The sequence below is a fragment of the Aegilops tauschii genome, chromosome 6, assembly GCF_002575655.3.
Source record: "Aegilops tauschii subsp. strangulata cultivar AL8/78 chromosome 6, Aet v6.0, whole genome shotgun sequence".
Classification (NCBI taxonomy): Eukaryota; Viridiplantae; Streptophyta; class Magnoliopsida; order Poales; family Poaceae; genus Aegilops; species Aegilops tauschii.
Genome location: NC_053040.3, coordinates 216,831,376 through 216,975,554, shown reverse-complemented (window position 1 = coordinate 216,975,554; position 144,179 = coordinate 216,831,376).

Here is a 144,179-nt window from a genome sequence, read left to right as displayed (position 1 = left end):
CGGACAAATTTCCACATATATAACCATCTTAATATTTTTGTTATTGATTTCTTGTATGAAACGGGGTTTTGCAGGACTATCCTCCTTTCTGAGTACATGCCATATTTTTGCTTGCTTCCAGGTACATTGGGTTCCAAAATAATCCTCAATGAAAAATTAAACTTGTTTCTGAGCTATACCTTTGATAATATTCTATCAACCTTGCACACAATTTATCTTCTTGCTGATTTGATCATTTCTGCTATGAGGAGTGCACGTTAATGCAAACTTTATACTGACATTCCATCCAGGATTTCTTTTGTATTCAGACGAGCTATTTCCAATATCACTGCAGTCTGCTGACAATTCCATTCTATTTAGCTGAGTTTCCAAATATATGCATTTCTTGCTGACTCTTCGGGTCCGGTGTCGGCTGATGAGCAACTTTAATAGGGGGGACATTTGTAACACCGAAGGCCCAGAGAAAGAAACAAAAGAAACGACTAAAACAAAAGCACCCAAGCATACTACTAATATAATTAATCAAGCAATCAGCACATATTACTGCTACTCACACCATAATATGCATGCACACCTAAGCACACAAATCGCGTGGAAACTCCGATATTATGGTCTAATATGCTGTGGCAGTGTCCACGAAAATTATATCCATGTGTGGAAGGAGTTGGCGTAACCGAAGCTACACCAAGCACTAGCTGAGCACTGGCTGGATCTGGATGGATACACAGGTGAGAACGGACTTGACGATCAAGTAGCGAGACACAAAAGTCACGACCACATCATCATGAAGCGTACGAAAGGGATTCGTACACGTCCAAAGAATAGAATGACTAGGTAGGGTAGCGGTGGAAAAACAAGGCTCGCTGCATTGCCCTTTTATGATAACAAAGATCAATAAGGGTTGCCAGAGAGACGAGATGGATGACATGATTCGGGACAGAAACAAGTCTATCACCAAAATAATATGGGTGGGTGGCGGAAAAATATACGCGATACCTGAGCATAACTTCTGCAAATGGTGTCTGGAACTCTGGGTACCAGGGCATCACTCTACTAGGACAGAGATGACGCTGAACACCAAAGAACAGACATGCTAAGAAGGAGGGTGCAGGCGGTGGACCGAAAACGATGCCACCTACACTCACAAGATTAACCGTTAGTGACAAAATAATAATCTATATGCATGCTATGCGCCAAACAAATGCAACAAACCAACTTGGGCCTATACTACCGCTTTCTAACGTTCGCGCGGGCTAGGACATCCTATAGCCAGACCTGCTCTGATACCAAGCCTGAGGCACCCCGGCTCAGAGTAAACCGGAACGCCCTGTATTCCAGCCCAGAGATCGAGGTGAAGTCTTCTGGAATACAACACTGCTTAGTATAGAACCAACCAGCTCCCTATTACAACACGAATATGAACACAAGGGTTCCGATATTACAATGAATAACATCGGTACGGCGACACTACGCCAACCACGGTTGCTCTATACAAGTAGCATAACTACTCGAAGCAGCGGAACAACTACTGGCAGCGGAACAACGAACGGCGATGATGGACTCCAATCCGCAGGGACTCTGGCTGGAACGCTTATCCTAGCTCGCGAACACAGGAACAACACCAAACAAGCAAGCAATCCAGGCACGACCTGCAAGCTGGCATGACACGCCAGGTCAGTACATTGAATGTACTTGCAAGCTCACAATAACCAGACGCATTCAAGACAAACAACAGTATGGCAATTACAGGTTAATCAGGGATTATCATGAGATCATCAGGATAACATGGCATGAACAATATGAACATAATATCGCTAGGACAATATATGATCATGGCATGAACATATAAATCTGATGATACTAGCATGCAACATGATGACACTAGATGCACCATTTATTCTGTTCGGGTTACCTCGTAACCATCACATGCATCACTTACCAACCTCGGACATCACACGATCAACTCAGGATCAAATCAAGCTTGGTATAAACAATACCGTAGTAATCATTAAATGACCACAAGGAGCTTGATTTTTACCCACGATTCTCGCACAACATCACGAATGTACAACAATTCGGTATCCTCGATACCACGGTGATCTTTCCGGCGATCACAACCATGACCAACACTTGGTCTTACACGGTGATCTTTCCGGCGATCACAACCAACTTATCTCATCGTTGAACCGGGGTTCTCATTAATCAAGTTATTATTATTACTGTTGACTCACAGTGGGACCGACTACGAACTGGGCCCTTATCCGCGGGCGCGGCTATCGATAGATTTAATATACACTTTGCAGAGGTTAGTACATTGTACCCACACCACGGAACCCATGGCCTCGCACTCCCATTCGGGTGGACCAACGGCATTCCAACAAAACCGATCTACTGCCATGACACTCTCCCGGCCACTCCAACTCACTCCCCATTGGGCTAGTCCTGGGTGGCCCCGTGTCTACCAAAGACACAACGACCACCGTCGTGGTCCGTCCCAAACAGGGACAAAAGCGCTTATCATCCAACTACGGGAACACAAGGTTATGTCTGCTTACCTGATCAGGGTACGCATGCCCATAACCTTCCCTAGTTGGAGGCACCGGTGAGAGGCACGACAATAGACCCAGTTAGGACCCCCCCCATAAGGCAAGTGTGGTTGCACTGGTCAGCTCGATTTGTTGGCACCATGACTCAGCCAACAGTTTTTCAAGTTCAATTTAATCCGGTTAAACTTGAATGCAATATGCTGAGCCATGATAAAATAACATGATTCAATAATGCATAAACATGATATCAACATAAGCACGGGGTGCAACATAACTATCCACCATATCCACAATGAATCATATCCAACTGAGCATAGTATAATGACGAGCATGAATATCACAAGTAAAACACTACTCATAGAAACCTAGCATGACTACTAGCATCAACAATAAATATCATGCAATACATATCAACAATGCTACCATGCAATCATTTAACCAACTGGATGCAATGGAACATGCATAACAACGGTACTCGGGACAGACGGCAGTCATGCACCGAAGACCATTACCAACATCAACATGTACTACTAGCAAGCATAAGCATATGAAAGGAATACTAGCACTAGCAGGGCCTGATAACTAGGTGCATAACAACATAGTAAGAAAGTAAGCACTAACCCAGAAGCATTACCGAAACAACGATAAACATATTTTAAATAAGCAATCATTTAATAAATATTCAAGTTGAAAACCATGGCTACTGCATGACTATCATGCAAGTGGGTATTGTGGCTCGCCTCGGGATGAAGAAGGCACCGGGGAGAAGTGCGGTGCAGCCGCGAAAAGATTTGCCGGAAAGAGTTCTCTCTCGGAGGGGCTGTTTAAGTGCAAGGGCAAAAAGGTCATTTTCATAGTGTCAAACGATAGTGAAAATGAAACCACAAGAACGGGCTCGACGAGACGAAGAAGTGGGCTTTGGATTCACCTCATTTGGAGTTGGGAGTGAAAAGATATGACAGTTTTTCTGTCAGGGACCTATTTGTAATAAAATCATCACAAACAGGCCCTTAGCCAGAAAAACAGAAAGCGTACTCCGGTAAATACATTTTCACTGAAGTGAAAATGCATTCTGTGCTGACGTAGAAGAAGAATACGCTTTGGACAAGCGAAGACGTAATCCATCGGATTACGCCTCCACTTATCCAGCGCGGCAAAGGCAGGGTCGGTGGCTGGCTCACTGATGCGCGGGACCCGCAGGGCCCACGGCCAGCTGGCAGGGAGGGGACGCCATCTCCTTCTTCTCCTCGTGCCTGCCCGACGGAGCAGAGCAGGAGCTCGTCGCCAGCGCTCGTCCGGCCGACTCCGAGCACCGTATGCCGTGCTCCGACCACCGGCGTGCTCGGGGGAACGAGGCGCGCCCGCCGGTGCGCAGAACGGCCGTCGAGGGGCTGCGGGGTGAGAGGGGACGGGGCCGTGGCGGACGGCATCTTCGGGTGGCGATGGATCTCGTGGCCAGAGGCCATTGGAGGAGGAGGCGAATGGGTGGGGAGGCTCGCCGGGGTCTGGTGGTTTGCCTGGAGGTGGAGAAAGAGGGAGAGGAGGCCGGAGCACCGCGGCGGCTACGGCGGCCATGGAGGGGCAGGGGAGCAGGTCGAGCTCATTTGAGAGGCTGGGCAGGGCTAGTGGAGGTGAAGGAGATTAGTGGTGAGCTCGGACAAGGCCGGGGATGGCTATTTATAGCCGCGGGGCGACGAGGCCGAGCTGTCGTCGCCGTGGATACGTGTCCGGTGCTGCGGATGCGTGTGCTCACGCATGGGCTCGACGGAAGGCGACGGAGAGGCACAGGGAGGAGCCCTCGGGGAAGAGGAGGCCAGGGAGCACGGGGAGGAAGGCGACGTTGACGAACCGAGCCAAAACGCCACTGTGCGTCCGTGGGCACGCGGCGGCTTGCGTCGGTGAGGAAGCTGCCGGAGGGGGAGCGGGGTCCAGGGGAACAGCAACGGCGAGATGCAGCCACTGGACATGCTCACGAGCTCTAAGACGACGAGAGCGAGCGGTGCCAAAGCACAAACGGTGCTCTGGACACGCCACAGCGCCCAGAGTGCGTGCACAGGCACGCTATTGTCGTGGTACCGCATGCACTGGCATGCTGCGGGGGAGAGGGGCTGGAACTTGTTGTCTAGTGGTAAGTCCTTCCAGGGGAGGTCTCAACTATGGTGGTAGTTCGGTGAAAACTGCTACGGTTAACTGGTAATTAACCTCTGAAGTTTACTGCAGCAAACATGGATGAGAACTGCAGATCAACAGGAAGGAGTTTGGAAGCAATGGAGTTGTCTGGTAGGTCTAGGGTAAGAAGGACTTTCACCCTGGTAACTTGGAGAGGATTAGGATCAAGATGTAATGTAGTTGCTTAACAACCACATAAACTGGTCCAGAAACTAGATTAGGATGATGCACTCTGATGGAGTGTCAAATTAAGCTCAAATTGGGCAAGGCAAAGTCATTTGGTCCTATGAATATGCTCAAAAGGTCTCATACCAATTAGCCAAGCCAAACTGGTACTTGCTTCACAAACATCTCCTCTGGACAGAAACTTGCAAAAATTCTAGAGGAATAATGGCTTCATGAACCATGCCCAAAATGGGTGGAGCTAGGTTATATCGATAATAGAAAACCTAGAAAAATTGGCAACCATAATGGAGCAAGATAAAATATACTTGCTTCACAAACTGAAATTTTGGACAGAATCAAAGAATTGAAGATGAGCTCACATGGAGGCATTTTTTCTATCAACTAGAGCATCGGTAGGAACCTTTTTTCTAAGGTTTTCATTATAGGCAACATGATCCAAAGATTGTAAATGCATTATGTCTTCTTGATTAAAAAGGATAGCTTCTATGGGAGGATGGCCACCATCCACCCTATAATGCGCAAAAATTTCATTAGCCTCTTTCATTATAAATCTGAACTCATGGGCCAAAAAGATAGTAGCAGCACGCTTAACAGAAGTGTACTCAATATTAGAAAATTCTAGGAAAATTCTTTGTATGCAAGGATGCATATGAAGAAATTGCCTTTTTAGTTCAACTACGAGCAAAGATATCGCATCCGCAAGGCTACTAGTTCCGTGAAGAATAGAGCCACCCATGATGGGCAAAGCACCGACACAAGTAAAGAAATCTTGAATAACTCCTTTCCCAATAATATTAACACTACCGACTCGAAACCTTTTAGTATGCAAGATAGTAGGTTCCTCAAGAGGATCCTCGAAGGCATCAAAGTTTCCCATGTTATTATTATTGCCTTCATTAGCGATAACCTCCCCAGATTCAGACATGGGGGAAGAAAGGCGAGCGAAAAAGAGGAGAACGGAAAAGAGAGGGCGAATAAAACGGCTAGGGTGAACTGGGGGAGAGGAAAACGAGAGGCAAATGGCAAATAATGTAATGTGAGGGATAAGAGCTTGTGATGGGTACTTGGTATGTCTTGACTTGTGTAGACTCGGCAACGGTGCCAAAAATGGCTTGTTGTTGGGAGTCAAATCTTGACTTGACTTGGCGCACACCTCCCTGGCAACGGCGCCAGAAATCCTTCTTGCTACCTCTTGAGCACTGTGTTGGTTTTCCCTTGAAGAGGAAAGCGTGATGCAGTAAAGTAGCGTAAGTATTTCCCTCAGTTTTTGAGCACCAAGGTATCAATCCATTAGGAGGTCACGCTCAAGTCCCTTGCACCTACACAAACAAATAAGAACCTCACACCCAATGCGATAAAGGGGTTGTCAATCCCTTCATGGTCACTTACGAGAGTGAGATCTTATAGAGATGATAAGATAATATTTTTGGTATTTTTATGACAAAGAGTAAAAGTAAAGAAAGCAAAGTAAACAATAATGGAAATAACGGGAGATTAATATGATGGAAAACAGACCCGGGGGCCATAGGTTTCACTAGTGCCTTCTCTCAAGAGCATAAGTATTACAGTGGGTGAACAAATTTCTGTCGAGAAATTGATAGAATTGAGCATAGTTATGAGAATATCTAGGTATGATCATGTATATAGGCATCACGTCCGTGGCAAGTAGACCGACTCCTGCCTGCATCTACCACTATTACTCCACACATCAACCGCTATCCAGCATGCATCTAGAGTATTAAGTTCATAAGAACGGAGTAACGCTTTAAGCAAGATGACATGATGTAGAGGTATAAACTCATGCAATATGATATAAACCCAATCTTTTTATCCTCGATGGCAACAATACAATATGTGTCGTTTCCCCTACTGTCACTGGGATCGAGCACCGCAAGATTGAACCCAAAGCTAAGCACTTCTCCCATTGAAAGAAAGATCAATCTAGTAGGCCAAACCAAATTGATAATTCGAAGAGACTTGCAAAGATAACCAATCATACATAAAAGAATTCAGAGAAGATTCAAATATTGTTCATAGATAATCTTGATCATAAACCCACAATTCATCGGATCTCGACAAACACACCGCAAAAGAGGATTACATCGAATAGATCTCCAAGAGAATCGAGGAGAACTTTGTATTGAGATCCAAAGAGAGAGAAGAACCCATCTAGCTAATAACTATGGACCCGAAGGTCTGAGGTAAAGTAATCACACATCATCGCAGAGGCTATGGTGTTGATGTAGAAGCCACCCATGATCGATGCCCCCTCCGGCAGGACGCCGAAAAAGGCCCCAAGATGGGATCTCACGGGTACAGAAGGTTGCGGCGGTGGAATTAGGTTTTCCTGGTCGCTTCTGATGGTTTGGGGGTACGTAGGTATATATAGTAGTAAAAAGTAGGTCGGTGGAGCCACGAGGGGCCCACGAGGGTGGAAGGCGCGCCTGGGGGGGTAGGCGCGCCCCCTGCCTCGTGGCCGCCTCGTTGGTTGCTTGACGTCCACTCGAAGTCCTCTGGATCAGGTTTGTTCCAAAAATCACGCTCCCGAAGGTTTCATTCCGTTTGGACTCCGTTTGATAACCTTTTTTCTACGAAACACTAAAATTGGCAAAAAAACAGCAATTTGGGTTGGGCCTCCGGTTAATAGGTTAGTCCCAAAAATAATATAAAAGTGTATAAATAAGCCCATTAAACATCCAAAACAGAATATCTAATAGCATGGAACAATAAAAAATTATAGATACGTTGGAGAAGTATCAAGTATCCCCAAGCTTAATTCATGCTCGTCCTCGAGTAGGTAAATGATAAAAACACAGTTTTTGATGTGGAATGCTTCTTATCATAATTCTCAATGTAAATCTTTTTATTGTGGCATGAATATTTAGATCCGAAAGATTCAAGATAAAAGTTTAATGTTGACACAAAAACAATAATACTTCAAACATGCTAACCAAGCAATTATGTCTTATCAAAATAACATAGCCAAAGAAAGCTTATCCCTACAAAATCATATTGTTAGGCCATGTTTCAATATTTTCACACAAACGTTCTCATCATGCATAACCCCGATGACAAGCCGAGCAATTGGTTCATACTTTTTAACGCGCTTTAGCCTTTTCAACTCTTACACAATACATGAGCGCAAGCCATGGATATAGCACTATGGGTGGAGTAAAGTATAATGATGGGGGTTATGAGAGAAGACAAAAAAGGTAGAAAGTCTCACATTGACGCGGCTAATCAATAGGCTATGGAGATGCCCATCAATTGATGTCAATGAGAGGAGTAGGGATTTCCATGCAACAGATGCACTAGAGCTATAAATATATGAAAGCTCAACAAAAGAAACTAAGTGGGTGTGCATCCAACTTGCTTGCTCACGAAGACCTAGGGCATTTTGAGGAAGCCCAACATTGGAATATACAAGGCAAGTTCTATAACGAAAAATTCCCATTAGTATATGAAAGTGACAACATAGGAAACTCTCTATCATGAAGATCACGGTACTACTTTGAAGCACAAGTGTGGAAAAAGGATAGTAACATTGTCCTTTTTGTCTTTTTCTCTCATTTTTTTCTTTCGGCCTTTTTTCTTTTTTTTTTTTCTTTGGCCTCTTTTTTTTAGTCCGGAATCTCATCCCGACTTGTGGGGGAATCATAGTCTCCATCATCCTTTCCTCACATGGGACAATGCTCTAATAATGATGATCATCACACTTTTATTATTTACAACTCAACAATTACAACTCAATACTTAAAACAAAATATGGCTCTATGTGAATGCCTCCGGCGGTGTACCGGGATATGCGATGAATCAAGAGTGACATGTATGAAAAATTATGAATGGTGGCTTTGCCACAAAATACGATGTCAACTACATGATCATGCAAAGCAATATGGCAATGATGAAGCGTGTCATAATAAAAGGAACAGTGGAAAGTTGCATGGCAATATATCTCGGAGTGGCTATGGAAATGCCATGATAGGTAGGTATGGTGGCTGTTTTGAGTAAGATATAAGGAGGCTTATGTGTGATAGAGCGTATCATATCACGGGGTTTGGATGCACCGGCGAAGTTTGCACCAACTCTCAAGGTGAGAAAGGGCAATGCGCGGTACCGTAGAGGCTAGAAAATTGTGGAAGGTTGAGAGTGCGTATAATCCATGGACTCACATTAGTCATAAAGAAGTCATATACTTATTGAAAGAGTTTATTAGCCCTCGAAGCAAAGTACTACTACGCATGCCCCTAGAGGGATAGATTGGTAGGAAAAGACCATCGCTCGTCCCCGACCGCCACTCATAAGGAAAGCAATAAAAGAACACGTATGTGTCAAAATTGTTACACAACTTTTACCATACGTGCTTGCTATGGGACTTGCCAACTTCAACACAAGTATTTCTCAATTTCACAATTACTCAACTAGCACACTCTAATATTACCACCTTTATATCTCAAAACACTTATCAAGCATCTCACTTCTCATGATATCCAATGAACTCAATATGGAAGATTAATTTCAGAATTAAACCAAATTACCATGTTGTTTAAGACTCTCAAAATAATATAAGTGAAGGATGAGAGATCAATAATTTCTATAAAATACAACCACCGCAGTGCTCTAAAAGATATAAGTGAAGCACTAGAGCAAAAACTATATAGCTTAAAAGATATAAGTGAAGCACATAGAGTATTCTAACAAATTCCGAATCATGTGTGTCTCTATCAAAAGGTGTGTACAGAAAGGATGATTGTGGCAAACTAACAAACAAAGACTCAAATCATACAAGATGCTCCAAGCAAAACACATATCATGTGGTGAATAAAAATATAGCTCCAAGTAAAGTTACCGATGGATGAGGACGAAAGAGGGGATGCCTTCCGGGGCATCCCCAAGCTTTGGCTTTTTGGTGTCCTTGGATTTCCCTTGGGGTGCCTTGGGCATCCCCAAGCTTAGGCTCTTGCCACTCCTTGTTCCATAGTCCATCAAATCTTCACCCAAAACATGAAAACTTCGCAACACAAAACTTAACAGAAAATCCCGTGAGCTCCGTTAGCGAAAGAAAAGAAAACACCACTTCAAGGTACTGTATTGAACTCATTATTTATTTATATTGGTGTTAAACCTAATGTATTCAAACTTCTCTATGGTTTATAAGATCTTTTCCTAGCCATAGATTCATCAAAATAAGCAAACAACACACGAAAAACAGAATCTGTCAAAAACAGAACAGTCTGTAGTAATCTGTAACTAACGCAAACTTCTGGAACTCTAAATATTCTGCCAAAATAGGAAGACCTAAATAATGTGTTTATTGATTTGCTGCAATTGGAATCAGTATTGTATCACGTTCTGGTGATTTTTAACAGTTGTTGTTGGGAACAGAAAGTTTCTGGAATTTTCAGCAAGATCAAATAACTATCATCCAAGAAGATCCTATAGGTTTAACTTGGCACAAACACTAATTAAAACACAAAACCACATCTAAACAGAGGCTAGATGGATTATTTATTCCAAAACAGAACCAAAAAGCAAAAAAAACTAAAAAAAAATTGTGTTGCCTCCCAACAAGCGCTATCGTTTAACGCCCCTAGCTAGGCATAAAAACAAGGATAGATCTAGGTATTGCCATAATAATGGTAAGGTAAATCATGAAAACTCCTTTCGTATTCTCTATGTTCAGAAGCAAGTTTCCTTTGTGGCAAGCAAAAGTAATCAAAGGGGTTAAATTTAATAGGACAAAAGTCCCCAAGATCAAGCTCGGGAGGTATGGGTTTCTCCCTTGGCCCCTTATATTGCACAACCAATTCATCATTACAAGCATTCTTTTGACAAAAAGTCACAATTCTTTGCTCAAGAGAAAAACCTAACCCATTATTCTGAATAGCAAAATCTTCATTAAGTTTAGAAATTCTATCAACTAGAGCATCGGTAGGAACCTTTTTTCTAAGGTTTTCATTATAGGCAACATGATCCAAAGATTGTAAACGCATTATGTCTTGTTGATTAAAAAGGATAGATTCTATGGGAGGATGGCCAGCATCCACCCTATAATGCGAAAAAAATTCTTGAGCCTCTTTCATTATAAATCTGAACTCATGGGCCAAAAAGATAGTAGCCGCACGCTTAACAGAAGAGTACTCAATATTAGAAAATTCTAGGAAAATTCTTTGTATGCAAGGATGCATATGAAGAAATTGCCTTTTAAGTTCAACTACGAGCAAAGATATCGCATCCGCAAGGCTACTAGTTCCGTGAAGAATAGAGCCACCCATGATGGGCAACGCACCGACACAAGTAAAGAAATCTTGAATAACTCCTTTCCCAATAATATTACCACTACCGACTCGAAACCTTTTAGTATGCAAGATAGTAGGTTCCTCAAGAGGATCCTCGAAGGCATCAAAGTTTCCCATGTTATTATTATTGCCTTCATTAGCGATAACCTCCCCAGATTCAGTCATGGCGGAAGAAAGGCGAGCGGAAAAGAGGAGAACAGAAAAGGGAGGGCGAATAAAACGGCAAGGGTGAAGTGGGGGAGAGGAAAACGAGAGGCAAACGGCAAATAATGTAATGTGAGGGATAAGATCTTGTGATGGGTACTTGGTATGTCTTGACTTGTGTAGACTCGGCAACGGTGCCAAAAATGGCTTGTTGTTGGGAGTCAAATCTTAACTTGACTTGGCGCACACCTCCCCAGCAACGGCGCCAGAAATCCTTCTTGCTACCTCTTGAGCACTGTGTTGGTTTTCCCTTGAAGAGGAAAGGGTGATGCAGTAAAGTAGCGTAAGTATTTCCCTCAGTTTTTGAGAACCAAGGTATCAATCCAGTAGGAGGTCATGCTCAAGTCCCTTGCACCTACACAAACAAATAAGAACCTCACACCCAACACGATAAAGGGGTTTTTAATCCCTTCATGGTCACTTACGAGAGTGAGATCTGATAGAGATGATAAGATAATATTTTTGGTATTTTTATGATAAAGAGTAAAAGTAAAGAAAGCAAAGTAAACAATAATGGAAATAACGGGAGATTAATATGATGGAAAATAGACCCGGGGGCCATAGGTTTCACTAGTGGCTTCTCTCAAGAGCATAAGTATTATGGTGGGTGAACGAATTACTGTCGAGCAATTGATAGAATTGAGCATAGTTATGAGAATATCTAGGTATGATCATGTATATAGGCATCACGTCCGTGACAAGTAGACCGACTCCTGCCTGCATCTACTACTATTACTCCACACATCGACCGCTATCCAGCATGCACCTAGAGTATTAAGTTCATAAGAACGGAGTAACGCTTTAAGCAAGATGACATGATGTAGAGGGATAAACTCATGCAATATGATATAAACCCCATCTTTTTATGCTCGATGGCAACAATACAATACGTGTCATTTCCCCTACTGTCACTGGGATCAAGCACCGCAAGATTGAACCCAAAGCTAAGCACTTCTCCCATTGCAAGAAAGATCAATCTAGTAGGCCAAACCAAACTGATAATTCGAAGAGACTTGCAAAGATAACCAATCATACATAAAAGAATTCAGAGAAGATTCAAATATTGTTCATAGATAATCTTGATCATAAACCCACAATTCATCGGATCTCGACAAAGACAACGCAAAAGAGGATTACATCGAATAGATCTCCAAGAGAATCGAGGAGAACTTTGTATTGAGGTCCAAAGAGAGAGAAGAACCCATCTAGCTAATAACTATGGACCCGAAGGTATGAGGTAAACTACTCACACATCATCGCAGAGGCTATGGTGTTGATGTAGAAGCCACCCGTGATCGATGCACCCTCCGGCAGGACGCCGAAAAAGGCCCCAAGATGGGATCTCACGGGTACAGAAGGTTGCGGTGGTGGAATTAGGTTTTCCTGGTCGCTTCTGATGGTTTGGGGGTACGTAGGTATATATAGGAGTAGAAAGTAGGTCGGTGGAGCCACGAGGGGCCCACGAGGGTGGAGGGCGCGCCTGGGGGGTAGGCGCGCCCCCCTGCCTCGTGGCCGCCTCGTTGGTTGATTGACGTCCACTCCAAGTCCTTTGGATCACGTTTGTTCCAAAAATCACGCTCCCAAAGGTTTCATTCCGTTTGGACTCTGTTTGATATCCTTTTTCTACGAAACACTGAAATAGGCAAAAAACAACAATTTGGGCTGGGCCTCCAGTTAATAGGTTAGTCCCAAAAATAATACAAAAGTGTATAAATAAGCCCATTAAACATCCAAAACAGAATATATAATAGCATGGAACAATCAAAAATTATAGATACGTTGGAGACGTATCACTCATTACGCCGTCTCCCCTGCCCACGGGTGTGGTGGCTCGCAGGACGAGGTGAAGCTTGCTTACTACGCCTTATGCCCGCTCCCTCGCCCACGCCCGCGGTGGCTCACAGGACGAGGAGAAAATTTTACTACTCCCTCTGTTTACTCCTCATCCCTACCTTGGTTAGAGAGATTATCATATTGTGTGAAATATAGGTCTTTTAGTAGATTTCAATATGAACTACTAGTTGTAAGTGCATCTAGTGCCCCTTAGTGATTTTGGTCTATTGAACACTTATAGGTTAAGGGACTAATGTGTTTGTGAGTGTACACAGGTCTATAAGTCTATGAGGAGTTTGATATTTACAGAGAAAGTCGACCCCTAAAAATGGATGTCTTCAATTGAAGACTTTGGATTTCTAAAGACTTTCTGAAGACTTTGAAAGTGAAGAAATTGGTGTGACTGTGAAGACTTGGATTTCATGCGAGGAACATGAAGCGTGAAGACTCTTGTTTTCATAGTTTCATTTTCTCTTTCTTGAGTTATAGGAAACACCGTATTGTTAAAGGGGGTCGAGCAAAAACTAAGGAAAAGTTTCCAAGTGATGCTCATCTCAAAATCCAACACCTACCAATACTTTCGAGTGAAGCCATTGGAAATCTCATACAGTTCAGTCAATTTCTTCAGTGACAGAGACGAAGTTCTTCCGGTCTCTAAGGAATTTGTTCTGACTGAGTAGTTAGGAATTCGCCAGTGCGGATTGCCTACAAGTGAGGATCATGATAGCCCTGAGGAAATTGATAGTCAAATTTCCGACCGTTGCTGTGCTATGCGCCAGCTGTCCCAAAATATCTACCCACCTAACGGTCATATCATTGAAGGGCATTTATGTCTTATCATGTCGGGCTGCTCCCTAGGCTATAAATAGCCGCTCCCTACAGCCACTAGCTGGTTGGCTGCTCCGAGAGAAACTGACACTTGTCATTGAGAGCATCCCATCCTCCGAGGACTTTGAGCAAAAATCATCAAGTGACGAAAACCCAAACCCAAAACACCTACAAACCTAAAGTGATTGAGCATCACTGAAGAGATTGATCCTGCGTGGATCCGATGCTTGTTACCTTTGAAGACTGTGCATCTTCCAGACGGTTAGGCATCATGGTCTAGAGCATCCAAGCGGAAATTGTGGATCACCGAGTGACCGAGTTTGCGAAGGTTTGGAAGTCACCTGAAGACTTACCACGAGTGATTGGGCGAGGTCTGCGTGACCTTTGCTCAAGGAGAATACGGTGAGGACTGTGTGTCCGGGACTGTGTGTCCTCAGGTTTAAATACCTAGCCGCTCCAACCAGACGTACAACTGTCACAGCAGTTGGAACTAGTCTACCAAATCACTGTCTTCACCAAGCCTACTGGTTCTATTTCCTCAATCCTTCCATTTCCTCATTACTGTGTAGTGTGCTTGTTCATATCTGTTTGAAGACTATGACTGATGACTTTCTCAATTTCCTCAGTTCAATTTCTTCAGTCTATTTGTCTTCATCCTATTTATCCTGTGCTTACGCTTTCTGTACTCTGTGTTTGTTTTCACTTCATCATGATGTCTATGCTTATGTTATGTTATGACTGCATCTGAGTACTTATTCCGCTACAAGTAGTTCTTCGCTAAGGAATTTCCTCACCCTGAAATTCCTTAGTGAAGAATTCATAAAAATCGCCTATTCACCCCCCCCCCCTCTAGTCGACTCGCACTTTCAATTGGTATCAGAGCAAGGTACTCCCTTGTTCTGTGTCATTTTGGTTTAACCGCCTGGAGTTTTAGTTATGTCGACCGCGGGTATGATCAAGGTCTCTGCTGGGTGTCCTACCTTCGATGGGACAGACTACCCCTACTGGAAGAATAAGATGCGAATGCATCTTGAGGCATTCGATGGGACGGACTACCCCAACTAGAAGAATAAGATGCGAATGCATCTTGAGGCAATTGATAACGATCTCTGCTATGTTGTGGAGAATGGTGTCCCCTCTGTCACTCCTACCATCAACGTTGCTGACGTGAAGAGATTCAAGCAACTCGACTCTCAAGCGAAGAATATGATATATGGCCATCTGAGCAAAGGGCAGTATGGCAGAGTGAGTGCGTTGAGACAGCTAAGCTTATCTGGGATAGGATGTTGAAGGTCAATGAAGGAGTCTCAACACAGCGTGACTCTCGAGTTGACGTTCTTCGCAATCTCTTCAACCGCTTCAAAAGACTCGACAATGAAAATGTTCAGAAAACCCTCGATCGCCTCACTGACATCTCAAATGAGCTTCAAGCACTTGGTGCCACTGACATCACCGACCATGAGGTGGTGAAGAAATTGCTGAGATCGCTTGATTCCTCATTTGACATTCTGGCACTGATGATACAAGAACGTGGAGATTACAAGTCACTTAATTCCGCTGATATCCTCGAGAGGCTAAACACTCATGAGTTCCAGCTTGCTGAAAAGAGAGATCTCGATGGACCGAGCTATGGCAGATCACGCGCTCTGAAGGCCAAGGCAATGTCTGAATCTGAAGGTGAAGATTCTGGTAGCAGCCTTCGTGATCCTGAAGAACTGAGCCAGGAGCTAGCAATGCTCGTGAAGAAATTCCAGAAGTTCTCAAGACGTGGTCACTTTGGAAAATCCTCAAGAAGTGATGATTCCTCATCCCATGACTACAAGAAGAGACTGTGCCACAAGTGCAAGAAACCTGGTCACCACATTCAAGACTGTCCTCAGTGGGAAAAGGAATCAAAGAAGAAGAAATACAAGGATTACAGTTCTGATGACTCAAAGAAGAAGAAGAAATCTTCAAAGTCTTCATCATCAAAATCCTCGAAGTCTTCATCTCACAAGAAGAGCAGCTCTAAGAAGACTCGGGCATTCATTGGCAAGGAAATGGACTCTGAAGCTGAATCTGAGGATCATGAGGAAGAGGAGGCATCTGAGGAGTCAGAATCTGGTGTGGCAAGCCTAGCCCTCGCTACTGCATTCGTCAGCAAGTCCATCTTCAACTCTGAGGAGAATGACTTCCCCAACAAGGCTGACGATGGTGATGATGACTACGCTCCCACCTATTTCTTCATGGCAAAGGGTGCCAAGGTACTCAAATATCCCTCCTTTGAATCAAGTGTGGATGAATCTGATGAAAACCTCAAGCCTAGCTACTCTAAACTTGCTAAGATTGCTGTGAAACAACAAAAGGCTTTTGAAAAGGTTCAAAACATGCTAGACAAGAGTGATGATATGTTGGGTGAAGAAATGGATCGCACTAAAACTTTGACTGAAAATATTCAGAGACTTCAGTCCAAGTTTGTTAATCTTCAAAGTCATCATAACACTCTCTTATCTGATCATGAGAAGCTTTCTTATGAATTTCTTCAAAGAAAGCAAGATCTTGAGAAGCTAAGGGAGAGTTATGAAGATCTTCAGAAGGAGCGTGATTCATTACTTGCTCAACAAATCAGCGCTGCTCAGGAAGAATTTATTCCTCCATGTTTGAAGTGCATTGAACGTGAATCTACTAATTCTTCACCTGAATGTTCAAATGCTACAAATTCTTCACCTGTCTCTGCTATCACTAATTCCTCATATGAGGATATTGCTTGTATCACTGACAATGCAGGGATGAAGGAATTGTATATGACAGGCATGTACAAAAGCCTCAAAGGGCATCATGCTCTTTGTGATGTGCTTAAAAAGCAGATCCTCAACAGGAACCCTAGGAAAGAGGGTATTGCCTTTGAGAGGAAAATCAATGCTGATGGAACATACTGGAAGCCTGAGCAGTACCCCAAAACCTCATGGGTTGCTGCAAAGGGACCTCCAGTAGATCCATCCACTTTATCTGGCTTTACATGTGAATCTCCTCATTCTTCTGATGAGTCATTTGACTCAAACTATAAGCTGCTAAAAAATCATAATGGTGAAGTATTTGCTAGGTATGTTGGCACTAAATGCAGGAAGGGTTCCCCTATGAAGAAAATCTGGGTTCCCAAAAGGTGCCTTGAAATTCTTCAGGTGAATGTCATCATGACACCACCTGTGAAGAATAGGAAACCCAGATCAAATTCTTCATATGGATCCAAGTCCTCATTCGGACCAAATTCCTCACGTGGATCAAATTCCTCACGTGGATCAAATTCCTCAAAAGGATCAATATCCTCATATGAAAATCATCGTGCTAACACTTCTGTTTCGCAGGGAAGATATAAGCGCTATGAATATGAGCATTATTCTTCTAACCATTATGTTCATAAGTCCTCAAAGAATTTCTCTGCTTATTCATATGCTTACCCTAACACCTCTTATGTGAAACGAAGTGGACTGGCTTCGATGCCACCTTTCTCTTATGGAGCTCGCATAATGATGAACTCTTTGCCACCCCTCCAGATGTGGGTGGTGAAGAAAAAGAACTAATCTCTTATGCAGGGTCAGGTCTCCAAATGAACTTAAACGTTTGAAGAATTTGCTGGAGACCTGAATATGCTTGAAAGGACACAAGCTAATCATGAAGAAATGAACTTTCATTTCTCACGTCCTCATACTGCTTTATCTATGCTATTGCTTGATGAAATTGATGTCATATTCTTCACTGATGAAGTATATGAGTTCGTAAGTTGCACTAATTCATCTGCAGGATGATCTACCCAAAGCCACTGAGTGGGTCCTCGATAGTGGATGTACAAATCACATGAGTGGTGACAAGAATCTATTGATGGATGCTCCCTTATCTCTATCGCATCTGAAGCATATCACCTATGATGACAAAGGAAAATGCAAGGTATTGGGTCTACGTAAGGTTGCGATCTCAAAGGATCGACACATGGACAAAGTCATGCTTGTCGAGTCCTTAGGATTCAACCTCATGTCAGTCTCAATGCTTTGTGATCTTGCTATGGTTGTTATCTTTGGCAAGTATCGTTGTGTTGTGATCATGGAAGCTGACCATTCCAAAGTCTTTGAAGGCTTTAGGAGAGGAGATCTGTATATTGTTGATTTCTCTACAGGACCACAGCCTGCTATATGCCTACTTGCAAAAGCTTCAGAAGGCTGACTATGGCATGGACGACTCGGTCATGCTGGCATGAGGAACTTGCACACGCTCGCGAAGAAGAAGCATGTCATTGGCATTGAGAATGTCAAATTCCTCAAGGATCACTTGTGCGGAGCCTGTGAAGCTGGAAAGATGACCAAGGCCAAGCATCCAGCGAAGACTATCATGACTACCACTCGACCATTTGAATTGCTTCACATGGATCTCTTTGGTCCTAACCATTATTCTGCATTCACTAATGAAGCATCTCTATACGGCTTTGTTATTGTTCATGATTACTCTTGTTACACATGGGTACATATCGTCACTTACAAACGTGAAGTGCAGGAAGTCTTCAAACGATTTTCCTCGAGGGCTTCAACCAACTTTGGTGTGAAGATCAAGCACATCAGAAGTGACAATGGAAATGAGTTCAAGAATACTGGTCTTGATGACTATCTTGATGAACTTGGTATTACTCATGAGTTATCTGCTCCTTATACTCCTCAGCAGAATGGCGTCGTGGAGCGCAAGAACATGACTCTTGTTGAGATGGCGCGCACTATGCTTGATGAATACAAGACACCTCATCATTTCTGGATTGAGGCAATTGATACTGCGTGCCACATCATCAACAGGGTATATCTTCACAAATTCTTCAAGAAGACTGCATATGAACTCCTCACTGACAAGAAACCCAATGTGAGTTATTTCAAAGTCTTTGGTGCTAAATGTTGGATCAGAGATCCTCATCACAATTCTAAATTTGCATCGAAAGCACATGAAGGTTTTATGCTTGGTTACGGAAAGGACTCACACACCTACAGAGTCTTCAACACCGTTCACCACAAGGTTGTTGAAACTGTAGATGTGCAGTTCGATGAAACTAATGGCTCGCAAAGAGAGCACCTACCTCATGTGCTAGATGAACACTTTCCTGAGGAAACCATCAAGTTCAAGGCTACTGAGGATGTCATTCCTACCGAAGAATCTGTTGAAGAAGTCATTCCAGACAGTGAAGAACATCATGCTGGTGCACCTGAGGAAAATGGCTCTGAAGAAAATGCTGATCCAATTCCTCGTCGCCAACCCGCTCCTCCTCGAGTTGCAAATGAAGTGCAGATTGAGAAAATCATCAGCGACATCAATGCACCAGGTCCTCTCACACGCTCAAAAGCTTCACATTTGTCAAACTTTTGTGGGCACTTTGCTTTTGTCTCTATCACAGAACCCACTAAGGTAGATGAAGCATTTCTGGAGCCTGAGTGGATTCAAGCTATGCAAGAGGAATTACATCAGTTCGAGCTCAACAATGTCTGGGAACTTGTCAAGCAACCGGACCCTTGCAAGCACAATATCATCGGTAGAAAGTGGATCTACCGCAACAAGCAAGATGAAAATGGCCTTGTGGTGAGGAATAAGGCATGACTTTTAGCTCAAGGCTACACACAGTTTGAAGGAATTGATTGCGATGAAACTTTTGCACCTGTTGCTAGACTTGAGGCTATTCACATATTACTTGCTTATGCTAACCATCATGGCATCATCTTACATCAAATGGATGTGAAAAGTGCATTCCTCCATGGTAAGCTTGAGGAAGAAGTATATGTTGCTCAACCCCCAGGTTTTGAAGATCCAAAGCATCCTGACCAAGTCTACATACTCAATAAGGCCCTCTATGGCCTCAAGTAGGCTCCTCGGACGTGGTATGATACTTTGAAGGAATTCCTCATGAAGAAAGGCTTCAAACCTGGTTCACTTGACCCAACTCTTTTCACTAAATATTATGATGGTGAATTGTTTGTGTGCCAAATATATGTTGATGATATCATCTTTGGCTGTACTGACCAACGTTACACTGACGAATTTGGTTATATGATGAGGGAGGAATATGAAATGTCCATGATGGGGGAATTGAAATTCTTCTTAGGTCTTCAAATTCGTCAACAGTGCAATGGCATATTCATATCTTAGGAGAAATACCTCAAAGATGTACTGAGGAAATTCGGCATGCAAGATTGCAAAGGCGTCAAAATCCCTATGCCCACAAATGGCCATCTATGCACTGATGAAAATGGTATTGACTTCGATCAAAAGGTATACCGCTCCATGATTGGTTCTTTATTGTATTTATGTGCATCTAGGCCGGATATTATTCTTAGTGTTTGCATGTGTGCCCGCTTTCAAGCTACACCGAAGGAATCACACCATAAGGCTGTGAAGCATATTCTTCGATATCTAGCTCACACTCCAACCCTTGGATTATGGTATCCCAAGGGCTCGGCTTTTGATCTCATTGGATATTCAGACTCTGACTATGGTGGTGATCGTGTGGACCACAAGTCAACATCAGGCACATGCCATTTCCTCGGACGATCCTTAGTTTGTTGGTCCTCGAAGAAATAGAACTGCGTATCATTGTCTACTGCTGAAGCTGAGTACATTGCTGTTGGTTCGTGCTGTGCTCAATTGCTATGGATGAAGCAAACCCTCAAGGACTATGGCATCAACATGAAGAATGTGCCACTCTACTATGACAATGAGATTGCCATCAAGATTGCTCATAACCGAGTTCAGCACTCGAAGACAAAGCACATTCAGATTCATCATCATTTTCTTCGTGATCATGTATTGAAGGGCGACATCTGTATCAAGCACATGAAGAGTAAAGAACAGCTAGCCTATATCTTCACAAAGCCCTTGGATGAGAAGAGATTTAGCAAGTTGCGATGTGAGCTAAATATCTTAGAATCTTCGAATGTCCTTTGAAAAGGACACATATCCTAACACTTCTGCAAAATTGATTACTTAGATGCGCAACACACGAAGTAATGTTTTTCTTCAATCAATGAAGACTAACACCCTAAGTGTGAAGAAATTAACAAAGAATTTGAGTCTCAGAGCCATACGACAATTGTACGCGGTGTCTGAAATCAGCATTCGTATACGATGGGTTACGCCACCAACAAAAGTTGAAAATCTTCAATTTGAGTTTTTCTTCATTTTTGAAATTCTTCAGTTGTTCAATTTCTTCAACTTCGCATTTTTCTTCACCCTTTCCGTCGTTTTTCTTCATTACGTTTCATAAATTTTGTCTTATTTCACGTTTCATAAATTTTGTCTTATTTCATACATAAAAAGAGAACATAAGAAATATGTACTCGCCGTAAAAAATATTTTATGTTACGGAAAATTACGAATGTAAAATCATAGTGTAAAACATACATAAAATATGATTTTTCTGGTCTTATAACCTATATTTTTGTTTTTTATACCAAATTTTACATATTGAATCAATATGCATGTAACTATTTATATTCTAAACGTAATTTATTTACGAAGCGATCGTAAGATTACCTCGGGTGAATCAATATGCATGTAACCTTTTCAAAGGACATATATATTAGTTTATGTCCTCTACAGCATTCACTTCTAGCTATTTCTTCAAGTTGCCTTTTTCTGCTAAGTGAATGTGATCGGACCCTTCCCCCTCTATGCTAAACTCAACCCAGTCTGTTCACAACTTCTTCATGTGCGTTCTATTTTGAAACTGTTCAAAATCTTCACTGTGTCCTTGTCAGCTGAAGAATTTGCGAACGGAACCTTAAAATATTCTAATCTGAATTTTTGGCTTTTGCCGCTCAAACTGTTCCACATTCCATGATATGATTATCTATTCACCCACGATCTCACACGATCTCCACCTCTTTGTACGTGGGTGACACATGTCGCACGAATGAGAAGGGTCAGGGGCACATTCGTTCATTTTCCTCGGGCGAGCGGTTTTTCACCTCGGCTATAAATACCTCTCACCCTCCTCAGACTGTTTTTACTTCGCTCGACCTTACTCCCTCGCTCGACCTCTCAAAACCTAGCGCCGCCGCTACTTCCATTGTCGCCGGTGAGGAAGAGCTTCGCTGCCTCGACCTCGTCGCCGTCGTACTCGCGCCGGCCGCGGATTTCTTCACTCCGTCGCCGCCGTAGTTGTCTTCCTCTGCCAAGTTAGGGTGTGGAAGATCTGAACTAACGAGCTTCAAATCTACTATTCATAGTTCGTCGTGTTCTTTTTCAAGGGTAATTAAAAGTCATTTTTACTGCCCTTGTTGATTTCTTTGATTTCTACAAAATCTTTAGAAGGGGTTTATTCTTCAATCTTCACACACTAAACACCTCACACACATCTGTTCTTGATCTGTTTCCCTAAGCAACGAGTTTTCTTCAAGATTCCTCAATTGTGTGGATTTTCAATCTATACAACTCTGGAACCTAAGACAAAGAACGCTTAGTGAAATTCCTCAAATTGTTCCTTTTTGCAAAAACTTCTGAGAACGCAAGTGACCTCTCCAAATTCTTCGCACCTATACTCTGTTCACAGGTACACATGTCCGCTTCTGAATCACTAGGTTCTCATCAACTTAACTCATTTGCAGCGTTCCTTGAAGAAAAGTTGCATACCTCTTTAGAGAATTATATTGTTTAGATTCCTCAGCTGAAGAAAATGGCTGACGGCAAGAAACCTCAGAAGGGAGGGAAGAAACCTGAAGTCAACATTGCGTTTGATATTCCAAAACCCCCCTGCTCCTCCCGCAAAGTCCTCAGCACCTATGCATCTCACCTCGTGTCAAAGGACCACAGGCAAATCAATTGCCTCAGGAGCCTCTACAAGCTCTTAAGCTCCTCCGAATTCCTAAACAGGCCCTACCTTGCTGAAGACCAAGGCCACTGCTGGACGTGTCTCTACACCAATTCCTCACAAGAAGCATGTACAAGTACCGTCCGATGAAGACGAAGCTGATGATGAGAAACTTGCCAAAATCATCAGATATAGACAGCAAAGGGCCGCTAGAGCCAAAGGAAGTGAAGTTCCTCTTCTGCTGGATCCCAAGCTGATCCTTGAGTACATTGATCTCTGGCACAAGGACCCCAACACTCCTATGCTCGACTTCAAGCTGACTCTTGGCCAAAGTCACATGCTAACCGCCTTCATTGGCGAAGAAAAATGGAAGTTTGAGAAGGCCAGGCAGCTAAAGAAAGCTCAATACAAAAAGGAGCACTTTCTGAAGAAGAATTTTGTCAAAATGACAACTGATGAACTTGTGGCTGTTCAATCTGAAATCAAAAACCTTAGTGATGAATTTGACGCGTACCGTGCTGATTGGCTAGGAGCCAAGGTCAGATTTGTCAAGTTGGCTGAAGGATTCACCACCAATGTTGCAGCCCCAACGCAACATGAATCTCCTCAGGCTGAGGCATCTGCTCAGCCGACTAAAGAACATGCCAGCACCGCTGATGAAAATGAGAGTACCAGGGCTGATGTCTCTATTCCAGCCGCTGATGAAATTGCCAGGGCAACCACTAGTGTTACGCCTGAAGAACAAGCCAGACCAGCTGAGGCATCAACTGCTGAGCCTTGAGAAACTGAACAATCTAGGCCAACTGCATCAGTTGTGCCTGAGGAAAATGAACCAATTTCCTCTGCTCCTCCTGCACCAACACCAAGTCCAGGTCTTCCTTCTGCATCAGAAGCGAAGAAAACTAAGGCTGTGGAGCGAGCAGCAGTGAAGAAGAGGAAAGCATCTGTTTCATCAGAGTCTTCAGCACTGAAGAAGATGAAGATATTGACAAGCTCACTTGAGAATCCCATTGATGCTATTCCTGTGTCAAGCATGCCATCAAAGGAACTCGTTCCCTTTGGTGAAGATTATGAGATCCCAAGCGGATCTGATGAAGACGTTCCTTGTGCTACTTCTTCAGAGCAGTTGGACGAAGAAATTGAAGCAGATAATATCCCTCCAATCCCAGTGATTTCATCGCTAGTGCCTCAGTTCACAACTGAAGAGGCCGGCATTGAAGAATTAAGTGAAGAAGATGAAGACGTGGACATTGGGAGCACCACGCCTGTGATGAATGATGACTTTTGGGAAAGTCAGCACCCCAACTCTCCTTTGTTCATGCCACTGCAACAAATTCCTCAGTCCCCAGTGCACACTGAAGTTCAAATGGGCTCTGATGAACATCACTCCACTCCTTCCATTCCTGAAGAAATTCCAGCCACTAGTGCTGATGTTAATATTGATGAAGAATTGAAGACCCAGGCTGCAACTACTGCAAAAACTGAAATTCCTCAGCCTGTGGTGCCTGAGAATGTGATTCCTGAGCCTCTGATGACCTTGACTGATACTCCTCATCCCAAGCCAAAGAATCCCTTCTCTAAAAAGCAAACCTTCAAGGCTGATGACTTCTTCCACGAGCATGTATTCTTCACACACTACAATCCCTATGACTTTGCTCACCTACAAAGGAAGCGTTTCTGGACCGCAAGCCAAGCCAGCTTCTATTCTTCACTGCTTTTTGATAAGGACAAAGTCTTCGACCATGAGCATATTCCTCATGTGGACATGGAATCGCTGCCTTGCTTCACATGAGTTCTCAGCGTTCTTCACGACGCTGGATTGCTCAACTTCTGCACCGATATCTGTGATTGGAATGAAGAGCTCATTCTTCAGTTCTATGCAATGCTGCACATCACAAGAAATGCTGAAGATGTGAACTCTTGGGTGTTGGACTGGATGACAGAAAACACTCACTTCAAAGCACCGGCCTCTAAATTGCTTCATGCACTACCTGTCAGTCCTCCCCTTGAAGGTGCTCGTTGTATATATCGTGAACCTGAACTCACTGATCACTATATGCAAGTGTTGATGAAGCCACTGAAGCCCGGTCAAGCCCCAAGGACCAAATTCATCGTGAAGGAATTGCTATATGTGCCACGGACTGTCTATCGCATTCTGACCAAGACATTGAGTCCAATCAAGGGCCACGACTCGAATAAAGAAGAGGTCGTTGGCATCATGAAGAACCTGTTATTCAACATCATTCATGATGTTCCTGTCAACTACCATGATTTCTTCATGAGGACTCTGGCCAATGTTGCATTGTCCCCTTTTGAATTGAAGCCTTACGCCCCCTGGATTATGAGATTCCTCAGATCAAGGTCTTCAATCCATTACAAGGCTGACACACTCAACCATGGCAGCCACTTGCCCCCATTGAAGTCCTCAAGCGGACATTTACCTCAGCTGATGAAAAGGGCAAGGCCACTGCTGTTATTGATGAAGGCATTCGTCCATTGGATGGTCAGTTCAGCAAAGCTGCATCTCACTCCACCAATGATGACCCTGCCACTCCTGACTCTGCCGCTAATGCTTCAAAGCAAAATCCTGAAGTCACAGCTCCAAGGGTGATGACTGATCGAGAGCTTCTCCTCAGTCTTCACCAGAAGGTCGATCGCAACCACAAATGGGTTAAGCGTCAGTTTGGTTCAATTCTTCCATGACTGCTACGCACAATTCAGTGAAGAAGAACCACTACTACCTCCATGAAGTATTCAATCGCACTTGGGCTGTTATGTCTCATCTTTATGGAGAAGATCTCAGGCAGATGGGCTTGTAGCAGGACTTTGACTGGTCTCAGCCACCGTCGAAGAAATGCAAGAAAGTCAAAGTTCCTTCCTTGGTAGCCAGCTCCTATTCTTCATCACGCGAGACTAATGAGCATGAAGATTTGGATGACACTGCGGCATGCCCTGCTTCAACAACCGACCCCAACAACGTTGGCGCTCCTCCATCGTCTTCGTGATATTCTTCAGGGGCGTTAGTCCTCATTTTTCGTCCCTTTTGGTCATTTGATGACAAAGGGGGAGAAATTTGAGTTAGTCTTCAAGCAGGTATCTATATATGGGCATTTTTTTCTAAGTTACAACTCTCGTTCTTCTAAAGACTTTATTGGATCGAGTTGTAAACTTAAACCCAATGGTGGTCTGATACTTTTGTTATGTTCTTCTGCATGCTATTTCCTCATATATGTTAATGCACGCATGCTGAATTACATCAGTCACCATATTTGATCATGTGTTTCAAATTCTTCATATCATATGTTAAATGCGTGTATGAATTACAAGATATAGGGGGAGATCTCCATCATTCTACTGTGCAAATGTGCATTGCTTCAAAAGCAAATTCCTCACTATGCACATCTTCAGGGGGAGTTCTTCTATATCTTGCAATCAAATTCCTCAATATCAGTATTTACACTTCATATGTTTATCCCCGTTGAAAACTAAACCTATATTGTCATCAATCACCAAAAAGGGGGAGATTGTAAGCGCATCTAGTGCCCCTTAGTGATTTTGGTGTATTGAAGACTTATAGGTTAAGGGACTAATGCGTTTGTGAGCGTACACAGGTCTATAAGTCTATGAGGAGTTGGATATTTATAGAGAAAGTCGACCCCTAAAAATGGATGTCTTCAACTGAAGACTTTGGATTTCTGAAGACTTTCTGGAGACTTTGAAAGTGAAGAAATTGGTGTGACCGTGAAGACTTGGATTTCATGCGAGGAACATGAAGCGTGAAGACTCTTGTTTTTGTAGTTTCATTTTCTCTTTCTTGAGTCATAGGAAACACCGTACTATTAAAGGGGGTCAAGGAAAAACTAAGGAAAAGTTTCCAAGTGATGCTCATCTCAAAATCAAACACCTACCAATCCTTTCGAGTGAAGCCATTGGAAATCTCATACAGTTCAGTCAATTTCTTCAGTGACAGAGACAAAGTTCTTCTGGTCTCTAAGGAATTTGTTCTGAATGAGGATCTAGGAATTCGCCAGTGCGGATTGCCTACAAGTGAGGATCATGATAGCCCTGAGGAATTTGATATTCAAATTTCCGACCGTTGCTGTGCTATGCGCCAGCTGTCCCAAAATATCTACCCACCTAACGGTCATATCATTGAAGGGCATTTATGTCTTATCATGTCGGGCTGCTCCCTAGGCTATAAATAGCCGCCCCCTACAACCACTAGCTGGTTGGCTGCTCCGAGAGAAACTGACACTTGTCATTGAGAGCATCCCATCCTCCGAGGACTTTGAGCGAAAATCATCAAGTGAGGAAAACCCAAACCCAAAACACCTACAAACCGAAAGTGATTGAGCATCACTGAAGGGATTGATCCTGCGTGGATCCGACGCTTGTTACCTTTGAAGACTGTGCATCTTCCAGACGGTTAGGCGTCATGGTCTAGAGCATCCAAGAGGAAATTGTGGATCGCCGAGTGACCGAGTTTGTGAAGGTTTGGAAGTCATCTGAAGACTTACCACGAGTGATTGGGCGAGGTCTTTGTGACCTTAGCTCAAGGAGAATACGGTGAGGACTGTCTGTCCTCAGGTTTAAATACCTAGCCGTTCCAACCAGACGTACAACTGTCACAGAAGTTGGAACTGGTCTACCAAATCACTGTCTTCACCAAGCCTATTGGTTCTATTTCCTCAATCCTTCCATTTCCTCATTACTATGTTGTGTGCTTGTTCATATCTGTCTGAAGACTATGACTGAAGACTTTCTCAATTTCCTCAGTTCAATTCCTTCAGTCGGTTTGTCTTCATCTTGTTTATCCTGTGCTTACGCTTTTTGTACTCTGTGTTTGTTTTCACTTCGTCATGATGTCTATGCTTATGTTATGTTATGACTGCATATGAGTACTTATTCCACTGCAAGTAGTTCTTCGCTAAGGAATTTCCTCACCCTGAAATTCCTCAGTGAAGAATTCATTAAATCGCCTATTCACCCCCCTCTAGTCGACTTAACGCACTTTCACTAGTACATACTCCAAACACTGATGTATATAGACGTATTTTAGAGTGTAGATTCACTCATTTTGCTCCGTATGTAGTCCATATTGAAACAGACATAATAGTATGCACTCTCCCTCGCCCCTCGACCCTCACCCAGGTGGTGGACGTGCAGTAATTCATTCAGTCTCAGATGGCCAGAACGATATATACCGCAGTAACGTTATTGCTCGACTTCCCGAAGAGGCGAAGAGCCAAGCGCAAGGTTTATCGAAGAATGTAAGAGTAGTAGTAGTACTAGTAGTACTAGTAGTACGTACCAGTGGTACGTACTGTATGAGGAAGAAGGCAACAAGATGTTTGTTTTGCGTGACAGTCTCTTCTTACAGGATGTGCTAGACCTACTGGACCTCATTGTTGCAATTGGAGTACTCCCTATCATAGATGGCATGATTCATAGTGGTGGCCAGCGGGCATAACTCGGAGCTGCTTAGTCTTAAACCCCATGAAGAAGTCCCATCAAAAGGAATAGCCATCCTCTACACGTGCTCCTATGTAAAATGAGTAAATGAGACAAAAAAAGAAAGAGACAAAGTAAAAAAATCACCAGCCTTAGATCCAGCCCTATTGTATTAGTGAATGATATTTCTACGTCGTGATTGACATGGCTATATTATTAACCATGCTACGAAGGTAGAAGCGGTTATTTATTTATTTGTGGAGGTAGCAGCGGATGGATATTCAACGAGGAGTGAAATGCTGGCTGCTTCCTCGGTCACACATTGAGAAAGGTGGGCCTCGTGATTTGACGGCTTATTAGTCATTATTACTGCCTATATTGTTTGCCCATATATAATAACCGCGTGGTACAATAGTGGGCTATACTTTTAATAACCATGCTCGAAGAGAAGAGGTGCACGCACCCACGCACGTAGAACTAGTAGCACTCTTTGCGTCTTTTGCGTCTTCCCCAACCACACATGTGACACGGTGGAGCTCATTTCTGTAAGGTGATGCAGCCCACGTGATAATTTGACGCGTCTAGTAGTAGTTACTCACTTATAAATAATGGAGGGTCGGGAACCACGCATGAACGGTGCCGCGTCATTTATAAATAAAGTTATTTTTCTTCAGTGGCACGTATGCAATATAAATAGGTTCATATGGAGGGAAAAGGAAACCGCTCCACTATATACATAGCTAGGACGAGCCTACACGGTTGCTTTCTGGGGTTGCTCTCTTCACACTCTTTCACACAAAATGACAGTGGCCACACCTCTAACATCCGGGCAGATCACGTCCACCGAGGGAAGGGGTGGATGCTTTGTGTAGACGCGGTAGCTGTCGCTGACGGTGGAAACCCACTCTCGGCACGTCCCGATCAGGGGTCCCTGTCGATCTCTCTCACAAAGCCGGTGAGGTTTCCTTCGTCCCTTGCTCACTGCCGCGATGTGGGAAGTTGCCGCCTCCCGCCGCCCTCTTCTAGGTTGAGCTACGTCCTGACATCCCTTGAGTACAACTTCCTTACGGCCGGCTTGCACCACTGCCCCTATTGCCCACATCGCTCCATGTGGATATTTCTCTACTTCTTTGCCCCGCACATACCTCTACTGGCTTCTACTGTATTTGTGATGAGTTTATATCTCATCAACTAGTCCCAGTAATCTTCTTCTAATCACGCTTCTTTAATTTCTTTGCCACAGGGATGCTCATCTCGATTTTAGTGAAACTGCACAAAATGATCCGATGGTCAAATGGTTGCAAACTTCATTTGTTTAGAAGCTTCAACGTTGCAAGCAAATTAAAGCCTGGTTAGGGTTTAGGGTTCAAGTGCTAGGGACTGCATGGATCGTTTTTCTTTAGCTGTCTCTGTTCCAAAATAAGTGTCAACTTTAGTAGTAGTACAACTTTGTACTAAAGTTTTCATCAAGTTGAGACACTTATTTTGGAACGGAGGGAGTACATATTGGCTAAGATCTGTCAGTCATTGAGATGCAACAGCATGCATGTTAGTCTCCTTTGTATTTGATGAAATGTTGCAACGGGGCAACCTTGGACGCAAGATACATGAAATAGAAGCTGGAAGCTTCATAGCATTGTACAAATTTATCTCTCTAAGAAATTGAAGTACGTACTATACTACTATGTAAAGAGTGAGGTGTTGCACGGTGTCCAGAAAATATGGTGATAGTGTGAGGTGGGCCAAGTACTCACTGAGCCTGCGTGTTTTCACTGCTTTCGCACTCCTCCGCTGTAAGAATGGAGAAAATTGTAATCTAGTACCTCCTTTCGCCGAAGCGTGGGACATCCAGCAGTCGTACCACCTCAGTAATAATGACCAATGAGCCGTAAAATCACATAGACCCAGCTGTAAGTTGGAGGGACAAAGCAACCATCACTCTTGAATCCGCTTCTCCCTTCAATGCAGGCGCCGGTGAGAGGTTGTGTCCGCTCTGCCCGGTCATGAATGCGCCACCGATTCTTTGGAGCGGTGCTGACTGTCTCGGGCAGGAAGCGCGCGTGGGTGATGGAGGGGCTTTGGGTGGGGCCAGGCTAGTCAGGAGCGGGCGTGGCAGCTGTCCCGGCCGGACGCCCAAAAACAAGAGGATGCACCCACTCTCGTGGCTAAATCGTACACTACACATCATCTCTTTGTAGGAGTAGGTCGATGTGTCACTCTCTGTAACACACACATGTTGTTAAACACACACGCATACACACACACACGCGCGCACACACACAGGTTCATAGAATAGGAATATCGTGCAAGTGCGAAGCCACAGGAAGTGAGATACAAATAGAGTACGTACAAGAAGAGAAGAGGTGACGAATATTCCATCAAACCTACACTGAGGAGTAGTACTCCCTCCGTCTAGGTGTTAAGTCATCTTACGAAATTCAGATATTCCCAAAATGTTTAGGCGTCGTCCATTAACTTTGCATCTCAATCCTCTCCTAGCCTCGTTGCTAGCGAGCGTTGTTACTTACTCTGCATTATTATCTCCCCCGGAAACCCAATGCATGGAGCGCAACTACGCGTTGGTCAGTCAAGAAATCAAAGTCGGCTTGCATGCGAGTTAATACGTGGCCCTGCATGGTAGCTAAAACGACATCTCTTAATTGTTGTGATTAATTGTTTTGTTTGGAGATAGAAATCAGGGCTTTGATTGGAGGAAGGATCGGTCAAGTTTCTCCTTCTCCTCCAATCTGCTTGCACCTTGGTCCCGCTGCACCTTCTAACATGACTTACACCTAGACGGAGGGAGTAGTACGAGATACGGTGGCACACTGACTTACGTCGAATACAAGTGCCCAAATTATTAGAAGAGAGCAAAGTGTACAAACTAAATAATTAAAATTGAATTTCTCGTTTATTTTTCCGAAATGGAGGCAACAGATTTGCCTCATCCAGTCAATAAGAGGAGAATAGAGTTTCACAATTTGCAAGTGACCCTACAAATAAATGCCATGGCAATTACTCTCAATACGCCATAGTTTCTTAGCACCCGCTGTAACCCTTAGTACATACGGTGGCACACTGACTTAGGACGAATACAAGTGCCCAAAATATTTAAAATTGGAGGATGGTGCAGCCCACCTTTCTGATATTTTGACCGCGTGTGGTTCAGTTGCTGTTCACTTCAGAGGTCGTGTACCACACGTGAACGTTAGTAAGCGCGACCGGGAGGCATGCAGCATAAATTGCGAGTTGACTCCTTCGAGCGTTAAATTTTCTTCATGTATTAGCATCGCCCCTAGTATTTTTATTCACTACATTAAATAAAGAGTTTCGTTTCGTGCACAATTTAAAACAATTTTTATGGAGAGAAAAAGAAAACCACTCCATCTATATACGCTGCAGCCTCGGCACTTGTTTTCTAGGGTTTGCACTCTTCACACTCTCTCCACTATATATATATACACGCTGGAGCCTCAGCGCTTGTAGTTGCTCTCTTCACACTCTCTCACCCTATCCAGATCTAAACAAGACTTCGTTGGCCTCTCCCACCCCCCTCACTGCTGGTCAAAGAGCCGGCAGGATCCGTCCGCCGGGAAGGGAAGGAGGCTTAACGCTGTCGCCATCAGCGAGGGAGGGGATCCACTACCGGCGCAGTTGTTCTCTTTCACCCAGCGGCGGCGCGGGAGGGCCTTTGACCCCTTCTTCCATGCTGTCGTACATAGTGTGGGCAGATCGGCCTCCGGCCACCCACTGAGCCACACCCCGAGAACCTTAAGGCATAATTTACTTATTCCACATGCATTGCTCTAGCTGCATGTGGGCTTTTTCCGATTCTGCACATGAATCTAGGTGTTGGATCAAACAGGAAAGTAGTGGGGAAAGTTGTATAGCATGAATCTAGGATGTGGTTCAAAGAGGAAAGGAAGGGGGAAAGTAGTGGGGAAAGTTGTATAGCATGAATCTAGGACGTGGTTCAAAGAGGAAAGGAAGGGGGAAAGTAGTACATACTGGCTATCCAGGACTGATACGTGTCCAATGTATCTATAATTTTTTATTGTTCCATGCTATTATATTATCTGTTTTGGATGTTTAATGGGCTTTAATATGCTCTTTTATATTATTTTTGGGACTAACCTATTAACCGAAGGCCCAGTGCCAGTTTCTGTTTTTTGCCTGTTTCAGTGTTTTGCAGAAAAGGAATACCAAACGGAATGAAATTTTCGCGATGATCTTTCTTGGAATAAACGCAATCCAGAAGACTTGGAGTTGAAGTCTGGAACTCCGTGAGGCGGCCACAAGGCAGGAGGGCGCGCCCAGGGGGGTAAGCGCCCCCCACCCTCGTGGGCCCCACGGAGCTCCACCGACGTACTTATTTCGCCTATATATACTCTTATACCCTAAAAACATTAGAGGGAGCCACGAAACCACTTTTCCACTACCGCAACCTTCTGTACCCGTGAGATCCCATCTTGGGGCCTTTTCCAGTGATCTGCCGGAGGGGGAATCGATCACGGAGGGCTTCTACATCAACACCATAGCCTCTCCGATGATGTGTGAGTAGTTTACCACAGACCTTCGGGTCCATAGTTATTAGCCAGATGGCTTCTTCTCTCTCTTTGGATCTCAATACAAAGTTCTCCTTGATTCTCTTGGAGATCTATTCGATGTAATACTCTTTTGCGGTGTGTTTGTCGGGACCGATGAATTGTGTGTTTATGATCAAGATTATCTATGAATAATATTTGAATCTCCTCTGAATTCTTTTATGTATGATTGGTTATCTTTGCAAGTCTCTTTGAATTATCAGTTTGGTTTGGCCTACTAGATTGATCTTTCTTGCAATGGGAGAAGTGCTTAGCTTTGGGTTCAATCTTGCGGTGTCCTTTCCCAGTGACAGTAGGGGCAGCAAGGCACGTATTGTATTGTTGCCATCGAGGATAAAAAGATGGGATTTATATCATATTGCTTGAGTTTATCCCTCTACATCATGTCATCTTGCTAAATGCGTTACTCTATTCTTATGAACTTAATACTCTAGATGAATGCTGGATAGCGGTCGATGTGTGGAGTAATAGTAGTAGATGCAGAATCGTTTCGGTCTACTTGACATGGACGTGATGCCTATATTCATGATCATTGCCTAGATATTCTCATAACTATGCGCTTTTCTATAAATTGCTCGGCAGTAATTTGTTCACCCACCGTAATATATGCTATCTTGAGAGAAGCCACTAGTGAAACCTATGGCCCCCGGGTCTCTTTCTTATTATATTGCATCTCTTTTATTTACATCACATCTCGTTTTACTATTTTGCAATCTTTACTTTCCAATCTATACAACAAAAATACCAAAAATATTTATCTTACTATCTTTATTAGATCTCACTTTTGCGAGTGACCGTGAAGGGATTGACAACCCCTTTATCACGTTGGTTGCAAGGTTCTTGGTTGTTTGTGCAGATACTAGGTGACTTGCGTGTTATCTCCTACTGGAATGATACCTTGGTTCTCAAAAACTGAGTGAAATACTTACGCTACTTTGCTGCTTCACCCTTTCCTCTTCAAGGGAAAACCAACGCATGCTCAAGAGGTAGCAAGCACCTACATTGGTCAAGAAGGGAAAAAATGACAAACGCAATACGCACATCTATAACAAACTGATCTTTTTGTTTTGGGGGACAAGGCTGTAGACTTTGAGCAGGACTAGATTTGCTGCCCTCACATAGGGAAAGGTGTCTAAAGATAACAAAACTGGGACCAACACAAATATGCTCCTTGGTTGTTTGTTCTTTGTTGCAATAGACTGTGCATCATCCCTTTATACATCGGTAGATGCACATGGTGCTGGTGCGTCCACTATCCCGTGCAACTCTTTAGCTGTTGTTAATCTAAGGCCCTCTTTGGTTAAAAAGTCCTAGGACTTTTTTTAGTCCCAACTAAAAAGTCCCTAGTCCCGACCTGCTTGGTTCCAGGGACTAAACATGGACTAGAGGTTATTAAATGACATGCTAAAAGACCATGTTACCCCTAGTAATGAACTAATAGAGATCAGGTGCGATGCGGGGCACGGGCAACTGTTGGAAAAAGTCCCAAAAAGACTCTCCCTCAGGGTCTTCTTTCTTTAGTCCCAAATGCCCACTTTTAGTCCCAAAAAGTCCATCCTGTTTGGTTTAGATGGGACTAAAAGGGACCTTTTTTAGTCCCTACACCAAAAAGTCCCTGTAAACAAACACCCTCTAATAATGCCGCTGGAAAATTGACGCAATGCCAAAGTTAAAAGCAAATTACATGTTTAACAAATTTTATTGTTAATATAATCTCTCTGTTAGTATGAATCAATGCCAACGTTAGAGAAATGCTATTGTCTTGCTTTGTTTCTCATTTAGATAAGTTAGATGCTTCTTTTTATTGGCTTCTGTGCCATCTACCGTTATTGACCAATAGTTGTTTCCTTTGCACCTCTGTGTAAACAGGGTTATCTACTTCACCTCGTTGCTATTGTGACCTTTTGTTGCACTGCACAAAACACTTTTGTTTTAAGAGTGTTTTGTGTAGTTCAACCAAAATGTCACACCGACAACATTGCTTGATTGCTTGATCTTAGTGGAACTGCACAAGCGGAGATTTGACTTCCTATCCGTGTTGGCAAATGTGTTTCAGATCTTCTTCTTGTGAGTTGTTTGAATTCCGCGTCATGAGAGGTCAATACTAGCCTTCTTTCACATGTTTGTGCAGTGTGCTTTCATATGTTGTGCTACTTATACGGTAATGTTGCTTGTTTTTAGTGAACTCCACAAATGGAGACAAGACTTCCAATCTGTATGTGCACCGTAATATCCCATTGAGGTAAGATAAGGATATTTCACAACTGTTGGCCTGTATTTTGCCACTTTCATCCTAATGTCATTGTTTAGTGCTATACTTGTGCTCCCTAATTGACATGCCAAATCTTACATTGAAGGTGAAGCTTGTCTGTTATTGAACCAAGTGATGAAGGGGAAGAACAAGCGGAAGAGAAACAAAAATCAACTCCTGGTGCTGTAATGAAGCACTAGAACTGTGATGACACAAGTAATGATATAGTTTTGCATCTTAATTTATTGCTATGGCTGGAACGAGCAATTGTTTTGCAACTGATTTTATGCCACTCTTAATGTAATATATAATTATCTCTACTTGTGCAAACAGGGATCTTCTTTGAAGATAACATATATTTTAGTGGAACTTCACAAGAAGATGTTGGAAACATTAAACTAATCGAGGAGTATATAGTAAGCATGGCAACCATAGTAGATAACAACAGATAGTTCTGGAGAAGTGCTTGATTTGTATGCTCTACACAATAAGCCTCCTGACAAAGGTTGGTACTCGCCCACGGATTTCATCCATATGATTGAGCTTTGTCATCACTATTGGTGTTGTGCTACTGTTTAGATACTGTCATGAGAAAGTTTTATTGTCCTTGAGAAGTGCTTCATTTGTGCTGTTTTAAATATTTCCTTTCCTTTTTTTTCGAGCAAACAGGAATGCTAGCATTTAGTTGTCCTCTTGTCTTTGCACAACAGGATCATCCAACTCTGCAGAAGAATATGGAGTACATGAAGTGCCTAGTTCCGATTATGCCAGGATAAAGAAGCCAAGCATCTCTTCTTAAGAAGGGAGCAGTTGAAGGATGGTTACATTATTGCCTACAAGAACAAACTAACTTCAGCTCAGAAGGGCTCACGGATCTCCATCTTTGTTGTTGTGATGGCCAATGCAATGTTGTGTTAGGATTCCTTCGGTGAGTTCCACTTTCTAAAATGTGTGCTCTGCATGGATCATGTAGGTTGCCTGTTTAAACTATCAATTCATAGTACAGTTTGCTTTATACTAATCTCTTTTTTTGTATTTGTGCAAACAGGGGTGCTCAGTTTGATTTCAATGGGAACTGCACAAAATGTTCATGAATACATCAAATCATTCATTTCCACAACAAGAAAGGAGGTGTCGATATGTTCAAGGCGTTGCAACATATAAAGGTGAAATCATACAAGCTACGCGTGAATTTGGTTGATTTTGGTGGAACTGCACAAGAAGAACAGCTGGTTTATTTAGCACGAGGAGCCATGTCAATGTCTGAACTGATGGTATACCCTGCCCATTCCACAATCCTAAGCATTTGATATTTTGGAATGGGAAAGCCTTGTCAAAGTTTGCTCATTGATGTACGCAAAACAACACGCATTTGACTTTTTGGAGTGGGACAACCTTGTCAAATTTTGCTCATTGAGGCAAGAAGACATCCGTTTGATATTTTCAAATGGGACGCCCTTTGCTGTCAGCAGCATCGATCGATTTTTCTTTATTCTTTAGTTGTGAATTAAATATTGGCTCAGACATGTGAATCGCTGAGATGCATAATCATCAATTGTTTTGAATGTTCTCTATGAATTGCCAGGCCTGTGTGTTTCATTGCAATGTACAGGAACGCTAAAAAGCTGCTCAAACTCTTTGTACTCCCTTTGTTCCTTTTTACTTCGCATATTAGATTTCTTTCAAGTCAGTTGATTTTACATTGTGAATGTTCATTTTTTTCTATAAGATTGTTCAAAGTAGAGATACTTTGACTTCAGTCAAAACTTATATGCAAACTAAAAAGGACCAGAGGGAGTACATGTGAAACTGCTGCAAACGAGGTGATCACCCTGGGAATAATGCTAGTACGTATTGTTTTGCATGTTCATCCAATGCCAGTGATACAAGAATTTGAACTAATCGAACTAAATTCATTCATACACGGTCGGATTTCATTACATTTCATACATTCTTCAACTAAAAAGGGGTGCGTTGGAGGTATAATTAATTAACCGAAGCTACCCACCCGTGTCCGGCTGAACCGAACATAAGCTTCTTCTTCAGCGGACTGAGCTTCAGTGACTTAACTACAGGTGCAGTTGCGTAACTGACATGTGGCCCAGATGCCTATTGGGCCCACGTGTCAGTGACCCAACTGCACCTGCAGTTAAGTGATTGAAGCAGCGTCCTTCTCCAACATAGCTCTCCGACTCCACGTTGTCGCCAAGAAGCTAACCGGCCGTCAATGGTCAACCCGCCTAGCTTGGCTTCAACCGGAGGGTAGCAGCATTGGCCTTACTTGGACCCGAGCGGCGGCGACCTACCGTGTTCTACTCTTCCTCGTTTTCTGTGTGGTGCGGCCTCATTGGCAGCGGGCGGGGCCTTGATGGAGTCAGCGATGTCCTCTGTCTTGTTTCCCGGCAGGGCGGAGCCTCAATGGAGCAGGGAAAATTCTCCCCCTCGTTGCTGGCAGGGCGGGGCCTCGGCTGAGTCAGCGATGTCCTCTGCCTCGTTGTTGGTGGGGCGGGGCCTCGACGGAGTAGGGCCTCGCCGAAGCCGGCGAAGTCCTCCGCCTCGGTGCCGGCGGGCGGGGCCTCGGCGGAGCCGGCGATGTCCTCTGCCTCGTTGTTGGCGCGGCGGGGCTCGGCGGAGGAGGGCCTCGCCGAAGCCGGCGAAATCCTCTGCCTCGGTGCCGGCGGGGCGTGAAGGAAATATGCCCTAGAGGCAATAATAAAGTTATTATTTATTTCCTTATTTCATGATAAATGTTTATTATTCATGATAGAATTGTATTAACCGGAAACATAATACATGTGTGAATACATAGAAAAAACAGAGTGTCACTAGTATGCCTCTACTTGACTAGCTCATTGATCAAAGATGGTTAAGTTTCCTAGCCATAGACATGAGTTGTCATTTGATAAACGGGATCACATCATTAGGAGAATGATGTGATTGACTTGACCCATTCAGTTAGCTTAGCACTTGATCGTTTAGTATGTTGCTATTGCTTTCTTCATGACTTATACATGTTCCTATGACTATGAGATTATGCAACTCCCGTTTGCCGGAGGAACACTTTGTGTGCTACCAAACATCACAACGTAACTGGGTGATTATAAAGGTGCTCTACAGGTGTCTCCGAAGGTACTTGTTGAGTTGGCGTATTTCGAGATTAGGATTTGTCACTCCGATTGTCGGAGAGGTATATCTGGGCCCTCTCGGTAATGCACATCACTATAAGCCTTGCAAGCAATGTGACTAATTAGTTAGTTGCGGGATGATGCATTACATAACGAGTAAAGAGACTTGTCGGTAACGAGATTGAACTAGGTATGGAGATAGCAACGATCGAATCTCGGGCAAGTAACATACCGATGACAAAGGGAACAACGTCTGTTGTTATGCGGTTTGACCGATAAAGATCTTCGTAGAATATGTGGGAGCCAATATGAGCAACCAGGTTCCGCTATTGGTTATTGAGCAGAGACGTGTCTCGGTCATGTCTACATAGTTCTCGAACCCGTAGGGTCCGCACGCTTAACATTCGGTGACGATTTGTATTATGAGTTTATGTGTTTTGATGTACTGAAGGTAGTTCGGAGTCCCGGATGAGATCGGGGACATGACGAGGAGTCTCGAAATGGTCGAGATATAAAGATCGATATATTGGACGACTATATTCGGACATCGGAAAGGTTCGAGTGATTTGGGTATTTTTCAAAGTACCGGAGAGTTACGGGAATTCGTATTGGGCCTTAATGGGCCATACGGGAAAGGAGAGAAAGGCCTCAAAGGGTGGCCGCACCCCTCCCCATGGACTTGTCCGAATTGGACTAGGGAGGGGGGCGCCCCCTTCCTTCCTTCTCCTTCTTCCTTCCCTTCTCCTACTCCAACAAGGAAAGGAGGAGTCCTACTCCCGGTGGGAGTAGGACTCCCCCCTTGGCGCGCCCTCCTTGGCCGGCCGCCTCTCCCCCCTTGCTCCTTTATATACGAGGGCAGGGGGCACCTCTAGACACAACAATTGAACTCTTGATCTCTTAGCCGTGTGCGGTGCCCCCTCCACCATATTCCACCTCGATCATATCATAGTGGTGCTTAGGCAAAGCCCTGCATCGGTAGCAACATCATCACCATCATCACGCCGTCGTGATGACGGAACTCTCCCGTGAAGCTCTGCTGGATCGGAGTTCGCGGGACGTCATCGAGCTGAACGTGTGCTGAACTCGGAGGTGCCGTACGTTCGGTACTTGGATCGGTCGGATCATGAAGACGTACGACTACATCAACCGCGTTGTGCTAACGCTTCTGCTTTCGGTCTACGAGGGTACGTGGACACACTCTCCACTCTCGTTGCTATGCATCACCATGATCCTGTGTGTGCATAGGAAAATTTGGAAATTACTACGTTCCCCAACAGTGGTATCCGAGCCAGGTTTATGCGTAGATGTTATATGCACGAGTAGAACATAAGTGAGTTGTGGGCGATACAAGTCATACTGCTTACCAGCATGTCATACTTTGGTTCGGCGGTATTGTTGGATGAAGCGGCCCGAACCGACATTACGAGTACGCTTACGCTAGACTGGTTCTACCGACGTGCTTTGCACATAGGTGGCTGGCGGGTGTCAGTTTCTCCAACTTTAGTTGAACCGAGTGTGGCTACACCCGGTCCTTGAGAAGGTTAAAACAGCACTAACTTGACGAACTATCGTTGTGGTTTTGATGCGTAGGTAAGAACGGTTCTTGCTCAGCTATTAGCAGCCATGTAAAACTTGCAACAACAAAGTAGAGGATGTCTAACTTGTTTTTGTAGGGCATGTTGTGATGTGATATGGTCAAGGCATGATGCTATATTTATTGTATGAGATGATCATGTTTTGTAACCGAGTTAGCGGCAACTGGCAGGAGCCATATGGTTGTCGCTTTATTGTATGCAATGCAATCACCCTGTAATGCTTTACTTTATCACTAAGCGGTAGGGATAGTCGTAGAAGCAATAGTTGGCGAGACGACAACGATGCTACGATGGAGATCAAGGTGCCGCGCCGGTGACGATGGTGATCATGATGGTGCTTCGGAGATGGAGATCACAAGCACAAGATGATGATGGCCATATCATATCACTTATATTGATTGCATGTGATGTTTATCCTTTATGCATCTTATTTTTCTTAGATCGACTGTAGCATTATAAGATGATCTCTCACTAAATTTCAAGGTATAAGTGTTCTCCCTGAGTATGCACCGTTGCGAAAGTTCTTCGTGCTGAGACACCACGTGATGATCGGGTGCGATAAACTCTACGTTAAAATACAACGGGTGCAAGACAGTTTTGCACACGCGGAATACTCAGGTTAAACTTCACGAGCCTAGCATATGAAGATATGGCCTCGGAACACTGAGACCGAAAGGTCGAGCGTGAATCATATAGTAGATATGATCAACATAGTGATGTTCACCATTGAAACTACTCCATCTCACGTGATGATCGGACATGGTTTAGTTGATATGGATCACGTGATCACTTAGAGGATTAGAGGGATGTCTATCTAAGTGGGAGTTCTTAAGTAATATGATTAATTGAACTTTAATTTATCATGAACTTAGTCCTGATAGTATTTTGCAAATAATGTTGTTTATCAATAGCTCGCGTTGTGGCTTCCCTATGTTTTATATGTGTTCCTAGAGAAAACTAAGTTGAAAGATGATAGTAGCAATGATGCGGACTGGGTCCGTGATATGAGGTTTATCCTCATTGCTCCATAGAAGAATTATGTCCTTGATGCACCGCTAGGTGACAGACCTATTGCAGGAGCAGATGAAGATGTTATGAATGTTTGGCTAGCTCAATATGATGACTACTTGATAGTTTAGTGCACCATGCTTAACGGCTTAGAATCGGGACTTCAAAGACATTTTGAACGTCATGGACCATATGAGATGTTCCAGGAGTTGAAGTTAATATTTCCAGCAAATACCCGAGTTGAGAGATATGAAGTCTCCAACAAGTTCTATAGCTAAAAGATGGAGGAGAATAGCTCAAGCAGTGAGCATGTGCTCAGATTGTCTGGGTACTATAATCGCTTGAATCAAGTGGGAGTTAATCTTCCAGATAAGATAGTGATTGACAGAATTCTCTAGTCACCAACACCAAGTTAGTAGAACTTCGTGATGAACTATGGTATGCAAGGGATGAAGAAAACGATTCTCAAGCTTTTCATGATGATGAAATCGATGAAGGTAGAAATCAAGAAATAACATCAAGTGTTGATGATTAACAAGACCACTAGTTTCAATAAAAGGGCAAAGGGAAAGAAAGGGAACTTCATGTAGAATGACAAGAAAGTTGTCACTTCAGTGCAGAAGCCCAAGTCTGGACCTAAGCCTGAGCCTAAGTGCTTCTACTGCAAAGGGACTGGTCACTGGAAGCGGAACTGCCCCATGTATTTGGCGGATAAGAAGGATGGCAAAGTGAACAAAGGTATATTTGATATACATGTTATTGATGTGTACTGTACTAGTGTTTATAGCAACCCCGCGGTATTTGATACTAGTTCAATTGCTAAGAGTAGTAACTCGAAACGGGAGTTACAGGATAAACAGAGACTAGTTGAGGGTGAAGTGACGATGTGTGTTGGAAGTGGTTCCAAGATTGATATGATCATCATCGCACACTCCCTATACTTTCGGGATTAGTGTTGAACCTAAATAAGTGTTATTTGGTGTTTGCGATGAGCATGAATATGATTTGATCATGTTTATTGCAATACGGTTATTCATTTAAGTTAGAGAATAATTGTTATTCTATTTACATGAATAAAACCTTCTATGGTCATACACCCAATGAAAATGGTTTGTTGGATATCGATCATAGTGATACACATATCCATAATACTGAAGCCAAAAGATGCAAAGTTAATAATGATAGTGCAACTTATTTGTGGCACTGCCGTTTAGGTCATATTAGTGTAAAGCACATGAAGAAACTCCATGCTAATGGGATTTTGGAATCACTTGATTATGAATCACTTGATGCTTGCGAACCATGCCTTATGGGCAAGATGACTAAGACACCGTTCTCCGGAACAATGGAGCGAGCAACTGACTTATTGGAAATAATACATACTGATGTATGCGATCCGATGAGTATTGAGGCTCACGGCGGGTATCGTTATTTTCTGACCTTCACAGATGATTTGAGCAGAAATGGGTATATCTACTTGATGAAACATAAGTCTGAAACATTTGAAATGTTCAAAGAATTTCAGAGTGAAGTGGAAAATCATCGTGACAAGAAAATAAAGTTCCTATGATCTGATCGCGGAGACGAATATTTGAGTTACGAGTTTGGTCTTCAATTAAAACAATGTGGAATAGTTTCACAAATTTGTGCCACCTGGAACACCACAGCATAATGGTGTGTCCGAACGTCATAACCGTACTTTATTGGATATAGTGCAATCTATGATGTTTCTTACTGATTTACCACTATCGTTTTGGGGTTATGCATTAGAGACAACTGCATTCACATTAAAAAGGGCACCATCTAAATCCGTTGAGACGACATCGTATGAACTGTGGTTTAGCAAGAAACCTAAGCTGTCGTTTCTTAAAGTTTGGGGTTGCAATGCTTATGTGAAAAAGTTTTCATCCTGATAAGCTCAAACCGAAATCGGAGAATTGTGTCTTCATAGGATACCCAAAGGAGACAGTTGGGTACACCTTCTATCACAGATCCGAAGGCAAGACATTTGTTGCTAAGAATGGATCCTTTCTAGAGAAGGAGTTTCTCTCGAAAGAAGTGAGTGGGAGGAAAGTAGAACTTGATGAGGTAATTGTACTTCCTCCCGAATTGGAAAATAGTTCATCACAGAAATCAGTTCCAGTGATACCTACACCAATTAGTGAGGAAGATTAATGATGATGATCATGAAACTTCAGATCAAGTTACTACCGAACCTCGTAGGTCAACCAGAGTGAGGTCCGCACCAGAGTGGTACGGTAATCCTGTTCTGGAATTCATGTTACTTGACCATGACGAACCTACGAACTATGAGGAAGCAATGATGAGCCCAGATTCCGCGAAATGGCTTGAGGCCATGAAATCTGAGATGGGATCCATGTATGAGAATAAAGTGTGGACTTTGGTTGACTTGCCCAATGATCGGCAAGCCATAGAAAATAAATGGATCTTCAAGAGGAAGACAAACGCTGATAGTAGTGTTACTATCTACAAAGCTAGACTTGTCGAAAATGGTTTTGACAAAGTTCAAGGTGTTGACTACGATGAGATTTTCTCACTCGTAGCGATGCTTAAGTTTGTCCGAATCATGTTAGCAAATTGCCACATTTTATGAAATCTGGCAAATGGATGTCAAAACTACATTCCTTAATATATGTGAATGACATATTGTTGATCGGAAACAATGTAGAATTTTCTGGAAAGCATAAAGGAGTTTTTAAAAGGAGTTTTTCAAAGAAAGACCTTGGTGAAGCTGCTTACATATTGAGCATCAAGATCTATAGAGATAGATCAAGACGCTTGATAAGTTTTTTCAATGAGTACATACCTTGACAAGATTTTGAAGTAGTTCAAAATGGAACAGTCAAAGAAAGAGTTCTTGCCTCTGTTACAAGGTGTAAAATTGAGTAAGACTCAAAGCCCGACCATGGCATAAGATAGAAAGAGAATGAAAGTCATTCCCTATGCCTCAGCCATAGGTTCTATAAAGTATGCCATGCTGTGTACCAGATCTATTGTATACCCTACACTGAGTTTGACAAGGGAGTACAATAGTGATCTAGGAGTAGATCACTGAACAACGGTCAAAATTATCCTTAGTGGAATAAGGATATGTTTCTCGATTATGGAGGTGACAAAAGGTTCGTCGTAAAGGGTTACGTCGACGCAAGTTTTGACACTGATCCAGATGACTCTAAGTCTCAATCTGGATACATATTGAAAGTGGGAGCAATTAGCTAAAGTAGCTCCGTGCAGAGCATTGTAGACATAGAAATTTGCAAAATACATACGGATCTGAATGTGATAGACCGTTGACTAAGCTTCTCTCAAAAGCAAAACATGATCACACCTTAGTACTCTTTGGGTATTAATCACATAGCGATGTGAACTAGATTATTGACTCTAGTAAAACCCTTTGGATATTAGTCACATGGCGATGGGAACTAATCACATGGTGATGAGAACTATTGGTGATAAATTACATGGCGATGTGAACTAGATTATTGACTCTAGTGCAAGTGGGAGACTGAAGGAAATATGCCCTAGAGGCAATAATAAAGTTATTATTTATTTCCTTATTTCATGATAAATGTTTATTATTCATGCTAGAATTGTATTAACCGGAAACATAATACATGTGTGAATACATAGACAAAACAGAGTGTCACTAGTATGCCTCTACTTGACTAGCTCGTTGATCAAAGATGGTTAAGTTTCCTAGCCATAGACATGAGTTGTCATTTGATAAACGGGATCACATCATTAGGAGAATGATGTGATTGACTTGACCCATTCCGTTAGCTTAGCACTTGATCGTTTAGTATGTTGCTATTGCTTTCTTCATGACTTATACATGTTCCTATGACTATGAGATTATGCAACTCCCATTTACCGGAGGAACACTTTATGTGCTACCAAACGTCACAACGTAATTGGGTGATTATAAAGGTGCTCTACAGGTGTCTCCGAAGGTACTTGTTGAGTTGGCGTATCTCGAGATTAGGATTTGTCACTCCGATTGTCGGAGAGGTATCTTTGGGCCCTCTTGGTAATGCACATCACTATAAGCCTTCAAGCAATGTGAGTAATGAGTTAGTTGCGGGATGATGCATTACATAACCAGTAAAGAGACTTGCCAGTAACGAGATTGAACTAGGTATTGAGATACCGACGATCGAATCTCAGGCAAGTAACATACCGATGACAAAGGGAACAACGTATGTTGTTATGCGGTTTGACCGATAAAGATCTTCGTAGAATATGTGGGAGCCAATATGAGCAACCAGGTTCCGCTATTGGTTATTGAGCGGAGACGTGTCTGGGTCATGTCTACATAGTTCTCGAACCCGTAGGGTCCGCACGCATAACGTTCGGTGACGATTTGTATTATGAGTTTATGTGTTTTGATGTACCGAAGGTAGTTCGGAGTCCCGGATGAGATCGGGGACATGACGAGGAGTCTCGAAATGGTCGAGAAGTAAAGATCGATATATTGGACGACTATATTCGGACATCGGAAAGGTTCCGAGTGATTCGGGTATTTTTCGGAGTACCGGAGAGTTACGGGAATTCATATTGGGCCTTAATGGGCCATACGGGAAAGGAGAGAAAGACCTCAAAGGGTGGCTGCACCTCTCCCCATGGACTGGTCCGATTTGGACTAGGGAGGGGGGCGCCCCCTTCCTTCCTTCTCCTTCTTCCTTCCCTTCTTCTTCTCAACAAGGAAAGGAGGAGTCCTACTCCCGGTGGGAGTAGGACTCCCCCTTGGCGCGCCCTCCTTGGCCGGCCGCCTCTCCCCCCTTGCTCCTTTATATACGGGGGCATGGGGAACCGCTAGACACAACAATTGATCTCTTGATCTCTTAGCCGTGTGCGGTGCCCCCCTCCACCATATTCCACCTCGATCATATCGTAGCGGTGCTTAGGCGAAGCCCTGCGTCGGTAGCAAGATCATCACCATCATCAAGCCGTCGTGTTGACGGAACTCTCTGTGAAGGTCTACTGGATCGGAGTTTGCGGGACGTCATCGAGCTGAATGTGTGCTGAACTCGAAGGTGTCGTACGTTCGGTACTTGGATCGATCGGATCGTGAAGACGTACGACTACATCAACCGCGTTGTGCTAACGCTTCTGCTTTCGGTCTACGAGGGTACGTGGACACACTCTCCCCTCTCGTTTCTATGCATCACCATGATCCTGTGTGTGCGTAGGAAAATTTTGAAATTACTACGTTCCCCAACAGGGCAGGGCATCGGCGGAGCCGGCGGTGTCCTCTGCCTCGTTGTTGGCGCGGCTGGGCCTCGGCGGAGCAGGGCCTCGTTAATTCCAGCGGAGCGTGGACTCGGTGGAGCTGGCATTGTCCTCCGCCTCGTCCTCGGTGTCGCCAAACAGTGCCTCGCCCGCTTCATCGCCCTCTTTGTAGGCGGCCGCAACCTCCGCCACCAGCATGCGGTACCGCCAGCGCGCGAGGTGGCTCTCGTGGGCGGAGCGGTACGAGTCGAGGAGATGGTGGTTGTAGGTGGCGGCGGCCTATGCCTCCCGAAACTGGTCCTGACGCTTCTGCCTCACCGTGTCCATGTGTTGGGCACGGGCTTCGCCGTGCAATGCACCGGCGAGGATGGCGCGGAGGAGGCGGTTGGGGCCGGATCGTCGACTACCATTTCCCCATTGGGACGTCATTGTCCTCCGGCTGCCTGCCGGCCAGCCAGTCGGTAGCAATGGTTGCCATCTCCTTGTGGTCCGTCGTCCGCCCGTCCCGGAGAGCGCTGGAGCGCGAGGAAGCCATGGTGGGCTGTAGTGGTGTGGACAGGAGAAAGGGAACGGAGGCGGATGACTGCGGCTATGGTCGGCACAGCAGTTTATATAACAATGGTTGGCAGCGGAGGGTGATACGTCTCCAACTTATCTATAATTTTTGATTGTTCCATGCTATTATATATTCTGTTTTGGATGTTTAATGGGCTTATTTATACACTTTTATATTATTTTTGGGACTGACCTATTAACCGGAGGCCCAACCCAAATTGTTGTTTTTTGCCTATTTCAGAGTTTCGCAGAAAAAGAATATCAAACGGAGTCCAAATGGAATGAAACCTTCGGGAACGTGATTTTTGGAACAAACGTGATCCAGATGACTTGGAGTGGACGTCAAGTAACAGACGAGGAGGCCACAAGGTAGGAGGGCGCGCCTACCCCCCCCCCCCCAGGCGCGCCCTCCACCCTCGTGGGCCCCTCGTGGCTCCACCGACCTACTTCTTCCTCCTATATATACCTACGTACCCCCAAACCATCAGAGGCATCCACGAAAACCTAATTCCACCGCCGCAACCTTCTGTACCCATGAGATCCCATCTTGGGGCCTTTTCCAGCGTCCTGCCGGAGGGGGCATTGATCACGGAGGGCTTCTACATCAACACCATAGCCTCTCCGATGATGTGTGAGTAGTTTACCTCAGACCTTCGGGTCCATAGTTATTAGCTAGATGACTTCTTCTCTCTCTTTGGATCTCAATACAAAGTTCTCCTCGATTCTCTTGGAGATCTATTTGATGTAATCTTCTTTTGCGGTGTGTTTGTCGGGACCGATGAATTGTGGGTTTATGATCAAGATTATCTATGAACAATATTTGAATCTCTTCTGAATTCTTTTATGTATGATTGGTTATCTTTGCAAGTCTCTTCGAATTATCAGTTTGGTTTGGCCTACTAGATTGATCTTTCTTGCAATGGGAGAAGTGCTTAGCTTTGGGTTCAATCTTGCGGTGTCCTTTCCCAGTGACAGCAGGGGGCATCAAGGCACGTATTGTATTGTTGCCATCGAGGATAACAAGATGGGGTTTATATCATATTGCATGAGTTTATCCCTCTACATCATGTCATCATACTTAAAGCATTACTCTGTTCTTATGAACTTAATACTCTAGATGCATGCTGGATAGCGGTCGATGTGGGGAGTAATAGTAGTAGATGTAGAATCGTTTCGGTCTACTTGTCACGGACGTGATGCCTATATACATGATCATGCCTAGATATTCTCATAACTATGCTCAATTCTATCTATTGCTCGACAGTAATTCGTTCACCCACCGTAATACTTATGCTATCTTGAGAGAAGCCACTAGTGAAACCTATGGCCCCCGGGTCTTTTTTCTATCATATTAATCTTCCAACACTTAGCTATTTCTATTGCCTTTTATTTTACTTTGCATCTTTATTTCTCTTTATCATAACAATACCAAAAATATTATCTTATCATTTCTATCAGATCTCACTCTCGTAAGTGACCGTGAAGGGATTGACAACCCCTTTATCGCATTGGTTGCGAGGTTCTTATTTGTTTGTGTAGGTGCGTGGGACTCGAGCGTAGCCTCCTACTGGATTGATACCTTGGTTCTCAAAAACTGAGGGAAATACTTACGCTACTTTGCTGCATCACCCTTTCCACTTCAAGGGAAAACCAACGCAGTGCTCAAGAGGTAGCAAGAAGGATTTCTGGCGCCATTGCCGGGGAATCTACACACAAGTCAAGACATACCAAGTACCCATCACAAACTCTTATCCCTCGCATTACATTATTTGCCATTTGCCTCTTATTTTCCTCTCCCCCACTTCACCCTTGCCGTTTTAGTCGCCTTCTTCCCGTATGCCTTTCTGTTTGTGTTTCCACATGCCTTCTATTTGCTTGCATCTTTGCTTGCTAAAAATCTATTGATATGGATCCACTTAAAGTGTTCTACTTGGATCATCTTCGATCCTTATGCGCTCGTGCTGAAACCCCAACTAGCCTAGTTGATGGGAAATCTTTAGATGAGCATGCTCATTTTGTGCGTCACCGTTTGTCTGAAAAAGGGAGACTCTTATGGGATCAAATAAACAGATTGCTATGTTATGCTTGGAATCTTTGTGAAATTTGTGATATTACTTGTTGCTCTAAGAACCCTAAAAAACACCTTCCCTACCTATGTGAGTTTAATGAAAATGAAATCTTATCTTCTTATGCAAAGGGTGTTTATCGTTACTATGATATCGAACAAATTGAAGAATTTCTTGCTTTTAAGGGTTCTCATGAAGTCGCTTCTTTGATTGAAAAGTATGATATTACTCTTTACGAATCTGAAAATTTTGACTTACTTGAATATTGCTATGAAAACTATGCTCATAATGTCTATGTCAAAGAATTTATTGAAAGAATGACCGTTGCTTCTAAAGAAAATAATGATATGCATGAATCTTTAGATAATTATGATTCCGATGATTTGATTGAAATATCCCTTGATGAACATGATGCTTGCTATTCTTGTGGCCAGGATGCCAATATTTATGAAGATGAATTTGCTATAGTTCCTTATGTTAAACATGAGATCGTTCCTATTGCATCCATACTTGATAGTTCCTTCGATGAAAAGTATGATTGCAATGATTTTACTATAAATTTTCTTGATGTCAATTGTGCTAATAATATGCAAAACCCTAAGCTTAGGGATGCTAGTTTTGCTATGTCTACTACGTGTTGCAATGATCATGATTGGGGTGATTCTTCTTATGATCTTGAAAATTTATTTAAGCCCCATGATGAATATGAGATTGATAATAATGTTTGCAATAGTATTGAAAGTGGGTTTGGAAGAGTGTCAACTTTAGATCCCACATATTTGGGTTTTGATCAATCTTATGAAGTTTTTTATAAAAGTGGGTTTGGAGAGGTCATGACTTTAGTTTATAATATTCCCACTATTTTGGAAGAGTGTCAACTTTGCATGCATGTGGATCATCTAGAGAATATGTTATGTGATAGCTATTTTGTTGAATTTTCTTATGATCATACATGTAACTATTATGAGAGAGGAAAATATGATTGTAGAAATTTTCATGTTACTAAATTGCCTCTTGTTATGTTGAGATTGCTATCGTCACTTTCTTCTTCCTTGCATATGCTAGTTTTTGCTTGCCTTGCAAATTTGTTTGCTTATAATATGCCTATGCATAGGAAGTATGTTAGACATAGATGTGTTAGTCACGTGTTTTATGATGCTCTCTTTGTGCTTTAATTCTTGTCTTTGATGTGAGCATCATTAAAAAAAATTATGCCTAGCAAGGGGCGTTAAACGATAGCGCTTGCTGGGAGGCAACCCAATTTTAATTTTCTTGCTTTTTATTTATGTTTAGTAATAAATCTTTGGTCTAGCCTCTGGTTAGATGTGTTTCTATGTTTTAATTAGTGTTTGTGCCAAGTTAAACATATAGGATCTTCTTGGATGATAGTTCTTTGATCTTGCTGAAAATTCCAGAAACTTTCTGTTCACGAAAACAATTGTTAAAAAACACCAGAACGTGATAAAATGTTGATTCCAATTGCAGCAGATAATTACACAAATTGTCTAGGTCGTCCTATTTTGGTAGAATTTTTGCAGTTCCAGAAGTTTGCGTTATTACAGATTACTATAGACTGTTCTGTTTTTGACAGATTCTGTTTTTCGTGTGTTGTTTGCTTATTTTGATGAATCTATGGCTAGTAAAATAGTTTATAACCCATAGAGAAGTAGGAATACAGTAGGTTTAACACCAATATAAATAAAGAATGAGTTCAATACAGTACCTTGAAGTGGTGTTTTGTTTTCTTTCGCTAACGGAGCTCACGAGATTTTCTGTTAAGTTTTGTGTTGTGAAGTTTTCAAGTTTTGGGTAAAGATTTGATGGAGTATGGAACAAGGAGTGGCAAGAGCCTAATCTTGGGGATGCCCATGGCACCCCAAGGTAATTCAAGGACACCAAAAAGCCAAAGCTTGGGGATGCCCCGGAAGGCATCCCCTCTTTCTTCCTCATCCATCGGTAAATTTACTTGGAGCTATATTTTTATTCACCACATGATATGTGTTTTGCTTGGAGCGTCTTGTATGATTTGAGTCTTTGCCTTTTAGTTTACCACAATCATCCTTGCTGTACACACCTTCTGAGAGAGACACACATGATTCGGAATTTGTTAGAATACTCTATGTGCTTCACTTATATGTTTTGAGCTATATAGTTTTTGCTCTAGTGCTTCACTTATATCTTTTAGAGCACGGCGGTGGTTATATTTATAGAAATTATTGAAATCTCATGCTTCACTTATATTATTTTGAGAGTCTTAAACAGCATGGTAATTTGCTTTAATCATGAAATTAATCTTCCATATTGAGTTCATTAAATATCATGAGAAGTTAGATACTTGATAAGTGTTTTGAGATATAAAGGTGGTAATATTAGAGTGTGCTAGTTGAGTAATTGTGAAATTGAGAAATACTTGTGTTAAAGTTGGCAAGTCCCGTAGCATGCACATATGATAAAAGTTGTGTAACAATTTTGACACGTAGGTGCTCTTTTATTGCTTTCCTTATGAGTGGCGGTCGGGGACGAGCGATGGTCTTTTCCTACCAATCTATCCCTCTAGGGGCATGCGTAGTAGTACTTTGCTTCGAGGGATAATAAACTTTTGCAATAAGTATATGAGTTCTTTATGACTAACGTGAGTCCATGGATTATACGCACTCTCAACCTTCCGCAATTTTCTAGCCTCTACGGTATCACGCATTGCCCTTTCTCACATTGAGAGTTGGTGCAAACTTCGCCAGTGCATCCAAACCCCGTGATATGATACGCTCTATCACACATAAGCCTCCTTATATCTTCCTCAAAACAGCCACCATACCTACCTATTATGGCATTTCCATAGCCATTCTGAGATATATTGACATGCAACTTTCCACCGTTCCGTTTATCATGACACGTTTCATCATTGTCATATTGCTTTGCATGATCATGTAGTTGACATCGTAATTTGTGGCAAAGCCACTATTCATAATTTTTTCATACATGTCACTCTTGATTCATCGCATATCCCGGTACACCGCCGGAGGCATTCACATAGAGTCATATTTTTTTCTAAGTATTGAGTTGTAATTGTTGAGTTGTAAGTAATAAAAAGTGTGATGATCATCATTATTAGAGCATTGTCCCATGTGAGGAAAGGATGATGGAGACTATGATTCCCCCACAAGTAGGGATGAGATTCCAGACTAAATATATAAAAAAGAGGCCAAGAAAAAAAGGCCCAAAAAAATGAGAGAAAAAGAGAGAAGGGACAATGTTACTATCCTTTTCCACACTTGTGCTTCAAAGGAGCACCATGATTTTCATGATAGAGAGTCTCCTATGTTGTCACTTTCATATACTAGTGGGAATTTTTCATTATAGAACTTGGATTGTATATTCCAAGGATGAGCTTCCTCAAAATGCCCTAGGTCTTCGTGAGCAAGCAAGTTGGATGCACACCCACTTAGTTTCTTTTGTTGAGCTTTCATATATTTATAGCTCTAGTACATCTGTTGCATGGCAATCCCTACTCCTCTCATTGACATCAATTGATGGGCATCTCCATAGCCTATTGATTAGCCACGTCAATGTGAGACTTTCTACCTTTTTGTCTTCTCTCATAACCCCCATCATTATACTTTACTCCACCCATAGTGCTATATCCATGGCTTGCGCTCATGTATTGCATAAGAGTTGAAAAGGCTGAAGCGCGTTAAGAGTATGAACCAATTTCTCGGCTTGTCATCGGGGTTATGCATGATGATAATGTTTGTGTGACAATATTGAAACATAGCCTAACTATATGATTTTGTAGGGATAAGCTTTCTTTGGCTATGTTATTTTGATAAGACATAATTGCTTGGTTAGCATGTTCGAAGTATTATTGTTTTTATGTCAACATTAAACTTTTATCTCAAATCTTTCGGACCTAAATATTCATGCCACAATAAAACATTTACATTAAGAAGTATGCCAAGAAGCATTCCACATCAAAAATTCTGTTTTTATCATTTACCTACTCGAGGACGAGCAGGAATTAAGCTTGGGGATGCTTGATGCGTCTCCAACGTATCTATAATTTTTGATTGTTCCATGCTATTATATATTCTGTTTTGGATGTTTAATGAGCTTATTTATACACTTTTATATTATTTTTGGGACTAACCTATTAACCGGAGGCCCAGCCCAAATTGTTGTTTTTTGCCTATTTCAGAGTTTCGCAGAAAAAGAATATCAAACGGAGTCCAAATGGAATGAAACCTTCGGGAATGTGATTTTTGGAACAAGCGTGATCCAGAGGACTTGGAGTGGACGTCAAGTAACAGACGAGGATGCCACAAGGTAGGGGGGCGCACCTACCCCCCCCCCCCCAGGCACGCCCTCCACCCTCGTGGGCCCCTCGTGGCTCCACCGACCTACTTGTTCCTCCTATATATACCTACGTACCCCCAAACCATCAGAGGCATCCACAAAAACCTAATTCCACCGCCGCAACCTTCTGTACCCGTGAGATACCATCTTGGGGCCTTTTCCGGCATCCTGCCGGAGGGGGCATTGATCACGGAGGGCTTCTACATCAACACCATAGCATCTCCGATGATGTGTGAGTAGTTTACCTCAGACCTTCGGGCCCATAGTTATTAGCCAGATGGCTTCTTCTCTCTCTTTGGATCTCAATACAAAGTTCTCCTCGATTCTCTTGGAGATCTATTTGATGTAATCTTCTTTTGCGGTGTGTTTGTCGGGACCGATGAATTGTGTGTTTATGATCAAGATTATCTATGAACAATATTTGAATCTCTTCTGAATTCTTTTATGTATGATTGGTTATCTTTGCAAGTCTCTTCGAATTATCAGTTTGGTTTGGCCTACTAGATTGATCTTTCTTGCAATGGGAGAAGTGCTTAGCTTTGGGTTCAATCTTGCGGTGTCCTTTCCCAGTGACAGCAGGGGCAGCAAGGCACGTATTGTATTGTTGCCATCGAGGATAACAAGATGGGGTTTATATCATATTGCATGAGTTTATCCCTCTACATCATGTCATCATACTTAAAGCATTACTCTGTTCTTATGAACTTAATACTCTAGATGCATGCTGGATAGCAGTCGATGTGGGGAGTAATAGTAGTAGATGTAGAATCGTTTCGGTCTACTTGTCACGGACGTGATGCCTATATATATGATCATGCCTAGATATTCTCATAACTATGCTCAATTCTATCTATTGCTCGACAGTAATTCGTTCACCCACCGTAATACTTATGCTATCTTGAGAGAAGCCACTAGTGAAACCTATGGCCCCCGGGTCTTTTTTCTATCATATTAATCTTCCAACACTTAGCTATTTCTATTGCCTTTTATTTTACTTTGCATCTTTATTTCTCTTTATCATAACAATACCAAAAATATTATCTTATCATTTCTATCAGATCTCACTCTCGTAAGTGACCGTGAAGGGATTGACAACCCCTTTATCGCGTTGGTTGCGAGGTTCTTATTTGTTTGTGTAGGTGCGTGGGACTCGAGCGTAGCCTCCTACTGGATTGATACCTTGGTTCTCAAAAACTGAGGGAAATACTTATGCTACTTTGCTGCATCACCCTTTCCTCTTCAAGGGAAAACCAACGTAGTGCTCAAGAGGTAGCAGAGGGACAGACGGGTGGCGCTGGAGTAGCCGCCTCGGCAACCGCGTATCATTAATGTGGGAGGCAGAAGGACGGACGGACGGCACTTGTGTCATTTGAACGTAGAGCAATTGCCTGCCCCGAGAAGCGGCGCGGGCGGCGCTGCCCGTTTCGGGTGGAAAGTGCGCGCGGGCGAGGGAGGTGATCTGGGTGGGCCAGGGCGGTCAGATTCGTGCTTGGCAGCGGGTCGGTCCACCAGTCGGACATGCTGGCTCACCAGCGAGCTCGCCGAGCTGAGCGACGACAATCAGACGATGGACGTAGCTTCGGACCAGGAGCCGGCACCATTGTCCAAGCCGGTTCATGCCGTGTTCACCACAGAGCAGGTGCAGCCGCACTTCGACGCTCTAAAGGCGGAAGAGCTACTAGCACAGGAGGACCTGTGCTGCAACCTCCGTCTCCTCAACGAGCACCAGCGAACAAGCGAATGACAATGCCATCGCGGACATGTGGCCTTATGATCCTGGTTTCCTAAATGAGCAGTGGGTGCTGTATCAGACCATCCGTAGGGCCCGCGAGGCCCTCTCCATCGCTCTTCGAGTTGTTGCGCTCGTCGTGGCACCGCCGTCTCGCGTTGTCAACATGGTCAACGGACATGAGGAATGAGGAGATGACTTTACTTGGAGAGGATGACAGTGGGGACCCACCAGGGCCATAGCCACACGTACGCAAGTGCCTCCTTATTTTATACAACTATATTTTTTTGCTTCCTCCTGGTTTCCTGACATCGTGGTCCCACACCATTGTCAACCTATGTAGTCAATAAATGAGATAATTACACAAGGAGCGGCCGACAGCTGGGAGCAAGCAGCTTGAGCAGTATTTGTGTTTTTGAGGTGTGAGCACTACATAGTTTTTCTTGAGCGATGTTTTTGTTGTTGTTCAGAGGAGAGCAGGGTATTAACTGGCCGGGCTGTGGCCCGTCTAGCCCAGGCCAGATATTAAATTTATTCAAGCTGAAAATGGCTAGCCCAGCTATACTTTTTTTTGAGGAATACCCAGGCAAGGTCAACTTGTTATTCTCCGCCCCAGTGGGCTGCAAATCTTTCCTAGGAGGGATGCATTAGGCTTAACAAGAAAATGGGCTTTAAAAAATAATAAATGGGATGTAATTATAAAAACTGGGCAGTAACTATAAAAAAATGCACCAAACACGTAATTAGTTTAAAAAAATATTATTTTTGGATTCTGAAATTTTTAATTTCATTAATTGTTGCGCGCGTAATATTTCGTTGGATTTTTACATAATACAAATTTATTTTGAAATTATATTTAATCTGACTAGAAATTTTGGGATAAAAATATTTCAGAACCCATCAAAATGTGGGGAATTTTATTGAATTCTGTTTTGAGTGGTTTGTCCAAATTATTAATCGTTGTCCTAGCTAGAAAATGGGTTGTACTTTTAACAAACTGTAAATGGGTTTTAGTAAATTCCATTACAATTCAAAAATGGGTTGTACATTCTTACAAATTGCAAATGGGCTATATGTTCTCTGCCACACACTTGTGGGCCTACAAAGTTGACGTGTCCCCTCAAAAAAACACTAAGTTGACGCGTATGTAAGGCTTTGTCAACTTATAGTCAACACACGGTTCTAGCAGCAGTGGCCGTTGGATGTCCATCCAACGGATGTCGTGCTTCTTCTTCAATCTCGGATATTCTTGTTTCAGCCACCCAAAAAATGATTCCTCCCCCTGACATCTCAAGCGCACCGTTTCGGAGGCTGACCTGTGGGCCTACTAAGTTGACGCGTACCAAGGGCTTTGTCAACTTAGTCAATATAAACGATTCTAGCTGCAGTGATCGTACGATGTCCATCCAACGGCCGTCATGCTTCTTCAACCTTTGGTCTTCTTGCTCCAGCCGCCCAAACCAGCGCCAGCCATGCTGCCTGCTCCTACCTCCCGTGTCCGGCTGTGCTGCCACCGCTGGCCATGCCATCCCTCTATACTCAGCCACACCTCCTGTTATTCTCCGACGACGGCAGCCTCACACCACATCCGAAACAGTCAACCCACGTACTCCCCTCCGCGTGGGCATCCACTACCGCGTCTTCCCCAGCTCCACATCGTTCCCTTCCTAGGCCTCGCCGTCTTCCACTGCCTTGGTGCTCTCTATGCGGCGTGGTCAACGTGGTCAACAAAGGACAACCATCGAAAGAGGACTTTACGCGGTGAGGCTGACAGCTGGACCCACCAGCTACATCTTCGAAACAAGGAAGTGCCTCCTTATTACTCACAAAATAAAAATAGTTCCTCCCCCTGACAGCTGGGACCGACCAGCTATATCTTCGCATGCAAGGAAGTGTGTCCTTATCCTCCCTGGCCGCTGGGACCCACCCGGTCAAAGCGTACATAGAGTTGTCTGCCTGGTCGCGAACGTGTACGTACATACTGATCGATCTATCTCTCTGCAAGTATGAACCATGGCCGAGTAAGTAGCGGCACGTGTCTTGTAGAGCACCCGGCATAGCAGTTCACGCAGTCCTGTCTAAGTCCTGTACACGTACGTACAGCCACAGGGCAAAAAATATGACCACATACGTACATACGGGCGGGGTCTCGAGCGCGTACTCGCGCATATATACTAACGGCTAGGGCTTGTGTACATGGAGAGGCAACGGACGGCGGCAACAGCGTCCTGTTCATCGGGCAGTGAACCGGCTGGGTCGGAATGGAGAAACAGCGTCCTGTTCAGCGGGAGGCAACCGACTGGGTCGGAATGCGTCCTGTTCAACGGGAGCCAACCGGCTTGGATGGAACAGCCGAAACAGGGTCTGACGTACCGCAGAACGGAGGAAACGGCCTTATGTTCGACCGGCCATGGTCGAAGCGGGATTCTGTTCATCGGGAGGGGTCTGGCGTACCGCAAAATGGAGGAAACGGACTTGTGTTCGAGTGCCTACGGTCGAAACGGGGTCCTGTTGATCGGGAGGGGTGTGGTGTACCGCAAAACGGAGGAAACGGACTTGTGTTGCAGCGCCTACGACCAAAACGGGGTCATGTTCATCCATCGTCTACCGCCTCACTCCAGCCTCCATGGGCTACTGTTCATCCACCGTCGACCTCCTCCAGCCTCCACGAACTACTGTTCATCCACGGCTACTCTTCAAACAGCCTCCACCGGCTGTTGTTCATCCAGCCCTCCATGGGGTCCTGTTCATCCACCCCCGACCGACTGGGGTGCGGCGGCCTCCTCGGGGTCCTGTTCATCCAGCGGCAACGGCCTACTACCACGGGGTCCTGTTCATCCAACCCCCACCGGGAACTGTTCATCCACAACCAACCAACCGGCTCGACTCACCACGTCTCGACTCGTTCTATGTACTGCGCGCACGGTAGCAACGGTCACTGTTCACCGAGAGGCAACCCAACACCGGCTCGATCGGCGTCAGTAAGCAGCAGTAGTGATCAGTCGCTCGGGTTCAGTTAGCAGCAGCAGCGAAGGAATTGCTCGGGTTCAGTCAGCACCGAGTGAATCGCTCGGGTTCAGTTAACAGCCAAGGGATCGATCGCTCGGGTTCAGTAACGTGCGATCGCTCCGGGTTCAGTTAGCCAACGCCTCGCACACATGCATGTACACGAGAGAAACACGCAAACCACAGTGCATCGCTCGGCCCCGACCACCCACCGTAACCGGGAACTCTGCGATATTTCCTCTCCCTTGCTTTTACAATGATTTTTTCCGTCATGGACGGCCCAAAGAATTTCATGCAGCTGCGTCTCCGGCCTGCCCAGCACGAAAAGCCCATTTCCTGTCATGATTTTTTGTCATAGAAGTAGGAGCCCACCACATCTATGATGATACCGGGTTTTGTCACAATTATCATCATAGAAGTGTCATAAGCATGACAGAAAAAAAATCATTCGGCCCAAAATGTCACGGATGTATCTTTTGTTTGTACTGTATTACTCCACAGATCGACCGACTCCTTCCTGCATCTAGAGTATTAAGTTCATCAAGAACAAAGTAACGCATTAAGTAAGATGACATGATGTAGAGGAATAAACTAAAGCAATATGATATAAACCCCATCTTTTTATCCTCGATGGCAACAATACAACATGTGCCTTGCTGCCCCTACTCTCACTGGGAAAGGACACCGCAAGATTGAACCCAAAGCTAAGCACTTCTCCCAATGCAAGAAAAACCAATCTAGTTGGCCAAACCAAACCAAGGTCAAAGAGAATTACAAGAGATCAAATCATGCATAAAAGAATTCAGAGAAGATTCAAATAATATTAATAGATAAGTTGATCATAAATCCACAATTCATCGGATCTCGACAAACACACCGCAAAAGAAGATTACATTGGATAGATCTCCAAAAACATCGAGGAGAACATGGTATTGAGAATCAAAGAGAGAGAAGAAGCCATCTAGCTACTACCTATGGACCCGTAGGTCTGTGGTAAACTACTCACACTTCATCGGAAGGGCAATAGAGTTGATGTACAAGCCCTCCGTGATCGAATCCCCCTCCGGCAGGATGCCGGAAAAGGCCGCTCAATGGGATCTCACGGGGTACAGAAGGTTGCGGTAGTGGAAAAGTGTTTCCGTGGATACTTCTGGTGGTTCGGGAATATATGGGAATATATAGGCCGAAGAATTAGGTCAGGGGAGTCACGAGGGGCCCACAAGGCAGGGGTGCGCCCTACCCCCCTGGGCCCGCCCTCCCCCTTGTGGCTGCCTCATGGCTCTTCTGACTTGATCTCCAAGTCTCTGGGGTGTCTTCTGGTCCAAGAAAAATCATCGCGAAGGTTTTATTCCGTTTGGTATTCCTTTTCTGCGAAACTCAAAAACAAGGAAAAAACAGAAACTCGCACTAGGCTCTAGGTTAATAGGTTAGTCCCAAAAATAATATTAAATGGCATATTAATGCATATAAAACATCCAAAACAGATAATATAATAGCATAGAACAATCAAAAATTATAGATACGTTGGAGACGTATCAAGCAACCCCAAGCTTAATTCCTGCTCGTCCTCGAGTAGGTAAATGATAAAAATAGAAATTTTTTATGTGGAATGCTAGCTAACATATTTATCCATGTTATTTTTCTTTATTGTGGCATGAATGTTCAGATCTATAATATTCAAAACAAAAGTTTAATATTGACATAAAAACAATAATACTTCAAGCATACTAACAAGGCAATTATGTCTTCTGAAAATAACATGGCCAAAGAAAGCTTATCCCTACAAAATTATATAGTCTGGCTATGCTCCATCTTCATGACACAAAATATTCAAATCATGCACGACCCCAATGGCAGGACAAGCAATTGTTTCATACTTTTGATGTTCTCAAACCTTTTCAACTTTCATGCAATACATGAGAGTGAGCCATGGACATAGCACTATAGGTGGAATAGAATATGGTGGTTGTGGAGAAGACAAAAAGGAGATAGTCTCACATCAACTAGGCGTATCAACGGGCGATGGAGATGGCCATCAATAGATATCAATGTGAGTGAGTAGGGATTGTCATGCAACGGATGCACTAGAGCTATAAGTTTATGAAAGCTCAAAAGAAAACTAAGTGGGTGTGCATCCAACTTGCTTGCTCATGAAGACCCAGGGCAATTTGAGGAAGCTCATCATTGGAATATACAAGCCAAGTTCTATAATGAAAAATTCCCACTAGTATATGAAAGTGAAAACATGGGAGACTCTCTATCATGAAGATCGTGGTGCTACTTTGAAGCACAAGTGTGAAAAAAAGGATAGTAACATTGCCCCTTCTCTCTTTTCTCTCTTTTTTTGTTTGGATTCTTTGGCCTCCCTTTTTTTTCCTCACATTGGACAATGCTCTAATAATGAAGATCATCACACTTTTATTTACTTACAACCAAGAATTACAACTCGATACTTAGAACAAAATAAGACTCTATATGAATGCCTCCGTCGGTGTACCGGGATGTGCAATGAATCAAGAGTGACATGTGTATGAAAGAATTATGAACGGTGGCTTTGCCACAAATACGATGTCAACAACATGATCATGCAAAGCAATATGACAATGATGGAATGTGTCATAATAAACGAAACGGTGGAAAGTTGCATGGCAATATATCTCAGAATGGCTATGGAAATGCCATAATAGGTAGTTATGGTGGCTGTTTTGAGGAAGGTATATGGTGGGTGTATGGTACCGGCGAAAAGTTGCGTGGTACTAGAGAGGCTAGCAATGGTGGAAGGGTGAGAGTATGTATAATCCATCGAATCAACATTAGTCATAAAGAACTCACATACTTATTGCAAAAAAATCTATTAGTTATTGAAACGAAGTACTATGCGCATGCTCCTAGGGGGATAGATTGGTAGGAAAAGACCATCGCTCGTCCCCGACCTCCACTCATAAGGAAGACAATCAAAAAATACCTCATGCTCCAACTTCGTTACATAACAGTTCACCATATGTGCATGCTACGGGAATCACAAACCTTAACACAAGTATTTCTCCAATTCACAATTACTCACTAGCATGACTCTAATATCACCATCTTTATATCTCAAAACAATCATAAGGAATCAAACTTCTCATAGTATTCAATGCACTTTATATGAAAGTTTTTATTATATCCCTCTTGGATTCCTATCATATTAGGACTAAACTTATAACCAAAGCAAATTACAATGCTGTTTAAAGACTCTCAAAATAATATAAGTGAAGCATGAGAGTTCAAAAATTTCTATAAAATAAAACCACCGCCGTGCTCTAAAAAGATATAACTGAAGCACATAAAGTCCCTCTCAAAAGGTGTGTACAACAATGATGATTGTGGAAAACTAAAAAGCAGAGACTCATATCATACAAGACACTCCAAGAAAAACACATATCATGTGGTGAATAAAAATATAGCCTCAAGTAAAGTTACCGATAGACGAAGACGAAAGAGGGGATGCCTTTCGGGGCATCCCCAAGCTTAAGCTCTTGGTTGTCCTTGAATATTACCTTGGGGTGCCTTGGGCATCCCCATTCTTAGGCTCTTTGCACTCCTTATTCCATTGTCCATCAAATCTTTACCCAAAACATGAAAACTTCACAACACAAAACTGAACAGAAAATCTCATAAGCTCCGTTAGTATAAGAAAATAAATCACCACTTTTGGTACTGTTGTGAACTCATTCTTTATTTATATTGGTGTAATATCTACTGTATTCCAACTATTCCACGATTCATACCCCCCGATACTACCCATATATTCATCAAAATAAGCAAACAAAACATAGAAAACAGAATCTGTCAAAAACAGAACAATCTGTAGTAATCTGTAACTCCATTCTGAAAAATGAGGAAAACCTGAGAAATTTGTTTATTAATCTTCTTCTAAAAGAATCGGTATTTTATCGCGCTTCTATTAAAAATGAGAATTGTTTTCCTGAGCACAAAAGTTTCTGTTTTTCAGCAAGATCAAATCAACTATCACTGTAAGCCATCCCAAAGGTCTTACTTGGCACAAACACTAACTAAAACACAAAACCACATCTAACCAGAGGCTAGATGAATTATTTATTGAAAAACAACAAGAAAAAAATTGGGTTGTCTCCCAACAAGCTCTTTTCTTTAAAGCCTTTTAGCTAGGCATTGCTAATTTTGATGATGCTCACATGAAAGACAAGAATTGAAGCACAAAGAGAGCATCATATAGCATGTGAAAAACACATCTAAGTCTAACATACTTCCTATGCATAGGCATCTTATAGGCAAACAAATTATCAAAGAAAGCAAAAACTAGCATATGCAAGGGAGAAGAAAGAAACAAAAGCAATCTCAACATAACGAGAGGTAATTTTGTAACATGAAAATTTCTACAACCAATTTTCCTCTCTAATAATAATTACATGTAGGATCATAATCAAATTCAACAGTATAACTACCACATAAAATTTTCTCTCCATGATCCAGATGCATGCAAGGTTGACACTCCTCCGAAATAGTGGGATTATCATAAAATAAAGTACTTCATAAAGATTCACGGATTTCATAAAGTACTTTATCACAATTTTCAGATTCACGGATTTCAAGCAAAACAACATAACGATAATCTAGTGCACTCAACTCACTAGAAATTGGTTCATCATAAATGGATCTCTTAAAAAGATTAGCAAGTGGATGAAGATCCATAAGCCTTTGGTTCTCTGATTTTCAATAAATACACAATTATTCCAACCAAACAAGCAAACGAGCCAAGTAAGACATAAAGGAAAACGAAAAGATGAACAGAAGAAGGGCGAATAAAAAGGCAAATCTTTTAGAAAATCATTTTAGAAGTAGGGGAGAGGAAAACAAGAGGCAAATGGCGAATAATGTAATGCAAGAGATGAGCGTTTATGATGGGTACTTGGTATGTATTGACTTGGCGTAGATCTCCCCGGCAATGGCGCCATAAATTCTTCCTGCTACTTCTTGAGCTTGCGTTGGTTTTTTCCTTGAAGAGGAAAGGGTGATGTAGCAAAGTAGAGATACGTATTTAACTTAGTTTGAGAACCAAGGTATCAATCCAGTAGGAGACAACGCACAAATCACCAATACCTGCTCAAACAATCAAACAACTTGCACCCAACGCGATAAAGGGGTTGTCAATCCTTTCACGGTTACTTGCAAAAGTGAGACCTGATAGAGTAGATGAAACTAAACAAAAGGTAAAGTAAAAAAATTTGTATTTTTTGGGTTTATAGGTCGGAAAGTAAAAGATTGCAAAATAGTAGATCGAAAACTTATATGATGGAAAATAGACCCGGGGGCCATAGGTTTCACTAGAGGCTTCTCTCAAGATAGCAAATAATACGGTGAGTGAACAAATTACTGTCGAGCAATTGATAGAACAGCGCAAAGTTATGACGATATCTAAGGCAATGATTATGAAATATAGGCATCACGTCCGTGTCAAGTAGACCGAAATGATTATGCATCTACTACTATTACTCCACACATCGACCGACTCCTGCCTGCATCTAGAGTATTAAGTTCATGAAGAACAGAGTAATGCATTAAGTAAGATGACATGATGCAAAGGAATAAACTTAAGCAATATGATGTAAACCCCATCTTTTTATCCTCGATGGCAACAATACAATACGTGCCTTGTGATACGTCTCCAACGTATCTATAATTTATGAAGTATTCATGCTATTATTTTATCATCCTTGGATGTTTTACAATCATTTTATAGCAACTTTATATCAACTTTTTGGGACCAACCTATTGACCCAGTGCCAGTTGCTGTTTTTTGCTTGTTTTTTACATTGCAGGAAATCAATATCAAACGGTGTCCAAACACCGAGAAACTTTTTGTGGATTTTTTATGGACCAGAGGACTAACAATGGGCCAGAGTAGCACCTGGGGTGCCCCGAGGGGGGCACAACCCACCAGGGCGCGGCTGGGGGCCCAGGCGCGCCCAGGTGGGTTGTGCCACCTTGGTGGCCTCCCGCACCCCCTCTTTACCCTATAAATTCACAAATATTCTGAAAACCCTCGGGCTTAACCTAGATCAGAAGTTCCGCCGCCGCAAGGCTCTCTAGCCACAGAAAACCAATCTAGACCCTTTCCGGCACCCTGCCGGAGGGGGGATCATCTCCGGTGGCCATCTTCATCATCCCGGCAGCCACCACGATGAGGAGGGAGTAGTCCACCCTCGGGGCTGAATGTTTGTACTAGTAGCAATGTGTTTAATCTCTCTCTCTCTCATGTTCTTGAGATTGCACGTTGATGTATCGCGGGCTTTGTTAATATAATCGGATCATATGGCGCTTTCCCCTCTCTATCTTGTGATGAATTGAGTTTTCCCTTTGAGATTTCGTTGTTATCGGATTGAATACTTTTATGGATTTGAGAGCACTTGATATATGTCTTGCAACTGAATACTCGTGGTGACAATGGGGTATCGTATTGATTCACTTGATATATGTTTTGGCACTCAACTCGCGGATTCCCGAGGTGACACTGGGGTAATCTATGCATAGGGGTTGATGCATGTTCTTGTCTTTGTTTCTCCGGTAGAAATCTTGGGGCACTCTTTGAAGTTCTTTGTGTTGGATTGAGTATTATGAATATGAATTTGCTTTGGTGTTATTTTAGTATGAACTCTCGGATAGATCGAACGGAAAGAATAGCTTTGTGTTATTTTAGTATGAACTCTTGAATAGATCAAACGGAAAGAATAGCTTTGAGGTGGTTTGGTACCCTACAAACAATGTATTCTTATGTTCTCCGCTAGATGGTAACTTTGGAGTGATTCTTCATCGCACTTTGAGGGGTGGTTATATGATCCAATTATATTAGCACAGTTGAGAGATTGTACTAGCACAAGTACGGACACTAGGCCTCATTTTTAAGCATTGCAATACCGTTTTTGTGCCCGTTTACTATTTGCTACCTTGCTGTTTCTATTTATTCAGATTATAAAAATATATTTCTAGCATCCATACTACACTTTTATCACCATCTCTTTGCCGAATTAGTGCACCTATACAATTTGCCATTGTATTGGGTGTGTTGGGGACACAAGAGATTTCTTGTATTTGGTTGCAGGGTCGTTTGAGAGAGACAATCTTCATCCTACACCTCTCACGGATTGATAAACCTTAGGTCATCCACTTCAGGGAAAATTGCTACTGTCCTACAAAATCGGGCACCCTGGGATGCTTAGGAGGAGGAGGTCGCGCACCCGGGCTAAGGGGTTAGGCACCCGGAGCGCGCCCAGGGGGTCCGGGCACCCGGGGAGGTCAGAGGCATCGCGCCCCACTTGGGCGGCCGGTGTGGGCACCCGGGGGTGTATGGTGCGGGCACCCGGGGTGTCCAGAGAGCCTCCGGTTCCTCTCGTCTTGGGGTCCCTTCTTCTCCTTGGGGGCTCCATGTGTACTTGGAGATCCCTTCTTGCTTCTTCATGGTCTTCTCCTCGATACCTAGTCACGCACAAAGTCTCCGTTGAGGTAGAAGCCATTTCTCATATGAAATTAAAGGGAGCTCGAAGAGGAAAGAGGTAACCTCGGTTTCAATGGTACGTGCATGGGTTCGTGGTGGTGATGGAATGCCCATGGGGATGAGTGTAGGATGCTCCGCATCAAAGATTCTCAGAGAATTAATAATGATGTGCCTAGTCCATCTAAGAAGAAAAATAAAAAGAAAAATGATAGAACTTTGCATGCTTCTAGTGAACCTGAGGTAGAGAAACCTTCTGAGAATCATAATGATGTTTCTATTTTTTATGTTGGAACATTCACCTAGTGATAATGATAATGATAATGAAGTTCATGATGATGCTTAAATAGAAAAAGATAAAGAACCTGATAATGATGTAGAAATAGAACCTGTTGTTGATCTTGATAACCCACCTCCTAAGAATAAAAGATATGATAAGAGAGATTTCATTGCTAGAAAGCGTGGTAAAGAAAGAGAACCATGGGTTCAAAAATCCATGCCTTTTCCAACTAAAACACCTAAGATTAAGAATGAGGAAAAACTTGAACGCTTTGTTGAAATGATTAGGCATGTTTTCTTGCATACTTGTTTGACTGAAATATTGAAAATGCCTCCATATGCTAAATACATGAAGGATATTGTCACTAATAAAAGAAAGATACCTGAAGCTGAAATTTCACCATGCTTGCAAACTATTCTTTTAAGGGTGGAGTGCCTAAAAAGTTAGAAGATCCAGGAATACGTACTATACCATGCTCCATTAAAAGAAGTTATGTTAAAACTATTTTATGTGATTTAGGAGCCGATGTTAGTTTTATGCCTTTCTCTTTATATAGAAGACTTGATTTTAATAAGCTCACACCTACTGAAATATTTTTGCAAATGGCTGATAAATCTACTACTATACCTATTGGAATTTGCGAGGATGTGCCCGTTGTTGTTGCAAATGTTACTATCTTGACAGACTTTTTCATACTTGATATGCCCGAGGACAACATGTCGAGTATCCTTGGTAGACCGTTTTTGAATACTGCAAGTGTTGTTACTGATTGCAACTAGGGCAAGGTTAATTTCCATGTCAATGCTAATGAGCATACGATTTATTTCCCAAAGAAACAATCCCAAGTGAATAGTATCAGCATTATTAAAAAAACAGCGACAATCACTATTCACTAGTACAACGAGGTGCTATACAAACGGTTTTTAACCCCTTTCCGCGAGGGCATTTGGAACCATCGCCTAGTGAGTGTGGGCGATAGGGGGTCCTTCCCACACGACCTAGAAACCGTCGGGGATATGCCCTCCTGGCACACACGCTCAGCAAAATGAGGTCGTGTGCGACCGGCAAGCACTCAAATACAGAAATACGTACAGTAGTGCTAAAAAATACAATTATACAGGCGAAATCATTTCCGGTCGTAAGTACATCCCACACAGTCAGTCACCGCTAAACTTTACGTTCGTATATACATCCCACACAGTTGCTCCAAGGAAAACGTTTCTGTTCGCAAGTACATCACACACAATTTTCCTCGTTAAATCGTTTGTGATAGCGTTTCCATTACACACGGTATTAACAATTTTATCGTTTGCGTTATTGAATGCATCACACACGGTGCCTAGAAGAAACTGTGTGTCAAGGGCTGTCCATCACACACAGTTTTCATGTGCTAAATGTTTGCACCAGGTGGCCTAACGCAAACAGTTTTCAAGAGGATGTCGTGTGTGATTTTTCATTAATCTAACACGGTTTATTCCTAAAACTGTGTGCGTTATTGAATGCATCGCACATGATGTTTTCTCAATAACTGTTTGCAATAGAAAACCCAATTAGCAGGCTAATTATCCGATTATTAATAATCCATTTATTAATCTAATTGACATTTCATATTGAGCACACAATATATTTCATTTTCATAATTGAAATACATCAGAGTACAACATCATATAGCTTCAGCACTCATCTAGCCCATTACACAACTACACCAGCACCAAGTTTCACAAGCAACACTATAACCTTTCGAAATTAGCATCATAGACGGTACATAGACAGATGTATCTCATCTGGAAAACTGCTGAAGCAGAAGGCGAATATTGAGCCTTCATTGATGTTGAAGGTCTTTGTAACTTTAGGCCAGCGCCTGTGGATGATTGACCGTCCATCCTTCATCCTCTTCAGGAACACTACAATATTGAACCGTGTGTGTTGTATGAATACCTTCCTCGCCTCCTGACCATACATGTGGTTTGAGAGGTAATCATCAGTGAACTGCTTTGGAAAGGCCTGAAAACAAGGATGTGCATAAATATCTTCTCTATATTGGAAATGGGGCAAAGGAATAAAAAAGGCAAGGTATAATAGTTAGTACCATCCTGTAGTGAACTGATGTCTTCTTCATTGTGTAGACAAAGATCTTGTTGTTTTTTGTCGCTAATTTCTTTATCCTAACAATCTTTCTGAGTTTCTTGACTTGGCTGATATTCATGGACAACTCATTTCCCCATATGCAAAAAGGGTCGAATAGTGGGTCAAAACCTCTCACAACAGGACCTACATGTGCAAGACCAAATTGTAAAAAAACTAAATATCAGAATGGTTCCTGCAATTGCATAATAATGTGCTATTAGACAATGGACCATGCACGTGCTAACCTCGATTGTAAACCTCAGTGCTTCCCATTGTTTCCCTGCAACACATATAAGGTAGTTAGTCATCAGGTTAAGTAAGGGTTCGCATGCTATCAGTAAAATATGTTGATGAAAAATAAGCACATTGCAGATTCATCAGATTAATTCAAGCCACATGGAAAACCAATTTATCCAAACCAAGCATGATTAAGAACTAGGAAATATAGCACTTGTATATGTTTCTCATGTATTAAGTGCAGCCAAATTCGATTTATTCCACACATGCACAACAATACAAAATTCTACCCATGACAATTGGACATCGCACTGCAGAATTTAACCAAGCAGTTAACTAAACACCACAACAAATGAACCAAACATTAACTGAGCACCACATTGCACAATATAACATAATCCTAATAGAAGATCAGACAGTTAACTAAACCAAGCATGGTTAACAACTTGGAAATATAGCAATTGTATTTGTTTCTCATGTATTTACTACAGCCAAATTCAATTTATTCCTCACATGGTACAAAATAACAGAATGCGCCCACAACTATTGAACATCGCATTGCAGAATTGAAACAAACAAAACAGTTAACTAAACACCACAACAAATGAACCAAACATTAACTGAGCACCACATTAGACAATATAACATACTCCCAATAGAATATCAGACAGTTAACCAAACCAAGCATGCTTAACAACTTGGAAATATAGCAATTGTATTTGTTTCTCATGTATTTAGTAGAGCCAAATTCGATTTATTTCTCACATGGTATACAATAACAGAATGCACCCACAACAATTGAACATGGCATTGCAGAATTGAACCAAATAGCCAACCGCGTCGCGTCGTCGGCGCGCGAGGCGTCGACGGTGGCCTCGACGGCGAGGTGCTCCTCCAAGATCTGGGGGTTGACACGAATGGCAGCCATCGCGACCTCATCCGCACGTGCGGCCGCGATTTGCTTCTCCGCTGCCAAATGGTCCTTGGGGTCCTGTCTATACTGCGCGCACCATGGCTTAGGGCAGCGCTTATTTGGTGGAGGGGTTGGTGATTTGGGTGGAAGGTGTCGCACCGGTGGTCAGGGCATGTGGGATGTGGAAGGAGAAGGAGGATGGGGGTGGGGTGTGGATTACCTGCCTGGATAGGCGAGGCCAAGCAGCATGGAGGAGGGTCGCCAGCGAGGAGGCGGCGCTGCAAACAAGGAGTGGAGGTTTCAACTTGGAAAGGAAGGCGGAAATAGGGGAAATGTGGCTTTTGGTAAGGGGGAGGGGCGGGGAGGTAGATATTTCCGCGGAAGCCGAAAATTTGGAATCGCTTCAGCGAAAAAACTAGCGCGCAAAGTGTCATCAGACACGGTCCCTTATTGAGAACTGTGTATGGTATGTGAACATCACAAACGATTCAGATAGCTTAATCCATGTGTGATGAGTTTGAATGTCAAAAAATTTGGTTCGAATTTCCCTGGTTACAGTGGTCATCCACGTCATTGCATAATTTGGGTACACAAAGGAGAGTACAGCACACCCACACTTCTTAATCGAGCAAGTTCAGCAATTAAACAGAGCTAGTTGACCTAAACATTACTCTAACAAATTAAATACCGGCGCTCTTAATTAAACAAAACAAAGAGTACTACTATGGCTGGTGCTCGTTGATCTCCGCCGCCGCCTCCATGTCCAGCTCGCGCCCGACGGTCTCCTGGGGAAGGGGCTCCATGGAATCAATTGCACCATACTCGGCAAGCATCTCGCCATCCGCGTCCGCCATATCTTTGGAATAGGCCGCCACGAGCTGGGCGTGGGCGGCCGCGATCTGGGCTCTGGCAGGCTCCGTCGTGGCAAGGTATGCCGCGTAGGAACGGACGGCTGCTCGAACTCTCTCGGCGATTGCCAACTCTTCGGCCATGGGTTGCCGACCATTGTCGGAGAAGCTTCGTTCGATTTGTGCGGTGACAACGAGCCGGGCGTGGACAGCCTCGACATGGTAGTGGGCGGCCTCCATCAGGGCTAAGGCCGCCGCTGCGAAATGGACAGCTGTTGTGCCGCTCTCGCCAGTTGCTATCCCCGAGGCAGATGCTGCTGCTGTCGCCTGAGAAGCAACAGCGGTCGTTTGGGCTGCCTTGGCCGCCCGGACGTAGACTATGGTCGCCCTCACGAAGCTTGTTAGCACGTGCCTGGCGGCTGCGGCCGCGCTCTCGCCGGAGTGGGCCGCCGAAGTTTCCCTCACGACGTGGGTCCATGTCCCCATCTTTCACCGGCGACGAATGAACAGTGAAATGATATTTGGGGAGTGAGCTAGTGTGCTTGACACGCCGGCTGTAGACTGTAGCCGACGCACCTTCTCGCGTAAGCCATAGGTGTACAATACACTAACAGTGCTCCAAGATATTTGTGTTGCATCTCACACGGTTGGTGATAATAAACTCTGTGCGGTCTACTTGATTTATCGTCTTGATTTGAATTACGTAATGGGGTCACAGCAGCAAAGGATGGTGTTTGGATTGCTAGAACTTTTATCTGCAGTGAACATACAACAATAGGTGTGTCGTCATAAAATTGGAATTATTCAGGGTTCGTTTGGACATTTTTATACATTAAGTTGGTTTTGTAGGTATTTCAGGTGCATAATTCAAATTTAAACTACATGCACATGCTCCAGTGCATATAAACGGGTTGAAAAATAAAATGTGTGTCCTTGGTTGCATGCTAAGATCCCATGCAAGAAATGGGAATGAATGTCACACACCCTGCCACCGTCACTCGGCCGCAAACATTGAGATACCTGGTTTTTAAATTCTAGTAAATCCAAAACTCATCTGAAATTCATGAAACTTGGCATGCTATCATGGAGCGGCATCAAGATGCCATGGTAAAAAATTTATCCCATTTGGGGCAGGTTTGGGTATAAGCTTCTCACAAACCAGAGCTTCCCACGACAAGCGTGATGGTTTCGGTAGGGAATGTGCCACCTTTGGGGACGAAAAGATATCCATTGCCTCTTATTGCTTTCCAAAAATTTCGAGTGTCAACATAAAACAACAGGAGTGTTTTGTTTAATTTTGGAATTTTTTGGGGTTTGCTCAGACAATTTAATACATTAACTGGGTTTTCCAGGCATTTTATGTGCATAATTCAAATTTGAACTACATGCATATTCTCCAGTGCATATAAACTGGTTGAAAAATCAAATCTGTGTCCTTGGAGGCATGCTTAGGTCCCATGCAAGAAATAGGAATGAATTTCAAACACCCTGCCACCGTCACTCGGCTGCAAACATTGAGATACTTGGTTTTTAAATTCTAGTAAATCCAAAACTTGTCTGGAATTCATGAAACTTGGCATGCTATCATTGAGCGGCATCAACATGGCGTTGTAAAAAATTTGTCCCATTCGGGGCAGGTTTGGGTACAAGCTTCTCACAACAAGCGTGATGGTTTCGGTAGGGAACGTGCACCTTTGGGGACGAAACGATATTCGTTGCCACTTATTGCTTTCAAAAAATTTCTGGTGTCAGCATAGAACAACAGGAGTGTTGTGTTTAATTTTGGAATTTTTCGAGGTTTGTTTGGACATTTTTATACATTAACTGGGTTTTCTAGGAATTTTCTGTGCATAATTCAAATTTGAACTACGTGCACATTCTCCAGTGTATATAAACTAGTTGAAAAATCAAATATGTGTCCTTGGTTGCACGCTTAGGTCCCATGCAAGAAATGGGAATGAATTTCAAACACCCTCCAACCATCACTCGGCTGCAAACATTGAGATACCTGGATTTTAAGTTCTAGTAAATCCAAAACTCGTCTGAAATTCATGAAACTTGGTATGCTATCATGGAGCAACATCAACATGTCGTGGTATAAATTTTGTCCCATTTGGTACAGGTTTGGGTATAAGCTTCTCACAACAAGGATGATGGTTTCGATAGGGAACGCGCCACCTTTGGGGACGAAACGATATCCGTTGCCTCGTATTGCTTTCACAAATTTTCAAGTGTCAACATAGAACAACAGGAGTGTTGTGTTTAATTTTGGATTTTTTTGGGGCTCGTTTAGACATTTTTATACATTAACTGGGTTTTCCAGGCATTTTATGTGCATAATTCAAATTTGAACTACATGCACATTCTCCAGTGCATATAAACTGGTTGAAAAATCAAATATGTGTCCTTGGTTGCATGCTTAGGTCCCATGCAAGAAATGGGAACAAATTTCCAACACCCTACGACCATCACTCGGCCACAAACATTGAGATACTTGGTTTTTAAATTCTAGTAAGTCCGAAACTCGTCTGAAATTCATGAAACTTGGCATGCTATCATGGAGCGACATCAACATGCCGTGGTAAAAAATTTATCCCATTTGGGGCAGGTTTGGGTATAAGCGTCTCACAAACCAGAGCTTCTCACAACAAGCGTGATGGTTTCGGTAGGGAACGTGTCACCTTTGGGGACGAAACTATATCGGTTGCCTCTTATTGCTTTCAAAAAAATTCGAGTGTCAACATAGAACAACAGGAGTGTTGTGTTTAATTTTGGATTTTTTCGGGGCTCGTTTGGACATTTTTATACATTAACTGGGTTTTCTAGGCATTTTATGTGCATAATTCAAATTTGAACTACATGCACATTCTCAAGTGCATATAAACTGGTTGAAAAATCAAATATGTGTCCTTGGTTGCATGCTTAGGTCCCATGCAAGAAATGGGAATGAATTTCAAACACCCTGCAACCGTCACTCGGCCGCAAATATTGAGATACCTGGTTTTTAAATTCTACTAAATCCAAAACTCGTCTGAAATCCATGAAACTTGTCATGCAGTCATGGAGCGGCATCAACATGCCGTGGTAAAAAATTTGTCCCATTTGGGGCAGGTTTGGGTATAAGCTTCTCACAAACGAGAGCTTCTCACAACAAGTGTGATCGTTTCGGTAGGGAATGTGCCAACTTTGGGGACGAAACGATATCCGTTGCCTCTTATTGCTTGCAAAAAAATTCGAGTGTCAACATAGAACAACAGGAGTGTTGTGTTTAATTTTGGAATTTTTCGGGGTTCTTTTGGACATTTTTATACATTAACTGAGATTTCCAGGCATTTTATGTGCATAATTCAAATTTGAACTACATGCACATTCTCCAGTGCATATAAACTGGTTGAAAAATCATATATGTGTCCTTGGTTGCATGCTTAGGTCCCATGCAAGAAATGGGAATGAATTTCAAACACCCTGCCACCGTCACTCGGCAGCAAAGATTGAGATACCTGGTTTTTTAAATTCTAGTAAATCCAAAACTCATCTGAAATTCATGAAACTTGGCATGTTATCATGGAGCGGCATCAACATGCTGTGGTAAAAATTTTGTCCCATTTGGGGCAGGTTTGGGTATAACCTTCTCACAAACCAGAGCTTCTCAGAACAAGTGTGATGGTTTCGGTAGGGAACGTGCCACCTTTGGGGATGAAATGATATTCGTTGCCTCTTATTGCTTTCAAATTTTTTCTAGTGTCAACATAGAACAACAGGAGTGTTGTGTCTAATTTTGGAATTTTTCGAGGTTTGTTTGGACATTTTTATACATTGACTTGGTTTTCTTGGCATTTTATGTGCATAATTCAAATTTGAACTACATGCACAAACTCCAGTGCATATAAATTGGTTGAAATATCAAATATGTGTCATTCGGGGCATGCTTAGGTCCCATGCAAGAAATGGGAATGAATTTCAAACACCAGGGCACTGTTGATTGCCGGCAAAACGTTGAGATACTTTGTTCTTGAATTCTAGTAAATCCAAAACTCGTCTGAAATTCATGAAACTTGGCATGCTATAATGGAATGGCACCCGACATGCTGTGGTATTTTTCGTGTCCATTTTGAGAGAAGGTGCACTCGAATAACAGCCAACAAAGGCATTTTGAAACAAATAGCTGCCACTGTAACATCTCAAACATTTTGTATAATATAAATTGTGTGCGTTCTGTTAACCATTCACGTGACGCCACGCCTCACTCTTTTAATGGCTAGGAGGTGCCGTGCGGACAGGTGCTTGAGTGCTTGACTAAACGGAAGGCGTGCGAGCTGTACTCCAATGCGGAGGCTCACCGGGAAGCGTGCGAGCTGTACGCCGTGCAGGTTCACCGGGAAGCGAGCCCTTTCACTTCCATGGCCGTCCGCCTTGCTCGCATCCTCTACATTAATGGCGCTCAAGCCGCAGTTTAATATGGTTTTGAAATATAAAACATTCATCGCAAACGTTTTAGTTAGAACACCCGTATGCAAAACCGACAATTTCCCCAGGAAACCAAGGGAAAATGTGCCTAGCAGGATTTGTGCAGCTCTTGATCGCAAACATTTTAGTTAGAACACCTGTATGCAAACCGACAACTTCCCCAGGAAGCCAAGAGAAAATGTGCCGGGCAGGATTTCTGCAGCTCTTGATTGCAAAGGTTTTAGATAGAACACCCGTATGCAAAGAGAGAGTTATGGTCTTCCCCCTTAAGTCGAGGGAAAATCCGCAGCGCAGGATTTGTTTATCCCTTCAACGCAAACCGTTGTTTTGGATGACCCGTGTGCAACCATGTACAAACAATTTGGTAAGATTTGCATCTGTCATATTGGGTATGTTGCCATTTGTCAAACTGGAAAGATTGTCATTTGTTGATCTAGTAACATTGCCATTTGTCAATCCTTGTAACACGCGATTTGTCAAAATATGCAGCTAGAAATCACTAGCACTATCTAATTTTTGCAACTAAAATTCAGTAATTAAGCATAGATTTCATTCATAGATTAAGGAGTCGTTCTTAATTTATACAAACAGTCCAACTCGCAGCTGAACCGACCAAACTTTCCCCCAATTGTTGCCAACCACATACTGAAATAGCTAGTTCAACTATATATACTAGCTAATTTTAAGTATGTTGTACAGTTCGACCACACATCTATAGTCAGATGAACTGAACAAAATAGCCCCTAAATACTGCTACTACGGAGGGGCTTTGTGCTACTTCCGGCAGCCTCTCCTCTGCCGAGCACGCTCAGTAAGAGGCAGAGGAGGAGGAGGAGCCTATCAACGAGCTGGACAAATGCAATACGGTGCCTGCCACTGCTGCACATTCAGCGACGCTCGCCAGCTCGAACGCCCACTACCGCTCCAGACGATCCCTCTCGAAGCGGCTGGACTGCTCGTAGATCTCCTGATTCCTTGCCTCTGCGTCGGTATGTGTTGCGGCCATGGATGCGGTAAGGCTCTTTGCATGCTTGACGAGGCGCTCCTCCACCTCCCGCAGGAACTCGATGCAGCGCGCAAGGTTGCTGATGCACGTGCAGGCCTCCACCTCTGCCTCCCTCCTTCGGGCGGCGGTGGCGGAGCGGGTGATGATCCCGGCGGTCTATGGTGGGCTGGCGGCCACGGCGGCCGACGATGGGGTAGCGGTCACGACCACCACCTCCCGCCTTCGGGCCGCGGTGGCGGAGCGGGTGATGGCCATGGTGGCCGACAGTGGGGTGGCGGCCACGACGGCCACCTCCCGCCTTCGGGCCGTGGAGGCGGAGCGGGAGATGGCCCTGGCTTTCGACGGTGGTGTGGCGGCAACGGCGGCCGGCAACCGCTGTCGACGGGCAGCGCGGCGGAGCGTGTGGTGGGTGTTCCGCGCACACCAACAGGGACGCCACGCGCACTACACTACGTCGGGGACTGCGCCGCCGCCGCGGTGTAGCCTCCCAGCTGGAGTTGTCCTCTGATGATGGCGGATTGGCTCAGTGGCAACGACGGACCGGTGCCATTGGCGATTTTGGGAGAAGCAGACGTGATAAAGCTACAGGGAGGGAGGGGAAAATGCGACGTAGGACTCGCCGGCCGTGAGGGTTTATATAACAGGCCGGTAAGCATTGGGATTTTGGGGGATTTCACCGAGTCGGGAGGGAAGCTTGCGCGGGAACCTGCGAGGTTGCGCAGGAACGGGCTCACTAGCGATTCATTGGCGCCACTTCGAGCCACCGTTTGGCCAAAAGAACGCCCCCGCGCGCTGCGCAAGCTTGTGTTGTAAGCCGTCTGCAGCAGCGGGGTGAGAAGACGTGCGAGAGGAGGACGAAAGGACACGTACACATACGGTTAATACAAAAAAACATTTGCGATTTAATTACCTACTATACCCCCGTCCTGGTTTATAAGTAGGATTTAACTAATAAATACGAATGCATGTCGCCAAAGATTATATCATTGGAGTCGTATTTGAACATAGTTTCCAGCTATACACTTTTTGTAACATGCATTAACACTTTTTTGGTTAAATTTAAGGTTATATACCAGCAAGCGTTTTCCCGCAACACACACGGCTTATTCCACCAAAAACAGCTCGGATGGATCAACTGTATGCCACGTATCGCACACGCAACTCTAATCTGATTCGTGCTTGATGTCTCCAACATCGCTCGCACAATTCTTCCTATTTTCCACGTATCACTGTGCTGGCCTCTGCTCGCGTCCCTTGGCAAGCTCTATTCGCCGTTAGGCGCCGCGGCCCGCTCTGCTCGCGTCCGTCGGCGCGCTCGGCTTGTGGAAAGCTTTTCCTTGCGTTTTCAACTGCTATATGCATATACATATGTGTGTGTGTGTGTGTGTATAATATATATATATATATGTATGTATGTATATATGGTTGCTCACCGTTGAGGCAACCGTGGAGCGCTCTGCTCGCGTCCCTCCGCGCGCGCTCTGCTAGCGGTTGGGCGTGCGCACGATCACGTCGGGGGCCCCATATGCATGCGGTTGCACCGCACGCGTTGCCACGTGATGCAGTTACGTGCGGCATGATGGAGTTACGCGCTGCAAATTAGAACTGCCATCAGGGCCTGCCGATATTCCTGGCCATCAGGCTTCCCCTTTAATTCCCGCGACCATTATAACCTTAGTCTCTTCAACCTTTCGATCGCGCCCCACAACACGACAAGCACACCCACGACGACACATAGAGAGGGGATGTCTAGCGGCGCTCCAATGGAGTTCGACGAGCATAGAGTGGAGACCCACGCGAGGGAGACGGATCTCTCGTTGGTGTAGACCATCGACCCGGCCGTGGTGGACGACTACATCAGCTGTGGTGGACGACTACATCAACAGTGTTGAGCAGTTGCTTGCTCGAGACAAGTACAAGGTGGTCGGCATCGACCTCCAGTACACCGCCGGTCGTCCCGGCATAGATCAGAAGGTTGCCATCGCCCAGTTGTGCATGCCCCATCATGTCCTCATCTACCACTACTGCATGGCCATAGAGCCTTGCGACCATTTCAACTGGTTTGTCAACAGCACCGACTACAAGTTCGCCATGGTGGAAACCACCGACGATGTAAAAGCGCTCAGTGTTACGGGCTTGGCCTGCAAGAACCTTGTCGAAATCCATGACCACTACATGATCTGGGGAAGCACGAAGGACTCCCTGGTCAAACTCGCCTCGGCCATCATCGACCCCTACTACGAAAAGATGAAGCAGGATGCCCAGAGAACAAGTCCCCTATCCTGGCACCGGGCCTAAATGCGGCAACTGGATGAACCTCACCTCAGGTTCGTGGCCAAGAGCGTGTACACATGCTACAAGATGCACAGGCAGATCGTTGACATGAGGAAGCGTCTCGTTACCCAAATCGATGAACCCGGATCGAGCCACAAGCAGAGCAAGCGTCACAAGAAGTAGATGACGATCAGATGATCGTTTATGCTAGTTAATCATGCATGTAATATATATTTTACTTTATTGGTGTGTGGAAATGTCATGTGTGTAGTAGCCACCGATGTAATTATGCATGTAATAGTTTACTTTCGTGAATGCCATGGTTGTAGTAGCCACCTATGTAAGTGGATGTTTAATTTGGTTATGCAACCATGTCCTTATAAGTGTGTGTGTGTGTGTGTGTGTGTGTATGTGTGTGTGTGTATGTTGTTGTTCTCTATGCAATCCCATCGCACAACACACACGTCTTATTAGCAGCAATCTTCTGTGTTATTATCGGTCTTCGCACACATTTCTGATTACAGACCTGTTTGCCGCGTATCACACACATCTTGTTATATTGAACCGTTTCTGTTCTCTTGTCTCAGCACAAACAGTTCATTCGAGTGAACCGCATGCCGTATATCGTACACACCTTGATCTGGCTGACCGTTTCTTTTGTGTTGCCTAATCAAAATTAGGTCATCCGAGTGAACCGTATGTTGTATATCGCACACACACCTCCATCTGGCTGCCCGTTTCTTTTGTTCCTCCTCATCACAAATAGTTAATTAAACTGAACCGTATGCCCAGCATCGCACACGCAACTAAAATCTGAACCGTGTTTGATGCATCCTCCATCGCAACCGTTTTGCACCTTTTTGACGGGTTTTTACACCACCGTTTGCGATTATTGCATCGCACACAGTTTCATCGAAGGGTCTCTGATCGTAGTGCCACGCTAGCAGCATCCTGCAATAGTAATTGGAGGTTTCAAATCCCTCTTCTTTCAGTCAAAAAGAACTATGAAACTCTTATTATTAGGGAGATGCATATCCCCGTTGAGGTAAGTTAGCGTTATACGAAGATTCTTCGGTTTCATGTCATTCAAAAATGGTTTGTTAATAAGACTTGATCAACCTTATTATTGGATTCTTTTTTAGGGGCATGTGGTTGATGAATTTAGTAAGCACAACCTGTCGTACCTACTATTTGGTCTCTGTTATTTAAACTTAATAATGTAGAAATGCCATGATTATCCTATTTTTTTAATTTTCTATGCAATAAAAAATGACCCCAAAATAAAAGTTCTCGGAATGCCCTGAAAATTTACTATAATGTTTTCCAAAATATTTAAGAATTTTTGGCACAGAACACACCCCAGGGGGGTGCACCTGTGAGCCACAAGCTCACAGGGCGCGCCACCCCCCAAGGCGCGCGTAGTGGGCTTGTGGGTCCCACAGGGACCCAATCACTTATCCCAGCCACCCACTTCCTTCTTCCTCCAGAAAAAATCATTTGCTTGTTCAAACTCGTGTTCTTGCTGCTTTGCCTGCAATTTTTTATCTTGCTCGGAACTCCATTTTCCGAAACTGTTTTAGGTGATTACCCTTCTGTATGTGACTCCTCCAATGGTCCAATTTGTTTTTGTTCTAGTGCTTTATATATTGCAAATTTTTGCTGCTGTGGTGACCATGTTCTTGAGCTTGCATGTTAAATTTATATGGTCCAAAGTAGTTTTAATGCATGATATAGCCTCTAGACACTTATGGGAGTAGTTGCTTTCAATTTAATTAAGTTTGGTTCACTTTTATTTTGAGTCACTCAAAATTTTAGAAATTTTCGAAAAAAGAAAATGCTCAAGTGGAGGTTGAGAGGTTCTTCGAGCCAGAGTCCTAAGGAGGCTCCAAAGCCCAAAAGCCATCTTCCTTGTGTAGCTGAGGTGCAGCCGTGCGACACGTTTTTGAGGGATGGGGGAAGTTTTGATGACTTTTATCATTTGGCGAACAATGCTGGTATCATCCCCTTCCTTGAAGATAAGTGTGATCAGTACCTCCTCCTCACAAATACTTTCATGCAAAATTTTCATTTTCACTCTAGGAGAGAGCAGCCCACTATTACATTGAACTTATATGATATTCCTAGAGAGATGACACTTGGTGAGTTTTGTGAGGCTTGCTTGATTCATCTGAGGGCAGCCCTATAGAGCCACATCCCAGTGATGTTGCGGATTTCATATCCAAAGTTACTACAGGGGAGCGTAGAGGAATTTCTGAGGCTAGAGTTGCTAGCTTAGTTTTTCTCGTGTTATGTTACTACTGATTATTTGCTGAGAGGTGTTTGACTGGATGGTGGGAGAGTGGATCACTCAGCTCGCCTAACCTTGCTATTTTGTGCCTTGCTCTTTACAGCGATAGAACTTTTAGTTTGGGTGTTATGCTTCCTCGACGGTTACACAATAACCGCTCGAAGGGAGTTATTTATGGTGTTATTTATGCTTCTCGCCTCGCTAGACATTTTGAGATTCCTATTAGACACGATGAGGTGGAGGAGAAGATTTTACCTGTTAGGCACCTTGATTACGCTAGCATGGTTAGACATGACTTTCTTGACGGTGGCATGCCGTGATTTCAGTATAACCTGGTGTTCAGTCAAGATACCCGTGAGACTATTACCCTGCCTGCACTCTCATTGTTTGATGTCTTTTCGGGCAGGTACACTATTATGTCGGACGATATTTATGCCTATTTGGGCCTCACACAACCCCCAGCACCTGAGCCCGAGCTGGCCGTAGAGCCTATTTACCAGTGGGATCTGCAGGATCACGTCTATCAGTAGAACCTGTAGGAGCCTCTGCACTATCCTGGAGGGGATACTTCGATCCGTGGCCATAGACCAACTTTGGCCAAAAGCCTAAGCTTGGGAGAGTACGTATTTCTCATCGACATTACATTCATGTTCACATATTTTATTCAAATTTTCGGTGTTCGTCCTTTTTCATTTGTATATCCATATTAGTTTTGTTTTCCGCTTTCTTCTTATGTGTTTGAAAAACATGGAAAATCCAAAGATATTTCTTGTTTCTTTTCGGTTTTCTTTCTTGTTTAGTAGTATGTAGTATTAAAAAGAAAACCCAAAAAGATTCTTGTTCCTCTTTTACTTGTTGGGAGCTTTCCCATGTAAATAGTTTTTCTTGTTTTCATTTTCTTTCCTTCATTAATTTGCTTTCTTCAGAAAAACAAAAACTCCAAAAATATTTCAGTGTGTTTCTCTGAAATTCTTTTCTTTTCTTTGAGTTGTAGTAAGGAGAAAACCATGAAGAAATTGTTGAGTGGCTCTCATATGCATTATTGATGATCTAACAAAGAGGCCATATTACCTTGTCTTCTTCTTTGAATAAAGTGTTTGCAGATTCCTGATTAGTCCATGGCACACTTGCACTATTATTATTTTCATATTATTCGGTCGTGCAAGTGAAAGGCAATAATGACAATGATTTGATGAAGTGATTGCGGTGAAGAAAAGTTGGTATGAACTCCTCTTGTTTTTGTTTTTGTAAATATGTCTAGCTCATCGTTCTTGATTCAGCTTATCATAAGTAAATATGTTTGTGATGACAATTAAAGATTATAGTTGCTCATGCCATGCTTAAATAGCTAGGAGTGGATAATGATTTATCTTGAGTGTCAACATGCATTGAAATGCTTATGATGTCGTATGATAGTATGGTATCTTCCTCTGAACAATTCAAGTGGCTTCACTTGGCATAAGTCCATGCATGTAGTTAATTCAAAACCAACATAGCCTCCACGATATTTATGTTCATCGTGTTTATATCCTACTCATGCTCGTACTTGATGTTAATTATTCTCAATGCATGAATATGACCTTTTTGCTCTCTAGCCGGTCGCTTCTCAATCTGTTTGCTAGCCTTCACATGTACTAAGCGGGAATACTCCTTGTGCATCCAAATCCTTAAACCCAAAGTAGTTCCAAATGAGTCCACTATATCTACCTATATGCGGTATTACTCTGCTGTTTCAAGCGAATTTGCATGTGCCACCTCTAAACATTCAAATAAGCATATGTTTTGTGTGCCCGTACCACTCATGGAGTGACAGGGGGCGGTCAGTATCTTCGATGCTAAGCAGGTTATTCTCACGATGGGGGTTTATTCACCCATCATTGCACAAGAGAGGCTGGTAATTGGGATGTCCAGTCCTATAATCAAAATGAAAAATATATAATGAAACAAACTCCCCCGAAAAGTTTTTGGTATGGAGGGCACCCATGGATTCAGCTAGCCATGGCATGTGTTTGTTGGTGGAGGGGGGTAAACTTTAGCTTTCTGCTTGGGAACCACCGATAATGTGTTTAGCATGGAAGATATTAAAAACTCTCGATTGTGACATTGACAGGAAAGGCATACCTCTCAAAATTAGATTCATCTTTGTTTTAAGCTTCGAGCACTTGCACCTCTGTAAATCCCCGCTTCCCTCTGTGAAGGGTCTATCCATTTACTTTTAAGTTATTTTACTTTTATTGTTGAGTCATCGCCTTCTCATTTAAGCACCTATTGGAGAGCACTTTTGTCATTCTTATGCATTGAGTATAGTTAATGTCGGGTGTGACTTGACTGAATCTCTCCTACCATGATTACAATATTTAGTCGCTACTTGAACTTCAAAGGTGCTCTGCATTTATGTTTTGCAATCTCAGAAAGGGCTAGTGAGATACCATGTTATTATATCATATCATGATTCTTTTGACAAATTGTTGGCATCTGAGATATCTTATTATTGCTCACTAGTTTGTTATGTCATTGGTAGAAGTAAATGTGAGACCTAAATGTTATCATGCACATGGTTAGTTCATAATCTTTGCTAAAAACTTGAACAAGCCATGAGTTAAGCTTGGGGGTTTATAAAAGTATATTTACAACAACAAGAACAAAAAGAGTTTATAAAAGTTTTTCTTTATCACTTTCAGTTTGTCAACTCAATTTCTTGAGGACAAGACATGACTTAAGCTTGGGGGAGTTGATACGTCCCAAATGTATCTACTTTTCCAAACACTTTTGCTCTTGTTTTGCACTCTAGTTTGCATGATTTTAATGGAACTAACTCGGACTGACACTATTTTCAGCAGAATTGCAATGGTGTTGTTTTTGTGCAGAAATAAAAGTTCTCAGATTGAGCTGAAAATTTACGGAGAATACTTTCAGGATATATAAAAAATACCGGCGAAGAGAAATACCAGAGGGAGGCCACCAGGGTGCCACAAGCCTAGGTAGGGGTGGGCACTGCCAAACCAAAAACCAAAAAACAAACCGAACCGAACAATACTAACCAATTTGTCTGTTAATTCAGTGATTGCTTTTTCGGTTTGGTGGGAAAGCTTAAGGTTATTCGGTGTTTGCTCTGTATTCGGTTTGCAGTGCCCATAAACCGTATACACCGAATTAGCTGATATGTACGACACCCCCATGCAATACCTTATTTCTGTAAGCGCAGAGTGCTCCTTTCTTGATCGGCTCAACCCATTAGTAGTAACTAGTAATAGTCCTACCTAATATAATTGCCCCACCCATGCTAGCATGACTAATTGAATATGCTTAGATTATTCTATTACTATTGTTTGCATGCAACGTACTAGTCAATAGTTGTATACACTCGCAAAAAAGTCAATAGTTGTATTCTACCGGCAAGTACTAGTTATAGGATTTCTATCCATGCTACATCTGGTACGTATGCATGCCTCGTGCTCACGGAAGTAACTACTAAAATGAGTATCATTTAGTGCATGAGCTGCTCTCAGTTTAGAGGCATCACACAAATTCTTCCGTACACAATACATGCCATGTTCCATGTGACTTGACACTTAACTATCTTCACTAGTTTGCTTGATCGAATTAACCAGTGACTGATGTTAAGGTTGCTGTGTCTTGTGATTATTTTGTGCATTCTATTCAATGCAAATCAATGCTCATGAGTCACTACACTTGTACTAGTGGGTGCATGTACTATGGTTTTTCGGTTAACTGAACAAACCGAACCGATATATTTTGTTTAATATGGTTCGGTTTCTAAATTTTGTGTGATTATTTTGGCTTCCATCTCTTCAAAACCGAAATTATAAAAAACCAAATAAACCAAATTCCCACCCTTAAGCCCAGGGGCGCGCCACCCCTAGGGCGCCTAGTAGGCATGTGGGCCCCTGGCAGCTCCCGCAACCCTAACTCCAAATCCATAAGTACCTATTCATCCAAAAAACCCAAGGAGAAGGAATCATCGCGATTTACGATACGGAGCTGCCGCCACCTCATGTACTTCATCGGGAGGGTTGATCTGGAGTCCGTTCGGGGCTCCAGAGAGGGGGATTCGATGTTGTCGTCATCGTAACCATCCTCCATCACCAATTTCATGATGCTGACCACCGGGAGTGGATAATTCCTTCATAGGCTTGCTGGACGGTGATGGTTTGGATGAGATTTGTCATGTAATTGAGTTAGTTTTGTTAGGGCTTGATCCCTAGTATCCACTATCTTCTGAGATTGATGTTGCTATGACTTTGCTATGCTTAATGCTTGTCAATAGGGCCCGAGTGTCATCATTTCAGATCTGAACCCTTTATGTTTTCATGAATATATTTGTGTTCTTGATCCTATCTTGCAAGTTGTATGCACCTATTACGTGTTATGATCCGCATACCCCAAGGTGACAATAATCTGTATTCTTTCCAGTGATTACCATAATTTCAGGAGTTCATGTGTTCACTATGTGCTAATGCTTTGTTCTGGTTCTCTATTAAAAGGAGGCCTTAATATCCTTTAGACTTCCTTATGAACCCCGCTGCCATGGGAGGGTAGGACAAAAGATGCCATGCAAGTTCTTATTATAAGCATATATGACTATATATGGAATACATGCCTACATTACATTGATGAATTGGAGCTAGTTCGGTGTCGCCCTAGGTTATGATTGTTACATGATGAATGTCATCCAACACAATTATCCATCACTGATCCAATGACTACGACTTTTGCATATTGATATTTCCTAAGTTACTTTCATTGTTGATTCTATTACAATCAATGTAAAACTGCTACTGCTACTGTTACTGTCACTATTGCTACTATTACCAATACTATCAAACTATCACACTAATGTGCTGCTGATCACTTTGCTGCAGATATTTAGTTCTCCAAGTGTGGTTGAATTGACAACTCAACTGCTAATACTTGCAAATATTCTTCGGCTCCCCTTGTGTCGAATCAATAAATTTGGGTTGAATACACTACTCTCGAAAACTGTTGGGATCCCCTATACTTATGGGTTATTAGTTATCCTTGTACCTAAGAAATATGGTAGCTACAGCATCTGTTCCTATTGTCGTCCCATTTATGCTATCACCGTTCGGTATCGCCATCCCATTCCATGCCTTGATGACATGCTAGATGAGCTTAGTGGCGCCACTATTTTCTCAAAAAATGATCTTAAAAGTGGTTACTATCAAATTCTCATGCAAGAGGGCGAGGAATGGAAAACGACATTTAAAACCAATTTTGGTCGATATGAATAGTTAGTCATGCCTATGGGATTATCTCAAGCGCCTATCACATTTATGTGTGTCATGCATTGTGTTCTCCAAAAATACATTGTCATTTGTGTTGTGGTATACTTTGATGATATCATTATTTTTAGCCAATCTCTTAACGATCATGTGAAACACCTTAGAGACGTCTTACAAGTTCTTTAGGACGAGCGACTCTATGCAAACATTGAAAAGTGCACTTTTGGTGTAGATAAGTTTATTTTCTTCGGTTTTGCAGTCTCCTCTAAGGGTGTTCAAGTTGATGAACCTAAGATTGATGTTGTTAAAACTTGGCCACAACCAACTAACTTGCAACAAGTGCGTAGCTTTCTTGGCCTAGCCGATTTCTATCATTGTTTCGTTAAGGATTTTAGCACTATTGCATCACATTTGCATGCATTGAGTAAGAAGAATGCACAATTTGTTTGGGGACCCTCCCAAGATGACACATTTAATGAGCTTTAAAAACCTTGCTTTGGTTGGAGTATTGCATGTTTGGGAGCATTACCTAAGACCACGTGAGTTTGTCATACATACCGATCATGAGACACTCAAGTACCTTAAAGGTCAAACCAAGTTGAATAAACAACATGCTAAATGGAGTGAATTTATTGAGTCTTTTCCTTATGTCATTAATTACATCAAGGGTAAAGAGAAAGTAGTAGCGGATGCTCTTTCCTGCAAGTGCATGTTGGTTACTCAACTTGAATTGAATGTCGTTGGCTTTGCACACATTAAATACTTGTATGTGCAAGATCCTTCATTTGCGATTCCTTATGCCAAATTTCAAGCTAACATTTATTGGGAGCGATATTATCTCAATGGTGACTATCTTATGCGGGCTAATGATACGTCTCCAACGTATCTATAATTTATGAAGTATTCATGCTATTATATTATCCATCTTGGATGTTTTATGGGCTTTACTATACACTTTTATATTATTTTTGGGACTAACATATTAACCCAGAGCCCAGTGCCATTTTCTGTTTTTCCCTTGTTTCAGTGTTTCGCAGAAAAGGAATATCAAACGGAGTCCAAACAGAATGAAACCTTCGGGAGAGTTATTTTTGGAATGGAAGAAATCTAGGGGACTTGGAGTGCACGTAAGGGAAGCAACGAGGAAGGCACGAGGCAGGGGGCGCGCCCACCCCCCTGGGCGCGCCCTTCACCCTCGTGGGCCCCTCGTGGCTCCCCTAACCGACTTCTTTCGCCTATATATATCAATATACCCTAAAACCATCGGGGAACAGAATAGATCGGGAGTTCCGCCGCTGCAAGCCTCTGTAGCCACCAAAAACCAATCGGGACCCTGTTCCGGCACCCTGCCGGAGGGGGGATCCCTCACCGGTGGCCATCTTCATCATCCTAGCGCTCTCCATGACGAGGAGGTAGTAGTTCACCCTCGGGGCTGAGGGTATGTACAAGTAGCTATGTGTTTGATATCTCTCTCTCGTGTTCTTAAGGTGGTACGATCTTGATGTATCGCGAGCTTTGCTATTATAGTTGGATCTTATGATGTTTCTCCCCCTCTACTCTCTTGTAATGGATTGAGTTTTCCCTTTGAAGTTATCTTATCGGATTGAGTATTTAAGGATTTGAGAACACTTGATGTATGTCTTGCAGTGCTTATCTGTGGTGACAATGGGATATCACGTGATCCACTTGATGTATGTTGTGGTGATCAACTTGCGGGTTCCGCCCATGAACCTATGCATAGGGGTTGGCACACGTTTTCATCTTGACTCTCCGGTAGAAACTTTGGGGCATTCTTTGAAGTTCTATGTGTTGGTTGAATAGATGAATCTGAGATTGTGTGATGCATATCGTATAATCATACCCACGGATACTTGAGGTGACATTGGAGTATCTAGGTTACATTAGGGTTTTGGTTGATTTGTGTCTTAAGGTGTTATTGTAGTACGAACTCTATGATAGATCGAACGGAAAGAATAGCTTCGTGTTATTTTACTACGGACTCTTGAATAGATCGATCCGAAAGAATAACTTTGAGGTGGTTTCGTACCCTACCATAATCTCTTCGTTTGTTCTCCGCTATTAGTGACTTTGGAGTGACTCTTTGTTGCATGTTGAGGGATAGTTATATAATCCAATTATGTTATTATTGTTGAGAGAACTTGCACTAGTGAAAGTATGAACCCTAGGCCTTGTTTCCTAGCATTGCAATATCGTTCACGCTCACTTTTATCATTAGTTACCTTGCTGTTTTTATATTTTCAGTTTACAAAAACCTATATCTACCATCCATATTGCACTTGTATCACCATCTCTTCGCCGAACTAGTGCACCTATACAATTTACCATTGTATTGGGTGTGTTGGGGACACAAGAGACTCTTTGTTATTTGGTTGCAGGGTTGTTTGAGAGAGACCATCTTCATCCTACGCCTCCCCCGGATTGATAAACCTTAGGTCATCCACTTGAGGGAAATTTGTTACTGTCCTACAAACCTCTGCACTTGGAGGGCCAACAACATCTACAAGAAGAAGGTTGTGTAGTAGACACCAAGCTCTTTTCTGGCGCCGTTGCCGGGGAGGCTAGGTAAGCGGCACTCACACCCCGTCAACTAAGCTCTTTTCTGGCGCCGTTGCCAGGGAGGTGAGTGCTTGAAGGTATATCTTTAGATCTTGCAATCAGATCTTTTAGTTTCTTGTTTTATCACTAGTTTAGTTTATAAAAGAAAACTACAAAAAAATATGGAATTAAGGGTGCCTCATATGCTTCATCTTTTTAATGTCTTTCGTGAAAATGATGGGAAGGAAAATTGTGCTCAAGTACTAGAAGAAGAATTACATAGAATGCTTGGCATAAAATATGTGAATGATGAGCATGATTGCAATGTTGTTAGTATGAATTCTTTGAATACCCATGATGCTAATGATATGCAAAGCCACAAGCTTGGGGAAGCTATGTTTGATGAAGATGATATTTTTTGTCCCCCAAGCTTTGATGAGCAAATTTACTATGATGAAAGCATGCCTCCTATCTATGATGATTATTGTGATGACACGTATGCTATAAAGAATAATGATAACCATTAAACTTGTCATCATGATTTTAGTTTTCAATTCGATTATGCCTCACATGATAATTATTTTGTTGAGTTTGCTCCCACTACTATTCCGAATGAGAAGAATTTTGTTTATGTGGAGAGTAGTAAATTTTCTACGCTTGTAGGTCATGAAAAGAATGCTTTAGGTGCTGGTTATATTGTTGAATTCATTCATGATGCTACTGAAAATTATTATGAGGGAGGAATATATGCTTGTAGGAATTGCAATAATATCAAGTTTCCTCTCTATGTGCTTAAAGTTTTGAAGTTATGCTTGTTTTGCCTTCCTATGCTAGTTGATTATTGTTCCCATAAGTTGTTTGCTCACAAAATCCCTATGCATAGGAAGTGGGTTAGACTTAAATGTGCTAGTCATATTCTTCACGATGCTCTCTTTATGTTTCAATTCTTATCTTTTAGGTGAGCATCATTGAAATCATCATGCCTAGCTAGGGGCGTTAAACGTTAGAGCTTGTTGGGAGGCAACCCAATTTTATTTTTGTTCCTTGCTTTTTGTTCCTGTTTAGTAATAAATAAATCACCTAGCCTCTGGTTAGATGTGGTTTTATGTTTTAATTAGTTTTTGTGCCAAGTAAGACCTATAGGATCTTCTTGGATGATAATTATTTGGTCTTGCTGAAAAAGACAGAAACTTTCTGCTCACGAAAACAATTGTTAAAAATCACCAGAAAGTGATAAAATACTGATTCCAATTGCAGTAGATCAATAATCAAATTATCTAGGTCTTCCTATTTTGGCATATTTTTCCGAGTTCCAGAAGTTTGCGTTAGTTACAGATTACTACAGACTGTTCTGTTTTTTGACAGATTCTGTTTTTTGTGTGTTGTTTGCTTATTTTGATGACTCTTTGGCTAGTAAAATAGTTTATAAACCATAGATAAGTTGGAATACAGTAGATTTAACACCAATACAAATAAAGAATGAGTTCATTACAGTACCTTGAAGTGGTGTTTTGTTTTCTTTCGCTAACGGAGCTCACGATATTTTCTGTTAAGTTTTGTGTTGTGAAGTTTTCAAGTTTTGGGTAAAGATTCGATGGACTACGGAATAAGGAGTGGAAAGAGCCTAAGCTTGGGGATTCCCAAGGCACCCCAAGGTAATATTCAAGGACAACCAAGAACCTAAGCTTGGGGATGGCATCCCCTCTTTCGTCTTTGTTCATCGGTAACTTTACTTGGAGCTATATTTTTATTCACCACATGATATGTGTTTTGCTTGGAGTGTCATTTTATTTTCTTTAGCTTTGCTTGCTGTTTGAATAAAATACCAAGATCTGAAATTCTTAAATAAGAGAGAGTCTTCACATAGCTACATAATTATTTAACTACTCATTGATCTTCACTTATATCTTTTTGGAGTAGTTTGTCATTTACTCGTGTGCTTCACTTATATCCTATGAGTAAATGGTTGAATGATTTGAATGTCATAAATCTAAAATTATATATGTTTCATATGCCTTTTCCATTGGGAGTAATGCCTTCACATATAAGAAGTAGAGGTGGTAATTTTATTGAAGGTTAGCAAACATTGTATTGGTCACTTGAACAATTCATGAAAGAATATTGAAGGAAGAGAGATTTCACATATAAATATACTATCTTGGACATCTTCTATGATTGTGAGCCCCATTAATTATTTCACACCTGAGCAAATTAGTTGAAGTTGGACAAGGAAGACAACATAATGAGTTATGCTTGGGTATATTTGTATAGAAGTTATATTGTTATGGATCCTCTAACATGTGGTGTTTGCTATTTAGAATCCTTTGCTAGGCAAAATATCTGTACTAAGCGGGAATACTGCTTGTGCATCCAAATTCCTTGAACCAAGTTTCTTCCATGAGTGTCCACTATATCTACCTATATGCGGTATTTACCTGCCGTTCCAAGTAAATTTGCATGTGCCAAACTCTAAACCTTCAAATAATAATCTGTTTTGTATGCCCGAATCGCTCATGTAGTGACTAGGGGCTGTCAGTATCTTCGATGCTAGGTGGGTTATTCTCACGATGAGTGGACACCGCTCATCATTCACGAGAAAATGGCTGGTAACTGGGATGCCCAGTCCTATGATCAAAAGATCAAAAAAAAATTCGCAAATAATTTAAACAAAACTCCCCCAGGAATGTTGATAGTTGGATGGCACCCGTTGTTTCGGACAAGCCGTGGAGTGTGAATGTTGGTGGAGGGGGAGTAAAAACTTTACCTTTCTGCGTGGGAACCGCCTATAATGTATGCAGTATGTAAGATATTGGGAACTCTTAGTCGTTATGTTGACAATGAAAGCATACCTCTCAAAATTATTTTCATCTCTGTTTTAGCTTCGAGCTCTGGCACCTCTGCAAATCCCTGCTTCCCTCTGCGAAGGGCCTATCTTTTACTTTTATGCAAGAGTGAGTAGTATTCCTTCTCATTCCAACTTACTCTTTAGTTGGCAAGCATCATGTGATGGAAAGATCTAAGCATATATGGCCATTCAAATATATTTGAGCATGAATTATTACTGTTGACATTACCCTTGAGGTAAAAGGTTGGGAGGCGAAACATTAAGCCCCTATCTTTCTCTGTGTTCGATGAATACTATTTGTTCTAAAAATATGCTTTGGGTGGTAGCAATCATGGAAGACTAAATGATAGTTGAGTATGTGAAGTTTGCTGAATCAAAGCTCTGACATAGACTCTTCCTGAAAATAAGATGAATTGTAATTGTTTGATGACTAATAACATGGTTTGTTAGTTTTCAAGAAGGTTTATGATCTATACTTTAACATGTGAATAGCTTGTTACTTGATCATGAAAAGTTCTATGAGTTGAACTACTGTTATGACATATAATGATGCTAGAAAAGGTGATTGAAATTATCATTGATCAAACTTATGCACCTGCTAGCATTCACACTTCATAAATTATTTCTTTTATCATTTACCTACTCGAGGACGTGGAGGAATTAAGCTTGGGGATGCTAATACGTCTTCAACGTATCTATAATTTATGAAGTATTCATGCTATTATATTATCCATCTTGGATGTTTTATGGGCTTTACTATACACTTTTATATTATTTTTAGGACTAACCTATTAACCCAGAGCCCAGTGTCAGTTTCTGTTTTTTCCGTTGTTTTAGTGTTTCGCAGAAAAGGAATATCAAACGGAGTCCAAACGGAATGAAACCTTCGAGGGAGTTATTTTTGGAACGGAAGCAATCCTGGGGACTTGGAGTGCACGTAAGGGAAGCAACGAGGAAGGCACGAGGCAGGGGGCGCGCCCACCCCCCTGGGCGCGCCCTCCACCCTCATGGGCCCCTTGTGGCTCCCCTGACCGACTTCTTTCACCTATATATATCAATATACCCTAAAACCATCGGGGAACAGAATAGATCGGGAGTTCCGCCGCCGCAAGCCTCTATAGCCACCAAGAACCAATCGGGACCCTGTTCCGGCACCCTGCCGGAGGGGGGATCCCTCACCGGTGGCCATCTTCATCATCCCGGTGCTCTCCATGACGAGGAGGGAGTAGTTCACCCTCGGGGCTGAGGATATGTACCAGTAGCTATGTGTTTGATCTCTCTCTCTCTCGTGTTCTTGAGGTGGTACGATCTTGATGTATCGCGAGCTTTGCTATTATAGTTGGATCTTATGATGTTTCTCCCCCTCTACTCTCTTGTAATGGATTGAGTTTTCCCTTTGAAGTTATCTTATCGGATTGAGTCTTTAAGGATTTGAGAACACTTGATGTATGTCTTGTCGTGATTATCTGTGGTGACAATGGGATATCACATGATCCACTTGATGTATGTTTTGGTGATCAACTTGCGGGTTCCGCCCATGAACCTATGCATAGGGGTTGGCACACGTTTTCGTCTTGACTCTCCGGTAGAAACTTTGGGGCATTCTTTGAAGTTCTATGTGTTGGTTGAATAGATGAATCTGAGATTGTGTGATGCATATCGTATAATCATACCCACGGATACTTGAGGTGACATTGGAGTATCTAGGTGGCATTAGGGTTTTGGTTGATTTGTGTCTTAAGGTGTTATTGTAGTACGAACTCTATGATAGATCGAACGGAAAGAATAGCTTCGTGTTATTTTACTATGGACTCTTGAATAGATCGATCCGAAAGAATAACTTTGAGGTGGTTTCGTACCCTACCATAATCTCTTCGTTTGTTCTCCGCTATTAGTGACTTTGGAGTGGCTCTTTGTTGCATGTTGAGGGATAGTTATATGATCCAATTATGTTATTATTGTTGAGAGAACTTGCACTAGTGAAAGTATGAACCCTAGGCCTTGTTTCCTAGCATTGCAATACCGTTCACGCTCACTTTTATCATTAGTTACCTTGCTGTTTTTATATTTTCAGTTTACAAAAACCTATATCTACCATCCATATTGCACTTGTATCACCATCTCTTCGCCGAACTAGTGCACCTATACAATTTACCATTGTATTGGGTGTGTTGGGGACACAAGAGACTCTTTTTTATTTGGTTGCAGGGTTGTTTCAGAGAGACCATCTTCATCCTACGCCTCCCACGGATTGATAAACCTTAGGTCATACACTTGAGGGAAATTTGCTACTGTCCTACAAACCTCTGCACTCTGAGGCCCAACAACGTCTACAAGAAGAAGGTTGTGTAGTAGATATCAGCTAACAAACATTGTGTACCCAAGTCTTCTCTTCGTTTGTTGCTTTTCCAAGAAGCTCATGGTGAAGGACTTATGGGACACTTCAGACGCAACATGACATTTGCGACACTCTCCAATAAGTACTATTGGCCCAAGATGTTTCGTGACATCTCGGCTACACCAACTGGTGTTCCATATGCTGCAAAGCTAAGTCTCAAGCTCAATCTCATGGACTACATATGACACTTCCTATTCTGTACCACCCATGGGAAGATATTAGTATGGATTTTGTGCTTGGTTTTCCTAGAACTCAAAACGGCAAAGATTCGGTATTTGTTGTTGTGGACCGCTTATCTAAGATGGAACAATTTATCCCATGTAACAAGATAGACAATGCTTCACATGTTGCAAATCTCTTTTGTAGGGAAATCTTGCGATCGCCTAGAGTGCCCAAGACGATTGTCTCGTACCGCAACGTCATGTTCTTGAGCTACTTTTGGAAGACAATATGCACCAAGCTCGGAATCAACCTACTCTTCTCTTCGACCTAGCACCCGCAAACCGACAGCCAAACGAAGGTCACCAACCGGACGCTTTCTACACTCCTCCGCGTGTTGATCAAGAACATCAAGGAGTGGGAAGAATGCTTTCCAATAGCCGAGTACACCTGCAATCGAGCACGACACTCTAGAACCGGCAAGTCCCCCTTCGGGGTCATTTATAGCGTCAACCCATTGTCTCCATTGGACATCCTCCCGCTACCACTACAAGAGTGAACAAACTTGGACGTGTGCACAAGAGCAACTTATCTCAAGAGGATGCATGAAGATACAAGGCACACGATCGGGCGCCAAGTCCAATGCCTCGCCAACAAGCTCAACACCCACAAGCAACCCATGGTGTTCAACCCTAGAGATCTTGTGTGTCTACACCTTCTTGTGTGTCTACACCTACGCAAAGAACGATTCCCTAATGAGCACAAGTCCAAACTTCTACCTCACGTCGTTGAACCATTCAAGGTGTTAGCATGCTGCAACGATAATGCCTACAAGATCGACATACCACGTGACAACGTCGGCGACATCTTCAACGTCAAGGACCTATCTCCCTTCCATGGTGATGAGGTTATCGATCCGAGAGCGGATCTTTCCCAGGGGAGGAGATGACGCGGAGCATCCCACGGTCATCCGCATGGACCCTCCATCATCCCCCAAAGCACTAACCGGCCGATGACTAGATCGCATGCAAGAGCTATTGAGAGCGTAGTGACATATCTCCTTAATGAGCTTCTATATGAACCACACGAGACATGGATACTACCTCAAACGGGAATGCTATGTGTACTTAGGTACGAAGAAGGATACCTCAAAGACACTTGGGAGAAAGGACAAGCCACCACGGACGCAAACCAAGGACCACGGCGAGAGGAGTCACCGAAGTCCGACAGCGGCCGGACATCCGGCTCCCGGCTTGGACATCCTGCCGCGCCTGAAGTCACGGGCCACGGCAGCAAGGCAGCAGCCGAAGGAGCTCAAGGCACTGGACATCCGGCCGCGCTCGGACATCCGACACCCAGGCCTGGACATCCGGCCTTGCCTCATGTGACGTTCCGACTTAATCATGCACTAATCATACACGCAAATATACACAATCAAGATCAGAGACTCATGGGAAGATACCACAACACAACTCTAGACACAAATTAAATTCATACAAGCTTTATATTACAAGTCAGGGACCTCGAGGGCTCAAATACATAAGCTCGAATACAAACAAGTTAGTGGAAGCAACAATATCTTCGTACAGATATAAAGTAACAAGTCTGCCTTAAGAAGGCTAGCGCAAACATCAACAACGATCGAGAAGGCAATCCTGCTTGGGAGCCTCCTAACTACTCCTGGTCATCGGCGGTCTCCACGTAGTAGTAGGCACCCTCGGGGTAGTAGTAGTCGTTGGTGGTGGCATCTGGCTCCTGGGATCCGTCATCTGATCGCAGCAATCGGGTATGGGAGAAAAGAGGTAGCAAAGCAACCATGAGTACTCACCCAAAGTACTCGCAAGACTTACATCAGATCTATTCTAAGTATGCATCGGTATCATAGGAATGGGGCTATATCTTTGGACTGAACCGCAAAAATATCAGAAGAGAAGGGAAAGCCTAGCCTATCAAAGACTAGCATCTTGAAGTATCTTGCAGCATTAGAAGAGTGCAGATAGCATATTATAAAGTAGTAAGCATGTTGTAGTAACGCCCAGAGATCCTTTCTCGTCTCCCTACGAGAAAGCAATCGCGGAGCCATCATATCCATTTCATATCTCCAGTATCCAGTTCTAGTTGTATCAATCGGGATACAACTCCGAGCATCTATTACCGTGGACACGGCTATTCGAATAGATTAACTTCCCCGCAGGGGTGCACAAACTTACCCAACATGCTCGATTAACTCCGACCGAACACTCCTTCCTGGGTCATGCCCGGCCTCGGCTGATCGACACGAGGTAGTCCTACCTAGGCTCAATAGAGAGGCCAGCATGCCGGTCTACATCCTAAGCACGCAAGGATCTTGGGCACATCGCCCATGGCACTCCTGCACGTTGCATGGACGGCCGGGATCAGTCTTGGCTACCTCTTTATACAAAGCAGGTGCTTACGTGGACCACCTGGGCGCATGCCGCTCAATCACTAACATCAGTGATCTTTCGGAAGAAACATACGACGCAGAGTGCCCATACTTAATCATGTGTTGTGGTTAGTGCAAAAAGGCCAGAGGCCTACTCGGATCACATATCCAAACTGTTAGTGTCTTGGGAGTGCGCCGTAACGATCAATGATCCACGATATGTGGTCCCGTCGCCCCGTCTCACGGACCTATGGCAAGGGCTAAGAATGCCTGGCCGTATCGCGTAGTTATCTCGCGGGTACCCTCCAGGTCAACCCGACTTCACATCACTTGCGGGTACCCCTCGGGGCTGACCTGATCTCATCATGGTTTTGGTGTAAAGTCAAAGTAACCGTGTGTCCATAACACCAAGGGGGGATCCGAGGAATCACCCTCGATGGATTCCACTTGATGTAACCGTCAAGATGAACTTGGAGGAATCACCCTCAGGGGTTCACTCTTGATGTGTTGCACGGCAAAGTCAATATTTGGAGTGATGAAGGAGGAATCACCCTCTGTAGACCATGACCGATTAACTACACTACATAGATCTCATCAGAAGTGCTATACAAGGTATCACCCTTGACACAAGGTGAGGGGTCACTAGTGGATCATTAACCAACCTATACTAAGCATATAGGATAAGCAGGTAGGTAACAATAGCAGGTTACAAAACCAGGCTATGCATCAGAATAGGATCAATCAAATACAGTAGAAAATTCTAATGCAAGAATGAGAGAGAAGGAAATGGGTGATATAGGAATGATCAAGGGGTTTTTTTCTTGCCTAGAATCCCTGAACACAAACTCGGACCCTCGATGGTGAAGTAGTCGATCACCGGATCAACATCAGTCTCGTGGTCTACCAAAAAAGAAGTAGTGGAGGGGGACACAATAAATACCAGAGCAATCAAATGCATCAAAAAGCATGACATGGCAATACGTTGTGCTAGGGGGACCTATCGTAGTGCTTCCGTTACAGATGGACCGGGAAAATATTCGGGAATGTTTTCCTGCTCCAGACATTTATCGGTCAGATGATCCAGAGGGGAAGGTTCGATGTTTGCTGTGTTGGGGGCATGTGACAGGTATGTGGATAGCATATTCGGATTCATCATATTTTTCCAAGAAATTTTCGTATATAAATTATTTTCATCCTAGTTACGGTTTATTTTCTATTAATTTTCAAAGTTTTAAACATTTTCGGAATTTTCTAGAATTATTGATATTTCGAAATCAAACGAGAAATTGCTAGGTCCACCCGGTGCAGTGCACCCAACAGTGCAACACAGGATGATAGTGGGCCCCATTGACTGCCCAGTCAGCAGTCAACATTGACCTGTTGACTAGTCAACGGGGCCCAGGGGGTCCCACACGTCAGTGACTGGGGGAGCCCAGTCAGCCCAGTTGACTCAGTGAATGGATCCTAGGAATTAATTTAACGCTAACCAGAGGAATTTAACTAATCTAATTAGTTAATGGGTCCCACTAGTCATACCCACCAGGGGTTATTAGGGAGGCAATAAGGCAGCTAATGACCGGTTAACCGATGGCTGGTCGCCGACATGAAATAGAGGGCGCCGGATTTGCCTGTCTGGCCAACTATGGCATTAGTTAGGCGCGCGAGTGGGTTGTTTGGAATGTCCGTAGTGCGGCGCATCCAGCGGTGGTCGTGGCGGGCTCAGGGGTGGCTTCAGGCGATGGCTGCGACGACGCACAGCGACGGCCTGAGGTGTAGCATGCACGGGACGAGCCGCAGCAGCAGGCTCGCGCACAGGCGGCATGGGTCACTACAGGACGCTGGAAGCCGCGGTCCAGGTGAGGGCGCGACCGCGAGGTGGAAGCATGAGCGGAGCCAGGGTGTGGTGAGGCGGCGGTGTCGCGGTGGCCGGAGCGGTCGGGCGCGGCGGGACGCGCGTGACGGGAAACGTTGCATTGAAAACAAAAAATTCTAAGCACACGCAAGATCTATGAAGGAGATGCATAGCAACGAGAGGGGAGAGTGTGTCTATGTACCCTCGTAGACCGTAAGTGGAAGCGTTTGACAACGCGGTTGATGTAGTCGAACTTCTTCACGTTCCAACCGATCCAGTACCGAACTTACGGCACCTCCGCGTTCAGCACACGTTCAGCTCGATGACGTCCTCTGCCTTCTTGATCCAGCAAGATGAAGAAGCAGTGGATGAGTTCCGGTAGCATGACGGCGCAGTGACGATGATGGTGAAGCTATCTCCGCAGGGCTTCGCCTAAGCACTACGTACATATGACCGGGGATGTAAACGGTGGAGGGGGGGCGCCGCACACGGCTAAGCAATTGTTCTGGATGTGCTAGGCGCCCCCTCCCACATATATATAGGTGGGGAGGAGGGAGCAGCCAGGAGGGCGCCCCAAGTAGGCCTAATCCTACTTGGGGTCCCTCCCAAGTGGCGCCCCCCTTACCGTATTTATTATAGGGGAAAAGGAAATGGGGAAGAGGGAAGAGGGAAGGAAGGGGGAGGCTGAAACCCCCCCCCCTTCCTTCCCCCCACTTGGGCGCCTGCCATGGGGGGTGTGTCAGCCCCACGTGGGCTGGTGTGCTCCCCTCTTGTGGCCCAATAGGCCCACTATCCTCCTGAGGTTGTCTGCTACCCCCTCCGGTACTCTTATGACTATCCGGTACACTCCGAAACACTTCCGGTGTCCGAATACCATTGTCCTATATATCAATCTTTACCTCTCGACCATTTCGAGACTCCTCGTCATGTCCATGATCTCATATAGGACTCCAAACAAAATTCGGTCACCAAATCATATAACTCATATAACATTATATCAACAACGAACGTTAAGCGTGCGGACCATACAGGTTCGAGAACTATGTAGACATGACCGAGACACCTCTCTGGTCAATAACCAATAATGGAACCTGGATGCCCATATTGGCTCCTACATATTCTACGAAGATCTTTATCAGTCGAACCTTTATGACAACATACGTAATTCCCTTTGTCCATCAGTATGTTACTTGCACGAGATTCGACGGTATTTTGACGCCCCCGATTTGACCGTACACTAATCATGCACGCAAACGTGTACGATCAAGATCAGGGACTCACGAGAAGATATCACAACACAACTCTAAAACATAAATAAGTCATACAAGCATCATAATACAAGCCAGGGGCATCGAGGGCTCGAATACAAGTGCTCGATCATAGACGAGTCAGCGGAAGCAACAATATCTGAGTACAGACATAAGTTAAACAAGTTTGCCTTAAGAAGGCTAGCACAAAAGTAGCAACGATCGAAAAGGCAAGGCCTCCTGCCTGGGACCTCCTAACTACTCCTCGAAGCCGAACTCCACGTAGAATCATCCTCGGGATCTCTAGCTCCTGTACTCCAGCATCAGGTTGCGACAACCAGGTATAGAAAGGGGAAAAGAGGGAGAAAAGCAACCGTGAGTACTCATCCAAAGTACCCGCAAGCAAGGATCTACACTACATATGCATGCGTATATGTGTAAAGGGCCATATCGGTGGACTGAACTGCAGAATGCCAGAATAAGGGGGGATAGCTAATCCTGTCGAAGACTACGCTTCAGGCCACCTCCATCTTGCAGCATGTAGAAGAGAGTAGATGGTAAGTTCACCAAGTAGCATCGCATAGCATAATCCTACCCGGCGATCCCCTCCTCGTCGCCCTGTTAGAGAGCGATCACCGGGTTGTATCTGGCACTTGGAAGGGTGTGTTTTATTAAGTATCCGGTTCTAGTTGTCATAAGGTCAAGGTACAACTCTGGGTCGTCCTTTTACCGAGGGACACGGCTATTCGAATAGATAAACTTCCCTGCAGGGGTGCACCACATAACCCAACACGCTCGTTCCCATTTGGCCGGACACACTTTCCTGGGTCATGCCCGGCCTCGGGAGATCAACACGTCGCAGCCCCACCTAGGCACAACAGAGAGGTCAGCACGCCAGTCTAAATCCTATGGCACAGGGGTCTGGGCCCATCGCCCATTGCACACCTGCACGTTGCGAGGGCGGCCGGAAGCAGACCTAGCCTAGCAGGCGTTCCAGTCCAATCCGGCGCGCGCCGCTCCGTCCTGACGTCAAAAAGAGCTTTGGCTGATACCACGACTTCGAGTGCCCATAACTGTTCCCGCGTAGTTGGTTAGTGCGTAAAGACCAAATGGCCAGACTCAGATCAAATACCAAGAACTCGTTAAGCGTGTTATTTTTAAGTATCCGCGGACGCCGACCAGGGCTAGGCCCACCTCTCTCCTAGGTGGTCTCAACCTGCCCTGTCGCTCCGCCACAAAGTAACAGTCGGGGGCCGTCAGGAACCTAGGCCCACCTCTACTGGGATGGAGCCACCTGTCCTTTCAGCCCCCTCATCAGAATCACTTGCGGGTACTCAACGAGCCGACCCGACTTTAGTCACCACATGTGTCATGTATATAAAGTATATAGTATATACCCGTGATCACCTCCCGAAGTGATCACGGCCCAGTAGTATAGCATGGCAGAGGCACAAGAGTGTAGGGCCACTGATGGAACACTAGCATCCTATACTAAGTAGTAGGATAGCAGGTAAGGGTAACCACTGTAGCAACAATCAGAGGCTATGCAACAGAATAGGATTAACCGAAATCAGTAACATGCTACACTACTCTAATGCAAGCAGTATAGAGAAGAATAGGCGAAATCTGGTGATCAAGGGGGGGGGGCTTGCCTGGAAGCTCAGCCGAGAATGAGGGGTCGTCAACACCGTAGTCGATCGGGGGTCGCCGGCAGTCTCGGGGTCTACCGGAAAGAAGTAACGGAGGGGGAACACAATAAATAACAGAGCAATCAAAGCATCACAAAGCGTAACATGGTAATACGCGGTGCTAGGTGTGCCCTAACGCGGTACTAGGTGATACCGGGGAAACATCCGGGAAAGTATTCCCGATGTTTCGCGTTCTCGGACAGATGGACCGGAGGTGAAATGTTGCAGGTTCACTATGCTAGGGATGTGTGGCGGACGAACGGCTATGTATTCGGATTCGTCTCGTCGTTCTGAGCAACTTTCATGTACAAAGTTTTTTCATCCGAGCTACGGTTTCTTTTCTATGATTTTTTGAAGTTTAGACAATATTATGGAATTCCTGAATATTGACTAAGTCTGAGAATTGTTCAGTTTTTTTTAAAACTTCACTTGGCTGTTTTCCAAAGGCTATAACTAATGTTATGTAGATCTAATGAAGACACTACATATACGTGTTTTACTCTACATCAACAGCACTACAAGGCCATGCCATTAGATAGCCGGAACAGCTTCTGTAACAGGTCCATTTACAGCTCTGAAGTAGTTAAGACAGTAAATCTGTTTTTCAGTTTTCTCTCTTAACAGAACATAGACTTTTTTCATTTTTATAGGAATTAATCCATGCCGTATTTGAATTTGGTTCAATGGAATAATTTGGAGGTTCTCATGTGTACTCCCATCACAAATTAATTTCAACGAAGTTAGACTTTGTTTGACCATAGTTTTGTTGCCATACAGAGAGCTAAGAAGGTAGAAATAGCAAAAGCTAGCCAGCGCTACAGTAACATTCAGTCACTGTAGCAGTGGCAGCAGAGCAGCGAAACGCAGCGGCAGGAGCAGTACGCGGCGACAGCAGCAACAGCAGACGGTCAGCAGCAGCGACGGCCGCGGTCGCGGGGCACCGACAGCGGGCAAGGGCGGCGGCAGCGTGCAAGGGCGGGCGACAGCGGGAGCGGGCGCGCACGCGCGGGCACGCAAGCGGGCACAGAGGTGCGCGGGGGTGCAGGGGAGCGCCCAGGCGACGGCTCGGCGCGGGAGGACGCGGGCTTCAGAGAACTCAAGGCACGGCGACCAAATCGCGGGGACGGCGCTACAACGCGATTAACAGAGGGGGAGACAAGGGGAATCGATGCTGCTCACCAAGGGAGGGTTGACGGCGAGCTCGGATCGGTCGGGGGTGTGCCGGAGCATGGATCCGCGGCGGGGCATCGGTGGCGACCGACGATGAAGACAAGGACAACGGCGACGATGGGGCGGCTCCAGGCTCGATCCCATGGGTGTAGACGACGAAGGGGCGGATGACGGAGCGGATGGGCACCTCCCTACAGCGCGGGGTCGACGGAGGGCGCGCGTACGACGGCAACCATGGCGCCGGCGGCTCGGTGCAGGGAGGGAAGGAGAGGAGCGGCTCGGGAAAGGGGAAAACGAGGCAAGTGGGGGAGCTAGGGTTTGTGGAGAGGGGGCACCGGGGCTGTGTAGGGCGAGGGGGAGTCGTGGATGCGCGCCACGGCGCCATGGTGTAGGTGGATGTGCTCCACGCAACCCCCTGCTACAGGTTGAAGGTAACCCAAGTGGGCTGGGCCTTCCAGTCCCACTTGGACCCTTTTCTTCTTCTACTTCTTTTCTTTGTTTTGTTTCATTTTCTATTTCCTTTTTCTATCACTGTCTCCTATTTATTTGAGGCACTAAATAATTTTAGTAAGATATGAAACCTAGCACATAATTGCAATGTCATGTTATGATGATGCTCACAAATTTTTGGAGGCAATGTGAATTAAATAAATAATTGTTTATTTTAAAAAAGTCATTTTAATTGCTGATGGACCATTTATTATTTTCTTAGGAATTAATTGGTGGGTTAAATAATGTTGGGTTCAACATGACAATGACCAGGTGAAATTTATAGAATATTCTGAACATTTTAGTTTTTTTGAAGAAATAATTTATCTTAATTTAGTTTAAATTTGAATTCTGAACCGGTTTTGAACTAACGTGAGATTAACAACAGTAACCGAGGTGACGTGGCATCATTAGCAGAGGTTCATTGTAGCTTAATTATCCGGGCGTCACAGGTATCTTCATACCTAGTTCAACCTCGTTACCGGCAAGTCTCTTTACTCATTCTGTAATACATCATCTTACAACTAACTCATTAGTCACTTTGCTTGCAAGGCTTCTTATGATGTGTATTACCAAGAGGGCCCAGAGATATCTCTCTGACACTCAGAGTGACAAGGCTTCTTATGCGAACAACCTTTGATGGTAACTCATGGCTCATGACCTTGGTAGGTGACATCCTTGTGAAACCAGGAGGAACTGAAGTAGATGAAGAAGCTTCGCGTACATGCTTATCCTTAGATGCTCTTGCAGCTGCACGCATCCTTCTCTTTGCTGACTTTGTGAGAACAGGAGTAAACCCTTCCTTCAGTGCAGAAGAGACTTCCTTTTCTTATGGCTTAGTTGGGGATGCAGTTGTTGTTTCCACACTCTTGCTAACTGCAGCCACAAGCAGACCAATAGGCACATCTAGCCAGAGGTTGCCAAAGCGGAGAGTGACAAATTGCTGGACCTGCCCTCCATACCTTCAAAATAAAGATAACAATATATTAGTTTTCTTCATCTATTTTTTTATATGCATACATAATGTTTTATGCTTTATGTACTATGGAAATTCATATGTTGCAATCCTATGTTGGAATTCAAAGATGAGGGGAGAAATAGGTCCCACCGGGCGTGCCAGAATCTGATGACAGGAAAATGGCGGGCGTGAGACACGCGTCCACGTCATTGCTACAGAGTGAAATTTAAATGCATAAAATAAAAGTAGAATCAAACATTGCAGGTACATTATTTCCAGAGCTCTTACAATTACATAAAAGATCTGTTAATTACATCTCCGAAGAGAAAACTCCTGATTAAGAATTCCAACATTTCTATTACATAGGATTGCATCACGTTCCTATTACAATATACTACAAGAGAAATCCTCTTCGCGGTCAACGACGAACTCCTTCTTGGTGAGCTTGAACATTGGTTCCATGCAAGTACTCCTCTTTGATTTATGTGTGATGTTTGGGAATATATTTCCTAGCATGCAACCATTTGTGTGTGTTCAACCTCATTTATATGTGGAATGCAGGTTGATTTTGGCTAGGCATAGTTTTATCCTACGTTTGGCATATAGGATACGTATATATTTTTCTTTGGGAATTTCATATGACATCTTTGGTTTTGGTGGCATGGATATATGTGACATGCCAATTTTAATACGTTTTGCATCATCACATTACTACTATCACCGCACGACACTGATGTGGTGCCCGTGTGTAGCGTAATGGGCTGCAGCTTTCTGACACAATATTGATGCTTTTTATTGTGCATGTGATGTGTGCCATATTTTGTTGACTCTGAGTCCGCCCAGTATCAAGCCTGACCTGACTGGAGTTTGCTTATAATATTTTTGTCTGTTTAAAGCATGTGTGGGCTACATGGAATATGCCTTATCATATATTTTCTATGAATTTTGTATGCACATGTGGATGTGGAGTGAACCTATTTTTTTATTAAGTTCTTCTTTACCTGTATTACTACTAACACCGCGTAGCACTAAGGTAATGCCCGCGTGCAACATAACCAAGCAAAGGTTTGTGGAGCCATTATGGTATTGCATGAGTCATATCATATCTATCATTTTTCTTTATGTTTGTACCTTAGATAGTATTAGCACTAACTCCACATAGCATCATTTTGTTGACGCTCGTGTGTAGCATAACCCAAGTAAAGTGAGTTTGTGATATCCATTTATGGTGATGCTAGTAGTTTAGGCTCTTATAGAATTGGAGCATGTTTGCAACATCTTTTATATGACTTTGGCCAAAATATGTGGCATGAATGTTTTATTTAGATTTATCTTACTTGTATTACTACTAACACCGCGTAACACGAATATCGTATCCGCGTATAGAGTAACCAAGTAAAATTGGTTTATGACGTGCAATTTTGATGATGCTAATAGTTTAGGCTCTTATAGCATTGGAGCATTTCATGACATATTTTATTTGACTTTGGCCAAAATATGTGGCCCGAATGTTTTATTTAATTTTATCTCACTTGTATTACTACTAACACCGTGTAGCATTAAGATAATGCCCGCGTGTAGCGCAACCAAGTAAGATTCGTTTTTATGATGAAACATGTTTTATAATTCATCTTGCATGATTTTGGTTTTGGTGAGTGCAACATGAACACATTTTAAATTAAGTTTTGCCTTGCTTGTATTACTACTAACACCGCGTAGCAATATGATAATGCCCGCATGCAGCGTAACCATGTGAAGAAATATATGTTTTTATGCTCTTGTTTGTATTGCAACTAGCGTGACACATAATACCCGTAGCGCGACCAAACAAGAATTTATCAAGAGTTCAGTTTAGCACGTTCGTAATTTCATTCCAACTTAGTCATATCCATTTCTTTATGATGACCAAATTAAGGCAATTTTATGAGGTTTTCATACCTATGACACTCTCTTGATTCGTATCCGCGTATAAGGACCAAACAAAGAAACGAGACGATCGTCCTGGCATGTATCGCTAAGGGGACTGAACCAAGAAGGAGATCATTAGGACGAAGCATATGCAACATGCAGAAGGAACATGCATGCTCTTTGGCTCGTACAGCGATGGCCGAACCAAGGACAAAACTTTTATGTAGATTAAACATGCACTTTGGTTTGTACCGCAATGGCCAAACCAAAGGCAAGAATTTTACGGAGATGAAACATGCTTCTTAATTTGTGCCATGATGTCCGAACCGAAGGCAAAAGTTTGGAGTGGATATAACATCAATTCCTTGGTTTGTACCGCAATGGCCGAACCAAAGACAAAATTTTGAGATGGATGTAATACACTCCTTAGTCTGTACCGCAATGGCCGGACTAAGGGCAACAATTTTGGGAGATGAGGAAGAAGAAAGCTCCCTGGTCTGTACCACAATGGCCAAACCAGGGGCTAGAAGAGAACCATGAGTCTCACCTTCTCACCTCCTGCAAGCACCATGCCTGCCTCTTCTTTCTCTCTTAGCTCTTATGTGTTGTGCGTGTGTGTGTGATTTTAGCAGTGGTAGAAACGATCTAAGGGCCTTGTGGTACTATTCGCATGCATGCATAGCAGCCTTATGAGAAGCACGTCCATGCACGGGTATGCGTCGGTGCTAAACAAACGGTTTTTAACCCCTTTCCGTGACGGCATTCGGAACCGTCGCAAAGTGAGTGTGGGCGAAAGGGGGGTCCTTCCCACACGACCCAGAAACCGTTGGGGATATGCCCTCCTAGCACACACGCTTGGCAAAATGAGGTCGTGTGCGACCGGCGAGCACTCAAATACAGAAATACGTACAGTAGTGCTCAAAAAAGTACAATTATACAGGCGAAATCATTTCCGGTCGTAAGTACATCCCACACAGTCAGTCATCGCTAAACGTTTCCGTTCGTATATACATCCCAAATAGTCACTCCAAGGAAAACGTTTGGGCAAGGTGGCGTAATGCAAACAGTTTTCAAGAGAATGCCGTGTGTGATTGTTCATTGATCCAATATGGTTTATTCCTAGAAACTGTGTGCGTTGCCTGAGGTCATTGCCCACGGTGTTTTCTCATTAACCGTTTGCAATAGGAAAACCCAATTAACAAGCTAAGAGCATCTCCAATAGATGGTCCAAATTTTGATGGCCAAAACCGGAGATGTAAAATTTGGACCGCCAAAAAGTACGTTTTGGAGCTCCGAGAAAAGCTCAACTCCAACAGATGGTCCAAATTCATGGTACAAAAGAGCAACTCCAATAGATGGTCCAAATTCATGGTCCAAAACCGGCTGGCAGCTGCGTGGCTACTGTTCAGCCGCTGTCCAGCCACTATATAGCCCCACATATTGCATAAAACATGTTTTAAAACAACATAAAAAAAATCCATGTCCACAATATCAAATTATTACATAGTTCTTCGGATCCAGGAGATGAAATGCAACACAAATACAACATAGTTTTGCACAATACAACATAGTTTTGAACAAACAAATAATGAATCTATGCGGATCTTTCGTCATTTTTTACCTTGGGGAATTCCGTCGAACACCTTGTGGGCGCGGTGGAAGAAGATGGCCGCCGGTTGGATTGGCTGCTGCTGACGGCTGCGGTCGGCTCCGAACGGCGACGGTGATAAGAAATGAGCTTAGAGGCCGGCCAAGAGGAGCTCGGCGGGCGGTGAAGAATAGTTCGGCAGCCGGGCGGAGGGCTTGGTGCGGCGATCATGCGGCGGTCGTGCGCCCGGCGCAACGGCCGTGGATAGGCTCACTACCAACGGGGAGGAGGTCGGCGGCAGCCGGACCGCCAGAGGCGCCGAATCCCGCGCCGGCTGCCTCCCGATTCGGCGGCGTCCGGGCGGCTGCGAGCCAGCTACCGTCGAGGAAGGCGACGGGGGCGGAGGGCGGCGGCGGGAATGTGGGCTGGTGGCGGCGCCGACGGCGAGGTTTTGGGCGGTCGCGGCGGCGGATTCCGGCCGGCTGGTCTTCGGGCGGGCGGACGGGCGCGGACAGGAAAGGAAAGGAAGTGGCGGTTGGGCGTTCGCGGGCGGCGGCTGGTTTTGGACCAGATGCACCTCGTGATGTAAATTAGCACTGTGAGGTGTTGTATTTTACATCACGAGGAGGCCGTGGTCCAATTTATTTTGCATATGGACCGTCTGTTGGAGCAGCGTTTTTTGCCCCAGACGGTCCAAAAGTTAGGTACTTTTACATTTGGACCATCTATTGGAGATGCTCTAATTGGCCAATTAGCAGGCTAATTGCCCTATTATTAATAATCCATTTACTAATCTAATTGCATTCATATTAAGCACATAATATATTCCATTTCCATATTAAGGAAGCAGGATTTCATAATTGAAATACATCGGAGTACAACATGATATAGCTTCAGCACACAGCTACCCCATTACACAACTGCACCAGCAGCAAGTTTCACATGCAACATCTAGAACCTTTCGAAATTAGCATCATCGACGGTACATAGAGAGATGCATCTCATCTGGAAAACTACTGAAGCGGAAGGCGAATATTGAGCCTTCATTCGTGTTGAATGTCTTTGCAACTTTAGGCCAGTGCCTGTGGATGATTGACCGTCCATCCTTCGACCTCTTCAGGAACACTTCAATATTGAACTATGAGTGTTGTTTGAAAACTTTCCTCGCCTCCTGGCCACAAAGGTGGTTTGAGAGGTAACCATCAGTGAACCCTGAAAACAAGGATGTGCATAAATATCTTCTCTATATTGGAAATGGGGCAAAGGAATAAAAAAGGCAAGGTATAATAGTTAGTACCATCTAGTAAACCTCATTGCTTCCCATTGTTTCCCTGCAACACATATAAGGTAGTTAGTCATTAGGTTAAGTAAGGGTTCGCATGCTATCAATAAAATATGTTGATGATAAATAAGCACATTGCAGATTCATCAGATTAATTCAAGCCACATGGAAAACCCATTTATCCAAACCAAGCATGATTAAGATCTAGGAAATATAGCACTTGTATATGTTTCTCGTGTATTAAGTGCAGCCAAATTTGATTTATTCCTCACGTGGTATACAATAAGAGAATGCAGCCACAACAATTGAACATCGCATTGCAGAATTGAACCAAGCAGTTAACTAAACACCACAACAAATGAACCAAACGTTAACTAAGCACCACATTGCCCAATATAACACACTCCTAGTAGAAGATCAGACAGTTAACCAAACCAAGCATGCTTAACAACTTGGAAATATAGAAATTGTATTTGTTTCTCATGTATTTAGTACAGCCAAATTTGATTTATTCCTCACATGGTATACAATAATAGAATGTAGCCACAACAATTGAACATCGCATTGCAGAATTGAACCAAGCAGTTAACTAAACACCACAACAAATGAACCAAACATTAACTGAGCACCACATTGCACAATATAACATACTCGTAATAGAAGATCAGACAGTTAACCAAACCAAGCATGCTTAATAACTTGGAAATATTGCACCCTGAAGAATTGAACATCACATTTGCAGAATTGAACCAAGCAGTTAACTGAACACCACATTGCACGACATATAGAACATATACACTATAGCAAAAGACTGCATGGTAAAAGTAGATAGCACAATCACTAGAATTTGTTAAGGAAAGGCAGTAGCTACCAAACTGAACATGGGTCCTTATAGTGAGCTAATAAGACAAACTACTCCTCATTGTCAGAGATATCGATGACGATTGGCTCCTTGGACATGGAAGAGGGCGATCCTCCGCATCGTGGGTGGCCTCGTTATAGTGGTGAGTTGCCTGAGCCGCTCCGAGCACCAACCTGCTGGCTCTCGAGATGAGGTAAGCACGCGCACGCTGAGAAAACCCCTCGTAGCCTTCGTTGAAGGCACCGACGATGGCCTCGAGAAAAGCCACGAACCATCATTTAAAGCAGCCAACCGCGTCGCGGCGTCGGCGCGCGAGACGTCAACGGTGGCCTCGACGGCGAGGTGCTCCTCCAAGATCTGGGGGTCGGCACGAATGGCAGCCATTGCGACCTCATCCACGCATGCGGCCGCGATTTGCTTCTCCGCTGCCAAATGCTCCTTGAGATCCCGGCTATACTGCGTGCACCATGGCTTAGGCCGACACTTATTTGGTGGAGAGGTCGGTGATTTGGGTGGAAGGTGTCACGCTCGCGCTGGTGGTCGGGGCATGTGGGATGTGGAAGGAGGAGGAGGATGGGGGTCGGGTGTGGATTACCTGCCTGGATAGGCGAGGCCGAGCAACATGAAGGAGGGTCGCCGGCGAGGAGGCGGCGCTGCAAGCAAGGAGTGAAGGTTTCAACTTGGAAAGGAAGGCGGAAACAGGGGAAATGTGGCTTTTAGTAAGGGGAGGGGGTGGGGAGGTAGATATTTCCGTGGAAGCCAAAAATTTAGAATCGTTTCAGCCAAAAAACTGGCGCGCAAAGTGTCATCGGACACGGCCCTTATTCAGAGCGGGATGCAGACTATAGCCGTCGCACCTTCTCGCGTAAGCCGTATGCGTACTATACTCCGACGGTGCTCCAAGATATTTTGTGCTGCATCTCACACGGTTGGCTATAATAAACTGTGTGGGATCTACTTGATTTTTCGTCTTGATTTGAATTACATAATGGGGTCACAGTGGCCATGGACGGTGTTTGAATTGCTAGACCTTTTATGTGCAGTGATCATAAAAGAATTGGAATTATTCAGGGTTCGTTTGAACATTTTTATGCATTAAGTGAGTTTTCAATGCATTTATGTGCATAATTCAAATTTGAACTACATGCACATGCTCCGGTGCATATAAATTGGTTGAAAAATCAAATCTTTTGTCCTCGGGTGCATGCTTAGGTCACATGCAAGAAATGGGAATGAATGTCAAACACCCTGCCACCGTCACTCGGCCGCAAACATTGAGATACCTGGTTTTTAAATTCTAGTAAATCCAAAACTCATCTGAAATTCATGAAACTTGGCATGTTATCATGGAGTGGCATCAACATGTCGTGGTAATTTTTTTGTCCCATTTGGGGCAGGTTTGGGTATATGCTTCTCACCAACCAGAGCTTCTCACAACAAGGATGATGGTTTCAGTAGGGAACGCCCCACCTTTGGGGACGAAACATATCCATTTCCTCTTATTGCTTTCAAAAAATTTCTTGTGCCAACATAGAACAACAGGAGTGTTGTGTTATTTTTTGTGATTTTTCGGGGTTCGTTTGGACATTTTTATGCATTAAGTGAGTTTTCAATGCATTTATGTGCATAATTCAAATTTGAACTATATGCACATGTTCCAGTGCAATAAATTAGTTGAAAAATCAAATATGTGTCCTTGGGTGCATGCTTAGGTCCCATGCAGGAAATGGGAATGAATTTCAAACACCAGGGCACCATTGATTGCCGGCAAAACATTGAGATGCCTGGTTTTTAAATTCTAGTAAATCCAAAACTCGTTTGAAATTCATGAAACTTGGCATGCTATCATGGAGCGGCATCAACATGCCGTGGTAAATTTTTTGTCCCATTTGGGGCAGGTTTGGCTATATGCTTCTCACAACAAGGATGATGGTGTCGGTAGGGAACGCCCCACCTTTGGGGACGAAACGTTATCCATTGCCTCTTATTTGCTTTCAAAAAAATTCTCGTGTCAACATAGAACAACAGGAGTGTTGTGTTATTTTTGTGATTTTTGGGGGTTCGTTTGGACATTTTTATGCATTAAGTGAGTTTTCAATGCATTTATGTGCATAATTCAAATTTGAACTGCATGCACATGCTCCAGTACATATAAATTGGTTGAAAAATAAAATTTGTGTCCTTGGGTGCATGCTTAGGTCCCATGCAAGAAATGGGAATGAATTTCAAACACCAGGGCACCGTTGATTGCCGGCAAAACATTGAGATGTCTGATTTTTAAATTCTAGTAAATCCAAAACTCGTCTGAAATTCATGAAACTTGGCATGCTATCATGGAGCGGCATCAACATGCCGTGGTAAATTTTTTGTCCCATTTGGGGCAGGTTTGGGTATATGCTTCTCACAACAAGCATGATGGTTTCGGTAGGGAACGCCCCACCTTTGGGGATGAAACGATATCCATTGCCTCTTATTGCTATAAAAAAAGTTCTCGTGTCAACATAGAACAACAGGAGTGTTGTGTTATGTTTTGTGATTTTTCAGGGTTCGTTTGGACATTTTTATGCATTAAGTGAGTTTTCAATGCATTTATGTGCATAATTCAAATTTGAACTACATGCACATGCTCTAGTGCATATAAATTGGCTGAAAAATCAAATCTGTGTCCTTGGGTGCATGCAAGAAATGGGAATGAATTTCAAACACCAGGGTACCGTTGATTGCCGGCAAAACGTTGAGATACTTTGTTTTTAAATTCTAGTAAATCTAAAACTTGTCTTAAATTCATGAAACTTGGCATGCTATCATGGAAGGGCACCCGACATGCTGTGGTATTTTTCATGTCCATTTTGAGAGAAGGCGCACTCGAATAATGACAGCCAACAAAGGCATTTTGAAAAAATAGCTGCCACTTTAGTATCTCAAACGTTTCTATAATTCAAAACATGTGCTTTCTGTTAACCATTCATGTGACGCCATGTGTTTTGGTTTTAATGGCTATAGGAGGTGCCGTGTGGATAGTTGCTTAATTGAACGGGAGGCGTGCGAGCATAGTCCGGTGCGCAGGCTCACCGGGTAGCTTACAAGATGTTCAATGCAAGATCTGTGCATCTCTTCAACGCAAACGGTTCAGATTACGGTATGCAAATTAAAGCCATACTTCGGCGCTAAGCCAAGAGACACTTCGATTTTTCAAAATATGCAGCTAAAAATCAATAGCACTATCTATTTTTTGCAACCAAAATTCAGTAATTAAGCATAGATTTCATTCATACTAGAGATTAAGCAGTCGTTCTCACCAGGAAGCGAGACAGCCTTGGACCGCCGCCCGCCTCGCTCCCACTGGTCTATATTAATGGCGCCGCCGAGCGGCCGCACCCCCCCCTCCTCGCCACATACACAATTCCTCTCTCTTCGCCCGCATCCTCGACGCCGCTCTGAGTCCTCAAAGCCGTTAGTGTACGAGGATGCCGCTGAAGCGCCCTATTGAAGGGACTGGCGATGCTGGGGCTGCTGAAGCACCGGAGCACGGCATGAATATGGAGACAGAGGTTTCCGTCGCCGCCGACGAGGTGGCGAACGAGGCTGCCAACAAGCGGAGGCGGGTCGAGAAAGAACCGCAAGCGACTCCAGCAGGCCTAGACTTCATCAACAACCTCCCCGATGATATGTTGATAGTCATCATATCCCTCCTCCCAATCAAATATCGGGCAAGGACAGCCACCCTTTCCCGGCGGTGGCGCCCCCTATGGCTCCTCGCCCCTATCGACCTCTTCGATGCCCACAAGCTCTGCCATGGCTATCGCCAAAGCTTGGATGCGTTCTCCCAGATACTCGGCATTCACCATGGCCCAATCAAAAGCCTTATCACGGGCAAGTTCCGTTCCAATGGCAACGACCGAGCCAAGCTTGAAGAGTGGTTCCGATCCCCCGCCATAGATCAGCAAGAGAAGCTCAGTTATAATGATGGGCATATGCCCTTGCTACCAACGTCTGCGCTCCTCTTTGCGCCCACGCAGCGCCTCGCCAAGTTCATGAACTGACATCCCCCCTAATGATGCGCCCGCTCTTTTTCTACCACGACTGAAGCACCTCGAGCTCGTCGCCGTCCGCATCCCAATGGATGACATGGAGCGCCTACTCCGCGGCTGTACTGCACTCGAGTTCCTTCGTCTTCAGGCGATGAATTGGTCGAGTACCTTGCACATTACCTCCAGGACTCTCCGGACTATTTATGTGTGTTGCTGGTGCTGCAACGAGAGATCACAAAAGGTGGACCACAATATGGTCATTCAGGACACACCTTCACTTGAGAGATTACTTGTAGTTGATCAACAAGGTCCAACAAGAATCAATGTCATTTCTGCGCTGAAATTGAAAGTGGTGGGCTACTTGTCTGTCAAATACTACAACTTTCAGGTACAACAGTCACCTTGTATACCTCTCCTTCCTGATATCAACGTTATTTTTAGTTTTGAAGATGTATGTTCGTCTGTCATCTAGCGAAGCTTCAGCCAGACTCTGGGCACAGTGAAGGTCTTGGCACTAGAATCTGTCGGCCCCAACCTGGACCAAGTTGTCAGTTGCCTGAGATGCTTTCCATGCCTGAATAAGTTGTATATCGAGGTGATGTTCCTTTCCTGTTAAATGTTAACCATAAGGGAGTTCAATTTTTTGCACCTTTTCCCAAGTTTAAAATGACAATGTACTACGATTTCTGAAGGAATTTTGGAGGATTTTAGGACATACACCCCCACACCATATTGGTTGCTTCATTCATATGGTTACAATCGTCCATAAGCATTTCTCGTTTGGATTCGTCTGTACTAGTTTTCTTAGGGAATTTTCATCCAATCCAACCTCTTGTGAAGAAGGCTACATGTTTCTAGATTGTAATCAAATGCCCATGTTAATCATGCCAGATCGAAGATGGCACGTTGGTGCATTTTACAAATCCTGCAAACCAAATGAACGTGTCGTAGTGTTCAAAACTGCATGTAGGCACTAACACGTTCTCTTCTTTTGCAGATAATAATAGGCCCGGAGGTGGATAATGTTTATAACGACAATCACATCGAATGCCTGGATCCGCATCTCTCAAATATTACTTTGAACTCCTACCGAGGGACCTTACCGGAGATTACACTCGACGGGTTCTTTCTTGCCAGAGCAAAGGTGCTGAGGGTACTGAGGTTGAACACGCATTTAATTAGGAAAGATCAATGGTATGATTATCAGAGTCGGCAGGTACTGCGGAATGGAAGTGCCTCCAAAAATGCCAAACTGCGTATTGGAAGAGCATATGGCAAAGCAATTGAAAGTCATTGTGTCAAACCCATACATGACTTGCCAGCGGCTGATCCCTTTTCAGAAATGACGCAGTTTGCAATGTTTGAATTTGGGCGTTGTAATCTTTGAATTTGAACCTTGCAATATTTATGGTAATTTTTATATTGAACCATTTCTTTTCTCTTGTCTCAACGCAAACAGTTCATCCGAGTGAACCGCATGTCGTATATCGCACACACCTTGATCTGGCTGACCGTTTCTTTTGTGTTGCCTAATCACAAACAGTTCATCCGAGTGAACTGTATGTTGTACATCGCACACACCATGATCTGGCTGACCGTTTCTTTTGTGTTGCCTAATCACAAACAGTTCATCCGAGTGAACCGTATGCTATACATCGCACATACCTTCATCTGGCTGCCCGTTTCTTTTGTTCCTCCTCATCGAAAACGGTTAATTGAACTGAACCGTATGTCCTGAATCGCACACGCAACTAAAATCTGAACCGTGTTTGATGCATCCATCATCGCAAACGTTTTGCACCTTTTTTGACGGTATTTTTACACCACCATTTGCGATTATTGCAGCGCACACAGTTTCGTCGAAGGGTCTCTGATCGTATTGTTGTGTTAGCAGCATTCTGCAGTAGTGATGCATACGTGGTCATATTTTCTTTTTGGACTAAGCACGGTTAGCTATTAAATAGCTCATTAAGGCCTGGAGTCAGGGTGTGCACGTCAATTTATATTTTTTTCATGCAACTCCAGGTCTAGCGTCATATGGATTATCAGATGAATATTTGACCAATGGATTATCAGATGAATATTTGACCAAGTACACTGTGCGTATATTTCATTAGCGTGATTTTTTTTTGCATCGTTTCAATATTTTATTTCGACAATGGAACAAAACCGAACATTTATCATATAGCCAACATTTTGGCGATCTTAGCGTTCCTCATGGCAATTTTATGTTTGTATTTTCGCCGTTAGTGGCAGCGGCATGCGTGCGAGCCATGTGTCCTTTATATTTTTTCCTCATGACAAAATTTGACGAGTTTCGTCGTATTTCCCAATCGTCGGTTTAATATGTGTGTTACCGACATTCGTAAATATATCATATTCTATTTTGTCAGTCCTCATTTTGAACGGTCAATTATATATTTTAAAATTGATTCTTTTCATTATAAAACGGATTTTCCCGTTTTGCATCTATATTTTATGCAGTTTATAAATTTATTTTATCTTGGTCAAAATCCATGTCAACAGATGCCCCTTGAGGTCTGGGTTCGAAAAGAATTTTTTTTTTTACTCGGGCCCAGAGCTCGAAACTTGGCTATAGATTTTTTTTAAAGCACTTTCCGTGAGTATATGAGTTCATGACCTTTTAGTCAATTGTATACCAGCTATGTGTGGATATGCAACTCTTTTCCTTTGTTTTTTACCCCACATGGTGCTAATCGATTCTGCAACCGTGGAAGCTAGAAACCAGGACACACTCGAGGCTATCCGGCCAACAAACGTCATCCGGCTAACAAACTCCCTCAACTCTCTCTTAAACGGCCAGCCTCTTTCTTCTCTTTTTCTTGGACCAACTAGAATACGTCGGAGACGACGTCTGATTCCGTCCGGCCGGCCGTAATCCCAGGTGCCTTGGCCTTCTGTTTCCCTTGCATTGTTGCATCTAGATTTCGTTTGTCTAATTGGCGGACTGTTTCCGTTGTGGCAGACTATTTTCTTAATCCCTCATGAGATGCACTTCCGTATGGGCAAGTGTTGATTCGTCCAGCTTCGGTATGCCTCCTTTTTGTCCTGTCATTATCAAGAAACGATCTATCCTTTAGCGTCTTGGATGCTGCTTTTAATCACTATTCCATTTCCTCATCATATAGGTGCAGAGAGACAGGGACACTAGGATACGGTTTGGAATCTTTCTTAGGTAATCTGCTTTTCCAAATTATCTGATTACGTCTGTTCGTTGTGGCATCTCTCCCATTACTAGAAGTGTCCGGGATATAATGCTTTGAACGCATGCAGACTTGTACAAGGCCCTATATCTTGTGAGTTGATGTATATGGTCCCGGTTGCCGGATTCTTTTGATACATATATACTCATTCATCGGAATTCTGATCCCGCAGTTGGCGTTCCGGGAAGCCTATTTAGGCTTGGTCCGTCGTTTGACTGGTGATTTTTTGTATATATGCATGAAATAATGAATCACCCAGGCGTTCCGGGGAGCCTATATGTGGGCTTGGTCCGTCATTTGACAGTGACTGTTTTGTTTATCGTATATGTATGAAATTGATGCCTTGATCACCGTCGGCATTCCGGGAGGCCTATATATTGGCTTGGTTCGTCCTTCGACGGTGATTTTTTTACCATATATGTATGAGAATTTGATGACTTGATCACTGTCGTCGTTCCGGCAAGCTTATATATAGGCTTGGTCCATCGTTCGACGGTGATTCTTTTTTTTACCATATATGTATGAATTTGATAACTTGATCACCGTCGGCGTTCCGGGAGGCCAATATATTGGCTTCATCCGTCGTTCGACGGTGATTTGATTTTTTATATATCGTATATGTATGAATTGATGACTTGATCGCCGTCGGCGTTCCGGCAAGCCTATATATGGGCATGGTCCGTCGTTCGATAGTGATGCTACTGTTTTTGGGCACGAGGAATATTTTCAATCATGCGTACCTGCTTTGTATTTCTCATATTCTTCTTTTTTTATGCATCAATTTCAAATATTGAAATGTTTTTTTATTGTAGATACTACCTCTCGTTGCAGACCGTGTACCTTGGGATCATCACTTCCACCTTGGTATAATATTCAATCTTGCACTTTCATGTACTATTTTTAACTTCCTGTAATTTCGTATGTATACCGACATGCATATTTTCCTTGCATATAGATGGAAGAAGCGACGACACCTTCTTCGTCTGAATCATGTAGAATGCCTCTATCACAGTTGGTGAAAAAACACCTATTTGAACCTGATACTAGTGAGATAGACAATCCAGTGATTACGAAGTTAGGCGTACCACACGGCCATCCTGAGCTTAGACCACGTGGATGGACGGCAGGGCCATCTTTCTCAGCTCGTTGTTATCAACCTCCCGCACCTGGGCCCAGACTTGATGAAGCTTCAACCCTCGGGACACATATGATATCCAAAGGTTTAGGCTGGGAGAATCATGAGGTTGAATATGCTCCAATGCCTCTTGGATATCTTGAATGGGGTACTAATGTCTTGAAGAAATATCATACCCACCTGAAGGGGAGTGAAGAAGGTGTGGATTACGTCTATGGAGCCATTTATTGCTCTTTAGGTGACTATCCTGTCTCCCCTCCTCTTTTAAGGTCTTTATTGGAGAAATGGGATCCCAACACCAACACGTTTTTGTGCTCATGTGGCGAGTGTACAGTCACACTTCTTGATATGCATCAGATTGCGGGGTTGCCCCTTGATGGTGAACCTTATGAAGAATATGTTCCCCAAGCCGATGAGCTGGATCTTTCGACTCTTTTGTACCCCAACTTCCTACCTCGGCTCCTAGAAACTTGGACCAAGCTTGCTGTGGGTGGCAAAGTAGGTTTCAAGGAATGCTGTGACTTCTTTCACAATAGTGGAGTAGACTCCTTTGCTACCAAGAGCTTAGAAGACCAGCACATGTATACTACAGCTTTTCTTGCCATATGCCTTTGCCGCTATGTCGTTGTTGGTGGTGGGCCATATATTCGCCCTGGGGTATTAGTGATGGCGGCATGGATTTCCCTAGGACGACGCATCTCTTTGGGCCCACCTGCTCTTTGCTCCATTTATTACTCACTTCGGTGAATTTGTACTCATCCGATTGGCCCCTCATTCATACATAGAATTTGGCCGGTCCATTACCTTGTTGGATGGATGGGCGTGTACCTCAAGAAACCCTATGGAAACAGAGCAAAAACGCCAAATTTCCCGAGCCCCAAAATTTTGGCAGTACAACCTAATATGGTGAAAACCATGTTTAAGACGCCACGTCATTTTACTCCTAAAGAGGCACATGCTTTCCTCAATGACTATAAGAACATTGCTTGGAACCCCTACTCTCACTATGGAAGGTGTGTTCAAACCCAAGAGGGCTTTCTAAATTTCTATTCGTCGAGGCATGCTGCCGTGGAGGCGTGGTACTATCACCGCCGACTTGTGTATAGCTGAACCATATCACCCAGATCGAGTGGCACGACAGTTTCGTCTTGACCAAGTTGTACCCTTTTCTCCTCTAGCAAGCCTGTACACTCAAGACGAAATTGGAATTGCCTATGCTTTTTGGTCACACCTATTATCCTTGGCCCCTGAAGAATTCCAGTATTTTTTCCTGATGATGATCGAGTTGGGAACTCTTCCGTAGCATGGGCTAATTGGTGGAAAAAATTCTAAAGCCTTTCACCGACATTCTGGACCATCTTTGCAACGGCAACATGACTGGGAAGACCCCTTATGATGTAAGGATAAAAAATAAGCGTGCACTACAGCACAATATCAGGCCTCGCCCATTGTCTGATAAAGATTTTATGGTGGTGAGGAGAGTATCTATTGAGCAGCGCGACCGACATGTTCAGTCCCTTGAGAAGGCAGAGACACCTATTACAGATCAATGGAGACTGATCCTTTATAATAATTTAAATGATGTTGTTGCTGCTCAACCGGTGAAGTCTAAAGAGGTGAGCTCAAGCACATGTGTGTCCATTTTTCATTATGTCTCACGTACTATTTAGTACTAACTTGAGTTCTTTTTTTTTTTGCAGCTACGGCGAGGTAATGTACTGAAGCAGAATGCCATATATGGGTCCTCCTCCACGCATCCACTATCTATGAATGATGATCTCTCATACACTACCCCATCCGGTAGCGGAAAAAGATGCAGACCCTCTACACCGGCTCACGTGGACGAGGAAGAAGGGCTGCCCTTGAAGCCCAAACTTGATTTTGCCCAAGAATCCAATTTTTCTGAACCAATAACATTGGACGATCCATCATTAGATGTTGAACTCAGTTACCTTGTTAATGATGAAGATTTTGGCCATGTTCTCATGGGAGAAAAGGATCATGGCCTTGGTGACCTCTTCAATTTATCCGTCGAGGATTATACCATTGGTGAGTGTGGCACAAGTCGTCCACCCTCCAGCCCGGGTGTGGCTGAAACTGTGCCCCTACCCCTAGTGCTCTTGGTTTCCTGTCAACTTTACCTGGTAGTTTATTTATTTATACGTTTATTTAACTGGTCGTGTTTATGGACCATCGTTATCGTCAATTCTCATAACTCTTCTCTTTTTTTAAGGTTGCGAACAAGAAATTCGCCACTCACAAGACCCTGAGGTGATGGTTGTATCAGGGAAAGATGCACAGATGGACTGCAGTTTCGTCAAGGACACGTTTATGGATGCTACAGATTTCATGGTGAAACGAGCCCGCGAAGGACTGAACAACTCTACCCTCGGTGATCCCAAGCGAATCATCATGCTTGAGAGCGTTTCTCAGACGCTGCCCACGCAAGTGCCTGAGGTAGCTAAGGTGCATGCCATGTTGGTCGGGCTTATTAACCTTTTCAAGAAGTTGGAGGTTGGCCAGACTAAATTCATGGAGGAATCTGAGCGAGATGAGCATGTTGTTGCTGAAGTAGGACTTAAGATTAAGTCTGGCCATGAGGTTTCCAAGGCCATAATTGAGGACTTATCTGCCGTAGAAAAGAAGTGCACTGAAATGGAGGCACGGGAAGCAGAGCTTAGCTTGAAGAGGTTACTATTACTTTGCACAAGCTTAAACTGGAAATGGAACAACGCCGGCAAGCACATGATGCCCATCAATCTGAACAGAAGAACTTGGTGAAGACTCTACAGGATACCAATGCTGTCAAACGTACAAGGTTTGCTGAATTTGAACAAAAGACGGCAGATTTAAAGACTGAAGCAAGCCAGTTGTTGAACAACTTGCAGAACTATCGAGCTCCTTGAGAAGGCGTAGACTTTGTTTAGTTTTTTTTATTTGGCCATTTCAATTCATCATTTCACTTTGAACCATTTTATTTTCAGTCTTCAGTTTCAATTCAGATGTAGCAGTGCTTTATTTCTTCATGTGGGACCTTCAGATTTATATATGATATACTAGCACGCAGACTGGAACAGATTTGACGTTGAAGCATCTTATTTATTTACACTATCGTTGTGCACGGCCTGAAGCCTTATTATCATTCCAATGTATGTACATACCATTTTTGTACGACAGTTTAAGCTCATGGAGCCAGTTTGATGTTTATATTTTTTATCTTTATTTTCTTTACGTCACAGTTTATACCCGTAAGTTGTTGGAGTAATTTTTTTGTGTGCCCCACTTTATACTCAGTATGGTTTATTTTTATTTTTATGTCATAGTTTATACTCGTAAGTCATTGGAGTATTTTTTGTGTGCCCCAGTTTACACTCATGAGGGTATGGAGTAATTATGATGATTTGATTTTTTCTATCACAATTTATACTCGTAAGTCGTTGGAGTCTTTTTTTTCTGTGCCCCAGTTTACACTCATGAGGGTATGGAGTATCATTTTGTTTTTACCCAAGCATAGTAGCGCTTAAGGAATTTCCCATTTATCGGTGGCGGACAATACTCGTCGTCAGGGGAAATTATCCTGTATGCACCACTAGAGTAGACCTCTTTTATGACGTAGGGACCCTTCCATTTTGGCTTGAACTTCCCCCCCATCCGTCGTGTAACATTCATTGGACGGATGACGGCGAGAACTAGGTCTCCTTGCTTGAATGATCTCCTTTTAACGCGCTTGTCGAAAGCACGGGACGTTCTAGCTTGATAAGCTTCCAAATTTTGTAATGCCTAAAGGTGTTTCCCTTCAAGCATTTCGAGTTCACCGAGGCGTAATTTTATGGCCTCTTCTTCGGAGAGTTTCTCTTGAACAGCCACTCTAAGCGAAGTAATTTGTACTTCTAATGGTAGAACTGCTTCTCCTCCAAACACAAGGGAGTATGGTGTCATTCCAGTTGGTGTATGTGTCGTGGTTCTATAAGCCCACAAGGCCTCAAGGAGTTTCTCATGCCACTCACGCTTATTTCTTGACACGACTTTCTTTAACAATTTGCAGAGGGTTTTATTAAAAGCTTCTGCTTGTCCATTAGCTGCCGGGTTATAAGCCGTAGAATAGTGATGAATTATCTTGAATTTCGAGCATAACTTATCGACATGTTTATTTTTGAACGGTCCCCCGTTGTCAGACATGATACGAGAAGGAACTATGAAGCGATATATGAGGTGTGTTCTTATGAAGTGCTCCACATGGTCTCCCTTATCCTCTTTTAATGGTGTAAGCTCAGCCCATTTAGAGAAGTAATCAGTGGCAGCCAGGATAAATTTATGGTCCTCTGACGATGGCAGATTAATAGGTCCTACTATATCCATTCCCCACATTTCAAATGGCCATGCCATATTTGTGGGGTGCAACGACTCATGGGGTTGATGTATGAAATTACCATGTACCTGGCACTCATGACATCTTTTAGCAAATTTCATTGCGTCGTCAAACATGGTAGGCCAATAGTAACCAAGATGTAGCAATTGATAATATAACTTAGGGCCAGATTGATGCGCCCCACACACCCCGACGTGCACTTCATTTAAGGCTTCAAAAATTTCATTCCCTGCTAGACAGCGGAGGAGGATGCCTGTTGGGGAACGTAGCAGAAATTCAAAATTTTCTACGCATCACCAAGATCAATCTATGGAGTAATCTAGCAACGAGGGGGAGGGGAGTGCATCTACATACCCTTGTAGATCGCGATGCGGAAGCGTTGCAAGAACGCGGATGAAGGCGTCGTACTCGTAGCGATTCAGATCGCGGTTGATTCCGATCTAAGCACCGAAGAACGGTGCCTCCGCGTTCAACACACGTGCAGCCCGGTGACGTCTCCCACGCCTTGATCCAGCAAGGAGAGAGGGAGAGGTTGGGGAAGACTCCGTCCAGCAGCAGCACGACGGCGTGGTGGTGATGGAGGAGCGTGGCAATCCTGCAGGGCTTCGCCAAGCACCGCGGGAGAGGAGGAGGGAGAGGGGTAGGGCTGCGCCAAGAGAGAGGAAGTCTCATGTGTCTGGCAGCCCCAAAACCCCCACTATATATAGGGGGGGAGGGGCTGCGCCCCCATCTAGGGTTTCCCCCCCAAGGGGTGCGGCCAGCCCTAGATGGGACTTGGGGGGCGGCCAAAGGGGGGAGAGAGGGGGCGCCCCACTAGATGGGCCTTAGGCCCATCTTAGCCTAGGGTTTCCCCCTTCCCCCCTTCCTGCGCCCTGGGCCCCTTGTGGAGGCGCACCAGCCCACCTAGGGGCTGGTCCCTTCCCACACTTGGCCCACGCAGCCCTCTGGGGCCGGTGGCCCCACCTGGTGGACCCACGGGACCCTCCCGGTGGACCCGGTACGTTACCGATAGCACCCGAAACCTTTCCGGTGACCAAAACAGGACTTCCCATATATAAATCTTTACCTCCGGACCATTCCGGAACTCCTCGTGACGTCCGGGATCTCATCCGGGACTCCGAACAACATTCGGTAACCACGTATCTCTATTCCCTATAACCCTAGCGTCATCGAACCTTAAGTGTGTAGACCCTACGGGTTCGGGAACCATGCAGACATGACCGAGACGTTCTCCGGTCAATAACCAACAGTGGGATCTGGATACCCATGTTGGCTCCCACATGTTCCACGATGATCTCATCGGATGAACCACGATGTCGGGGATTCAATCAATCCCGTATACAATTCCCTTTGTCTATCGGTATGTTACTTGCCCGAGATTCGATCGTCGGTATCCCGATACCTTGTTCAATCTCGTTACCGGCAAGTCTCTTTACTCGTTCCGTAACTTACATCATCCTGTGATCAACTCCTTGGTCACATTGTGCACATTATGATGATGTCCTACCGAGTGGGCCCAGAGATACCTCTCCGTTTACACGGAGTGACAAATCCCAGTCTCGATTCGTGCCAACCCAACAGACACTTTCGGAGATACCTGTAGTGCACCTTTATAGCCACCCAGTTACGTTGTGACGTTTGGTACACCCAAAGCATTCCTACGGTATCAGGGAGTTGCACAATCTCATGGTCTAAGGAAATGATACTTGACATTAGAAAAGCTCTGAGCAAACGAACTACACGATCTTGTGCTAGGCTTAGGATTGGGTCTTGTCCATCACATCATTCTCCTAATGATGTGATCCCGTTATCAACGACATCCAATGTCCATGGTCAGGAAACCGTAACCATCTATTGATCAACGAGCTAGTCAACTAGAGGCTTACTAGGGACATGGTGTTGTCTATGTATCCACACATGTATCTGAGTTTCCTATCAATACAATTCTAGCATGGATAATAAACGATTATCATGAACAAGGAAATATAACAATAACCAATTTATTATTGCCTCTAGGGCATATTTCCAACAGTCTCCCACTTGCACTAGAGTCAATAATCTAGTTCACATCACCATGTGATTAACACTCACAAGTCACATCACCATGTGACCAACATCCAAAGAGTTTACTAGAGTCAACAATCTAGTTCACATCACTATGTGATTAACACTTAATGAGTTCTGGTTTGATCATGTTATGCTTGTGAGAGAGGTTATTAGTCAACGGGTCTGAACCTTTCAGATCCGTGTGTGCTTTACGAATATCTATGTCATCTTGTGGATGCTACCCCGCGCTACTTGGAGCCATTTCAAATAACTGCTCTACTATACGAATCCGGTTTACTACTCAGAGTCATCCGGATTAGTGTCAAAGTTCGCATCGACGTAACCGTTTACGACGAACTCCTTTTCACCTCCATAATCGAGAAAATTCCTTAGTCCACTAGATACTAAGGATAAGTTCGACCGTTGTCATGTGATCCATTCCCGGATCACTATTGTACCCCTTGACCAACTCATGGCAAGGCACACTTCATGTGCGGTACACAGCATAGCATACTGTAGAGCCTATGTCTAAAGCATAGGGGACGACCTTCGTCCATTCTCTCTCTTCTGCTGTGGTCAGGTCTTGAGTCTTACTCAATACTCACACCTTGTAACACAGCCAAGAACTCCTTCTTTGCTGATCTATTTTGAACTCTTTCAAAATCATGTCAAGGTGTGCGTTCTTTGAAAGTATCATCAGGCGTCTTGATCTATCTCTATAGATCTTGATGCCCAATATGTAAGCAGCTTTATCCAGGTCTTCCTTTGAAAAACCTCCTTTCAAACAACCCTTTATGCTTTCCAGAAATTCTACATCATTTCGGATCAACAATATGTCATTCACATATACTTATCAGAAATGTTGTAGCGCTCCCACTCACTTTATTTTAAATACAAGTTTCTAACAAACTTTGTATAAACCCAAAAACTTTGATCACTCCATCAAAGCGTATATTCTGACTCCGAGATGCTTGCTCTAGTCCATGGAAGGATCGCTGGAGCTAGCATACCTTTTAGCATCCTTAGGATCGACAAAACCTTTCTGATTGTATCACATACAACCTTTCCTTACGAAAACTGGTAAGGAAACTTGTTTTGACATCCATCTGCCAGATTTCATAAATGCAGCTAATGCTAACATGATTCCGACGGACTTAAGCATCGCTACGGATGAGAAAATCTCATCGTAGTCAACTCCTTGAACTTGTGAAAATACTCTTTGCCACAAGTCGAGCTTCATAGACGGTAACATTACCGTCCACGTCCGTCTTCTTCTTAAAGATCCATTTATCTCAATGGCTTGCCAATCATCGGGCAAGTTCACCAAAGTCCATGCTTTGTTCTGATACATGGATCCTATCTCGGATTTCATGGCTTCTAACCATTTGTCGGAATATGGGCCCACCATCGCTTCTCCATAGCTCGTAGGTTCAGTATTGTCTAACAACATGATATCTAAGACAGGATTACCGTACCGCTCAGGAGTAGTACGCATCCTCGTCGTCCTACGAGGTTTGGTAGTGACTTGATCCGAAGTTTCATGATCACTATCATAAGCTTCCACTTCAATTGGTGTAGGTGCCACAGGAACAACTTCCTGTGCCCTGCTACACACTAGTTGAAGTGACGGTTCAATAACCTTATCAAGTCTCCACCATCCTCCCACTCAATTCTTTCGAGAGAAACTTTTCCTCGAGAAAGGAACCATTTCTAGAAGCAATTACTTTTGCTTCCAGATCTGAAATAGGAGGTACACCCAACTGTTTTGGGTATTCTATGAAGATGCATATATCCGCTTTGGGTTGGAGCTTATCAGCCTGAAACTTTTTCACATAAGCATCGCAGCCCCAAACTTTTAAGAAACGACAACTTAGGTTTCTCTAAACGGTGTCGTCTCAATGGAATTGCGTGGTGTCCTTTTTTAAAGTGAATGCGGTTGTCTCTAATGCCTAACCCATAAACGATAGTGGTAATTCGATAAGAGACATCATGGTATGCACCATATCCAATAGGGTGCAGTTATGATGTGCGGACACACCATCACACTGTGGTGTTCCAGGCGGTATTAATTGTAAAACACTTTTCCACAATGTCTTAATTGTGTGCCAAACTCGTAACTCAGATACTCATCTCTATGATCATATCACAGACATTTTATCCTCTTGTCACGACGATCTTCAACTTCACTCTGAAATTACTTTGAACCTTTCAATAATTCAGACTTGTGTTTCATCAAGTAAATATTCTCAGCATCTACTCAAATCATCTGTGAAGTAAGAACATATTGATATCCACTGCGTGCCTCAGCACTCATTGGACTGCACACATCAAATGTATTACTTCCAACAAGTTTCTCTCTTATTCCATCTTACTGAAAACGAGGCCTTTCATTCATCTTGCCCATGTGGTATGATTTGCATGTCTCAAGTGATTCAAAATCAAGTGAGTCCAAACGATCCATTTGCATGGAGTTTCTTCATGCATATATACCAATAGACATGGTTCGCATGTCTCAATCTTTTCAAAAACGAGTGAGTCCAAAGATCCATCTACATGGAGCTTCTTCATGCGTTCTATACCAATATGACTCAAGTGGCAGTGCCACAAGAATGTGGTACTATCATTACTATTTTATATCTTTTGGCACGAACATGTGTATCACTGCGATCGAGATTCATTTAGGTGCAAGACCATTGAAGGTATTATTCAAATAAACAGAGTAACCATTATTCTCCTTAAATGAATAACCGTATTGCGATAAACATAATCCAATCATGTTTATGCTCAACGCAAACACCAAATAACAATTATTTAGGTTTAACACCAATCTCAATGGTAGAGGGAGCATGCGACGCTTGATCACATCAACCTTGGAAACACTTCCAACACATATCGTCATCTCACCTTTAGCTAGTCTCCGTTTATTCCGCAGCTTTTATTTCGAGTTACTAACACTTAGCAACCGAACCGGTATCTAATACCTTGGTGCTGCTAGGAGTACTAGTAAAGTACACATTCATATAATGTATATCCAATATACTTCTGTCGACCTTGCCTGCCTTCTCATCTACCAAGTATCTAGGGTAGTTCTGCTTCAGTGACCGTTCCCCTCATTACAGAAGCACTTAGTCTCGGGTTTGGGTTCAACCTTGGGATTCTTCACTAGAGCAGCAAATGATTTGCTGTTTCATGAAGTATCCCTTCTTCCCTTGCCCTTCTTGAAACTAGTGGTTTTACTAACCATCAACAATTGATGCTCCTTCTTAATTTCTACTTTCGCGGTGTCAAACATCGCGAGTTGCTCAAGGATCATCATATCTATCCCTGATATGTTATAGTTCATCACGAAGCTCTAATAGCTTGGTGGCAGTGACTATGGAGAACCATCACTATCTCATCTGGAAGATTAACTTCCACTTGATTCAAGTGATTGTAGTACTCAGACAATCTGAGCACATGCTCAACGATTGAGCTTTTCTCCCTTAGTTTGCAGGCTTAAGAAACTTGTCACAGGTCTCATACCTCTTGACGCGGGCGTTAGTCTGAAATCCCAATTTCAGTCTTCGGAACATCTCACATGTTCTGCGACATTTCAAAAACGTCTTTGGTGCCACAATTCTAAACCGTTAGCATTACGCACTGAACTATCACGTAGTCATCAAAACGTGTATGTCAGATGTTTCGCAACATCTGCAGACGACGCTGAGGTTCAGCACACCGAGCGGTGCATTAAGGACATAAGCCTTCTGTGCAGCAATGAGGACAATCCTCAGTTTACGGACCCATTCCGCATAATTGCTACTATCAACTTTCAACTAAATTTTCTCTAGGAACATATCTTAAACAGTAGAACTAAAGCATAAGCTATGACATAATTTGCAAAGACCTTTTGACTATGTTCATGATAATTAAGTTCATCTGATTAATGAACTCCCACTCAGATAGACATCCCTCTAGTCATCTAAGTGATACATGATCCGAGTCAAACTAGGCCGTGTCCGATCATCACGTGAGACGGACTAGTCATCATCGGTGAACATCTCCATGTTGATCGCATCTACTATACGACTCATGTTCGACCTTTCGATCTCTTGTGTTCTGAGGCCATGTCTGTACATGCTAGGCTCGTCAAGTCAACCTAAGTCTTTCGCATGTGTTCCGAGGCCATGTCTGTACATGCTAGGCTTGTCAACACCCGTTGTATTCGAACATTAGAATCTATCACACCCGATCATCACGTGGTGCTTCGAAACAACGAACCTTCGCAACGGTGCACAGTTAGGGGGAACACGTCTCTTGAAATTTTAGTGAGGGATCATCTTATTTATGCTACCGTCGTTCTAAGCAAATAAGATGTAAACATGATAAGCATCACATGCAAATCATAAAGTGACGTGATATGGCCAATATCATCTTGCGCCTTAGATCTCCATCTTCGAGGCGCGGCATGATCACCTTCGTCACCGGCATGACACCATGATCTCCATCATCGTGTCTTCATGAAGTTGTCTCGCCAACTATTACTTCTACTACTATGGCTAATGGTTAGCAATAAAGTAAAGTAATTACATGGCGTTTTCTTTGACACGCAGGTCATACAATAAATTAAGACAACTCCTATGGCTCCTGCCGGTTGTCATACTCATCGACATGCAAGTCGTGATTCCTATTACAAGAACATGATCAATCTCATACATCACATATATCATTCATCACATCCTTTTGGCCATATCACATCACATAGCATACCCTGCAAAAACAAGTTAGACGCCCTCTAATTGTTGTTGCATGTTTTACGTGGCTGCTATGGGATTCTAGCAAGAACGTTTCTTACCTACGCAAAAGCCACAACGTGATATGCCAATTTCTATTTACCCTTCATAAGGACCCTTTTCATCGAATCCGATCCGACTAAAGTGGGAGCGACAGACACCCGCTAGCCACCTTATGCAACTAGTGCATGTCAGTCGGTGGAACCTGTCTCACGTAAGTGTACGTGTAAGGTCGGTCCGGGCCGCTTCATCCCACGATGCCGCCGAATCAAGATAAGACTAGTAACGGCAAGTAAATTGACAAAATCGACGCCCACAACTACTTTGTGTTCTACTCGTGCATAGAAACTACGCATAGACCTAGCTCATGATGCCACTGTTGGGGAACGTAGCAGAAATTCAAAATTTTCTACGCATCACCAAGATCAATCTATGGAGTAATCTAGCAACGAGGGGAAGGGGAGTGCATCTACATACCCTTGTAGATCGCGATGCGGAAGCGTTGCAAGAACGCGGATGAAGGAGTCGTACTCGTAGCGATTCAGATCGCGGTTGATTCCAATCTAAGCACCGAAGAACGGTGCCTCCGCGTTCAACACACGTGCAGCCCGGTGACGTCTCCCACGCCTTGATCCAGCAAGGAGAGAGGGAGAGGTTGGGGAAGACTCCGTCCAGCAGCAGCACGACGGCGTGGTGGTGATGGAGGAGCGTGCCAATCCTGCAGGGCTTCGCCAAGCACCGCGGGAGAGGAGGAGGGAGAGGGGTAGGGCTGCGCCAAGAGAGAGGAAGTCTCATGTGTCTGGCAGCCCCAAAACCCCCACTATATGTAGGGGAGGGGGAGGGGCTGCGCCCCCATCTAGGGTTTCCCCCCCAAGGGGTGCGGCCAGCCCTAGATGGGACTTGGGGGGCGGCCAAAGGGGGGAGAGAGGGGGGCGCCCCACTAGATGGGCCTTAGGCCCATCTTAGCCTAGGGTTTCCCCCTTCCCCCCTTCCTGCGCCCTGGGCCCCTTGTGGAGGCGCACCAGCCCACCTAGGGGCTGGTCCCTTCCCACACTTGGCCCACGCAGCCCTCTGGGGCCGGTGGCCCCACCTGGTGGACCCCCGGGACCCTCCCGGTGGTCCCGGTACGTTACCGATAGCACCCGAAACCTTTCCGGTGACCAAAACAGGACTTCCCATATATAAATCTTTACCTCCGGACCATTTCGGAACTCCTCGTGACGTCCGGGATCTCATCCGGGACTCCGAACAACATTCAGTAACCATGTATCTCTATTCCCTATAACCCTAGTGTCATCGAACCTTAAGTGTGTAGACCCTACGAGTTCGGGAACCATGCAGACATGACCGAGACGTTCTCCGGTCAATAACCAACAGCGGGATCTGGATACCCATGTTGGCTCCCACATGTTCCACGATGATCTCATCGGATGAACCACGATGTCGGGGATTCAATCAATCCCGTATACAATTCCCTTTGTCTATCGGTATGTTACTTGCCCGAGATTCGATCGTCGGTATCCCGATACCTTGTTCAATCTCGTTACCGGCAAGTCTCTTTACTCGTTCCGTAACTCACATCATCCTGTGATCAACTCCTTGGTCACATTGTGCACATTATGATGATGTCCTACCGAGTGGGCCTAGAGATACCTCTCCGTTTACACGGAGTGACAAATCCCAGTCTCGATTTGTGCCAACCCAACAGACACTTTCGGAGATACCTGTAGTGCACCTTTATAGCCACCCAGTTACGTTGTGACGTTTGGTACACCCAAAGCATTCCTACGGTATCCGGGAGTTGCACAATCTCATGGTCTAAGGAAATGATACTTGACATTAGAAAAGCTCTGAGCAAACGAACTACACAATCTTGTGCTAGGCTTAGGATTGGGTCTTGTCCATCACATCATTCTCCTAATGATGTGATCCCGTTATCAACGACATCCAATGTCCATGGTCAGGAAACCGTAACCATATATTGATCAACGAGCTAGTCAACTAGAGGCTTACTAGGGACATGGTGTTGTCTATGTATCCACACATGTATCTGAGTTTCCTATCAATAAAATTCTAGCATGGATAATAAACGATTATCATGAACAAGGAAATATAATAATAACCAATTTATTATTGCCTCTAGGGCATATTTCCAACAATGCCATCGAAGGAACATCTATATAGGGTATCATTTATACATGTATAGTTAACTGACCTGACCTTTTCCGAACTCTAGACCTTTCTGCGGAGTCCAGAGGTAAATATCCATGGAGCAAGTATTCCAGGAAAGGGCTTCGCCAGTCTCCAACTTCAATCTCGTAGACATCTGCAGTCATTGCAACCGACGTCGCCGTCTCCTCCTCCTCGGTGATTATAGGTAGGACTATGCATTCTTCAACACGAACGTCCATCACTTGATGTGAAATTAATGACATACTAGCGGCTAAACCTGCTAAGGCGTCAGCCTTTTCATTTTGACTTCTTATAACATGGTGAATATTTAGATCAGCAAACATGGACATGAGCACTTTGGCTCGTTGGAAGTAAGGCATTAATTCTTCTTTCTTTACCATGTAAATTCCCAGTAGTTGGTTGATCACTAACTGAGAGTCATCATAAACAGTGAATGAATCTAACCCCATATTCAGAGCTAATTCACGCCCAATTATCAAAGCCTCATATTCGGTCGAATTATTCGAAACGGCTGAAGTTAGGGTAAATGAGTACGGGATTATTCCTTCATTATTCTACGCTAAAAGAGCACCCAACGACATAGGCATGGCTGCCGTATATAGGATCAGAGGTCGTTCCTTAACTGGTGCACCTAGGATAGGAGGGTATATTAGGTATTTTTTAATGTCCAAGAATGCATTTTGGCATGCTTGATTCCACTCGAATGGGACACCCTTTTTCATGAGACGTGAGAATGGTTTACATCTTCTTGATAAGTTTGAGATAAATCTCCTAATATATGCTAGGTGACCTTGGAAACTCTTTAGTTCGTGTAGGTTTGTAGGTGGTGGCATTTTAACAATCGCTTTTACTTTATCCGGGTCGATTTGGATGCCATTCTTTGTGACCACAAAACCAAGAAATTTCCTAGAGGAAACTCCGAACGCACATTTCATGGGATTCATTTTCAAGTTATGCTCCCTCAGACGCTCGAAAACCATTGCAAGATGTTTCATATGGTCTTCCTCACGTTTTGATTTTACTACTATGTCATCTATATAACATTCAACAATTACATACAATAACCCATCTAAAACTATGGTCATGGCCCGTTGATATGTCGCCCCGGCTTTTTTAGTCCAAATGGCATGACCTTACAACAGAATATGCCTTTGGGTGTTCGGAAAGCCGTTAGCTCTTCATCTTCTGGCGCCATTTTTATTTGATTATATCCAGAATATCTGTCCATAAAATAAAATATTTCATGGTCCATGGTAGCATCGACGAGTATTTCAGATATAGGTATCGGAAAATCATCTTTAGGGCATGCTTTATTTAAGTCCCTAAAATCCACACATACACGGATTTGACAATTTTTCTTTTTAACTGGAACAATATTGGAAAGCCACTTAGGATATTTACCTTCCCTAATGAATCCAGCAGCTATGAGTTTGTCGACTTCAGCTTCTATCATGGGGAGTAGCTCAGGTCGAAATCTCCTTTGCGCTTGTTTTACTAGTGGAACGTCGTCTTGCACGGCAAGTCGGTGCACCGCCACTTCCGGATCCAAGCCTGGCATTTCCTCGTAAGTCCAGGCGAAGACGTCCTTGTTTGCAGAAAGGAACTTATGATATTCCTCTTTCTTCTCTTTGGACAAATGCGCACCAATAAAAATTGGTCGAGGCTCCTCGGCTGTCCCAATATTTATTTCTTCCAAGTCATTAATGGTTGGTTGATTACCATTCTCCATTTGTGGGGATGCCTCAGTTTATTCAGTCGAGGTCATGCAGACCTCATAGCCCAGCCCGTGTCTTTTTTCTTTCAAAGGCTGACCCTCGTGTAGAGCTTCGAGCTGTTCTCGGGACAACGCATTTTCAAATAGTGCTCACTGCCCCCGGCCATCGCATAAGGACGGGCCGGTGAGAGTATCATATCCCATTTTCTGCATCAAATACAAAACTCGGTTATCATAAAAAGAAATGGGCAATGACTCGTCATCTTTATTTTCCAAGGTGATATGAACCACATTTTTATTTTTATTTTCACACTCATGCGACTCCTCATTTATCTTGTTCAATTTTATGTTGAACCAAAGGAGGTAAGAGCTTCGAGCTGTTCTCGGGACGAAATATTGGGTCACCCTCTTTTCTTTGGTCACTTGGTATATACTGATAAATCTTTCGGCCTGATGAAGATTCTGTAATATTTTTCTCTACCATATTTGATTCAGGTACTACTACAGACTTAGGCTTATGTACCTTCTCAACAGGCTCAAAGTAGAATTTTGCATCGGCATAAAAAGATTCAGCTAAGTGAATGGTATCTTGTCTGCAAATATCCTTATTGTTTCTCCAGATTGCTTTTTGTACTTGACGCACTGATGGAGTGTGGATGGCACAACTTGATTTTCATGCAGCCATGGTCGGCCCAACAGTGCATTGTAAGATGTGGCTGCATCGATCACGTGGAATCTCACGTATCTGGACATCACGTATGTGGACAACGCTTCCAATTTTAACACCAAGGAAATGGTACCCATGGCCTCCTGACCTGACTGATTAAAGCCATGAATAACCACATTTGACCAGCTCAAATCCTTATGAGAATATCCAATCCTTTTCAAAGTACGCAGAGGCAGCAAATTTATGGCGGATCCACCATCTATCATTATGCGATTTATTTGCAAGTCGTCAATCTCACCAAACATAAGAAGCGGTCTGTTATGCTTCTTTGCTCCTAACAACATGTCCTCATCCGCGAATGTAATATTTAACACATCATTTAATTCAGCTTCAGTCAGTGAGACTTCCACTCTATAATCTTTAGGAAATGACAATGTTGTAACTAGTGCCTTACGTAAATCCGAGGAAAGAGACAAAGCATCATACACAGAAAGCATAGCTAGTATTTTCTTCAAATGAGAGATTACATCATACTTGACCGACACCTTAGAAGGCGGGTAAATTATCTCATTCTCGGTTACATCTTTGTTCCTAGGCTCCTTTCTAGGTGGAGGATGTGGGTCAGCTAACTGGCGACCTGATCTAAGGTGGACCTGATCCACTTCTGGCGCATCTTCTTTGGGGAAGTGAAGAGACTCGCTATCATCCTCAAACACACCTATAGTGAGAACGTTGAATTCTTCACTAGGCAGAACCTTCATGCGCTTTGCCAAATGTTGATATTTCTTTGGTACAAAGCGCAGAGGAGCGACATCTTCCATCACTCGGGGTAGTACACGGTGTTTTGGCCGCTGTTCCCTCCAATCTTGGGGTTCTTGAGAAGCTGGTACACCGGGCCATCCATCACGGCTGCAGGGGATGTGAGCCTCTCTTTTACGCTGACTCTGGGACGTGGTCCTATGACCGAGGTACGGGAGGAAGCCTGAAGAGATAATTGGGGTAAATTCATATCCTGATGTAAAAATCATATCATCATAAGTTGGCCTCATATTTGAAGATGCGCAACTCACCGAGCTAGCTTGAAGAGTAGCAACATTTGTGGTAGCCATCTTCTTTCCTTTCTTTAAGCTTTTGAGGAGGTCCGTATCAATGGTCCCCTCATCGATCATTTTCTGTATGATATTCTTCACAACAAAGCAATCTTTGAGTGTATGGCCCAAAATGCGATGGTAGTGACAGAAATTTGGGTCATTAAATTTTGAAGCTTCTTCTGGCCTTTTGGGCTTGGGAAGTTCTATAAGACTCAACTCCTTTAAACCAGTGAAAAGGTCATCAATTTCTTCTACAGGAAAAGAATACTCCTTGTTTTGTCATTCGCTGAGAGTTGGCCTCCTACCGACCTGTGCATCTCGCTGTCCTTGGTTCCCTATAGGTGCTCTTCCGGGCTGAAACCGAGGTTTTACCGTCGTTGTCTCCATGGCTTGTGCAGACTTGGGTTTCATCGGCAACTTTTCACGCTGACCACCTTTGTTTGTAGGCTTGTTGAACGTCGTTTTTGTTCGACGAGCGACAAGCTGTATGAAATTTTCTATATCCGTGGATTTTGAAGCTAACTCTTCAAACGTGAGGGGCCTCACTCCTTGTAACTGGACAGCCTCTTCCAAGCGGAGATTGTTCATGCACATGCGCACTGCTTCTGGCTCAGTGATTGGCTGTGGGCAGTGAAGACTTAGGTTTCTCCATCTATTTATGAAATCAGCCGCCCTCTTGTTGAACCCTTGTTCAGTTTGGGTCAACTCAGTTATGCCCACCATCCTCTGCGTGCTATAAAACCGCTCGAGGAATGAGTTTTGCATTTATTCCCGCGTTTTTATAGAGCTTGGAGGTAGCTTGCTGTACCAAGTGAAGGCAGGCCCAGACAATGTCTGTACAAACTGCCTAAGGAGAAGTGCTCTGTTGTTAGCTGTATACTGACAAGCAGCAAGAAAGTGTGCTATGTGCTCATGGGGAGATCCACTCCCGTTGAACTTACTAAACTACGGCTGCCTGTAATTTGTTGGGAAAGGAATTAGGTCCACATCAGGCGGGTACGTCTTAACATACCCTGGCCGCATCGAGTACTGAGTTTGGATCAACTGGGACTTTACCCCTTCAGCGATCATTCTTTGGATCGCCTCAAGGTTAAGCCCTTCTCCTCCATGTTGGCTGCTAGCACTTGCGCCACCATCCCCTTCATTTCCTTTTCTCTGGTTATTGCTCATATGAATTCGAAGGGTTGCTAGCTCGTCTTCCTTTTGTTGAAGTGCTGCCGTAAGGTTGGCTAATTGCTCCTCAATCGAACGAGTTTCATTCACAGCTAGGACTTGTTCCGTATGCTCTGCACCATGGTGAAGTTCTATCTCATTTTTAGAAGGACAAGGAGTGTTATCTGATAGGGGATTGTAAGACCCCCCCCCCCCATTGCTTGACCCAAGTTCTTCATAATCTGAACCCTTCTAGTTGCGTGTCGTGCGGTGAGGACCTTCTACAACAGTCTTATGTGCCTTCTTCCTCTTGAAGTGTGTTGATGCTGAGGAGGTTTTGCTACTGTTGTCTGTGACCGCTTTGACACCAACTGGCATTGCGTTGAATACTTCAAATGAGTTGTCTGAGACCTTCTTACGAGTTGGCCATGGAGCGAGAGTTCTGGTAGTCTTCTTTTCTGTACTTGCTATTTCTTTTGCCCCATTTTCTCCACTGACTTGGCTTGTTGATGGAGAATCTCTTCCTTGTATTCTGTTATACCCCGAATCGTCTCGTGCTGCCATCTCTCTTTGTTTCAGGGCAGCCCGCTTTTTGCGTGCATGAGCAGCCTGCTTCACATACTCTTGTCGTCGTGGATCTTCCTTCACAAATTCTTCATATTTTGGCCACTTCGATAGAGTTTCTACACGCCGCATGATGGCGCCACCAACATTATCAATAGAGATAGAGCATCCTGGAAGTATTTGCTTCAAAGCTTGGCAAACATTCTGTGTCATGACAGCATGGAAGCTAGCATAGCTCCCTCTGCGGATCCATGCATCGATCTTCCTTTCTCTATTTCTGATGGGATATGCCACTTGCTTCCGTTGTTGATTGGTCATGTTTGCATTAGTTGCCACTGGGAGATCAAGCCATGCACAGTGAGCCATCTGTCGTCGACGATGACGTACTGGATCAATTGAGCCTTCAAATGATGGTCTTGGTGCTGGCACCGATGAGGACAAAGGATATGATATTGTAGCAGTTGGATCCACATGACCAGCTTGGAAGTCATCTGAAGTGACAAACACCCCCTGCCACTGGAGCGAGCGTCTATTGCTTGGCTCACCCACTAGGCATGGTCCAATGGGATTATAGCCCATGGTGGGTATAAATTCAGGTGCATCAACACGAAGTTGGTTTCTTGGACGAGTCGATCCTTCATGTGAGGAAGATTCAATGTCCTCAACCATTACACTTTTCCTTTGTCCACGAAGCAAGCCCTTTGAGCTACCCCTACGTTGCTTGGGATAAGCTTATGTGAGCTTTCTCCTGACCCTTCGCATGCGCCCACCCTAAGTTTTGAAGGTGTAAGGGGCACTGCGACTTTGGTCGATGTAGTTGAAGCAGATTGTCTTGGCGACGCCACCTATAGTGATCCCGTACATTTTGCAAGAACGGGCCACTCTTCGGGTGTCATGCGAACAACCTTTAATGGTATCTCATGGCTCATGACCTTGGTAGGTGACATCCTTGTGAAACTAGGAGGAACTGAAGTAGATGAAGAAGCTTCGCGTACATGCTGATCTTTAGATGCTCTTGCAGCTGCACGCATCCTTCTCTTTGCTGACTTTGTGAGAACAGGAGTAAACCCTTCCTTCAGTGCAGAAGAGACTTCCTTTTCTTCTGGCTTAGTTGGGGATGTAGTTGTTGTTTCCAAACTCTTGCTAAATGCAGCCACAAGCGGACCAATAGGCACATCTAGCCAGAGGTTGCCAAAGCGGAGAGTGACAAATTGCTGGACATGTCCCTCCATACCTTCAAAATAAAGAAACCCATATATTATTTTCTTCATCTATTTTTTTATATGCGTACATAATGTTTTATGCTTTATGTACTATGGAAATTCATAAGTTGCAATCCTATGTTGGAATTCAAAGATCAGGGGAGAAATAGGTCCCACCGGGCGTGCCAGAATCTGATGACGGGAAAATGGCGGGCGTGAGACACGCGTCCACGTCATTAATACAGAGTGAAATTTAAATGCATAAAATAAAAGTAGAATCAAACATTGCAGGTACATTATTTCCAGAGCTCTTACATTTACATAAAAGATATGTTAATTACATCTTCGAAGAGAAAACCCCCTGATTAAGAATTCCAACATTTCTATTACATAGGATTGCATCACGTTCCTATTACAATATACTACAAGAGAAATCCTCTTCGCGGTCGACGACGAACTCCTGCTTGGTGAGCTTGAACTTTGGTTCCATGCAAGTACTCCTCTTCGATTTTATGTGTGATGTTTGGGAATATATTTCCTAGCATGCAACCATTTGAGTGTGTTCAGCCTCATTTATATGCGGAATGTAGGTTGATTTTGGCTAGGCATAGTTTTATCCTACGTTTGGCATATAGGATATGTATATCTTTTTCTTTGGGAATTTCATATGACATCTTTGGTTTTGGTGGCATGGATATATGTGACATGCCAATTTTAATAAGTTTTGCATCATCACATTACTACTATCACCGCGCGACGCTGATGTGGTGTCCGTGTGTAGCGTAATGGACTCCAGCTTTCTGACACAATATTGATGCTTTTTATGGTGCATGTGATGTGTGCCATATTTTGTTGACTCTGAGACCGCCCAGTATCAAGCCTGACCTGACTGGAGTTTTCTTATAATATTTTTGTTTGTTTAAAGCCTGTGTGGGCTACATGGAATATGCCTTATCATATATTTTCTATGAATTTTGTATGCACATGTGGATGTGGAGTGAACCTATTTTTTATTAAGTTCTACTTTACCTGTATTACTACTAACACCGCGTAGCACTAAGGTAATGCCCGCGTGCAGCGTAACCAAGCAAAGGTTTGTGGAGCCATTATGGTATTGCATGAGTCATATCATATCTATCATTTTTCTTTATGTTTGTACCTTACATAGTATTAGCACTAACTCCACATAGCATCATTTTGTTGACGCTCGTGTGTAGCATAACCCAAGTAAAGTGAGTTTGTGATATCCATTTATGGTGATGCTAGTAGTTTAGGCTCTTATAGAATTGGAGCATGTTTGCAACATCTTTTATATGACTTTGGCCAAAATATGTGGCATGAATGTTTTATTTAGATTTATCTTACTTGTATTACTACTAACACCGCGTAACACGAATATCGTGTCAGCGTATAGCGTAACCAAGTAAAATTGGTTTATGACGTGCAATTTTGATGGTGCTAATAGTTTAGGCTCTTATAGCGTTGGGGCATTTCTTGACATATTTTATTTGACTTTGGCCAAAATATGTGGCCCGAATGTTTTGTTTAATTTTCTCTCACTTGTATTACTACTAACACCGCATAGCATTAAGATAATGCCCGCGTGTAGCGCAACCAAGTAAGATTGGTTTTTATGATGCAACATGTTTTATAATTCATCTTGCATGATTTTGGTTTAGGTGAGTGCAACATGAACACATTTTAAATTAAGTTTTGCCTTGCTTGTATTACTACTAACACCGCGTAGCAATATGATAATGCCCGCATGCAGCGTAACCAAGTGAAGAAATATATGTTTTTATGCTCTTATTTGTATTGCAACTAGCATGACACATAATGCCCGTAGCGCGACCAAACAAGAATTTATCATGAGTTCAGTTTAGCACGTTCGTAATTTCATTCCAACTTAGTCATATCCATTTCTTTATGATGACCAAATTAAGGCAATTTTTATGAGGTTTTCATACCTATGACACTCTCTTGATTCGTATCTGCGTATAGGGACCAAACCAAGAAACAAGATGATCGTCCTGGCCTGTATCGCTAAGGGGACCGAACCAAGAAGGAGATCATTAGGACGAAGCATATGCAACATGCAGAAGGAACATGCACTACTGGAATCAGCTTCTTTGCCGTCTGTCATGGCAGACGGCAAAGGCATGGATCACGGATGGCAAACTTCTTTGCCATCCGCCAGCAGACGGCAAACTGTCCGTCTGAACACGTGCCAGCAAAGGCCTTCTTTGTCGTCCGCTTCCCGAAAACGGACGGCAAAGGATTGTGCCGTCCGCCATCCGAGGCCAGCAGACGGCAAAGACAACGGACGACAGTGCGGTGGCGTGAGAGCCGTTAGGGGGTTAACGGAGCTCTTTGCCGTCTGCCAACGGACGGCAAAGAGTCAAAGCTCTTTGTCGTCCGCTGACAGACGGCAAAGAGCTCAGCTAGGCAGTACTGGGAAGCTGCCATGTGGCCAGCTATGCCGTCCGCCAGCGGAAGGCAACGTGATTTGAATCTTTGACGTCTGCTGGCAGACGACAAAGTGACCAAATAGGCAACCAGTGTTCCCAGGTTTTACAGGTAGCTGCCACGTGTCCTCTTTGCCGTCTGCTAGCAGACGGCGAAGCTCTTTGCCGTCTGCTAGCTGACGGCAAACAGGCTACATATCCCCTGTTTTTATTTGAATCCATTTAATTTCACAGGAATTCACACACAGATATACATTTTTGTCACATGCACAACAGACATATAATGTATCCAACACATAGCTCCATCCATGAAAACATACATACATGATAAGAAACAGAGTTCCATCCATACATATTACAGTTACATCACAATGTTCATCCAACACATTGTTCCATGCATCCATATAACAAGTTCCACATTTTTCATCGATACAAACGAAAAAAAGAAAAGGGAAACAAGCACTCCATCCATGCAAGCTTCCATATAGTGAATTAAATCTGCAAAATGGGAAACAAGAAAGTTAGAAGAAGAAGTCTAGAATCAGAAGAAGAAGAAGAAGAAGAAGAAGAAGGGAATGAAGAAGAAGAAGAAGAAGTAAGCATACTTAGGTTAAATAAGAAGAAAAATGCCATTTTTGAGCTTACCTAGCTAATTATGCCATTTTTTACCTAAGTAAGCATGTTATGCCATTTTTGATATAACTTAGAGCTAACTTCATTTTGGAGAAGAAGAAGAAGAAGAAAACTAGAAGAAGAAGAAGAAGAAGAAGACTCCTTCTTCTTCTTCCTTCTCCTTCTTCTTCTTCTTCTTCTTCTTCTTCTTCTTCTTTTCTTCCTATTCCTTCTTTCCTTCCTCTTCCTTGATTTTCTTCATCTTATTATGTCATTTGTGGACCAAATAGGCTAAATTATGTCATAAATGGACTAAACACGCTAAATAAGAAGAAAAATACCGTTATCACGGAGGTGTAGGAATGGTCGGGGTTGCGCCAGTGCCAGACGGAGGTGAAGGACCGGTCGGGGTTCCGGCATTGGCAGAAGGAGTGGTCGATGCTTGTCGGGAGCCATGCTGCACCAAAGATCATTTCCAATAATGTCTCGTTAGCAAGTTCGCAAACTGAAATGTGAATAGTAGTAAGCAACGACCATTCAAATCAAACTCACCGTGGTCGCAGGAGCAATCTAGGGCATCGGCGGAGGAGCCTGACCGTTTTTCTCGCACATGGTCTGCACATTTGGTTCTCACGAGTCAGTCATATTAGATAGTAATGCGAACATTACGTGCATGATTGGGCTAATATGCACGAGAAACGTACCACGATGAGCTCGTATAGGGCCCGGTTAGCGCTGTCGTTCCGGTCCTCTCCTCCTCCAACAGCTTAGCCGTCCTCTCCTCCATCTCCCTCTCCCTCTCCGTCGCCTCCCTTTGTGCCTCCCTTTTTGCCTCCTCCACAAGCTCCTTCGTCTTCAATCTCTCTTTCTCAACAATAGCCTGCAACACACCACTCCTCGTTAGCATTGTAATCATCGACGAACGCACACACAATGTAATGGAGGAAAGGTGAGAGAGTCCGTATAACTAACCGCCATGGCGATATCCGCGGGCCGTGCACGAGGCGTTATCTCAGGATCAGAGCTACTCAGACGCTTCTTGATCTGCAGGAGAGTCTTAGGACAACGTATCATTCCATCACCAATGGCTAGAGATCCATGGGACCTCCCGCCACCAGATATCATCACCAGCTCTGTATCAAAAGGATCCTGGCTCGGGTTAAAGTCCTCCCCTTTCCTCGCCTTCCCCTCGTGTTTGTACTTCACAAGCTTGTGGTGGGAGGTCTTGTTGGTGAAGCTCTCTGGATCATCTAGGTCAGACTCCGTGAATGGCTTGGCCTTCTTGTACGGGGCCATATGGGCCATGCCATAGAGGTCGAACAGACCTGGCACAGGCTTCTTGTGGTGGTGCGCCTGAGAGAGAGGAACAAAATATTAGTTAAGGGCTGAAGCTAGAATGAAGAATGATATTGCTATGTAAATAGGTCATTTTGGAGCTAAGAAAGGTTATTATGTCATTTTCGAGGAAAATAAGCTAAGTTTAGGTCATTTTCGAGATTAGTTTAGGTCGTTATTGAGCTATCGAAGGTAGTTATGCCATTTTTTAACTAACTAAAGCATATTAAGTCATTTTATAGAGCTATCTAAGGTTATTATGTCATTTAGAGCTAAATATGTCATAAATGAACTATCCAAGGTAGTTATGCCATTTTTTAACTAACTAAGCATATTAATTAAGTCATTTTGGAAGGGATAAATGTTAGCATGAAGAATGAATTGCATGAATCATGTAGCAAACCACATACCCAGTTTTCCCCGTACTCAAACAGGTTGGAGCCTTGATGGTGTGGCACACCTTCCATTTGGTCACGCTTATCCTTGGCCCTTTGGTGTTCGACTTTCCATTGGGTAGAGCACCACGCATCCACCAACGCCTCCCAACAGTCCATCTTATCCACACACCATCTCGGGGGCACCTAAGTGAGTCAAGAGAAATTTCAGCGCTACGCCTACTAATCAAATCAAGAAAACTAAGTTCAAGGCCTTAAGAATAGGTAATAACCTACATGTACTTCTCCTTACTCAGAAACTTGCCACGACACTTCTGCTTGCCCCTCCTAATACCCTTCGAGGCATAGTAGTCCCGAACGGCCTGCACCCGAGCTTCATGCCTTAAGTTCTGAAGTAGGCGCTTGCACTCGCTTTCGACAACCATACACGCGGCCTCCTGCTCTCCCTCTGAAACCCTATAGAAGGTCTGAAATCAAACAAGACAACACTGATTAGTACAATCACTAGGTAGTATTGATTTTTTAATTCCGTAAAGGAGAAATTACCCAAAACCGATGGAACACAATGTCGGCCACCGTCTCGCACAAGACACCGTCGACCCTCTCCTTCGGCGGGGCCGGGGCAACTGAGTACAGCTTCTAGGTCAGTGCTAGCTGTGGAACCTGACCCTCACCGGGCAACGTGACCCACCCAGGGAAGTGCTGCCGGCAAAGCACACCAAGCACCTGGTTGGCCCTACGGGCACCACGGGGGCGTACCCAGCCCCTGTAGTATGACAAGGCCAACGCATTAGATATTAATTTGAAGGAACATGAAGGCAAAAGGTTAAAAAATAGTAAATGCACTTACTTCAACCCTTTAGGCGCAATTAACCACCTCTGGTCGGGTGTCGTCGGCACGGGCGGGAGCTTTGTACAGCCACGCTTGTAGACCTTCTTGCCCTTCTCAACCAGCTCGTCGTCGCTGTAGCTATCATCTGAAAAGGTGTCCTCGCTACCATCCTCCGGGCCACTAGCCTCCGGAGTCTCGTGGGCCGAAGACCCCATGACCGGAGTCTTCTGGGATGAAGACCCCGTGACCGGAGTCTTCTGAGACAAAGACTCTGGGACCGGACTCACGTGGGGCGAAGGATCAGCGACCCAAGTCTGGTGGGGGGAAGGATCAGCGACCGGAGGCTCATGGACCGGAGTCCGAGACGGGTCCACGTCAGACGAAGCACTCCTGTGGTCGGGTGAATCAGCTGAGGGTGGCGGCGAGGAAGGCGTAACAGCCTTCCTACCTCTCCCGCTGCCACGTCCACCTCTAGCAGGCTTCTTCGTCCTCCCCCGACCTCTCCCAGCCGAAGAAGAAGCGCCCGCCGCAGTTGTCTGCATACTGTCTAGCAGCGCTCTCCAGAGGGGCTGGGCTGGAATAATGGAACCACCCCTCCCAGTAGCGCTCGCAGGAGGATCGGGGCGCTCTGGACCCTTGCCCACCATCCTGTCAACACCTGCAATGACAAAAAGTAAATGAAATTAGTACAACATAAAAAATGGATACCTGACATGAACATAATAATATGTATATAATTTAAGTGTATCATAATCATGACCATAATAAAAATACACCCGATCAACACAAATATATATGGGGTCGGGGTGTGGTGTCGGGGTGTCGGGGTCGGGGTGTCGTGCCGAGGTCGGGGTGTCAGGCTCGGGGTCGGGGTGTGGTGTCAGGGTGTCGGGGGTCGGGGGTAAGGGTGGGTGTGGTGTCAGGGTGTCGGTGGTCGGGGTGTCAGGTGTCGGAGTGTCGGTGGTCGGGGTCGGGTGTGGTGTCAGGGTGTTGGGTGTCGGGGTCGGGGTGTCGTGCCGGGGTGTCGGGTCGGGGTCGGGGTGTCAGGGTGTCGGGCTCGAGGTCGGGGTCGGGGTGTGGTGTGGTGTTAGGGTGTCGGGTTGGTCGGGGGTCGGGGTGTGGTGTCAGGGTGTCGGGGGTCGGGGGTCGGGGTGTCGTGCCGAGGTGTCGATCAGGTGTCGGGGGTCGGGTCGGGGTCTCTTTTTTCCTTTTCTTCTTCTCTTCTTGTTCTTATCCTCCTCTCCTCTTTCTTCTTCTTCTTCTTCTTCTTCTTCTTCTTCTTCTCCTTCTCCTCTCCTCTTTCTTCTTCTTCTTCTTCTTCTTCTTCTTCTTCTTTCTTCTCCTCCTCCTCCTCTTCTTATTCTTCTTCTTCTCCTTTTTCCTCTTCTTCTTCTTTTCTTCTTTCTTCTTCTCCCTCCTCCCGTTCCTCCCTCCTCCTTCTACTTCTTCTTCTAAACTAAAACTAAAACTAATCTAAAATAAACTAAACTAAAATAAACTAAAACTAATCTAAAATAAACTAAAACTAAAACTAATCTAAAATAAACTAAACTAAAACTAAAATAAACTAAAACTATAAGTAAAACAGAAACTAAACTAAAAGAAACAAAAAGAAACTAATTAAACAAAAAAGGGGGAAGAGCTCACCTGGTGGAGGGGGAGGCCGAACGGCGGCGGCGGCCGCTGGAGGTGGCGGCGACCCGGTGGAGGGGAGGCCGGACGGCCGCGGCAGGACGGGGCGGGGACGGCGACAGGGCGGGGACGGCCGCGGCGCGGCTGCCCGACGTGGAAGAGGCGGCGGGGCCGCGGTGGAGGTCGGGGAGGGGTGCGGGGCGGCGGGGCGGCCGGACGGGGTCGGCGGCGGCGGCGCGGGCCGATGTGGGTGGGGGATGGCTAC